This window comes from Hyperolius riggenbachi, chromosome 7 (assembly GCF_040937935.1).
Source record: "Hyperolius riggenbachi isolate aHypRig1 chromosome 7, aHypRig1.pri, whole genome shotgun sequence".
In the NCBI taxonomy this organism is placed as follows: Eukaryota; Metazoa; Chordata; class Amphibia; order Anura; family Hyperoliidae; genus Hyperolius; species Hyperolius riggenbachi.
Window position 1 is genome coordinate 68,849,083 of NC_090652.1, and position 144,179 is coordinate 68,993,261.

At 45.2% G+C, this 144,179-nt stretch overlaps 1 protein-coding gene across 1 annotated transcript; it reads right to left on the bottom strand.

Moving 5' to 3' along the window:
- Nucleotides 1-11,811: 11,811 nt before the first annotated feature.
- LOC137526048 (uncharacterized) lies at nucleotides 11,812-87,772 on the bottom strand. The gene is made up of 10 exons (XM_068247260.1): nucleotides 87,692-87,772; nucleotides 65,321-65,619; nucleotides 61,790-62,059; nucleotides 50,816-50,833; nucleotides 42,616-42,653; nucleotides 42,446-42,493; nucleotides 25,927-25,965; nucleotides 21,747-21,779; nucleotides 19,156-19,219; nucleotides 11,812-12,221 (listed from the first exon to the last, which is right to left on the bottom strand). The coding sequence occupies exons 2-10, from the start codon at nucleotides 65,598-65,600 to the stop codon at nucleotides 11,812-11,814; spliced, it is 1,200 nt and encodes a 399-aa protein (XP_068103361.1). The 5' UTR covers nucleotides 65,601-65,619; nucleotides 87,692-87,772.
- Nucleotides 87,773-144,179: the final 56,407 nt, after the last annotated feature.

A 144,179-nucleotide genomic window follows, 5' to 3' on the forward strand; every position in this document is an offset into this window, starting at 1 on the left:
AAGTGCTGGATATGCCAGACACTGTCCCAAAAGTTAATACACAGTTAAAAGTAATTGTCGCAGCATCCATGGCCAGGTTTTTGGAGTATGTCAATAAATCCACGTCTGTTTTGAAATCTGACAATTCTTGTGTCTGCTTCAGGGAGGTAAGTCCACCAATTTTAAGAATTCAATATTTATTTTTATCCTTTTGCATCTCTGTTTGCTGTATACTACATGGCCAGCTGACGGCTTTTCTATACTGAGCCCACAAATGTAGAGCAAATGTTCTTGTGCTGTCCTGATCAGTGTTTGCCCAGCAGACTGTGTTCAGTGATATCACTCTGTACTCTTCATTGCTAGATATAAAATACACTTTAACAATGAGAGATCTTGTTTCTTTTTCAGTTTTCATATATTCAAAGTACAGAGATTGGCTTGTTTCATAATACACGGCAGGAAATGTACAACACATTACTCTGTTTCCAGGGAACATTTAAAGTGGACCTGAACTCTTGCACAGACAGGACAGAATGAAAACACAGAGAAATGCATCTTGTATGTATTTAGAGATTTTATCCTGCCGAATTCCCCTTCATTTGTGACCAATCACAAGTGTGATTTGATCTCTCCCCTGTGTCACATGAATGACATGGCAGAAATGGCATATAAGCTCATTTGAAAGTACAGGATGTTAACAATGTGTCTGCTATGAATCAGGAAGTAGAAACAGTGCAGATTTATTTTAGGGGAGCAGGAAAAAAGGGCGCCGGCTGAGGGTGGACAAAAAGGATGCCGCCATAGACTTTACTGCAATTATCGTTAATACGGCGAAAAAAGCATGAAAAAAAGGGCACCGCAAAATTTTTTGTTAATAACATTATAACGTTATAGTTTTTGAGGTAGTTATTGTTTTAGAAGTTTATAACGGTATATTTTTTGTCATATTATTTTGATAATAAGTACAGATTTTCCATTTTCAAAGTTATTATCGTTAATATATCTAAAAGGGTGTTTCTGCAGAGGGAGTGGTTAGTGTTAGGCAACACCAAGGGGAGTTGTTTGGGTTAGGCACCACCTAGGTGGTGGTTAGTTTTAGGCAACGCCAGGGGGGTGGTTAGGGTTAGGCACCACCGGGGGGGTGGTTAGGGTTAGGCATCACCAAGGGGGTGGTTAGGGTTAGGCGCCACTAGGGGAGTGGTTAGTTTTAGGCACCACCAGGGGAGGGTTCTGTGTGAGGGTAGGTTTGGGTTAAGCAATATTGACGAAAAACGTTACCATATTTAACGTTAATATTCATCATTATTATTTCTCGTTTGTTTTTTGGAACAGTAGTTATCGTTAATAAAGCTTGACATTGGTGATTCTTGTTAGCAAATTTTGTTAATACCTGGCACCAAATTCGTTAATAACCCGGGCCCTTTTTTGACGGCGCCCTTTTTTCATGCATGCTATTTTAGGATTTGTATCAGCTGTAGCAAAGAAATGTTTTTTTTTTTTGTTTAACCTCCCTGGCGGTAAGCCCGAATTGAGTTCGGGCTATGCCGCCGGGAGGCACCGCTCAGGCCCCGCTGGGCCGATTTGCATAATTTTTTTTTATACCCGCTACCCGCCGATCCGCTGCTATACGCGTCGCCGCAGCCGCCCCCCCACCCAGACCCCGTGCGCTGCCTGGCCAATCAGTGCCAGGCAGCGCCGTGGGGTGGATCGGATTCCCCTTTGACGTCACGACGTCGATGACGTCGGTGACGTCATCCCACCCCGTCGCCATGGCGACGGGGGAAGCCCTCCAAGAGATCCCGTTCTTTGAACGGGATCTCTTGATCTCCGATCGCCGAAGGCGATCGGAGGGTCTGGGGGGATGCCGCTCAGCAGCGGCTATCATGTAGCGAGACATTGTCTCGCTACATGAAAAAGAAAAAAAAAAAAGAAAAAAAAAACGTATTTGCTGCCCCCTGGCGGATTTTAATAAACCGCCAGGGAGGTTAAAGGTTATTATGCTGTTTTGTATCTTTTAGAGCAGAGAGGAAGTTATGAGTTCAGCTCAGCTTTAAAGGCAACCCGAGGTGAGAGGGGTATGGAGGCTGTCATATTTATTTCCTTGTAAACAATGCCCATTGCCTGGCAGCCCTATTGATGTTCTGGCATAAGTAGTGTCTGAGTCAAAAGCATATCCAGTAAAACGTGAGTCATCTGAGTCAGAGTACCTGATCTGCTGCATGCTTGTTAAGGGTCTATGCCAAAAAGTATTAGAGACACAGGATCAGGAGGATTTCCAGGCAACTGGTATTGCTGCAAAGGAAATAAATATGTCAACATCTAAATTCCTCTTACCCAGGGGTCTAGTCCTGGAAAAAGAAGTGAGTGGACTCAACCTAAAAACCTTTGCGCCACGCGTAGCGCGGCGCACCCAAAAGTGGGCGTGGTCAAGTATAGTGTGGGCGTGGTCATGGGTGGGGCCAAATATACATGGCCTTAGCAGTGGTATAAAAGGTCTGCCAGGGGAAGTTTGAGCTCTGTCGTAGTGTATCCCCAAAAAGTAGATGTAATCTGACAGCATTTCACCAAAAATACACATAATCTGGCAGAGGTTCCTCCAAAATACAGATAATATGGCAGTGGTTCCCCCAAAATAGACAATCTGGCAGCAGCAGTTCCCCCAACATACACATAATCTGGAAGCAGTTCCCCAAAATACGCGAAACCTGGCAGTGGATCATCCAAAATACATGTAACACCCAAAATACATGTAATCTGGCAGTAGTGGTCCCCCAACATACACAATCTGGCAGCGGTTCCCCAAAATACACGTAATCTGGCATCAGCGGTTCCCCAAAAATACAGATCTGACAGCAGTTCTCCCAAAATAGGTATCCCCAGTATAGCTAGCCAGGTCTATAGGTGTCACCAGTATAAGTAGCCATGTGTATAGCTGTCCCCAGAATAGGTGGCCAGATGTAGAGATGTCACCAGAATAGGTAGCCAGGTGTATAGATGTCCTTAGAATAGGTGGTCAGGTGTATAGATATTCCCAGAATAGGTGGCCAAGTGTATAGATGTCCCCAGAATAGGTAGCCAGGTCTATAGGTGTCCCCAGTATACCCAGGTGTCCCCAGTATATGTAACCAGGTGTTCAGGTGTCCCCAGTATAGCCAGGTGAATAGGTGCCCCCAGTATAGCCGTCCCCAGTATAGCCAGGTGTATAGGTGTCCCCAGTATATGTAGCCAGGTGTATATGTGCCCAGTATATGTAGCCAGGTGTATAGTGGCCCCAGTATATGTAGCCAGGTGTATATGTGCCCAGTATATGTAGCCAGGTGTATAGTGGTCCCAGTATATGTAGCCAGGTGTATAGTGGCCCCAGTATATGTAGCCAGGTGTATAGTGGCCCCAGTATATGTAGCCAGGTGTATAGTAGCCCCAGTATATGTATCCAGGTGTATATGTGCCTAGTATATGTAGCCAGGTGTATATGTGCCCAGTACATGTAGGCAGGGGTATAGTGGCCCCAGTATATGTAGCCAGGTGTATAGTGGCCCCAGTATATGTAGCCAGGTGTATAGTGGCCCCAGTATATGTAGCCAGGTGTATATGTGCCCAGTATATGTAGCCAGGTGTATATGTGCCTAGCATATGTAGCCAGGTGTATATGTGCCCAGTATATGTAGCCAGGTGTATAGTGGCCCCAGTATATGTAGCCAGGTGTAAAGTGGCCCCAGTATATGTAGCCAGGTGTATAGTGGCCCCAGTATATGTAGCCAGGTGTATAGTGGCCCCAGTATATGTAGCCAGGTGTATAGTGGCCCCAGTATATGTAGCCAGGTGTATAGTGGCCCGAGTATATGTAGCCAGGTGTATAGTGGCCCCAGTATATGTAGCCAGGTGTATAGTGGCCCCAGTATATGTAGCCAGGTGTATAGTGGCCCCAGTATATGTAGCCAGGTGTATGTGTGCCCAGTATATGTAGCCAGGTGTATATGTGCCCAGTATATGTAGCCAGGTGTATAGTGGCCCCAGTATATGTAGCCAGGTGTATAGTGGCCCCAGTATATGTAGCCAGGTGTATATGTGCCCAGTATATGTAGCCAGGTCTATAGGTGCCCCCCCAGCTGGAGGGGAGCAGCACAGCAGAGAGGAGCATTGTGCGCAGCGTGGGGAAGGGCGGACGTTTCCCCCCCCCCTCCCTCACCTTGGGGCTCCTCTCCATGGCTCTCCCCTCCATAAAGAATGCGGCGGCGGTGGCTGGCGGCGGTGACTGGCAGTGGCATCAGTGGGCGGGACTTACCTCCTCCAGCGTTTCGGCAAGTGGACGCTGTTCGTGCAGCTACTCTGGTCTAGTGAAGACTACAGTAGCTGCACGAACAGCGTCAACCCGGAACACTGGAGAAGGTAAGTCCTGCCCACTGATGCCACTGCCAGTCACTGCCGCCAGCCACCGCCGCCGCATTCTTTATAGGATGGGAGAGCCACGGAGAGGAGCCGCAAGGTGAGGGGGGGGGAACGTCCGCCCTTCCCCACGCTGCGCACAATGCTCCTCTCTGCTGCGCTGCTCCCCTCCAGGGTGCTAGGGGGGACGGCATCCACTGTCCAAAAAAAGTGAGTGGACGCCGCCCCCCCCCCCCGCGTTCACACAGGACTCAACCCCTGCTCTTACCTCTCTTTCCCTTTGAAGGATACCTGAAGTCAGAAGGTTTCGCTGGTCTTCTTGCACCCCTCTGTTCCTGTGCTGGAACTCCAATTTTTGGCATTAATGTTGAATATTGCTCATGGGCGTTCTTTCCTCCATGTACGAGTTTGGCCACACTGCACAGGCGCTAAATACGGCTCATATCCACACAGTGGCATAAAGCTGCTCATACATGTGTTTTTTTTCCATGCACGAGCAGCTTTACGCAGTAGAACAGAGCTGCTCATGCATGGAGAAAAAAATACAACCCTACTGCAAACCCTACTGGCGCTTTTGATGTCGCGAACTTGAAATATTCGGTGGGCGAACACAAATTTGCTGCAAGCATTTGCGAACCGGCAAACCACTATAGACTACAATAGGCAGGCAAATTCTAAAACCTAGAGGGACTGTTTCTGGCCACAAAAGTGATGGAAAAGTTGTATCAAGGGGCCTAACACCTGAACTGTGGCATGCCGGAGAGGGATAAATGGAAAAAGTCCAACCGAAAATTGCAGGTGCGCTTGCATACAATTTCAAGTTATGCAAGTGTGCCTGCCACAACGCATTCCGGTATATGTAGTCCATGGAGAAAATCACTGTACTCACATGCATCTCCTGGTGGGCATTGCGACAGGCGCACATGCATGAATATACCAGGAAAGTTAATATACAGCACAGTGAGGGAGCTCTGTGGAGAAAATGGCAGATTCCATACAGGCAATGGGCCAAGGTAAAAGCACCTCATATATAAATAATGATGCTTACCCCAACTCCTCCCCCCCAATGGCACACTATTAAGAACCAGGGCCGGATTTGTACTTTTTACCGCCCAAGGCCCACTATCAGGAGCTGCCCCAGGACCGATGACAGCATCCTATACTCCCCCCCCCCCCCCCCCCAACATGGCAGGGATTAGATTGTAGGCCCGTCTGAGGACAGTTATTGATTAGAATGGCAGGGATTGGATTGTAAGATCCTTGGTGAGCAGCACATTTGGTGAGTGACAGGCAGCTCAGAGATCACTGTAAGAGCCCATTCGCTGCCCCTTCATCCACCAAGTGCTAGATCCGGCTGTTTGTAGGTGCACAATGCTATGTGAAACTTTGTGTACCAAGATGAATGTTTGGCAAGCTAAATGCCACTGTCTTCCTGCTGCCCACAGCCCGCCCCTTGTTTTCCTGGTGCCCTAGGCCATGGCCTATGTCGCCTTGCCTGAAATCCGGCCATGTTAATAACCCCCATTATGGGGAGGTCCATTTAAAAAAAATTCAGGTGCTCAATTTACTTCCTAATGACCGCGCCACACCGATGGGAGGCAGTCCAAGTGCCGCCCAACGCCAATTGGCATCAACTCCTGGGGCGGAGTTTTGCAGGAGATCTCCGCTTGAACTACGAAGCTCCACTTCGTCATCAGTCTCCTAGCGGCGATTGTAGCTAGGAGACTGTTAGATGGCAAAACCGCTGTCTATTTACAGTGTACAGCGCTGCAATCTACGGCACGGCTGTCCCCCTGGGAGGCAGGAGAGCAATCGGCTGTCATAGGCTAATGTCTATGAGAGCCGGTCGCTAGGATTGGCTGGCGGGGGAAAGGGTGAGGTTAAAAAAATAGTAACTTTTTTTTTACTTTTTCCGGACCGCCTGCATTAGATCCTATGCCGCACTTGTGGCTGTTCTAGCCTGATGCAGCGTAGGATCTATGCCACCTGCCGTTACCGCTCCCCAACACAATCGTGCGCACCTGAGAGGGGAGATTAAGCTGTCATCTCTGACAGCTGGCATCTACCCTCAGTGATCAGCATCCATCGCGTATGGCTGCTGATCACGTGATCACTATGATCGCCGGCGGATCATAGTCATCACCATGGGGACACACAGTCCAGCACGCAAAACTGGGGATCCGGCTGCCTGACCTCCCTGACCTCCCAAACTCGGAAACACCCCTCCCCCATGCAAAAACACCTGGTCCTTAAGAGAAGTTAGGCAGCCGGTCCCCAAATGGTTAAAAAAAGGAAATACACATTTATAAAAAAAAACATACAAACAATGGGGGAGCCAACAGAGCCCACCAACAGAAAGCTCTGTTGGTGTGCAGAAAAGGGGGGGGGGGATCACTTGAGTGCCGAGTTGGACGGCTCTGCAGCGAGGCCTTAAAGCTGCAGTGGCCTAAATAGCAAAAAATAGCTGGATCACTAGGGGGGTGTGAGCCTACGGTCCTCAAGTGGTTAAATTAGGTCACATAAAATAATAATAATAATATACGCAGTGGTTGTAAGGCCTGGTGCACACCAGATGAGTTTTTCTGAGCGTTTTGAGTTTTTAAATCTGCTGCTAATGTTATCCTATGTGTCTGTGCACACTGGAGCAATGAGGTTTTGTAAAAAAAACCCATAGCATTACATTGGGAAGAGCTTTTGAAACCTCTAGGCGCCCAAACGCTAGAGGTTTCAAAAGCTCTTCTCAATGTAATGCTATGGGTTTTTTTACAAAACCTCATTGCTCCAGTGTGCACAGACACATAGGATAACATTAGCAGCAAATTTAAAAACTCAAAACCCTCAGAAAAATTCCTCTGGTGTGCACCAGGCCTAAGACCCAGTGCACACCAAAACCGCTAGCAGATCCGCAATATGCTAGCGGTTTTGGGAGCTGATTTCAGAGCGATTCTAGGTATGTTTAGAGAGGTTTTCTAAACATACCTAGCGGTTTTGGGTGCGTTTTTGTGTAGCAGATTACACATATTGTTACAGTAAAAAAGCTGTTACTGAACAGCTTCTGTAATAAAACCGCCTGGCAAACCGCTCTGAAGTAGCGTTTTTCAAAGCGGTTTGCGTTTTTCCTATACTTTACATTGAGGACGAATCGCTTCCGAAAACCACAAACGTGCAGCAGGAGGCACGTTTGCGGCTGGGCAAAAACCTCAAACTGCCGGTGTGCACCATCCTATTGCAATACATTAGCGAAGCATTTTTACAGGCGGATGCGGCCTGCGGATCGCTCCAAAAACCGCTCGGTGTGCACTGGGCCTTAGAGAGGAGGTGAGATTGTAGTTTTTGTTGCCTTTTTTTTACCTTTTAAACGGCTGATACTTTGTTTTGTAATGATTTCTTTAATCATGATTTAATTCTGAGAAGTAAAAATTGTATCATTCCTCAAAAAACAAAGCTCTTTGAACTTTACATGGGAAAAAAATATGCTTTAGTGTAGACTGGATTTAGTATAAAGATGAAAAAAACAACACACTTGTTGAATAAAAAAAAATATGTCTTAGAATAGGCCGAATGTCCATATGATACAAGGCTGGGGACATACATAGTGGTACATGCAAAAATCCTCAGAAACAAAAACAAAACAAAAAAATGGCCCTGCTATAAACTTATAAACGTTTCAAAAGGCTCCTTCATTGTGCAAATACCATGTGGATATAAACATAATGTTTCATGCAGTATAATTCTTCTTTCAATTATTAGCATCTCCAAGTTCACAGTCATAAAGGGCTACTCAACTTTAAATATACTGTGTATGTCCACTGATAAATTCCCCCCACAAAAACAAGAGCCCCTTCCCCCCAACGTTTGACCTAAAAAGTAGGCCAAAAGCTATGACCCACCAAATAGTCGACCAATTTGTCGTCACTGTCCCCCATGCAGATAATGCATTTTAGCATGCTGCTGCAGAACATGCTTCACTATGTACAGTACAGACCAAAAGTTTGGACACACCTTCTCATTCAAAGAGTTTTCTTTATTTTCATGACTATGAACATTGTAGATACACACTGAAGGCATCCAAACTATGAATTAGCACATGTGGAAGTATAGTACATCACCAAAAAGTGTGAAACAACTAAAAAAATATGTCATATTCTAGGTTCTTCAAAGTAGCCACCTTTTGCATTGATTACTGCTTTACACACTCTTGGCATTCTCTTGATGAGCTTCAAGAGGTAGTCACCTGAAATGGTTTTCACTTCACAGGTGTGCCCTCTCAGGTGCTGGCAGGTGCACCCCTCTGACAGTCTGTGGCCTCATGCACTTCCCTACTTTATCCTCATAATATCATGCCTTGGGTCTCAGAGAAGAGCCATCCAGCGGATGAAGGAGCAACGGTTAAGTTGCGGGGAGACACATTGGGTGCACCTAAAGGCTCTGGGTCAATTGCCCCCTTTGCCTCATTGGTATAGCCGCCCTGGGACTAACACTCGGCCATCACATGGGTGAAGTGAGTAATTGGATTTGCCTGTAATCCTCATGCAATGGCCAGGTGAAGTAGCTCGTAGGATATGGACCTGTAGGTTTTACATGTCCTCCATTATAATGTGATTTCTGCATCTGTTCTCAACAATCCTTTGCAACAAGCATGGGCGTAGCAATCACCGGGGGGGGGGGGCAAAGAGGCTTTGGGGGCCCCTCCTCCTCCCTCTCCCCAACTGCAAGAGCAGCTAATTAGCAAAGAAACTGCCCCGTTTTCTTACAAAATCAATCCCTGCCACCTCCTCCCACCATTCAGAGTAGCAAGTAACGGAAGCATTTGCAATTCTGTTCTGCTTCCAGATGCTGCTTCACAGCAGAACACCCTCTACTGCCATTTGCTGGCTCTCAATCACCTGACCCTCATGGGATCCGGGACCAAGGGGGCCCCATCCTATCATTTTTGCAGGGGGCCCTATTACGTCTACTTACACCACTGGCAACAAGTGACTAAAAAAAAAATATATATTTACAGCATGTCTGTGTCTGACCTCACTTTCCACACACCCTGCAGCACAAACACAACATGGGATTATACCTTTCCTTATATCTGCGGTTATCAAGAATAAGAAGAATGGACTGAGCAGGGCTTAAAGTGAACCTCCGGACTAAAAATCTACTCAGCAGAACTGAAAAGGCTTGGTGTTTCTTTAAAAGTTTCACAGCATCAGAACTTTGTTTTTCTTACCAAAGCATCATTTTTAGCTGCATTTTTAGCTAAGCTCCACCCATCAAAGAGACTTGCCCGGGTGTTTTTTCCCTGATGCTGTGAAAAGCATGATGGCCTTTCCTATGTTGTTATTCATGTTGCCTAGCAACTGGGAGGGCTGATCAGCACACAGGACAGTTGGAACTGTGTCTCACACTCCCTGTCACCTCCTTTCAACCAAAAAGATGGCTGCCCTCATGAAATCAAACATTTGCCTGTTCTTTTAAAACAGGGTGGGTAAGAGATTATATTACCTATCTATTTTAATTAACATAACTAATGTAATTTAATAACAGTATGTTTGTTTAGGCTGGAGTTACTCTTTAAGGACAATGATAGGATGTGGCACAAGAAATTACATAGATTATATGACAGAATTTCAGGAAAATACTGAATACTGAAAATACTAATCCCCACACCAGACTCACCAAACAACATGTAAGCACCTTTTCAGACTGTTCAATAGCACTATATGCACTTTATGTCTTTGTGTGGCAGCTGCGCAGCGGAGTGAGCTGTATCACTATTTGTTTATGCACTTTATATATGGTTTGTATTGTAGATAGATTGTGGACTGTGACACATTTCCCGGTTTTCCTGGGGGTGGGCTACAGTCCAATCCAAGTAGGGCGATTTTGCACATTAATGTTTTTTGCACTATTGTGGAGTTAGGTAATAATGTTGAATTTGCATCATGTTTAACCCATTCGCGTTCCGTTGTTTTCACGTGAGAAATGTTCACCTCCCATTCATTAGCCTATAACTTTATCACTACTTATCACAATGAACTGATCTATATCTTGTTTTTTCCGCCACCAATTAGGCTTTCTTTGGGGGGTACATTTTGCTAAGAGCCACTTTACTGTAAATGCATTTTAACAGGAAGAATAAGAAAAAAAATGGAAAAATTCATTATTTCTCAGTTTTCAGCCATTATAGTTTTAAAATAATACATGCTTCCATAATTAAAACTCACGTATTGTATTTGCCCATATGTCCCGGTTATTACACCGTTAAAATTATGTCCCTATCACAATGTTTGGCGACAATATTTTATTTGGAAATAAAGGTGCATTTTTTCCATTTTGCATCTATCACTATTTACAAGTTTAAAATAAAAAAAATATAGAAATATTTCATCTTTACATTGATATTTAAAAAGTTTAGACCCTTAGGTAAATATTTACATGTTTTTTTTATTGTAATGCTTTTTTTTTATAGTAGACATTTTATTTGGGTAGTTTTGGGAGAGTGGGAGGTAAACAATAGATTTATAACGTAAATGTGTGTTCATTTTTATTTTTTTTACTTTCAGTTGTAGTATTACTTTTTGGCCACAAGATGGCGCCCATGAGTTTGTTTACATGACGTCACTCTAAGCGTAACACACGCTTAGAGTGACGCATCGGGGAGGGAACAGCCAGAAAAAGCACAGCTTCCGAGAGAAGCTGTCGTTTTTCAGCGGGGGAGAGTAATCAGTGATTGGGCACCATAGCCCGATACATTGATTCCGTGGCTACCGAATCCATGGCTGGGAGCGCGCGTGCACATGCGCAATCGGCCGCAGGAGCGCGCGGTAGTGTGCATGGTTCCTGGACGTAGTTTCTACGTCCAGGAACCAAAATAGGTTAATAAGTTTATGTACTGCACAAGATGTGTGATGGCTAATTGGCTATAATGAGGCACTGAACACTTGTTAGGCACCTTGTGTGCCCAATTATAAACTACAACACGAGGTGTTTATGGTCTGATTAGGAGCTGAGCTTTATACACTCTTATACTATAACAGTTTTTTTCTATTGGTAAACTTTGACTGGCGTACACATATTGTAGGATATATGGGGATTTTTTATGGATTTAATGTATGTGATCTTTGTAGTAAAATAAAGTTGTTACTTTTGGATATACGCATTTGGATCATTATTTTGGATACAATATCAGGTTCAGATCTCTAGAGGGCAATCTTTTCTTGGTTAATATATACTTCTTGCGTGAGCCCTGTAGTTTAGAAGCCTTGAATAATTACACTGTAGTGCTCGTTTTCTTTGTGTAAAATACCGAATCATTGACTGCAAATCATACAGAATATAGTAGACCTGGAAACATAACATAGCCCACTCAACTTTTTTAGCCCTAGCATTAGCACTGCTGGAGGAGCCGATGGTTCTTTCCATCCTACAAATATTCAGGGTGAGGCATCCCGAGGTTCAGGCAGTGATGAGGATCACCAGACCAAGGGACACATGTTTTCTGAAGAAAATAGCATCATCCAGTGCACTGAGCTGAAACTCTGGTAGGGAGTCATTTTCAGTTTCATTTGATGAAGACAAACTGATGATGATGATGACAGAGTGCAGACTCCATACTATTTCAACTAGGAAACTAAAACCAAGAGTCATCAACTCCACCACCATTATCAGCCATGGGACCAGGGCATCAATCTTCATCTTCAGCCAGGAAAGGAACCTGGAGCTGAACTGTACAATCTTAATGAAGTGGAAGACACAAAGAATGCAAGTCAGCCATACAGTGGCGTTTATTCCATATGGTTCTAAGGCTTGTATGATGATGTACAGTGCTGCATCTGAGCTTCCTTTATAAGGAAGGAGTGTGTGAGCTAAAAGCAAAAACACTAAAACACAGTTTGGAGAAACTCATGGAAAACATAATTTTATCTGCAGAGCTCATGTTCTGTTTTTTAAGACTTTCTATAGAAATTGTGATCATAATGAATAAAGAGCAGAATGTGCCAAAAATTGTCTCAGAATCAGAATCAGAATCAGAATCAGACTTTATTTGCCAGGTGCGACAGAAGTCGTGCTCAGAATTATTTGTGGTCAACATGGCATGGCAAGTACAAAGACAGGCAACAGATACACTGGCAGACAAGACAGACATTAACAGTTGTGCAAAAGTACATAGACATTTTCCAGCACCCAACAATACGAGCAAGCCTGAGAGGCCCGCGTAGTGTCAAATTATTTCAAAAAGTATCAAAACATAAAAAGTTTCAAAAGCTGGCTGTGTGGCCATATTGACCCGTGTGGTGTGAGCTTCGGTGAGTGACTGACCGGTTCCGTGCCCTCAGCTGGGTACTACCCTAGTTTAGCACCCGGACTGCTTGGGCGAAGAAGGAGTTCCTGCGCCTGGTAGCTTTGTATCAGATAGTTCTATACTGGCGACCCGACGGGAGGAGATCAAAGTAGCGGCTGCCAGGGTGGGAGGGGTCGAGAGCGATCCTGGTGGCCCTCGTCTTCATTCTAGTAGCGTGGAGGAGATCGAGAGATGGCAGAGGAGATCCGATTATCCACTCTGCATCATTAATGACTCTCTGCAGCTTGTACCTGTCACTGGCTGTCGCGCTGGCATACCAGACAATGACTGAAGAGCAGAGGATGGACTCAATGGTTGCAGTGTAGAAGCTGGTCAGCAGCTCCCACGGCATGCCAAATTTTTTCAGTTGGCGCAGGAAGAACAACCTCTGTTGTGATTTCTTTTGAATTTTGGTAGTGTTCTGCTCCCATTTCAGGTCATGTGACCAAGGCAGCCCCATGGGCGCCTCACAAGTCAGTATACCATCAGTAAGCATTTTAAAAACCCCCATGGCTGACTGAAGCCTTTTCTCTCATTTCCACAGAGGTGCAGATCAGATTTTCCGACAGGGAGTTGACCTGATCAGCGTATCCCTAGCAGACTGTGTGCAGTGATGTCACATATGTCACATGTCACATCAGATACAGAGATTTGCTTGTTTCATAATATGGCAAGTAATCTACAACAGAAAAAGCAATCCCTTCAGCTCAGCTCTCTACATTGCCTAGGCTTATGGGATATATTATTGCAGGCATTGGCTAGTGCAGAAGTTTCTCAGAGTGCTTGGACCTAGGGCTGTTTATGCAGGTTGAGGTGCTGGGCCCTGCTGCTATTGGCCAAAATAGAATGTAGAGCATTAAGGTCCTGGCCAGGCTACCCCCCCCCCCTGTTCTGTATAGGTAGCCAGGTGCTCCTCAATATAGCCAGCTGAGTAATCAGATGCATATGTGCCCCCCCCCCCCCCAACCAAACACATATACACACACACACACACTGCAGCAGTGACTCACGTCTCCAAAATCTGCTCCAGCTTCAGATCACTGCATCTTCATCTTACCCTCCGTCAGCTGCTGTCCGTCTCTCACTCTTCAGCCGGTGACTCTCATCTTGTCTCTCATCGGCACACTACTGGTGGACAATGTGATAAAAAACACCAGCTTTTATGATAAAAAACACCAGAGAGTGAGAGATGCAAAGTGGCTGACTGAAGGGTAAAATGAAGGTTCAGCTCTGGAGTGAAGCCAGGGTTGTTGAGTTTCTGCTGCTCTGCTTACATTTCTGCTATTAGGAGGCCCGGCAAGTCCATAGGCGCCCACCATGGTCTGTATGCAAATTGTGTTGTTAACTGCCTTTGTGCCAGTCTGCCCCTTCTCTTCTGCCCAACTAGGCTTGGGCCTCCCACTGCCTGCACCTGCACCTACATGACCCATCTGCAGCCTGTCCTTTGCCTGACCCATGTACAGCACACAACACACTTTAGCCGGTGTTCACCCAGAGACCACCACACAGCCTATGCTTTGGAGTTATGCACAGGGGCTGCATAATTCCGATTTACAGCATCAGGCAGTATAGAACCTAATAAGAGAGGTGCAAGTGGGTCTTCTCCAAAATCACAAAACCCATTATTCCGTCAATGCAGCTCCTAAAACAGTGGTGTGATCTAAAAGCAACTGGAGGTGAATCTCAGGTAAAAAAAAATGGAGCCATTCATGTACGAGCGGCTCCAACTTATTTGGGCAGGTGCAGGGGCTGCACTCATGCCTGTAAAGGAGCACGGCCCCGATCTTCTTACCGACAATCCTGCAATTTTACCACAATTTCAGGCCCAGCGCACACCAACAACCACTAGCAGATCTGCAAACGATACCTGTTTTTGAAAAGGGTTTTTAAGAGCGATTCTAGGCATGTTTGGAGATTTTTTTTAGCATGCTTAGCATTTATTGGAGCGTTTTTGTGTAGCAGATTATATATTTTGTTACAGTACAGCTGTAACTGAACAGCTTCTGTAACAAAAACGCCTGGAAGACCGCTCTGATCTACCATTTTTCAGAGCGGTTTTCCACTTTCCTGTACTTCACATTAAAGCGGAATATAACCCTGCATTTCAACTTTGCTCTAAAACATTATTTACAGTATATTATATGCAACCAGCATTTTTTTTTTACTAGACCAGCATTGGAAGGGTTACACAGGGCTTTAAAGTCCCTGGAGATTTTTGCAGACGCATCCGAACTTGAGTTAGATACTTTTTGTTTACATAAATGTATCTAAGTGTTTATTGTGACTCATCTCTCTCACTGAGAAGGAGTTGGAGGACAGCCAAAGAGTGTGTAACATTTCTAAATATATACATATAACTAAATAGAATGTAACTATCTGAACATCTGCACGGAACTTAAAACCTCTGTGTTTAACCCTTCCAATGCTGGTCTAGTAAAAAAAAATGCTTTTTGCATATAATATGCTGTAAATAATGTTTTAGAGCAAAGTTGAAATGCAGGGTTATATTCTGCTTTAAGGCAGAAACGCCTCATAAAACTTTTCCTAGCAGAAAGGAGCTCCTGACTGCAGGGGATTGATGCAAAAGATCAATAGTTCATGTATTTTAGCTCTGGGTCACTTCATAGACTGTCATTGACTGCCATTGAACAGAGATAAACAAGATTAAATTTACCTTGTAAATGTTTACACATAAAATAAAACCATGTGGTATGATAGGAGGATAGATACATTTGTTCATCCTATCAATTTACTTTCAACTCACATTCACAATATTTTTCATTTTTGATGACACGGTTACTATTGCTACAGCTCGCGGATTATTCATACCATCCCCTGTATGTGTGAGTGTGTGATTTACAGACTGAGCCAATCCATTTACCAATATTCAGAACAGGCCAGCAGCAGTGTAGGCACCAAAAGCAAATAAAAAAAATTACTTTATTTAAAACCAAAGCAAGTTCCCAGCTTATTTTCCATAATAAGTACATAAAATTTAAGTCCGTTTAGATTGCAATCTCCTTCACCTTCAAGATCCAAGTGAAAGGGCGATAAATGAGATCCGACTGTTATTTATGAAATGAAAGATGCAAGCTATGGTTCTGATCCTGCCATCACATAAAAACACATCACTGTCTTGTAAGCCACACACTGCAGGATTTGTATTCCATTAACCTAAACTATATGCAAGGGCATCTACAAAAATAGGAAATGCAAAATGTTATAGTGAGCATCACTAGTAAGGAACATTGATAAAAAACAAATCTACTTTTGGTTTGTCTTCACGTTGGCTTTAGAAAAATGTTTGGCTTCAGATGTTTAGATAAGGAATAATTCAAGGATTTTACATTTCTACCGGCTATGGCACTAGGTTGTAGACTTTCTGGGGGAGGAGCACCCACATTGTCCCACCCCGTCCTGCAGACCCACTCAGCATCATGTTTGTAGGAGGACAATGACACTAGATGGTGATGGGTCTGCCTCCACCAGTTCGGTTTAAAGAAAACCGGAGTTGGCAGAAAACAAAAAAGGTTACATATCTTACCTATAAACAGGAAGCCTCTGGAACCTCCCCCTGCTCACGTGCTCTACATGGGCTTGATTCACAAAGCCGTGCTAACTGTTTTGCATGGGCGTGCTAAACAGTTAGCATGTGAAATGCCGTTCGCGGACTTTTGCACACTCAAAGTCCGCGAACGGCACTTCACGTGCTAACTGTTTAGCACGTCCGTGCTAATCAGTTAGCACGGCTTTGTGAATCAAGCCCCATGAGTGTTCTACCTGAGTATACAGCCATATCAATCCGTGCCATGTACTGATGAGGGCCAAAAGCCTGTCTACATGTGGGGGTTGGTGTGGCTGTGTAATATTTAAAGCTATAGGCTTGCTATACACCAGCGGTTCTGGTTTATTGCCTTGCACACAAGGTCGAAAAGGGATAATTTGCATATTCAGTAGTGGAGCATTGTGGGTAACCACTAGTGTTGGGCGAACAGTGTTCGCCACTGTTCGGGTTCTGCAGAACATCACCCTGTTCGGGTGATGTTCGCGTTCGGCCGAACACCTGATGGTGTTCGGCCTTTTAAGTTCGGGTTCGCCCCGAACTACTAAATGGCCGCCGAACAGGGCCGAACAGGGCCCCTGTTTGGCCAAACAGGGCCCTGTTCGGCCGAATACTGTCCCCCTATGGGGTCGCAGGCATAAGGGGGGAGCATGCCCCGATCGCGGGGGGGGGGTTGGAAATTCCCCCCACCCCCTCCGCTAGCGCTCCCCCCTCTGCCCGCTTCCCCATACAAAAGTTTAAGGAAGTAAAACAGTACCGGTGGTAGTGGGTGGCTGGCAGTGGGCGGCACTATGAAGTGAGTGACTGAGGAGGAGGAGTCCGGAGAGTGACGCGTTGAGGGAGGCCGGGCAGCGGGCGGTTCAGCAGTAGTACCGTACTACTGCTGAACCGCCCGCTGCCCGGCCTCCCTTAACGCATCACTCTCTGGACTCCTCCTCCTCAGTCACTCACTTCATAGTGCCGCCCACTGCCAGCCACCCACTACCACCAGTACTGTTTTACTTCCTTAAACTTTTGTATGGGGAAGCGGGCAGAGGGGGGAGCGCTAGCGAAGGGGGTGGGGGGAATTTCCGACCCCCCCCCCCCCATGATCGGGGCATGCTCCCCCCTTATGCCTGCGACCCCATAGGGCCCCCAAAAGCGGGATGTTCGGGGAGTTCGGGGTACGGCCCGAACATGCCGAACATCGCGGCCATGTTCGGCGAACTTTCCCGAACCCGAACATCCAGGTGTTCGCCCAACACTAGTAACCACAAACGTTAACTTATAGCTGAATTATTGCAAATTTCACCGAGCTTTGCTTATTAGTAGGAGGGCTTTTCGTCTCTTTTATCCCCTATACACTCCGTGTGGTTTGGGTCACCCTGAGCTGCTTGGTTACTCTGTAATCTGAGTATGTATCTAACTTTTTCCTGCTGCTTCAGGTTCAGTTTAAGGACTGGTTCACACAGGTGGCAATTGTGCTGTGCTTGACAATCACCAGCAAATTGCTAATGCAGTGCTACCCTATGAGGGTGTTCTCACAACAGCATTTTGATTTTTGCAAAAAAAAATCTTACTGCATGGACCATTTTTCACAGCAATTCTGCTTAAAAAATTGGGCAAACGTGCATATTACTTTAAAAATTGCTTTAAAATAACAATGCAAAACCGCCATTGCATTGCTAATTACTTAGTGCTTGCAATTTCAATTTGCAGTGTGAACTAAGGACTCAAGTCGGGAAAGAGAGTGCCTTCACTGGTTATATTGCAGTCTAAAGACTAAAAATGGACAGACACCATAACAATCTAGAAAGGAGTTCTAGGTGATTCCCTTCAGTCTTCATACCAGGGCCAGGACGAGGCAGAGGCAAGAGAGGCTCCAGCCTCAGGGCGCAGTGTAGGAGGGGGCCCACAACTCACTCCGCTATCATTCCCCTATTGTGTTTGAAGCAGAGAGAAATAGGAAAAGGGGATACATGGCAGTGACTGCAAGTCATATTTGGGGGCCCTGGGGCACCTCTTAGTCTGATAGCAATCAGTGTGTGACGGCTGGGGTGGGAGGGATGGAGGGGCGCACTTTGGTGTCTCAGCCTTGGGTGCTGGAGGACCTGGTCCCGGCTCTGCTTCATACTCATAGTGAATTCATACATTTAGTGATGGCAAACATGTAACAGGATACCCATTGTTATTTAGAAATGAATGACGGAGTTAATCACAAATCACAGCAAGTGGTGCAGAGCTCATTAGAAATGGTCAACAACATGTTACTAATTTGCATTCTTAATCCAGATTGTACGCAGGTTATGTTAGGATTGGGTCAATCAATGGAATCAAGAAGTGCATTTTATTGCCCCTCCCCCATTTTAGACAGAGTAGAAGGGAGTTGAAACCAGAGAGATGGTTAATGACATGCTGCTACATGGAAGTGGGATGCAAACTGTACCAATGGGCCGTGCAGAGGTACTTACTGCCAATTTTTGATTGGTCTACTTAAAAAAAAAATGCAATACAATTGCATGCGAGCTGAAAATACTAACATTTCATTGTCCACCTCTAATTGCAACTCTCCCCACCTCCAGCAGTGGGCCAGGCAACAGGCAACTAAGTTAAAAACATTTCCATCGATAAAGGGAGAAATGTCGCTGATGAAGAGACTCGCTCACTTCCTGTTATGTCACTCACAACAGAAAGTGAGGGGACTTTTCTGTGATGTGATTAACAATAACTCATCAGGGTTTCTCTGCTTTGACTGTAAAAGTAACTAACATGGAAAAATCTTTAGCCCCACCCCAAAACCACTCAAAATCTATTGAAATAGAAAAAAAAAATCTTTGTTTCCACTTTTCGGCCTTCACAACCTTTCAACATGCTTGTGTAGCAGATGTTTATAATGTATCATCTTATAAAGTGACACACAAGACAATGATTAATATAATCACAAACAATACGATGAGTCCTCCGACAATGAAAAACACCATCTGTAAAATAAAAAAAAAAAAATATATATATATATACACATCATATTTACTTATAATATACACACAGTTTATATGGTCAATTGGTCATAGAAAAGAAATGGGAAATTGTACCATGTAAGTGACAAACATGAAACACAAAGGCTATCATTCATAAAGCATTCCCGCATTCGGTAATGCTGAAAACAGCTGACTTTACCGACCACTTAGCAAAATGTAAATTCATAAAAGCTGTTACTGCATGAAAAGCTGTCATCCCCGAGCAGTGAGGTAAATTACCGCCTTGTGCGGTGATTATCTCAACACATGTCACCAAATGTCAATTCATAAAGATTAGAGCAGGCGGTATTGGGATGGACCTCTTGAGTAAGGCACATCTAGTTTCTAGATTTGTAACTCTTTGTACGCAAACCTCAGTGGGTACTTATGTTGGGACCAGGGACTACTTAATGGGACCCCCAACAGACCATTAAAATGAAAATCTGCACTTACCTGGTGCTTCCTCCAGCCCCTCGTAGCCCTCGAGGTCCCTCAAGGTTCTCTGGGTTCCACCGTGGTCCTGCTGGTGGCCCCGTTTTCCCAGCAGCTTTAGCAAAGTAATGCATAATTTAGTCTTTTGAGAATCACGCATGCGCAGGACACTTATGGCAACGGGCGTGTGATCGAGCTGGGTGCGTGGACGGGCCGCACAATCACAGTTGTACATGCAGGGGCGTCTCACCCACCAGGCAAGTATAGGCGGTTGCCTGGGGCGCCATGAGGTGGTGAGGCGCCATGAGGTGGTGAGGCGCATTCCCCCGCTGCTGCTACCATAACCATGTTTTTTTTTTATATATATATATTATATTACCTCCCGGCTCAGTCCCCGGTGCTCGGCACGCTACCATGTGCTCAGCAGTGCCTCCACCTCCACTTCTCCCCAGCCAATAGAGCAATCAATACTGCTCTTCTCTGCCAGGCTCCTTCTTTAAAGCCGTGCCCCTTCTTCTCAGTAGCCACACAGGTAAAGTGTTTACCTCGTGTGGCCCAGCCTTTAACGCCGCCCCACGCCAGTCAAACCAGGAGCCAGCGGCCAGCCAGCTTATGCCCCCGACAGTATGACCCCCCACCTGTGTCACTGGCTGCACACAGACACTGGAGCGAGACAGCCAGGGGACAGATGCAGTCACAGAGAGAAGAATGTGATGTGTCCATGTTGGAGCCCCGCCCCCGCACAAGACAGCAACACAGCCCGGGAGAAGGGACGTTTCTGCTCCAGACTCGAGATGATAAGCTGCATGCACAGGCAGAAGAGAAGGTATGCAGGCAGGCTGCTAAGAACACTTCCTGTCCTGTGTGCAGACTCCCAGTACTGTTATAACTGCTAGAATGTGCCCTGCTCTTTTGATACTAGCGTTTTCTTTGGAAGCTGGTTAGGCTGTAGGCTGGTAAAACTGTAAACCTGTGCTTTAGTGCTGTGCTGTCTCTCCCTCTCCCCTCTCTGTTCCTCTGCCCCTCCTCCATCTTATGCTGTCTCTACCCCTCTCTGTTCCTCTGCACTCTCTTCCATCTTATGCTGTCTCTCCCTCTCCCCTCTGTTTCTCTGCACCCTCTTCCATCTTATGCTGTCTATCCCTCCGCCTCTCTGTTCCTCTACCCCCCTCTTACATCTTATGCTGCCTCTCCCTCTCTACTCTTTCCCTCTGCTCGGATTACGTGTATTTTCTGGTGAAACGCTTCCACATTACGATTATTTTCTGACAACGCTGCCCCGTTATGATTATTTTCTGGTGAAACACTGCTGCCCTATGATTAATTTCTGGTGAAATGCTGCTGCAATAAGTGTATTTTCTGGTGAAACGCTGCCACCTTACGAATATTTTACGGTGAACTGCTGCTGCAATAAGTGTATTTTCTGGTGAAACACTGCCACATTCCGATTATTTTCTGGTGAATTACGATTCTGAATTACGATAATTACTATTATTTTCTGATGAAACACTGCCGCATTATGATTATTTTCTGGTGAAACGATGCTGCATTATGATTATTTTCCTGGGGGGGGGGGGAGGGGGCGCCACAGGTTTTCTCGCCTGGAGTGACAAAATGACTAGAGGCACCCCTGTGTACATGAATTTGTCGAAAGTTGCTGGGCTAATGGGGGCTCCAGCGGGACCATGGAGGGGACTCAGAGGACCCCCGAGGAACCTTGCAGGCTGCGGGGGGCTGGAAAAAGCCCTAAATAAGTGCAGATTTTCATTTCATTGGTATGCTCAGGGTCCATTTAAGCTTGTAAATGCAAAACGATCATTGTAAGTTTTTAAGACCATGAATGGATACTTTAAAGTGCAATGAATTACTTGCAAAGAATTTGTACACAACTCTGGGAGAGTGTTTCATACTACTGATATATCCAGTGGTACTTGGGGGGAGATGTTACCAACAACAGGGGGTACAAACATCTTTCGTAAAGGGTTACCTGATATAATAATGTTAAGAAACCCTGATCTATATGTTATTAAGTGCAACACGTATTAATATCAGTCTTTACCTTGTCACGTTGTGTAAGTCTGGTAAATGGTGCCTAACATTTAAAGAGAAAAAAAAACACAAGATATTAAAAGAGGCATGGCAGGAATATTAATGTAATTTAAGTTATGTGTCCAATACAAGCACTATCCATTATATTAAATATTTTCCTGAAGTAGTTGGCTTTCTGTGTTATATAGTAATGAAGGCTATTAGTTTTGCAGAATCCCAGACAGCAGTAACATTAGCACTGGCTGATATTTTGGCTGGGAATTGGTCTTTCACATGCACCCTGCATACTCTAGTAAAAGTGAAGGTCGGTACTGTACAGGCAAAATTTAAAAAAATTGAATATTGTGCAAAAGTTCATTTATATCAGTAATTCAACTTACATTGTAAAACTAATATATAAAATAGGAGCCCTTTGTAGGTGTTTTGGTGTAATTAGCTGAGTAAAGTCTGACACTTTGAATATGGAAGCTTTTTAAAATATTCTAATGGTCTGAGATTTTGATTTTGTGGTTTTCATACGCTGTAAGCCATAATCATCAAAATTATAACAAAGGCTTGAAATATCTTGTGTTGCATATAATGAGTCTATGTCCTTTGCGGGGAACGACTATGGCAGAGCTCAAACTTCCCCAGCAGACCTTTTACAGCACTGCTAAGGTCATGTATATTTGGCCCCACCCATTACCATGCCCAAATTTTGTGGTGTGACCATGGGTAACAGTAAATTCGGGCGCCTGATGCAAGTGGACAAATCGGGCGCCGCCATTCACTCCCATAATAAATATCGTTTAATGGGCGCCCGACAGGAAAAAAGGGCGCCGGAGAAAAATAACGTTTTATAAGCGGCGCCCGGAGACTTTTACTGTTTTATAACTGCTTCTCATGATTACACATTATTTTATGATTTATAATTTTTTAAACATTATTTTTAAACGAAAAACAGTACAATCTTTTTTAAAACATTATTTTTAAACGAAAAACAGCACAATATTTTTTTTAACGTTATTAATGCTTATCACAGGGGGGTCTTAGGTTTAGGCACCACCAGGGGGGTCTTAGGTTTAGGCACCAACAGGGGGGTCTTAGGTTTAGGCACCAACAGGGGGGTCTTAGGTTTAGGCACCAACAGGGGGGTCTTAGGTTTAGGCACCAACAGGGGGGTCTTAGGTTTAGGCACCAACAGGGGGGTCTTAGGTTTAGGCACCAACAGGGGAGTCTTCGGGTTAGGCACCATCAGGGGAGTATTAGGTTTAGGCACCAACAGGGGGGTCTTAGGTTTAGGCACCAACAGGGGGGTCTTAGGTTTAGGCACCACCATGGGAGTCTTAGGGTTAGGCACCATCAGGGGAGTCTTAGGTTTAGGCACCACCAGGGGGGTCTTAGGTTTAGGCACCACCAGGGGGGTCTTAGGTTTAGGCACCATCAGGGGAGTCTTAGGTTTAGGCACCACCAGGGGGGTCTTAGGTTTAGGGACCAACACGGGGGTCTAGGGGTTAGGGGTAGGTACAGGGAGGGTTACTTACTATTTTTTTAAACGTTATTATACGTTTCACTTTTTAAACGGAAGATTAACGTTTTCACAATTGCCAATTTCATGCACATTATTTAATGATTTATAACTTTATAAAACATTATTTTTAAACGAAATATAGTACATTATATTTTTAAACGTTATCCATGTTTATCGTTTAAAACCCCGCGCCCTTTTTTCCCAGCGCCCCTTTTTAACGTACGCGTGACCATGCCCCTTTTTTTGCACACCGCGTGCGGGGGGTGTCGGATTTAGGGTGAGTGCACTCACTTCTTTTTCCAGGACTAGACCCCTGGGCGGAATACTCCAGGGAAGGGAGCGCCCTGCAAAAGGCTTACAGCATGAGGCTGTAAGTCACCACCAAAAAGCCAATGGCCTTTTCTCGCTGTGGCAAACCCTACAAAAAGCAGCAAGAGCGAGTTGCTCAGGTCATGGTATTGCAGGCCCATCCTCGACACAACTTTTAAGAGGGGAGGAGTGACAGTTTCCCCATTCACATGAACGTTGGTGCTCAAATAGTTCCCCTTAAATGTGAGTACTGCTCAGAAAGAAAGTGTTTCTGTCAGAACTGACAGAGCTTTCCACAGGAAGTGTCTTGTTTACCAGAAAGGAGACAATCAAGCCATAAAAAACCCTCTCCACTAGAGCAAGTAAATTCCAAGATCCATTCTTCAGAGAGCAGAGATAACAAAGCCAGAAACATAAACAATTAATTGCAAAAAAACAGCATACCCCATGTCCTGTAATCAGCCTGAAGGTCCAAGGAGATTAAAAAACAAAAATGTACTTACCTACGGTTTCCGCCAGCTACTTGCAGCTGTCCTGTCACTGTGCCCTCACCACAGCTCCACTCCCTGCCAGTGGCTCAGGGTCCTATCCAGTGCAAGATGCCTATTGTGCTCCAGCGTGCGGCTCTCGGAGTCGCACTGACGTCTTTCGGACTGTACTGCGCAGGCGCAGTAGTTCTGTGCCTGCGCAGTACAGTCCAGATGACGTCAGTGTGACTCCAAGAGTCACACACTGAAGTCACACACCAGCGGAGGGGACCGGGAGACCAGGAGCTGCAGTTAGGGCACAGGACCGCTGCAAGGGGCTGGAGGAAGCCCAAGGTAAGTAGATTTTTGTCTTTTAATCACCTCGGACTTTCCCTATAATTAACCTAGAAGTGTCTATCACACATATTTTCATAATTTGATTAACCACTTCAGCCTTCAGTCTTTTTCACTTTATGCATCCGAGCAATGTTCACCTCCCATTCATTAGCCTATAACTTTATCACTACTTATCACAATGAACTGATCTATATCTTGTTTTTTCTGTCACCAATTAGGCTTTCTTTGGGTGGTACATTTTGCTAAGAGCCACTTTACTGTAAATGCATTTTAACAGGAAGAATAAGAAAAAAACTTAAAAAAATCATTATTTCTCAGTTTTCAGCCATTATAGTTTTAAAATAATACATGCCTCCATAATTAAAACTCACGTATTGTATTTGCCCATATGTCCCGATTATTACACCGTTAAAATTATGTCCCTATAACAATGTATGGCGACAATATTTTATTTGGAAATAAAGGTGCATTTTTTCCGTTTTGCATCTATCACAATTTACAAGTTTAAAATAAAAAAAAACATAGAAATATTTCATCTTTACATTGATATTTAAAAAGTTTAGACCCTTAGGTAAATATTTACATTTTTTTTTATTATTGTAATGGTTTTTTTTTTATATTAAACATTTTATTTAGGTATTTTTTGGGAGGGTGGGATGTAAACAGTACTTTTATAATGTAAATGTGTGTTGTTTTTTATTTTTTTTACTTTTAGTTGTAGTTTTACTTTTTGGCCACAAGATGGTGGCCATGAGTTTGTTTACATGACGTCACTCTAAGCGTAACATACGTTTAGAGGGACGCATTGAGGATGCAACAGCCAGAAAAAGCGGAGCTTCTGAGAGAAGCTGTCACTTTTTCTGCGGGGCAGAGGAATCTGTGATCGGGCACCATAGCCCGATTCACTGATTCGTGGGCTAACGATCTGCGGCTGGGAGCGCGCGTACACGCGCACATGGCCTCCTGGGCGTAGCTAGTACGTCCAGGAGGCCAAAGTAGTTAATGCCCGTTATATGAAACTGGGTGGCAATTGTCTCTGCCTATATGGATTTGGATATATGGATTTGTATCCTTGTTTGCTATCAGGGGTGTAACTAGAAATCACTGGGCCCCCCTGCAAAACTTTGGATGGGGCCCCCTCCCCCTGCACACTAAATAGGGACTGTCTGCAAATCTTTGTCTACAAAACTTTGTATGATTCGTTATTAGTGGCTGAGCAGATGATGTCATTAGAACACATGTATAGAGAGCAGAAAGTTTTTTTTCTCCTTGCCCTTAGTTGTCAGTCTCTCAGGACAGGGCCCCCTGTGGCTTCTTGGCCCCCCTGTGGCTGCATTCCTTGCAGGGTCTATTGTTACGCCCCTGTTTGCTATGACTATTTGAATCTTTTAAAGAATATGGAATAAAGTTTTGAATAGTTAATGTTGCTGAACATCACTGTGAATTCCACCATAATTTGACATTTGTGGCTCGTGGATTCGTTATCACAATATAGTTTTCATGTTGGGGAAAGATAGCTGCTTTTTTTCTAATTCATTTCTACTTACCAGCATGCGGCTTGAAAGTTTCTGTCTTTCTCGGGGTGGCTGGAACAAAAAAATGATTTAACATAAAAAACACAGAAATAAAATTGAAAAAAAAAAATCTCAGGCATAATGCCAGAAGGAAAGTGTATAAGGGCCCATTCACTCTAGCATGGTAAAATCACTATAAACTCTCCCGACTCCTGAGAGATCAGCGCTTTTTTAAGCACTGTATCGCAATCTCTCCAGAATCAAGGCAAAATGCTACATGGAACAGTGGTGCTAAAAATACCCCTTTTCAAAATTCGAGTTTGGTCGAATTCGAATAGTAAATTATTCGAGGTCAGTCGAATATTCGAGTCGAATAAATTTTACTATTCGATTCGACCTCGGACTTCAAGCTCACTATTCGAGTCGGTATTCGAGCTCATTATTCGAGCTGACTATTCGAATTGGCCTCAAATAGCTTCCTACACTTGTTTTGAGGGTGAATGATGCAAGAAACATCTTTTTTTCCAAGTAACAACAGCAAGTGATTATGTGGGGATGTTCCTTTAAAAAAAAAAAGGTGAAAAGAGAAGTTGTGTCCAGAATTTTGTTCAGTACTGTATATACTTCTTCTTCTTCTTCTTTATCTTCTATATCTTCTTCTTCTTCTTCTATATCTTCTTCTTCTATATCTTCTTCTTCTATATCTTCTTCTATATCTTCTTCTTCTTCTTTTATATTGTCTTCTTCTTCTTCTTCATCTTCTTCATCATCATCTTCTTCATCTTCTTCATCTTCTTCTTCATCTTCTTCATCTTCTTCTTCTTCTTCTTCATCTTCTTCTTCTTCTCCTTCTTCATCTTCTTCTTCTTCATCTTCTTCTTCTTCATCTTCTTCATCTTCTTCTTCATCTTCTTCATCTTCTTCTTCATCTTCTTCATCTTCTTCATCTTCTTCATCTTCTTCATCTTCATCATCTTCTTCATCTTCTTCATCTTCTTCATCTTCTTCATCTTCTTCATCTTCTTCATCTTCATCTTCTTCTTCATCTTCTTCATCTTCATCTTCTTCTTCTTCTCCTTCTTCTTCTTCTTCTTCTTCATCTTCATCTTCTTCTATATCGTCTTCTTCTTCACTTATTTCTCTTTTCAATTTTTTTTTAAAGAAATGCAGCTATTTTTGAGCGTAACAAATAGCTGGTGGCGCACGCATGTTGGAAGCGCCATTGTATGTGCTCCCTGGCAGTGGAAACACACAGACAGCAGGAGGTAAATTCAGCAGCAGGAGGAGGAGGATGAGTGTGTGGCAGCAGGCAGTCAATGAGGCAGGCAGCGTGACATAATAGCCCTGGTACCTAGCGGTGATACCAGGGCTGTAAATAAACACAGCAGGCAGGAGGTCCCAGACAGCGGTCGTGCAGCCCACATCGTGTCCAATACACAACTGGGACAACACAGTTTTCAACCCGGGCACCTCAGAAAAATTAAACCTTTTTTTTAATGGTTTTTTGGTTTTGTTTGTAAAACAAATTACACAGATATATAGCTATTGTTTGACGTAATAGCTGGTGGCAGAGTGGCAGCAGAAGGTAATTCTGTGTACCCTGGCAGTGGGAAACACAGACAGACAGCAGCATCAGCAGGAGGAATGGAGGAGTAGTGTGAGTGTGGCAGCAGGTAGGCAGCGTGACATAATAGCCCTGGTACCTAGCGGTGATACCAGGCCGTAAATAAACACAACAGGAGGTCCCAGACAGCGGTCGTGCAGCCCACATTGTGTCCAATACACAACTGGGACAACACAGTTTTCAACCCGGGCACCTCAGAAAAATTAAACCTTTTTTTTTGTAATGGTTTTGTAGTTTTGGTTTTACAACCAATTACACAGATATAGCTATTTTTTGACGTAATAGCTGGTGGCAGAGTGGCAGCAGAAGGTAAATCTGTGTACCCTGGCGTTGGGAAACACAGACAGACAGCAGCAGCAGGAGGAATGGAGGAGTAATTATGTGAGCAGCTATTGTTTGACGTAATAGCTGGTGGCAGAGTGGCAGCAGAAGCTAATTCTGTGTACCCTGGCAGTGGGAAACACAGACAGACAGCAGCATCAGCAGGAGGAATGGAGGAGTAGTGTGAGTGTGGCAGCAGGTAGGCAGCGTGACATAATAGCCCTGGTACCTAGCGGTGATACCAGGTCGTAAATAAACACAACAGGAGGTCCCAGACAGCGGTCGTGCAGCCCACATTGTGTCCAATACACAACTGGGACAACACAGTTTTCAACCCGGGCACCTCAGAAAAATTAAACCTTTTTTTTTGTAATGGTTTTGTAGTTTTGGTTTTACAACCAATTACACAGATATAGCTATTTTTTTACGTAATAGCTGGTGGCAGAGTGGCAGCAGAAGGTAAATCTGTGTACCCTGGCGTTGGGAAACACAGACAGACAGCAGCAGCAGCAGGAGGAATGGAGGAGTAATTATGTGTGCAGCTATTGTTTGACGTAATAGCTGGTGGCAGAGTGGCAGCAGAAGGTAATTCTGTGTACCCTGGCAGTGGGAAACACAGACAGACAGCAGCAGCAGGAGGAATGGAGGAGTAGTGTGAGTGTGGCAGCAGGCAGGCAGCGTGACATAATAGCCCTGGTACCTAGCGGTGATACCAGGCCGTAAATAAACACAACAGGAGGTCCCAGACAGCGGTCGTGCAGCCCACATTGTGTCCAATACACAACTGGGACAACACAGTTTTCAACCCGGGCACCTCAGAAAAATTAAACCTTTTTTTTTGTAATGGTTTTGTAGTTTTGGTTTTACAACCAATTACACAGATATAGCTATTTTTTGACGTAATAGGTGGTGGCAGAGTGGCAGCAGAAGGTAAATCTGTGTACCCTGGCATTGGGAAACACAGACAGACAGCAGCAGCAGCAGGAGGAATGGAGGAGTAATTATGTGTGCAGCTATTGTTTGACGTAATAGCTGGTGGCAGAGTGGCAGCAGAAGGTAATTCTGTGTACCCTGGCAGTGGGAAACACAGACAGACCGCAGCAGCAGGAGGAATGGAGGAGTAGTGTGAGTGTGGCAGCAGGCAGGCAGCGTGACATAATAGCCCTGGTACCTAGCGGTGATACCAGGCCGTAAATAAACACAACAGGAGGTCCCAGACAGCGGTCGTGCAGCCCACATCGTGTCCAATACACAACTGGGACAACACAGTTTTGAACCCGGGCACCTCAGAAAAATTAAACCTTTTTTTTTTAATGGCTTTTTGGTTTTGTTTGTAAAACAAATTACACAGATATATAGCTATTGTTTGACGTAATAGCTGGTGGCAGAGTGGCAGCAGAAGGTAAATCTGTGTACCCTGGCAGTGGGAAACACAGACAGACAGCAGAAGGGCAGTACACAGCAGCCCACTGTAGGTGTAAAATGTGTGGCTGCAGGCGACGTAATAGTCAAAGTGAACCAGGCTGGCTTAGTGAGCAGGAGCCAGGAGGTGGTAAAGGGTGGTAAGGCACATTAACGATGGTTCTTAGCCAGTTCATGTCCCCCTCTCGCCGACAACAGGGGCCAGGAACTCGCCTTCCACCCACGCCTGGTTCATCTTGAGAAACGTCAGTCTGTCCACAGACTTGTGAGACAGACGTGAGCGTTTCTCGGTGACCACACCACCAGCTGCACTGAAGCAGCGCTCGGACAGCACGCTGGAAGGGGGGCAGGACAGCACTTCCAGGGCGTACTGCGCCAGCTCGCTCCAGATCTCCAGGCGCTTGACCCAATACTCCATGGGATCAACAGGGGCATCGCTGTCAAGCCCGCTGTAGGACCCCATGTAGTCAGCCACCATGCGGGTCAGGCGCTGGCTGTGACCGGAGGAGGATGCTGCTGCATGCACCTCCTCTCTAGTCACTGCTGCCAGAGCCTCTACAGTCCTGTAGAGCTTGTGGCTGAGAGACAGCAGGTCTGTGGGGCGCTTGCTGCTGGATGCAGGCACCTGCTGCTGCCTCTGTGCTGGCTGCTGGACAGTGGGGGTGGAAGGCTGGGGGAAGGCTTCCTCCAAGCGCTCAACAAGGGCCTGCTGCAAGCTCCTTATTTGTTGCGCTGGGTCTCCTCCTGCAGGCGGCAGGAACTGGCTCAACTTCCCCTTGAGGCGTGGGTCCAACATCATGCTGATCCAGATGTCCTCCCTCTGCTTCATCTGGATCACCCTGGAGTCCCTGCGCAGGCACGTCAGCATGTGCGCTGCCATTGGGAAGAGGCGGGCCACGTCTGCTGGCACATCGACGGCAGTGCTGCTGTCCTCATCCTCCTCCTCTGCCTCGTCAGCCTCATCCTCTCTCCACCCCGCACCAACTCAGCTGCACTGTGCTGCTCCCCCTCATCAGCAGCAAGGTCAGGGACCTCCACCAAGTCCTCCTCCTCCTCCCCCTCAGAGGTGGACTGTGCAGCTGCTTGCCGCTCCTGCTGGTCCAAGGCTGCCGCTCCCTGTTCCAGCAAAGCATCGAGGGCCCTGTTCAGCAGACAAACCAGGGGCACCCACTCGCAGACCATAGCATGGTCCCTGCTCACCATGTTAGTGGCCTGCAGAAAGGGAGCCAGCACTAAGCACACCTGCTGCATGTGCCTCCAGTCATCATCGGGGACGATGGACGGGATGTTGCTGGTCTTGTCCCTTCTCTGAGCGGCGGAAACAGTGGCCAGGGCAAGGTACTGGTTGACAGCGTGCTTCTGTTCAACCAGACGCTCCAACATCGCCAGGGTGGAGTTCCAGCGAGTCGGAACGTCAAGGATCAGCCGATGGCGTGGCAGATCCAGCTCCTTTTGCACGTCTTCCAGGCTCGCACAGGCTGCAGCCGAGCGCCGGAAGTGACGCACAACGTTCCTTGCCGTTTCCAGCAGTTCGCCCATCCCCTGGTAGGTGCGCAAGAACTTCTGGACCACCAGGTTCAGCACGTGGGCAAGACAGAGGATGTGGGTCAGGTTTCCCCTGTCTATTGCGGCAACCAGATTGGCCCCATTGTCGGCCACCACCTCTCCGACTCTGAGGCCTCTGGGGGTCAGCCAAATCCTCTCCTGCTCCTGGAGTTTGGCCAACACATGGGTTGCCGTCAGCTTGGTCTTCCCAAGGCTGACCAAGTGCAGCAGCGCTTGGCAGTGGCGGGCCTTAACGCTGCTGTTGAGGCGGGGGGTTTGGCCAGGTGTGCCGGAGGATGGCAGAGGATCGGAGGAACCTGCTGCAGTTCCCCTGACCCTGCGGGGTGGCACCACCCACTGTGTTGCTGCTGCTGCTGTGCCCGCTGCTGCTCTCCCATCCTCACCCCCTTCCACCAAGCTGACCCAGTGGACAGTGAAGGACAGGTAGCGGCCTGTCCCGAAGCGGCTGCTCCAGGAGTCCATGGTGACGTGGACCCTTTCACCAACCGCGTGCTCCAGCCCTCGCTCCACATTGGCCATCACAAAGCGGTGCAGTGCAGGAATGGCCTTGCGGGCAAAGAAGTGTCTGCTGGGGAGCTGCCAGTCTGGGGCTGCGCAAGCAAGCAGCGCACGAATGTCACTCCCCTCCTGCATGAGCATGTACGGCAGGAGTTGGGAGCACATGGCCCGTGCCAGCAAGCCGTTCAGCTGCCGCACGCGACGGCTGCTGGGAGGCAGAGCCCTAACCACCCCCTGGAAGGACTCGCTCAAAAGGCTCTGGCGTGGCCTTTTGCTGGCACGGGAATCAGCAGACACAGCGGAGGAGGCCACTGAGGACTGGCTGCCAGAACAGGCCTCAGTGTCGGCGGCAGGAGTTGCAGAGGGGGGAGGAGCAGTGCGTTTCCGCACTCCTGCTGGTGCTGCTGGAGGAGCAGGAGGGCGGGTGCCTGCTGTTGCTGCTGCTGCTGCAGCTGAAGGCTGTGCAGTGATGGGTGTGGTGCCACTGCCAGCACCAGATGCCTTCAGCCTCTGGAACTCCTCATGCTGGTGGAAATGTTTCGCAGCAAGGTGGTTGATGAGCGAGCTGGTGCTGAACTTGAAGGGGTCTGCACCTCTGCTCAACTTCCGCTGGCAGTGGTTGCAAGTGGCGTACTTGCTGTACACAGTGGGCATGGTGAAAAATCGCCAGATTGGTGACAGAAACATCCCCCTACGGCATGGAAGCGCTGCTGCCGCCTGTCTCCCTGTGGTGGTTGGGGGGGGGGCTTGGGTGCGGCTGGTGGTGGTACTGGCAGATGCTGCTGCTGCTGCTGCTGCTGAGCCTGAGACACCAGCAGGCTGTGGGACCTGCCTACTGCTGCCAATGCTTGCAATGATGCACCTCCTTGCAAGGCCCACAAGCGCATCCTCCTCCTCCTCCTCAGAGCTGCTGAGGACGACATCCCCTGGAGGTGGTGGCACCCAGTCTCTGTCTGTCATCGGGTCATCATCATCCTCCCCCTCCTGAAACATGTCCTGCTGGGATGATGACCCCCCAAACTCCTCTCCTGATGCATGGATGGGCTGCTTGACTGTCGCCACAGTCTTGCTGTCCAATCCCTCATCCCCCAAAGTGCCCATCAGCATCTCCTCCTCCAAATCGCCGACAACAGCAGACAATACCCTGATGGTGCCTGGGGTAAAAATACTGCTGAGTGACAGGTCGCCAACTTGTGACGGTGAACTGGCCTCCTCCCCAGACCCTGCTGGGCGGCTGCTGCGAACAGGGGTGGTGGTGGTGGTGGTGAGGGTGGAGGCCTCGGATGCAGAGCTGATGGCGGGCTGCTCATCCTCCGTCATGAGTTGCACCACAGTGTCTGCATGCTTTTCCTCAATGGGACGTTTCCTACCCGGCTGGAGGAAAATCGGAGCAGGTGCTACACGCTGCTGCTGCTGTGTCTCTGCAGCGTGAGTTGCAGATGCTCCTGCTGGGCGGCGCCCAAGGCGTCCACGGCCAGTGGCTATGGGAGGAATGTTAGCCACTGACGCTGCTGCTGCTGCTGCTGCTGCTGCTGCGGAACTGTGCATGGTGGCGCGGCCGCGGCCTGCCACAATGCTGCTCCCTCTCCTCCTGATTCCCTTGCTGCCCTTCCCCTTGCCCAAACCGCGCTGGCTGCCACTTCCAGACATCTTCGATGTTTTGGGCGTAAAGACAAAAGTTTTTTAAAAGGGCGGGTTAAAAGTGGGGTACTTTAATGGAGTGGGTTGGTGGGTGAGGTGACTGAGTGAGTGTCCCTAGTACAGTAAGTAAGTAGTAACAGTCAGGAAGTACAACTAGAAGTTACAATAATCAGTAGTAATCACAAGGAAATTTAGTGTGTGTACACTACAGACAGTGAGTGCACGCACGCGCAAACACGCGCAGGAGCTAGCCTATGAACAGTGACTGAGTGAGTGTCCCTAGTACAGTAAGTAAGTAGTAACAGTCAGGAAGTACAACTAGAAGTTACAATAATCAGTAGTAATCACAAGTAAATTTAGTGTGTGTACACTACAGACAGTGAGTGCACGCACGCGCAAACACGCGCAGGAGCTAGCCTATGAACAGTGACTGAGTGTCCTAGTACAGTAAGAGTAAGTAGTAACAGTAAGTACAACTAATTACAATAATCAATCAGTAATCAGAACTTCAGAAGGAAATAGAGTGTGTTGTACACAGACAGTGAGTGCACACACGCAGGAGCTAGTAGCCTATGAACAGTGACTGAGTGTCCTAGCCTCCTATAGTACAGTAAGAGTAAGTAGTAACAGTAAGTACAACTAATTACAATAATCAATCAGTAATCAGAAGGAAATAGAGTGTGTGTGTACAGTACACAGACAGTGAGTGCACACACGCAGGAGCTAGTAGCCTATGAACAGTGACTGAGTGTCCTAGACTCCTATAGTACAGTAAGAGTAAGTAGTAACAGTAAGTACAACTAATTACAATAATCAATCAGTAATCAGAAGGAAATAGAGTGTGTGTGTACACTACAGTACACAGACAGTGAGTGAGTGCACACACGCAGGAGCTAGTAGCCTATGAACAGTGACTGAGTGTCCTAGACTCCTAGTACAGTAAGAGTAAGTAGTAACAGTAAGTACAACTAATTACAATAATCAATCAGTAATCAGAAGGAAATAGAGTGTGTGTGTACACTACAGTACACAGACAGTGAGTGAGTGCACACACGCAGGAGCTGGTAGCCTATGAACAGTGACTGAGTGTCCTAGACTCCTAGTACAGTAAGAGTAAGTACGTAGTAACAGTAAGTACAACTAATTACAATAATCAATCAGTAATCAGAAGGAAATAGAGTGTGTGTGTACAAGACAGTGAGTGCACACACGCAGAAGCTAGTAGCCTTAGCCTTAGCCTATGAACAGTGACAGTGAGTGTCCTAGTACAGTATAACTACAATACTAAATACAGAATCAATCAGTAGTAAAGGACAGCAGAAATACTGGTATAGATGAGAGAAATATACTAACAGAGGACAGGAGAGAACAGCTGCCCACACAGGCAGGCCCTGAGGCCTAAAGCTGTAAGCTTGCCTGCAGCAGCTGTCTCTGTCTATGTAACACAAAAGCTACTAACTAAAATACAATGTCTATCTAACTAACAACAATATAGGTGTGTATAGGAGGTGTATGTGAGCAAAAACGCTAGGTAAATGACCACAATAGAGCTCTTGCTAAGCCAAAGCACAAAGGAGCAACTCTCTCTCTATGCAGGTCTCAGGCAAGGACGGAGAAACCTAACATGGCGGCCGCTATTTATAGGGTAGGGGCTGGCCAGGGTCCCCCTCTGTGATTGGCTGCCGTCAGAGGGCCTGGGATCCCTCTGATTGGCTCTAAGGACATCAATCTGGGCTATGGCGCTATTCGAGCTCGGTACCCGAGCTCGAATAGCGCCGTTTGCTCGAATAGCTCGAATAGTGAATGGGCTATTCGCGTTTACTCGAATAGCCCATTCGAATAGCTGCAGCTATTCGGAGCTCGAATACCGAGCTCGAATAGCTGAAAAAGAGCTCGAATATTCGAGCTACTCGAATATTCGAGCTCTGCTGAGCACCACTAACATGGAACACGTTTTGTGATTCCCGCTACTCGCAAATCGCCCATCTGAGGCAATCACGACAGTAAGATCACTGCCATTAATTTGGTATTGCGCTGGGGCATTAAAAAGCGCTAGCACTCTGGCGATTAGTGGGAATCACCCGCTAATCGGTCCCTTAGAACCTGATAATTTCCTCTGAACTCTGGGAGCACACATGAGCAGAGTGAAAACACGAAATGTTTTGCCACAATTTTAAGCCAACATCCTCCATTTTGTTGCATCTGTTTTGAATGCAAGTTGTGCAACCTGCCTATATTTAGGCTCTGCTCATCCATGCAGTTGGTCAAGCAGATGCAGCCACCTTCTCCTACTGTATAGAAATGTAAGTTTGCTTATAGCTAGCTGCATCTATGTGCTATTTCAGTTTGCATTCCATTTTAATCTGAGTTTAGTGTATAGTTTGCATCTGTTTTGAATACAAGGTGTGTATTTAGCCTCTAGGGGTCTCTGCACACCTCTGTTGGTAGTCATTTCAGTTGCAGCCTAATTAGGAGCAAAGCCAATTTTCCCCTGCATTCCATTGTGTTTTCATTTTCTTCTGCACTTCTTGGGCTCGATTCACTAAAGCGGGATAACTCAGTTATCACGTGTAAAGGCTTTGCATGTGCTAACTCGAGTATAAAGGCTTTGCATGTGCTAACTCAAGTGTAAAGGCATTGCATGTGCTAACTTGAGTGTTTAGGCTTTGCACATGCAAACTTGGGTGCTAAGTAGTTTGCACGTGCTTTTCACTGCCATGCTAACATTTAGCACCCTTTAGTGTACTGAGCCTATTATTGTATCATTAAAATACACTGAATTCAAATTACTTGTCGCTTTAAAAAAAAAAAAAACTGAATGGGGACAGTATTTTTACCCTGCAATACAAATGCAATAAAAAAAGGAAACAAAAGCAAAAAAACAATTCTGGAGAATTTTGATTTTGAGTGGTCCATAGCATCTATTGCATGTGTGGCTATAAGGTAAAAAAAAACAGCTGATAATTGCTTACTGGCTGATGGACTGGCTGAGACAGGTAGCTTTGTTTAGATGTTGACGTAACACTTGTCACTACTGTAAGGTTCATGCATCCACAAGAAATGTGTGATCCTATTCAAATACTCAAACACACCAGATCAAACAGTACATAAACTGTTATTCTAAGATGATCATTTATGTCATCAGCTGGCAGGGCCGGATTTACAATAAGGCACTGTAGACATGTGCCTACCATCGGGCGCATGATGTTGGAAAGGCGGCTCATTCCCCTCTCCAAGTGCCCCTCTAATTACCTAATACTTGGGTGGGGTCACCTCTAGCTATTTAATAGAGAGCTTAGCTCTGGCCACCTCTTGCTACCTAATACTAAAGCGCACCTATAACAACCTATGACCGGCAAGAGAACTAAGGGAGAAGTGACAGCTAGGTCAGCCCGACAGCCAGCACACTTAGGCCTCTTTCACAGTGCAATGTTAAAGTCGTAAGTTAGAAAATGACTAATTCACAGCAATACTAAGTCTGTGCGACATTCACAGTGCACATGTAGCATTAGTGTGTTATTAGAAAGTGCTGCATGCTGTGCGTTTAATAGCAGTATCTCAGCAACACTATCAGATGTGTGTGCTAGGACCAAAATTGAACCAATTGTAGAGAAAAAGAGTACTAGGCCCTTTGAGAAACAGCACCACACATATATAGTATTCGCATTATATGCAAAATGTATTTAACAATGATATGACATCACTATAGAACCATTAAAAACAATTAAAACAATCATACCGCCTGTAGCATCAAAAAATAGTATAGAAATATTACATAAGTATTGAGCACCCAATAATGAGCAATAGTAAATAGTGAAAATCACCCCGAGGTGCTCAGGAAAGAGCTACCTACAGGGTTTGAACCCAAGTTCTGTATATGGCTACAAAAAGTGCATATAGTGGTAAATGTATCTAGTGACAGGTGTTATAATAACCAAAGTGAATACAAACAATTAATACCATCAATATGATGCAATAAAGATAATATGATGCAATACGATCAACCAAAATGTGCAAAGCAAGAACCTGTGAAGTTGAAACATTCAAAGGTAAGACCGTGACTATGATACCGCATACTACACTGGTGAAAAAATAGTGAAGAGGCAATATACTTATCTGGATCAGGGCACATGCGCAGTCATTTTTTTTTTTTATTTGACGCATGCGCCGTTTTCGTTCTAGCTCAAACGAAAACGGCGCACCAAGAGCCGCATAACGCGGCTCTATTTAGCATCCAACTTTTACCACCACCATGTGTTGTGTTAGGGGCACGCTTTGCCATCTAACGTCCCCTCCAACGTCCAACTGTGAAAGAGCCCTTACGGTGCTGTTCGGTGGTGGATTGAAGGTTCATGGAGGGTTCATTTATTTTTGCAATTTTTCACAGTAAAAAAATATCTTTTTGTGTTGTCGTGCTTTTCACAATTTTTTGCAGTGAAATATCATTGTTTGCGTTTTTGCAGTAAAAATACAGTTTTTTTTTAAAAGCATGAAAACATGAAAACATAAGCCTATATTCGATGCAAAAAATGACTTTTCCAAAAATTTGCAAGCAACTCTGCTTGCAAGCAAGTCATGCAAATTTTTTTTGCAGTACTGCAGAAAAGTTTTTAGCAACTCTGAAGTTGCTCAGTGAATTATTTTGCTTGCAAACGATTTTGCAAGCAGTTCACTTTTGAGGTCATTCAGCGAGCAATTTTGCATGCAATATGGTTTGTGTAACTCCTTTAGTGGCAACTTTGGGGCTCAGGCAATTTCACATCAGTAATTGATTTTGGGTAGGGGCGTAATGCTCCGCCTCTTTCTGTCTGCTAATTAATATGCAAATATAAAAATGTATGAGCTGTTACTCTCCAGCCATGATTAAGGACTCCATAGTGTGAAACGGGTAAGATCTCAAGCCATTTTGTCATGCCTGTATGTTGGAGCTGTTCTAATAAAGTATTTGCAGTTTACACAGTGAGTGCGGATCCAATATTTTCCAGTCACTGTGAATGTAGCCTGAGGCCTGATATCTGCTAGCAGTGCTTTTCTAAGCCATAAGGTGGGTACACACATCAGAGAAAAGTCTTTGGAAAATGAAAGATCACAGACCAATTTTACCCCCTTCCATGTAGTATGAGAGCCATACTCTACACAGTCTTTTCTATGGAGCTGAACTCCCTATCAGATAAAAATATTTGCAAGATGCTGCACACACAGATGCTGTACACATGCAACAGATCAGTATCTGCAAAAGATCTGTTCCTGCAAAAGATCCGTTCCTGCAAAATGCATTCATGTGCTACGTACACACATGCGACAACGATCGTTCGTTAAGAACGACGAACGAACTTTTAATTGATGAAAGAACGACTTAAGTAAAGGTAGTTTTAAAATGTGTGTAACGATCTGATCGTTAGAACGAACGTTACATCACAGAAAGCAACTATTGCGCCTGCGCATAAAAATGAGAAGTTCCATGGAGAAATAGTGAAATGCGCATGTCAAGCCTAGTACGAACGATCGTTTCCAACGATGTACTACTTTTGCAAACGATCGTCGTTGGTTGAAATCCGCCGAGACAGAACCTTCTTTTGTAGCGATTTGGCTCGTTCGTCGTTTGCCTTAATAGTCGGTGGTTCGTTTTTTGTAACGATCGTCGTTGGTAAAGATCGGGGAACGATCGTTACAAACGACTATAGTCGCATGTGTGTACGCACCTATAGTCTATGATATCTGCAGATCTCATACACACCTTGTTTAACAAACATTCATCTGCAGATCAGACAATTATCTGCAGATCCAAAAGATCCACCCTGGTGGGTCTGATCGGCAGATGATTGTCCGTTAAACAATGTGTGTATGAGGATCTGCAGATCTCATAGACTATGAATGCATTTTGCAGAAATGGATCTTTTGCAGATACTGATCTGTTGCAGGTGTACAGCATCTTTGTGTGCAGCATCTTGCAAAGTTTTTTTATCTGATGGGGAGTTCAGCTCCATAGAATAGACTGTCTAGGTATGGCTCTCATACTACATGGAAGGGGGTAAAATTGGTCTGTGATCTTTCATTTTCCAAAGACTTTTATCTGATGTGTGTACCCACCTTTAGTGATTTGAAAAGCTAAGGCTAATGTAATGCTATAGGTGTGATTATCCCATTTTCGGGCAGAGCTGGTTAGAATGATAATTAGGCCCTGGGGCAAAAGTAATTTGGGGACAGCCCCGGCTGCCCACTTCCAACCAAATCACTCCTGGGGGCCTTGAGCTGGCTGCCAGGCCCTATCCAATCCCTCCCCCCTCCAATCACACAACACCATTAGGTGTCCATCATACAGATCGTATGTTCCCTAAAAAGAATTTTTGGGGTTCCCGTTATGCACCTCCTCCTTTCCTAAACAGAGTAAACACACAGCATCCCCACTGTCATGGGTCACCATAGCTGGAGGGGAGGAAGGGTATTTTGAGAGCCCCCCACAGGCTGTGGCAATTGCCCTCTTTGGCTCTATGGAACAGCTGGTCCTGTTTGAGGGATGTCATTTTCTTAAAATCTCCCATAGCGTTACATTAGCAAGAGCTCTAAAAATCGCAAGCACTTAGAGAAGCACTGCCAGTGGGTCTATTTTAATCTCACTCACTGTAATCTATCCTACAACCTCTGCAAATGCCCAATGGGCATACATATGCTAGTCTACTATAAAAGGTGGTGGAGTCCTGATTAGGCTACTTTGCTGTACCGGGTACAGGATCCAATGAGTCTTTGCAAGGGTAAATGAAATCTCACGACACGCAGGAGTTTTGAGTACAAAAAAAACACTGGCCAGTATCAGAAAGCTCCGTCTCAGGGAAACAGGCAATCTGGAGAAGCGCTATCCAAACCTTACACAATCAGGAACAGTGGGCCAAACTGCCTGATGACAAGTGCAAACATCTCACCACAGAGCAACAGGTATTGCTTATTTGCAGTGATGATTGCCTCTAAATATTGGACAACAGAATATTGGGTTGAGACCCATAATTTTCACCCATGTAATTTCCCAAGTAGCACAAGTCAGAGGGAGACCCGAGGGGGTTGGGGGTCCAGCAACAGGGGGGGGGGGATGTCGGGGCACCCCAAGCTACTATTGCCCTTGGGCCCCATTGGAGCTTCAACTGGCCCTGTGTTTCATCTGTGGGATTTAGACACTACCGAAGCCAGAAAGATCCACAGGACAGCCAGTCAACTGGTATTGTTTAATCCCTCTCACTTCAGGTTCCCCTTGAGGGATACCCGAGGTGACATGTGACATGATGAGATAGACATGTGTATGTACAGTGCCTAGCACACAAATAACTAAGCTGTGTTCCTTTTTTTCGTTCTCTGCCTGAAAGAGTTAAATATCAGGTATGTAAGTGGCAGTTTCTGTCTGAGTCAGGACTGGGCCAGACAACTGTGCGATTCTCACTGATAAGAAATTGCAACTATAAAACACTTTGCAAGCAAAAAATGGCTTCTGAGATCTGGAAAGAGATAAAAAGGGTCAATAGTTTATATTTTAGCCCTGGCATACTTCAATGAATGTGCAATTGAGCAAAAACAATAAAACAGTAAAAACTTAAAAGACTAAAATAAAACTGTGGAACATCTTAAAAAGACATTTTTAGGAGACAGAAGATAGATACAATTGTTAATCTCATTAGTTTATTTTCACCCGGGTGTCCTTTAAGCATGAGATAGTAAATAGTGTTGCTCCGATACCCCTTTTTATTATCCGGGTTGATTCGGATTCGGATAGTAAACTATCTGGATAAATTTGGATATCTGAATTTGAACCGTTCCGCAATCCGCATAGATTTGGATATCCAAACCCATTATCAGGGTAAATCTGGATATCCAGATTGAAAATCGGAAGTGGCCTTTAAATTGCCTCCAAAACGTCTTTAAGCATCATGTTTTTTTTTTTTTTTAAGAAAAACAGTAATTGTTTATGTAAGAAGTTATAATACAAAAAAACAAAAAAAAAGACTGTAAATTAACATCAGGGGGTTAGAGACAGCGGTTGTGTCCACATTGTGTCCAAAGTCCAACGCACAAATGGGACATCACAGTTTTTAGCCCAGACACCTCAAAATAATTAATTACACAGCAATTGTGTTTTAGGTTAAATCTAGGTGGTAGCAGCAGCAGTGGCCTGTGGCTCGCTGCTGTTAACAGCCCTGCTTATTGTGATCGTGGTGCCTGGATTGAAAAGCACGCTCACTGAGGGTAGGCTGCCCGCTGGGGTCGACGTGATAACCGAGTCCCCAGGAACAGCTGGGCGGCTGCTGCTGCTCCTGCGAACAGGCATGCTGTGGGGGTGGAGGCCTCTGTTGTAGAGCTGGGGGTGGCTTGCTCAGCCACCATCAGCTGGAAAATGGCCGCTACACGCTGCTGCGCCTCTGCAGCATGACTACCCCTAACAGCTGGATGGCCAGTGGCTTGCGGCGGAATGGACACTGACGCGGCAGAACTGCTGACGGTGGCAGCAATGTTGCTGTCTCTACCCTTGTCCTTGCTGCCCCTCCCCCGGCTGCCAGTGCCAGCAGACATAGTACAACTTATATGTGATGATGATGTCATCAGATGATGTAGGGTACTTGTACTTTGTTAAAATCGGGGTTGAACTTTCAAGAAAATCAGCATGGAGTGACAGACAGCAGAGTAGAAGACAGTGCACACTAACTGTCTATCTGTCACACTGACACTGCTGCTCAGCACAGCAGCACTGCAGTAATCTGATTCTGTAGTAAGCTAACACAGTACTACTCTAACAACTAACTAGCACTGCAGTACTAACTACACAATAACACAGTAATCCTATTCCCTGACCTATACTGTAGCTAAGGCTAATAGCAGGCCTGGCCTGCACACACACAGGACCTAACTAGCAGCTGCTGCAGCACAGAGGGACTGTCACTGCCTGAAATCCCAAAATTACACAAGCTAGCTAACTAAAAAAACAATAAAATAGTGGTATAGTACAGGTGTTTATGTGCAAAAACACTAGGTTTTATCACAGTATACCGCACTTGCTTAGCTAACACCACTAGAGATGTCTCTCAGTGAGCAATCACAGCAAGGATGATTTTCTCATCATGGCTCCTACAGGAGGGGCTGACCAGGGTTCCCCTCTGTGATTGGTTGCTAGGGCTTCGGCTGGGAGCCCTCTGATTGGCTCAATGACGTCATAGAGCCCTCTGATTGGCTCAGTGTGTTATGCTACCCAGGTTCGTATACCCAAACTAGGTATCCGGATTGCTATTCGAATATTGCATGTGAATCCGGATTCACCCGGATCCAGATTTTGGATTTAGCCAGCTATCCGGAATCCAAATCCGAAGTCTGATAGCTGAAAAAGTTCGGGTAATCTGGGTAGTTCGGGTACCCGGAATCCGGATGAGCATCACTGAAAGTAAATATTCATTATTGTTATTTTATCATTGTAGGAGAGTTACTGTATCTAAATCATCCACTCACCTGTATGCCTTCTTCTAAATCAGTGTTATTTCTTAGCGGATCGTCCTCCTTTAAAAATTAAAATAAATCAATTAATCAACCAACCAATGTGCATCTGCACTTGCATATGCTACTCAATCATTTGCATACATGAACATCGCTGAAAAAAAAAACACTCACAAAATTCTTACCTTAGCTTCTATGTCTTTTATGTCCACAAGGTCTATTACTGAAAACAATAGCAGTGTTAAGTCATTATTATTACTGATTTATAAAGTGCCAGCATGTGGCGATGTACAGAGTAAGTGCAAATATGGGGTACATAAAAATACAGACGTGATAACAGTACACAAAGTGCAGAGATTGGTGCATAGTACAAAATTGTTAGACATTATAGTCAGGGCCATAGAGGCAAAGGGGGGCAATTGCTCCGGGGCCCCGACCTCTGCTGGGGCCCCCGGCACTGCCAACCCTGCTACATGCTGATTGCTCCCCGGGTCCCTGCAAGTATAATAGCACCAATAATTACCTATCAGTCTCAGGGGGTAAGCTGGCAGTGGCCGCATTTTGAGACACAATGTCTCCCTCCTTCTCTATGACCCGGCGCGTCATGTGTAAATATGCACCGGGTCATAGAGTGGAAGGGAGACAGCATGCCTATGAGTGTCCATTCGCCGAGACTGATAGGTAATTATTGCTGCAATTTCACTTGCTGGGCTCCTGGGAGCAGAGGGGTAATGGCCGGGGGGACTTTGCACAGGGGGGTCCCAATGCTAGTTTGTCACAGGGCCCCTTAAACCGGCCCTGATTATAGTAATTACAGTGAAAAATGTTGCATGATAGATACAATGTATAGCAACTTTTCAAGAAACAAATGGAAGTGAACCCTACTCTTGTCAGCTTACAATCTAAAGGAATAAACAAGAGGTGGGGTTATATATTACGCGTTTATTTAGAGGCAGTGTATTTTTAGGTTATATTTTGTTTGGAGCTCAACTAGGCAGGGGCGTAGCAATAGCCATAGCAGTCTTAGCAGCTGCTATGGGGCCCTGGAGGAGAGGGAGCCAAATAGTAATTGATGAATTCACTTATAACTTTCTTGTGATCATTTACCGTCTGACTTTGTCTTAGTGCCCATGGACTATATGCAGTGTAGGTTGTATTAGGACGTAGATTGCCCAAATAACTCATATCCCTAGGGTGGGGGCAGGTGGCATGTCTTTGAGTGTGCCTCCATCTGAGGGCCCCATGAAAGTTTTCTTATGGGGCCCCATGATCTCTAGCTATGCCACTGCAACTAGGCTAGAGGTTGAAGGAGGACCTAAGTTAGAATTTATGTTTGTCTGAAAAAGTGAATTTTAAGAGAGCGCTCAAACGTTGGAGAGTGATGTATGTGTTTTGGAAGAGAATTTCAGAGGAGGAGCAAGACATTTTGTATACGTGAATTTGAGGAGGTGATTCTAGAAGTGGGCAGAAGGAGGTTGTGCGCAAAGTGAAGATTGTGGTTGGGTTTCTCTCTGGAGACTAGAGAGGAGATGTACGGGACAGAGATATTTTGGAGAGCTTTGTAGGGTTGAGTTAAGAGTTTGAAATGGATCATCCAGGTAATTGGCAGCAAATAAAGAGCCTGACATAGAGGAGCACCAGAAGAGGAGCAAAGAGAGAGATGAAGCAACACAAAGTTTTAGGGCCCGTTCAGATCACAAATGCGGATGGCCAGGCGTGCGGAAACGTGTGCGGACCGCAACGCGTACGAACGCACGCCGTCCGCGTTTGTGTGCGTTGCGTGGTTGATCCCATCACTGAAAAGTGAATGGGACAGCCGCGCGTTTTTACAAAATCTGCGTGCAGCATGCGTTCCCGGACCGCACAGGTCCGGAACGCATGCAGTGTGAACATCAGACAGTGCACTCTATGCACTGTCTGATGTCATGCGTGTCGGCCTCCTGCACGCGTTTCCAAATCGCGGCTGGAAATGCGTGCAGTGTGAACGGGCCCTAAGGGCTGGAACCCACAGGAGCGCTTTTGGCAGCGTTTTGGCAGCGCTGCGATACGCTAGCAGTTTGCCAAAACGCTGGGCTAATGTTAATGAATGGGGCAACTTCCACAGGAGCGTTTGAGTTTCTCAGAAACGCAAACGCAGGACGTGCAGCATTTTGGGAGCGTTAGCGCTTCAATGTAAAGTATTGAACCGCTAGCGGAAATGCTCAGCAAAACCTAAACTGAGCGGTTTTGCTAGCGTTTTGCGGTTCAGCACACTGTAACAAAATGAAAAATAATTCACAGTACCAATCAGGATAAAAACGCAAAACGCTAGGCACCCGCTGGGGAAAAAAATACAATGTTGCAAAACACGACCAAAAACGCGCATGAATCCGCTTGCAAACCGCTCAGACAAAACGCTAGCGGTTGCGTTTTGCGTTTGCGGTTTTCAGTGGGTTCCAGGCCTTAGTCAGTAAAAATGATGGTTGTGATTGTGAAATTAAAATTATCTGCGGGGAGCAAACACAAAGCAGACTGAACAATGGGGGGTAAATAAATGAGGCAACCTAAAACCTGACATAAGAAGGTGCTGATGAAGCCCAGTATACTAAGTATACATCTATTAGGTGCTGAGTTGGTGAAAAAATTACGCAAGTCGAGTTGTACCCAGGAGAATGGATATAAGGTCCCTTCTTTTTGACATAACTTCCCATTATCAGGATAATAGTTCCTAATTGGAAGGACAAGGTCAGATGGGGATGTGTTTTACTGGTAACAAAACAGGCTAGAGAGAGTGGAGGGGAATGGCCATTTTGACATTGGATAGAGTGAATAACTGGTAACAGTGGACATGAGAAAATAGAGATGATTGGCATTTTGTCTGGTGGTAGAAGTGGATTACCAGATGTTTCTGTAATGCATTCATATCAAGTGATGTAACTAGATCTTAATTAAAGGCCAGGAATCCCTAGGGGTCACTACACAACCATAAATAGTGGCACTAATTAGAGGATGCTTAGTTGGTGAGACGTACTCAGCAGCATAACGAGAAATGACTATATGGCCCATATGCAATTCACTTTTTCTCCATAGTTTCTCCTAGGCAAGATTTTTTAAACTTGTCAATAAAATGCCTTTTAAGCCACCAGAAAGCAAGAAAATACTCAAAATAATTTTGATAGTACTTACTCACCTACTTTATGGTACTTTTTTAGATGAAAAGTGCTGGAAAGTTATTTAAAATTGAAGATGAAAAATTATCTCCTAGGAGAAAACTCAGGTGAAAAAGTGAATTACATATGGGCCTATGTGTTATAATAAAATTATGGAGTGTGTAGCTAAGTGCTAGCCAGGTTCTTTCTTTCTTTCAATCATACAGGAGTTCCTATTAAAGTGAGCTGTGAGAACAGTGAGAACATGGATGCTATAAATCCATGCAAGGTCACCTTATCAACAGACTGCAGACTCAAACTCTTCAAAGAGGTTACAATTCACACAGAGAAACAAACAGACCAGCAGTTCACAACATGTGTTTTAATCCAGGTATCAAAGCTTATACATCATTTGCACATACTATGACAATTTGCAAGTCTGGAGCTGCAGCACACACATAGAGAGAGGGAAGTCCGACAATTGTTTTGTGCTTAAAGGGGAACTGAAGTAAGAGGTATACGGAGGCTGCCATATTAATTTCCTTTTAATCAATACCAGTTGCCTGGCAGCCCTGCTGATCCTCTGTCTCTAATACTATTAGCCCCTGAACAAGCATGCAGCAGATCAGGTGTTTCAGACTTTAACACTAGAATTACCGAGTTTTCTACTTTCTGTTGCAAGGGTAGAGGTGTTATTCACTCCTGCTGAGATGTTCACAGGTCTTCAGGGTTGATTATCTTCAATCTATTGTTGTGCAAACCACCCATTACCTAAGGCCTTGCACATTTGTTTACACAAAGTAGCTGTGTGAGACTTGGATGGAAACCTTCAGACATGCCTGCCGTATCATATTACGCAGCACTGTACAGAGTATATTGTCTCGTCACTAACTGTCCCTCAGAGGGGCTCAAAATCTAGTCCCTGTCATAATCATACAGTATGTCTATGTATGTATCATGTAGTGTATGTATCGTCATCTAGGGCCAATTTTATGGGGAAGCCAATTAACTTATCTGTATGTTTTTGGGATGTGGGAGGAAACCGGAGTGCCCGGAGGAAACCCACACAGACACAGAACTCTGTTGCCGATTCATGCAGCAAAATGCAATCAGAGGGCAATTGGCACTTTTGGCAGTGTTCCATTGACATGACAAATGATGACAGACTGAGGCATTCCATTGCCATGGCATTGATGGCAGTATGGCAGATACTGTAATGCAATTAGGCTGGCTTTTCACAACATATGAATGCTGTAGAGGTGGCCAAAAGGTGTGATGCTGTCCTGTCGGAGGGAGAGAGGCTGGCAGAGAACGTGGTCATGAATCTGATGGAGCCATTTTTGGATGATGGGAGAAATGTCACGACGGACAATTTCTTTACTTCACTGTCACTGTCGCACAGACTGCTGCGGCGCAAAACAATGCTATTGGGCACGGTGAATAAAGTCCGGCGTGAACTTCCTCAGCTTGCAAACGACACTGCACAGCGAGAGGTATTCTCCACTTCAGTGCTTAGAAGTGGCAGTGTCTCCTTGACAATTTATGCACCTAAAAAAACAAGACTGTGTGTGTTCTAAGTTCCATGCACCAAGACGTGACGATCAGTGACGGCATAAAGAGGAAACCCAACACGATAACAGACTATAACCACATGAAGGTATGTGAATGTGTGTATAATTTTACCATGGCCGTTTCTAGGGCCGTGCAGGCGCCCTGAGCGCTGTTGGGAGGGGGGGCGCTGTGAAGAAGGGGGGAGCTGCAGCCGCGGGGAGGGCAGCCCGACCTCTCCCTCCCTTCCTCTCCCAGGCCGCCCTCCGTGCTCCCCCCTCGGACTGCAAAGCAATGGGCAGGGAAGCGCTATACAAAACGACTCACCTCCCTGGTTCCAATCGCTGCTCTCTCGCCGCCAGTCTCCTCTCTGCACAGAGTAGACGCTGATACACACACAGGAAGCAGCGTGTATATCAGCGTCTATGCAGAGAGGAGACTGTCGGCGAGTGAGTAGCGATTGGGGTACCTATTCTGGGCTACCTATACTGGGGGAATCTATACTGAGTGCAACTAGACCTGGCTAACCTATACTGCGGGCACCCATACCTTGCTTTGGGGGGGCGCAATTTTTACACCCTCGCCCTGGGTGCATTTTAGCCTAGAAACTGCACAGAATTTTAATAGAATTTTACACCAGTGCTCAGTGGCATCGCTAGCGCTATTTTGGGGGGCCCTAGCGGACACCGCTGATATGCGGAAGTGACATCACTTCTGCATATTTGCGCCCGGCGCCCACTCTAACTGGTCAGGTCGCTGCTGGCTGCGAGGTGAGGGGCGCCTGTCACTCACTACCTAACGGGGGTCCCTGTCACTCACTATCTAACCTGGGGTCCCTGTCACTCACTATCAAATGGGGGTCCCTGCTGTCACTCACTACCTAACAGGGGTCCCTGCTGTTACTCACTACCTAACTGGGGTGCCAGTAATCAAAGAGACAATGCCCCGAAATAGATTAATTTCAATTATGCAACACCTTCGATTTGATGACAAGTCAACTCATACTGTGCTGAGTGATCTGGTTTGCATGTATTCCTGTATTGTCTTATTGCTGTATGTCACCCCTAAATATTGTCTGTAACCTAAATTAGTGTCCAGCGCTGCGTAATATGTTGGCGCTTTATAAATACAATAAATAATAATAATACCTCTTGCTGTGCAGTGTCTTTTGCAAGCGGAGGAAGTTCACACCGGACTTTATTCACCGTGCCCAACAGCATTGTTTTGCGCTGCATCAGTCTGTGCGACAGTGACAGTGAAGTAAAGAAATTGTCCGTCGTGGGTTTATATAAATATCATATGTATTATGGCAATGAGAAACCTTAGCAGACTCTCATCCAGTGACTGACTATGCATTACCTTGTACTCATAGGCCTGGTGCACACCAGAGGAGTTTTTCTGAGCGTTTTGAGTTTTTAAATCTGCTGCTAATGTTATCCTATGTGTCTGTGCACTGTGTCTGAGCTGTTACCAGGCAGCAGCGAGCAGTTACCAGGCAGCAGCGAGCAGTTACCAGGCAGCAGCGAGCAGTTACCAGGCAGCAGCGAGCAGTTACCAGGCAGCAGCGAGCAGTTACCAGGCAGCAGCGATCAGTTATTAGGCAGCAGCGATCAGTTATTAGGCAGCAGCGAGCAGTTACCAGGCAGCAGCGAGCAGTTACCAGGCAGCAGCGAGCAGTTACCAGGCAGCAGCGAGCATTTACCAGGCAGCAGCGAGCATTTACCAGGCAGCAGTGAGCATTTACCAGGCAGCAGTGAGCAGTTACCAGGCAGCAGTGAGCAGTTACCAGGCAGCAGTGAGCAGTTATTAGGCAGCAGCGAGCAGTTACCAGGGGCAGCAGTGAGCATTTACCAGGCAGCAGTGAGCAGTTACCAGGCAGCAGTGAGCAGTTACCAGGCAGCAGTGAGCAGTTACCAGGCAGCAGCGAGCAGTTACCAGGCAGCAGCGAGCAGTTACCAGGCAGCAGCGAGCAGTTACCAGGCAGCAGCGAGCAGTTACCAGGCAGCAGCGATCAGTTATTAGGCAGCAGCGATCAGTTATTAGGCAGCAGCGAGCAGTTACCAGGCAGCAGCGAGCAGTTACCAGGCAGCAGCGAGCAGTTACCAGGCAGCAGCGAGCATTTACCAGGCAGCAGCGAGCAGTTACCAGGCAGCAGTGAGCAGTTACCAGGCAGCAGTGAGCAGTTACCAGGCAGCAGTGAGCAGTTACCAGGCAGCAGTGAGCAGTTACCAGGCAGCAGCGAGCAGTTACCAGGCAGCAGCGAGCAGTTACCAGGCAGCAGCGAGCATTTACCAGGCAGCAGCGAGCATTTACCAGGCAGCAGCGAGCATTTACCAGGCAGCAGCGAGCAGTTACCAGGCAGCAGCGAGCAGTTACCAGGCAGCAGCGAGCAGTTACCAGGCAGCAGCGAGCAGTTACCAGGCAGCAGCGAGCAGTTACCAGGCAGCAGCGAGCAGTTACCAGGCAGCAGCGAGCAGTTACCAGGCAGCAGCGAGCAGTTACCAGGCAGCAGCGAGCAGTTACCAGGCAGCAGTGAGCAGTTACCAGGCAGCAGTGAGCAGTTACCAGGCAGCAGTGAGCAGTTACCAGGCAGCAGTGAGCAGTTACCAGGCAGCAGTGAGCAGTTACCAGGCAGCAGTGATCAGTTATTAGGCAGCAACGAGCATTTACCAGGCAGCAGTGAGCAGTTACCAGGCAGCAGGGAGCAGTTACCAGGCAGCAGTGAGCAGTTACCAGGCAGCAGTGAGCAGTTACCAGGCAGCAGTGATCAGTTACCAGGCAGCAGCGAGCAGTTACCAGGCAGCAGCGAGCAGTTACCAGGCAGCAGCGAGCAGTTACCAGGCAGCAGCGAGCAGTTACCAGGCAGCAGCGAGCAGTTACCAGGCAGCAGCGAGCAGTTACCAGGCAGCAGCGAGCAGTTACCAGGCAGCAACAAGCAATTACCAGGCAGCAGTGAGCAGTTACCAGGCAGCAGTGAGCAGTTACCAGGCAGGAATAAGCATTTACCAGGCTGCAGTGCTCAGTTACCAGGCAGCAGCGAGCAGTTGCCAGGCATCAGCAAGCAGATACCAGGCAGCAGTGATCAGTTATTAGGCAGCAACAAGCATTTACCAGGCAGCAGTGAGTGTCTGTGCACACTGGGGCAATGAGGTTTTGTAAAAAAAAACTATAGCATTACATTGGGAAGAGCTTTTAGAGGTTTCAAAGGACAGAATTCTCTGGTTGTGGGGGATGGGAGGTGGGCAAATAGTAACTTAGACCCAAGGTGATTTAGTTCAAGTAAACAAATGGAAATGTGCTTGTTTTCAGAACAAAAGAAAGAGAACAATGGAGTTGATAGCATGTTAAAAAACTCAGCAGGGGTGATACTAGGTGTGAGCTCCAGTGAATTAACGCAAATTTGCGCAGCCCTGGTAAATCTAGTGTTAAAGTCAGATCTGACAAGATTAGCTGCATGCTTGTTTCTGGTGTTATTCAGATACTACTGCAGATAAATAGACCAGCAAGGCTGCAACTGGTATTGATTAAAAGGAAATAAATATGGCAGCCTCCGTATACCTCTTACTTCAGTTCCCCTTTAATTTAATCCTCATGGACTTGACTCCATGGCGGGGAGAAAGCTCTTAAAAGAGCTTACCAGCTAAGCTGCTAGCACACTGCATTATATCACAAGTAAGATCCTAGCTAATACACAAAGAGGAAATCTTACCTTTAGGAGGAGGACAAACTGAAATAAAATGAGAAATAAAAAAACTTTAAAACTTAAAAAAAACATTGCCTATTTAAATACATAAATTATACTTATTGTGTAACCTCAGCTTGTAAGTAATAAGAGTCACCCCATGCAGGGGCATAACTAAACATCATGTGGCCCCTGCAAACCTTTGCTTGGGCCTCCAGCGTTCACACTCTTTCTCTTGCCTCTCCTTGGTGACCAGTGGTGAGCCGAAATTTTGCATGTGCAAAATTTTGCATCAAAATTCGTAATTGTAAATGTAATGCATTAAAACTGTAATTAATGTTGTATGTAATAGTAATATTTTTCTAATTTCACGTAATTTTTCACATAATGTTTGCTTTATTTCGCATATGTTTGTGCCAACTTTTGCGGTTAATAGCAAAGCGCCCATACATTCTATTGCTACCAACCTATGTATGTTTAGGAGAATAGTGGTTACTAGTCAAAACAATTATTTTTCAAAAAGACCTTGTAGTTTTTGAGGAAATCGATTTGAAAAATGCAAAGAAAGATAGTTTTTTAAACCGTAATTGTTTAAAAACCATTTTTTCTCTGCATTTTAAAAAAAAATACAAAAGGCCTTTTTGGAAAATTCATTTTTGACTTGTACCCACTATTCTCCTTAACATATGTAGCAATTTTGGTGTCAATAGCATGTATGGGGTCTTTGCTATTCACTGCTAAAGTCGGCATGACATTACACGGAAATTACGCCAAATTTTATGCGAAATTACAAAAGACTATACGACATCAATTGAATTTACAAATCGTAATTATGTATTGGCATAATTGCGAAAATGTACACAACATTTGCATAATTAGCTGATTATGATCATCACTATTGGTGACCCTGGGGGCCCATCATGAGGTGTGGACATCATGACCTTCACACCCACAAGTTTAGCTACAAAAACACCTGATCTGAAGGATGGACACCTGTATAGCAGGGAGTGAACTAGTAGTTGGGGCCCCCTTACAGCTCTGGGGCCCCATGTGGTCGCAGGGCTGCTCCCCTGTAGTTACCCTGCTAAGCACAGGTTTCCAGGGCTGTACACAGGAAAACCAAGATCTGCTGATCATTGTGTGGCTATGGGGCGTATTCACGAAACTTAACTCATGAGTAAACTCACCTTACTTTTTATCATCTCAACTATAAGGAAAGATAACTGAAGAGAGTAACAAATAAGGGGCCATATGTAGTCCTAGAAGATAAAAAGTTCACTGCGTAAAAGTTTCTTATGACATGATATTCAGAGGCGTATCTAGAGGGGTGCTCCTGCGCTGCGCCCCATGCCTGCCCCCGTGCTGCACCCCCATGCCTGCTCCCATGGCCGGCCTTTGACCTGAGCGACTGGAGCGGCTTCCAGGGGGGCGCACGTGCATTCAACTGGCTCTGGCCGCATTTCTACCTGGCTGCGGTGCTCCGGGTCCATCTGTGGCTGCTGCGAGTGGTAGTTCTTCCCCCTGGTGCCGCTGGGTGTGATGGGGGCAAAGATTCCAGGAACCTGCTGCTGCCTCTTGCGGAGTGTGTGTGAGCCAGTAGCGCCGCCCCTTGCTCACATGCGATGTCTGATTGGATGGCACAGCCTGCTTCAGTGGGGGATGCAGGCTGCTACGGAGCTGCATACTTCTAATCGGAGAGGGACTTGTCACTCCTGACTCCTGGCCATCTTCTGCCCCCAGCTACACTGCACAGCACTATAAGAAGACAAGCAGAAAAGTAAGGTTTCCCAACTGCATCCCGGATGGGGAAGTGGGGTTGGTTGGGGGGGGGGGGGGTCAGGGTGCCCATATACACTAAAAGGGGTTCTGCTTGTCGTCACTATTTATCTGCCTATATACACTACAAAGGGGATCATCTGCCTATATATACTAAAGGAGGGATCTGCCTATATACACTAAGGGGGGGGGGGGTCTGTCTATATACACTACAAAGGGGATTCTCTGCCTATATACACTAAAGGGGGATCTGCCTAGATACACTAAAGGAGGGATATGCCTAGATACACTAAAGGTGGGGGGATCTGTCTATATACACTAAAAGAGGGGGGGGGGGAATCTGCCTATATACACTAAAGTGGGTATTTGCCTATATGCACTATAGGGGAGGGGCCTATATACAGTCAAGGGGGGTATCGGAAAGAGGATGAATGGGGGGGCACCAAAATCTGATTATGCTCAGGGCACTGTGAAACCTAAGGCCGGCCGTGCCTGCTCCTGTGCTGCACCCCATGCCTGCTCCTGTGCTGCACCGCCATGCCTGCCCTTGTGCTGTGCCACCACGCCTACCCCTGTGCTGCACCCCATGCCTGCTCCTGTGCTGCACCCCATGCCTGCTCCTGTGCTGCACCGCCATGCCTGCCCTTGTGCTGTGCCACCACGCCTACCCCTGTGCTGCACCCCATGCCTGCTCCTGTGCTGCACCCCATGCCTGCTCCTGTGCTGCACCGCCATGCCTGCCCTTGTGCTGTGCCACCACGCCTACCCCTATGCTGCACCCCATGCCTGCTCCTGTGCTGCACCGCCATGCCTGCCCTTGTGCTGTGCCACTACGCCTGCTCCTGTGCTGCACCCCATGCCCGCCCCTGTGCTGCACCCCATGCCTACCCCTGTGCTGCACCCCATGCCTGCTCCTGTGCTGCACCCCATGCCTGCTCCTGTGCTGCACCGCCATGCCTGCCCTTGTGCTGTGCCACCACGCCTACCCCTGTGCTGCACCCCATGCCTGCTCCTGTGCTGCACCCCATGCCTGCCCTTGTGCTGCACCCCATGCCTGCTCCTATGCTGCACCCCATGCCTGCTCCTGTGCTGCTCCGCCATGCCTGCCCTTGTGCTGTGCCACCACGCCTACCCCTATGCTGCACCCCATGCCTGCTCCTGTGCTGCACCCCATGCCTGCCCTTGTGCTGCACCCCATGCCTGCTCCTATGCTGCACCCCATGCCTGCTCCTGTGCTGCACCGCCATGTCTGCCCTTGTGCTGTGCCACCACGCCTACCCCTATGCTGCGCCCCCATGCATACTCATGTGCTATGCCACCATGCCTGCCCATGTACCTCCCTGTCACTCAGTCAGACCTCAGATCAGATTCATTCTGTTGTATGGGGAACATGGCTACTTAATTTATGTATGTCGGGCGCATTTGGCTTAGTGTTAGAAAAGAGGACAGAAAGGGAATAAGAAGAGATATTGCCATAAAAGTAACTTCAGCAATATCCCCAGCCCAAAACACAGGCAACCATAACACATGTATGCAAGGGGAAGGGGGCTCTGACTGGGGGAGGGGTGCAATATCAGTGTTTGCCATAGGCTTTATATTACCCTGATGACATTTCTTGGGAGTTACCAGCAAAATAACACTCCAACTAGTGTTGGGCGAACAGTGTTCGCCACTGTTCGGGTTCTGCAGAACATCACCCTGTTCGGGTGATGTTCGAGTTCGGCCGAACACCTGACGGTGCTCGGCCAAACCGTTCGGCCACATGGCCGAACTAAGAGCGCATGGCCGAACGTTCCCCGAACGTTCGGCTAGCGCTGTGATTGGCCGAACGGGTCACGTGGTTCGGGCCCGAAAGCGCTCTGATTGGCCGAACGGTCACGTGGTTCGGGTAAATAAATACCCGAACCACGTCATATCTCCGCCATTTGTCTGTGGGTTTAGCTTTGGGTAGGCAGGCAGGGTAGTTCGCTCTCCAGCCACGCTAGCCAGGGTCCCCCCCAGTCATTGTGTGTCGCTGCTGGGAACAGTAGTACACCGCTCGCTCAGCCACACTATATATAGCATTGTTTACTGCCACTGTGTACCTCGCTCAGCCACGCTATATATATAGCATTGTGTTTTCTGACACTCTGTGTACACGGCTTAGCCTGACTAATATAGCATTGTGTGTACTGCCACTGTGCACCTCGCTCAGCCACGCTATATATAGCATTGTGTGTACTGCCACTGTGCACCTCGCTCAGCCACGCTATATATAGCATTGTGTGTACTGCCACTGTGCACCTCGCTTAGCCACGCTATATATATAGCATTGTGTTTTCTGACACTCTGTGTACACGGCTTAGCCTGACTAATATAGCATTGTGTGTACTGCCACTGTGCACCTCGCTCAGCCACGCTATATATAGCATTGTGTGTACTGCCACTGTGCACCTCGCTCAGCCACGCTATATATAGCATTGTGTGTACTGCCACTGTAAACCTCGCTCAGCCACGCTATATATAGCATTGTGTGTACTGCCACTGTGCACCTCGCTCAGCCACGCTATATATATAGCATTGTGTTTTCTGACACTCTGTGTACACGGCTTAGCCTGACTAATATAGCATTGTGTGTACTGCCACTGTGCACCTCGCTCAGCCACGCTATATATAGCATTGTGTGTACTGCCACTGTGCACCTCGCTCAGCCACGCTATATATAGCATTGTGTTTTCTGACACTCTGTGTACACGGCTTAGCCTGACTAATATAGCATTGTGTGTACTGCCACTGTGCACCTCGCTCAGCCACGCTATATATAGCATTGTGTTTACTGCCACTCTGTGTACACCGCTCAGCCAGACTATATACCATTGTTTACTGACACTCTGTGTACACCGCTCAGCCAGACTATATACCATTGTTTACTGACACTCTGTGTACACCGCTCAGCCAGACTATATACCATTGTTTACTGACACTCTGTGTACACCGCTCAGCCAGACTATATACCATTGTTTACTGACACTCTGTGCACACCGCTCAGCCAGACTATATACCATTGTTTACTGACACTCTGTGTACACCGCTCAGCCAGACTATATACCATTGTTTACTGACACTCTGTGTACACCGCTCAGCCAGACTATATACCATTGTTTACTGACACTCTGTGTACACCTCTCAGCCAGACTATATTGCATTGTTTACTGACACTCTGTGTACACCGCTCAGCCAGACTATATACACCATTGTTTACTGACACTCTGTGTACACCGCTCAGCCAGACTATATACCATTGTTTACTGACGCTCTGTGTACACCGCTCAGCCAGACTATATACCATTGTTTACTGACACTCTGTGTACACCGCTCAGCCAGACTATATACCATTGTTTACTGACACTCTGTGTACACCGCTCAGCCAGACTATATACCATTGTTTACTGACACTCTGTGTACACCGCTCAGCCAGACTATATACCATTGTTTACTGACACTCTGTGTACACTGCTCAGCCAGACTATATACCATTGTTTACTGCCACTCTGATTCTGCTGGGAACAGTAGTACACCGCTCGCTCAGCCAGACTATATGGCATTGTGTTTACTGCCACTCTGTGTACACCGCTCAGCCACACTATATAGCATTGCGTACTCTGCCAGTCAGTGTGTATATTGCTGGGATCAGTAATACTCCACTCACCGTCAACCACTATATGAGCTCAACATGAGTTCCCCAGAGACCTCCGCTGTGAGCAGCACTCCCAACAACAGCAACAGCCAACGCCCCACGCAAGCTATAACATCCACCCCAGCAGCCAGTGGTCAGCAGCAGCCCTCCCCGGAGGAGAACGTTGTGTCCATCGGTCCGGCGCCAGAGCGATTAATGAGGGCTGCCATTGAGGAGATGATGGGGCCTGATGTGGAGGAGGAGGTCTGGCTCAGGCCAGCATCCCAAGTTAATGTTGAGGACGATGAGGGGTCTGTGTCTGGGGATGTTGGGGTGGCAGAGGTGGTGGGTGGGTCAGACTCAGGAGAAGAGTTGTATGATGAGGATGATGATCGGGACCATCTGTATGTGCCTCAGAGTCTGACCCCGGAAAACATGTTGTATCGTGTGTTTAGGTACTAAAATCTGCGTTCCCTCCCAGTAGTGTTGGGCGAACAGTGTTTGCCACTGTTCGGGTTCTGCAGAACATCACCCTGTTCAGGGTGACTATATAGCAGACTATATAGCATTGTGTTTAATGCCACTCTGTGTACACGGCTCAGCCACACTATATAGCATTGTGTTTACTTCCACTCTGTGTCTGCTGGGAACAGTAGTACACCGCTCACCCGCCACTGTATAGCATTGTGCTCTGTGTCGCTGCTGACAAAAGTGGTACACCGCTCACCCACCACTGTATAGCATTTCTGTACTGCCACTGTACTGCTGCCAGTCAGCGTGTACTTTAAGGATAAGTGAAATGAGGAAGAAATCCGGTGAAAGAGGGAGGGGCAAGGGAAGAGGTGTTTCCCCTGACGGTTCACGTACAGGCCACAGGGGAGCACCCAAGAGAACCCACTCAATACCGCCCATGTTGTCCAGGACAACAACCCTCACAGATCCAAAAGAACAGGACCAGATAATTACTTGGATGACCTCTCAAGCGTCCAGCAGTGGGTTAGGTAGGCGGCGCGCAATTTCAGGCACCGCAAGCATGGTTCAAGTGAGAGGCAAAAGAGGCGCAAACAGAAATCGCCAGCAAGGCAGGTGCTTCAAAGTCTGGGCTTTCTTTGAAGACTGCACTGAGGATGTTACCATGGCGATTTGCAAGGTGTGCAAGACCCGCCTGAGCAGGGGGAAAAGTATTAACAACCTCTCCACCACCAGCATGAGCCGCCACATTCTATCCACATTCTATCCAAACATCCCACACTGTGGGCAAACGCGGCAGGACAGGGTACCACCAGCAACACTGCCTCCCTTGGGTTCACCAGACTCACCACCAGACCCGCCTCAGCAGCAGCAGTAGTCCAGCCATTGCGTGGTTCACAACATTCACAAACATCAGACGATGCTGACACTGTCACTTTCCGGACTAGTGCTCTTGAGGTCTCCCAGTGTTCATCAAACACAACAACCAACAGCCCTTCGGTGTGCAGCCCTACGGTTGAGTTGTCTGTCTCTGAGATGTTTGAGCGCAAGAGGAAATTGCCAGCAAATGACCCCCGGGCCGTGGCAGTAACAGCCAGTCAGCATAGCCAAGGTTCTGGCCTGCGAAATGCTGCCATATCGAGTGGTGGAGACAAACAGCTTCAAGGGCATGATGTCAGTGGCCATCCCACGTTACGTGGTTCCCAGCCGCTACCACTTTGCGCGCTCTGCAGTGCCTGAGTTGCATGAGCACGTGGTCAGCTAAATAACCCGAAGCTTGAAGAATGCCGTTGCCTGCAAGGTTCACCTCACCACTGACACCTGGACGAGTGCGTTCGGCCAGGGTCGATACATCTCCCTTACCGCGCACTGGGTGAACCTTGTGGAGCCTGGCAGCGATTCCTCACCTGCTACGGCGCGGGTGTTGCCCACGCCGCAAACAGCTGCACCGCCGTCCCTCCCACTGGATAACAACAGCAGCACCTACCTCTCTGACTCCTTCTCCTCCAACGCATCTCAAAGCTGTACCTCATCCGGAAACGCTAACCCAGCACCAGCAGCAGTAGGATCGTGGAAGCAGTGCAGCACAGCTGTTGGCATGCGTCAGCAAGCGTTGCTGAAGCTGATCTGCCTTGGGGATAAGCAGAACACAGGGGAGGAAATTTGGAGGGGAATAAAGGAACAGACAGATTTGTGGCTGGCACCGCTGGACCTGAAACCGGGCATGAAGCTAGACACCTGGCACGAACTGGCAATGTACGCAATAGAGGTGCTGGCTTGCCCGGCAGCCAGCGTTATGTCAGAACGCTGTTTCAGTGCTGCCGGAGGCATCGTCACAGATCGGCGTATCCGCCTCTCCACAGAAAATGCAGACCGTCTGACTCAAATTAAAATGAATCAATCCTGGATTGGAAACGACTACGCAACACTCCAGGACCCCAACCAAGTAACATGACCAATGAACATCTGGGATGGTTTAGCGTTTCCGGTCCCTGTTTATTGAACCTCTCATCTGTATTACATTTATGACTGCATGGCGGTACAAAGCATGCTATCCGCACGCTTCTTGTCCTCATGCAAGGCCTGGGTTGTTGTGTCTCACAAAGCGTGGCCTTCTCCTCCTGCGCCTCCTCCTGTTCCATCACGTGTGCTGCTGCTGCTGGGTTAGCGTTGCCGGTCCCTGTTTATAGAACCTCTTATCTTTATTACATTTATGACTGCATGCATGGCGGTAAAAAGCATGCTATCCGCACGCTTTTTGTCCTCATGCAAGGCCTGGGTTGTTGTGTCTCACAAAGCGTGGCCTTCTCCTCCTGCGCCTCCTCCTGTTCCATCACGTGTGCTGCTGCTGCTGCTGCTGGGTTAGCGTTGCCGGTCCCTGTTTATGGAACCTCTTATCTTTATTACATTTATGACTGCATGGCGGTACAAAGCATGCTATCCGCACGCTTCTTGTCCTCATGCAAGGCCTGGGTTGTTGTGTCTCACAAAGCGTGGCCTTCTCCTCCTGCGCCTCCTCCTGTTCCATCACGTGTGCTGCTGCTGCTGCTGCTGGGTTAGCGTTGCCGGTCCTTGTTTATGGAACCTCTTATCTTTATTACATTTATGACTGCATGGCGGTACAAAGCATGCTATCCGCACGCTTCTTGCCCTCATGCAAGGCCGGGGTTGTTGTGTCTCACAAAGCGTGGCCTTCTCCTCCTGCGCCTCCTCCTGTTCCATCACGTGTGCTGCTGCTGGGTTAGCGTTACCGGTCCCTTTTCCTGGAACCTCTTATATGTATTACATTTATGACTGCATGCCGACAAAAAACATGTTACCTGTGCAAAGAAAACAGACATTTCCCGCATTTAAAAGACAGTTTTCCCTTTGAAACTTTAAAATCGATTTTCTCAAAAACTATAAGCTCTTTTTGCTAATTTTTTTTTTCCTCTTGTACCCACTCCCAAGGTGCACATACCCTGTAAATTTGGGGTATGTAGCATGTAAGGAGGCTTTACAAACCACAAAAGTTCGGGTCCCCATTGACTTCCATTATGTTCGGAGTTCGGGTCGAACACCCGAACATCGCGGCCATGTTCGGCCTGTTCGGCCCGAACCCGAACATCTAGATGTTCGCCCAACACTAACTCCAACCAGGACCAGGACAACGGGAAGCATAGCGGGTGAGCCGAGGCAGATGCTGGGCCACGGGAGGTGGGGTAAGCCTATGCGCACCTCCGCACACATACACACAGGGCATTGATAAATGCTAAAAATAGACAGATGTCGGGCCTCATTCACACCTAAAAACGAAAACGCGTTTTTGTGCGCTGTTCTTTTCCCCTCCTGGCACTCCACTGCGCGCCGTGTTTTTGGAAAAAGCTCTTTTCTAAGCACTTTGCCAGAGCGGATTTGAGATTCACTCCCTGGAGTCAGGAAGTGAACTCTTTGACCTGGAAAAGAATAAATACAATAGACTAGATTCAATAAAGAGTGCTAACTTAGTAAGCACGACTGAAAGCTTTGCACATGCAAACATGAGTGCAACCACTTTGCACCCGTTTCGTGCATGCAAGTTTCGCATTCGCATGTTAACTATTTATCGCACGCACGGTGTTAAGCATCGCGGGCAACAAGTGGACTTTGCACGCAAAAACTACAGCACTTTGCGTACTAACCTATTAGAGTGTATGTTTAGTACGCCCGTGCTGAACTGGTTTGCACGCAATGTAATGCGCGTGCAAGGTAATGACTTCGCGTGAAAAGTCACGTTTGCACACAAAGTCATTACTTTGCGCACGCAAACCTTTGCACGCATGATACCATGTGCAAACCAGCTTAGCTCGGGCATGCTAAGCGTTTGCACTCTTTAGTGAATCAAGCCCAATGTATTTATCCTAAAAAAAGGGAGCGCAATCTCCGCATAAAGAAGTTTTGTGAGCGTTTAGTGCTCTTCCTATACCTTCCATTGTAGCAAAAACGCTCCCAAAATGGTACAGGCACCACTTTGCGGATGCAACATGCTGATATGAACCTTCTCATAGAGATTCATTGCACAAGCGTTATTGTGGGCGATTTTGCCTGCGCTGGAAAAAAGGGCAAAAACGCCCTTAGTGTGAAGGAGCCCTGAATGTACTTTAAATGGATACTTTGGGCACTTCGCCAGTTCCTCCTATAACATAGAAGTGGTCAAATTGTACAATCAAGTTTGATGAAACAATAGTAATCAGACAAGGCTTTGAGGATTCCTCACTTGTTCGAAAGAGAACAGTGGCAGCATTTGCGGCAAGGGGCAGCCTGGATCATTTCAAATCCTAGTGAGGGTGTGTGAATAATTGGCTGTGAATTACTGGCTGAGAGGTGTGTCAATTATTGGCCATGTGTCTGTAACTGCAGCTAGAGGGCCTCCTGTGTCACATCATATCACAGTGTGGGATGCACAGAGATGGATAAATTAGTGTGTGTGGGACTGTTGATGCCTCTGCAAAGTATAGACAGTCTGTGTCATATTAAATTGTAAGGTGTGTGTGGGAAATTCTGGCTGTGTGATTGCCATTGGAGCATCTGTATTCTAAAGACAGCCTAGGTCAGTGATGGCTAACCTTGGCACTCCAGCTGTGACAAAACTACAAATACCACCATGCCTCTGCCTGCACGAGTTATGCTTAGAGCTGTCAGAATATTGCAATGCCTCATGGGACTTGTAGTTCCACCACAGCTAGTATGCCAAGGTTAGCCATCACTGGCCCAGATAATCTCAGATCATAGTGGAGGTAAGTGAGGGATGTTTGAATAAGTGGCTGTATGCCTGCATTTGAAACATCTACATGTACAGGGCAGTCTGGGTCAAAACATATCAGAATGAGGGGTCCTTAGGTATGTGCTAATTAGTGTTTATGTGACCGAACAAAAAAAAGCGTGTGTCAACCAAAAAGTTAATTTTTCTCTACTCTATGTGAGTCTCTACTGCAATTTACTAACCTTTCAGCAACTTCCAAAGTGTTCCAATATGACTCAAGTGAGGGAGGAAGCATTTAACTGAGACATTGTTCCTCAACTTCCCCTTCCTGTATACAGTATGCCTAGGCACAGGGGTATCCCTGCTTTACATAGAGTACCTTTGTTGGTTGCCTTTTCCATGTAGTCCCTTAGCTGGTTCAATTTGTTGAGTAGAGAGATGTAGTCAGCTTGCAGTGAAGGTGATGTGGGAGTTGGACTCAGTTTCGGATTGTCACCATCCAGATTTGCAGCTTTCTTCTCAGTAACACTAATGAGAATCAGGTCACTGGCACACTCTTCAATGAGGAATTGTTGTTCCAATATTCTATTTCTAACGGTTCCATCACTGTCCTCTAAATCATCCACCATCACAATAACGCATGGTATTCCTGAATATGGGGACAGAACCACAAGTTTAAACCAGGGTATACACATTCACAGACAGCCAAAAACAAATGAATAAAGATATTTAAATCAATAAAACACACATTGGCACACACACGTGTGCACAGACGTACGTGCGTGTTGCGGTGGCCAGGTTTCGCTGTAGGTCATTGCTATGCTAATGGAAATATATGGGCCCTTTCATACTGATGCGGTGCGACGCAATGCAACGGAAGTGATGTTTTTGCCGCATCCCAGATGCATGCCCATACAGTTGATTTGCGCGGTGACGTGAGGTAGACCAGAAGTTGTGTAAGTCCATGGCCACTTGTAAATTAAAAAAAATAACCTCGCATTCGTGTTGCGTGCAGCAATACACTTCCGTGCAGTTCCTTTCTTCAGCCACAGGAAGTGAGCACTAGAGACCATCACTTCCTGCTGCCCGATGGGAATTACCGCGTATTTAACGCAGTAATCCCCGAAAGCATGTTTTTTCCGGTACGATGCCTGTTAGCAGTGTGAAACAGGCATTAATATTTACACAATTTAACACTTTTTGGCAGTATTGCGTATCACCGTGTTTGCCTTTTCGTGTGTTTTTTTTTTTTTTAGTGTACAGTTTTCAAATTTGGAAGTGTGTTTGTGTGCAGTTTAATAAATGCTGTTGAAATACATTGAATTTTTAAACTATAGACTTTCCCCAGTGGCACACATGCAAACACAAAGCAGCAAAAAGTCAAGCGCAGGCTATAAATTAAATGCAATAAAAACTGTGCTCCAATGGAAAATGAAAACATCTACTTCAGGTGATCGCCAGCTGAAAAAAAGTCACTCCACTTTTAGATAAACCGATTCCTGAAAAAAAGCTCTGATTCCACATCCAATCCTTGTAACACAAGTAGGATCTTTAAAATTCTGTAGAAAGAATGCACATAGTGCCCAGTCCTGCTAAAAACCTAAAATAATGACACCCAGTGCTTGCACTTCAGTGGGACATGCTTTTAAGATATCGGGAAAAACTCAGTAATGAAACCCCCCCCCCCCCCTTTGTGATTGCACTCACCAGCCGGCTTCTTGAAGTTTAGCATGTAGCGAGTTTCTTAGTAGATAACACTCTGTCCACTGATTCCTTCAATAAAAAGTTTTATTTGGACAAACAATGACCTTCAGACTGGCGGTCCTGGCCGTGGTAAACAGGACAGCGCATCTCGGCCGGTCATCCAGCTTGCGTGGACGATGTCAGTGTACCTCCAGGGTTCACCCTACGTGTTTCGTCAGTTTGCGACTCATTCATTGGCTGGGAGCCCCAGTGTAGGGAGGAGCCTGGAGGTACGCTGATGTTGTGCACCCAAGTTGGATGACCAGCCGAGTCAGGCTGTCCTGTTTACCGCGTTAATAAAGATAAATCTTGGGGTACAATCCTTTATATCGTGAAGGATCAAAACACAGTCCTCTTTCAGGGCAATCCACCTTGCCCCTCAACACATTTGTAGCTTTAGAAAAGGACTATATTGGTTAATGCAATCTCAAAAAGGCAAAAAAAGTCTCTGAAAAAACTTTATTGACACATGTAGAAAAAGATCAAAATATACGGCTCTTCAATATCACAGTGGTAGATCAATAAAAACACATTAGATTGACTTATGCCGACAATTGGTTGTAGCTTAGCGGGTATGAAACTTCAAGGCAACGACACATGTTCGTTTCGGGCTTTTATATAAGATATGTGCCCTTCATCAGGCCGTGATACCCAATTCTGTGTAGCTTAACCAGAAAAAGGAAGACCAATCAGGCAAAATGAGCCATATCCTGGGGAGGGGGGGGGGGGGGGCGTCTGAACTCACCAGACGCACACTACCTTCCCAACGGCTATAATCAAATGCTGCAAGGTGGGAACAGACAGTCCGGTGTGTGTACAGTCTGTCTGCAGACTGATACGGCTGTTTATGAGCGATACCCCCGGCGGATCGCTCAGAAACAGCCGTATCAGTATGCCGACAGACTGTACACACGCCGGACTGTCTGCTGAAAACACGCCCAGCATGAGGTGACGACGGACCCGTCGTTTCCTGCAGTCCGGCGTGTGTACGGACCTTTACACATTGAAGCACTCCGGGCTCTTCCTGCTCCACGTTGTCTATTGATCAGCCCTCTACAAGGGGTCCCCACTGTGATGACTACTAAAATGGTTTTATTTCTGTCTTGTAATTTTGCTGTTTGCTGTATTGAATAGTGTGTGTGTGTGCCATAGAATAATTAGTGCTGACCAGGACTGGTGGAGACTGGTCATTATCTCTGGGGCATTAGGCCTGATTCACTAAGCGGTGCTAAACACTTAGCACGTGAAGTGCATTTCGCGGAGTTTTGCGCGCGCAAAGTGGCGCGATTCGCGCGTTCACAGACTTTTGCGTGCGCAATTTGCCGTGAATCGCGGCACTTTGCGTGCGCAAAAGTCCACGAAATGCACCTTACGTGCTAACTGTTTAGCACACCCGTGCTAAACAGTTTGCACCGCTTTGTGAATCAGGCCCATTGTCTTCTAATTATCTCCTGCTGTGTAGTACAACACCTGAGAGACAGCTAGTCTGCAGAGGTTCATCTATCAGGCTAGATTCATAAGGTGCGTACATACGCACCACAGAAGCCAACGACGGGTCCGTCGGACACTCCCACTGGGCGGACTTTCAGCAGACAGTAGTGCGTGTGAGCGCACTGTCGGCAGACTGATAAGGCTGTTCCTGAACGATCCGCTAAAGGGAAAAATGCAGTGCTGAAGCCAAGGAGGTGAGTGATTGCTGGAACTGCTGCAGATCTTCCTACTACACAGAGAATTGAATGTTATGAATTAAACACCAAGTGAACACCTGACATAACTGGCTAAGCAAAATGGGGCTAATTGGCTATTTATGAGGCAATGCTCATGCATTCGCTTTCGCATGCCAAATTATGCAGGGTCAAAAACCAATGCCGCAAAGCGGTCGCCCTGCGGGAATTAGTTCATGCTGCAATAGCACTATCCAGGAGCGCCACGGGGAGGCTTCCCAATGCAGATCTTCCTGGCAGCATTTTTTTTCCAGGTTTTAGGGTCTGAAAGGGTGCTATAAAATTGCACCACTTTTAGACCCTAAAATCCGGAAAGAATCATAATGGAAAGGGGGTTAAAAGTAATCTACATTTAAAATTTTTCTTAGATTTGGGCTTTCAGCTGATTCTTCAACAGGTTGAACACTTTAAAGAACGTTCTCAGTATTAATTCTTATACTCACCCAGTTCCGCGCACATTGCCCTCAGCTCCTCATCATAGAGAGAGTCTGTAACATTCGCAATGTTCAGCCGGCCTCGATTCTTGGTATGGTATAAGATGGCGAAGGAGCATTCTTTCAGAGATTCAATGAATGAGCGGAAATCTCTGGATATATATATGCCTTGGACATTTTCATCCACTAAATTCTTGAACATGTCTCCCTTGAGCACAGCAATCAGCCATGTATAATTATCTTTTCCATCTCTGGAGAAGATCTTGACCAACAGCCTTTCTTCAGGCATCTTCTGTGTTGTGGCCTGCCTACACAAAATGAATAAAAGAAAGACAGAGATCAAAAGAACGACAATTCACTTAATGTGACTTTAAGGGGGGGGGGGGGGGGGGGGGAAGGTTCTTCATAGAACAAATTATAATACATAAAAAGACACTGAAGCAAAAAAATAAATTAAAAAAATGAAATAATGATTTGTATGTGTAGTACAGCAATGAAATAAAACATTAAGAGCAGAGACATAAGTCTAATATTGTTTCCAGTACAGGAAGAGTTAAGAAACTCCAGTTCTTATCTATGCAAAAGAGCCATTAAGCTTCATGACTTTCAAAGTATCAAAGAGCTCTGTCTTCTGAAGCTTGTTATCTCAAGTGTCAGTCTGTCAATGTATTTTCTTTGTCTCTGCAGAGAAGGGTTCAAAAGTTAATTAGCCTGCTCTGTAAAATCCTTTTGAATGCTGAGTAGTATGTAAACTGCAAATATTAGAGAATGATGCAATGTTATAAAAAAAAAACTATATAACTGAAAATAAAAATATGAGAATATTTTCTTTGCTACCAATGTTCTAGTAATTATCCGTACTACAAAACCAATTCATTATATCATTTTTTTTCCTTCAGTGTCTCTTTAAGCCTCGCATACACTGGCAGACATTCTCCCAACATACTCAAAAGATAGACCCCTCTCTGATTGACGTTTTATCAGAATGAGATCTACCATTGCCCCACACTGCACATTATTTTTTTTTCTAATAGATTTTAACATGTAATCTACTACAACTAAATTGCTGCTGCACTCCCCGGCAACCTCCTCCAGCTAATGCTTCTCTCTCCAGGGCCCCACCTAGAATATTAGTGCAGCGAAGCTCTGACACTAACCTCTCCAGCTGTCGCACTACAGCCTCTGCTGCCGTCATCTCTCTGTGCCCATAGTGACCCAGCAGCATGCGCACACTTACATTCTCCGCTGGTTCACGGGGTCACTACAGGCACTAGGAGATGATGGCAGCACAGAGGAAGCAGTGCAATGCTGAAAAGGTGAGAATCAAAGTGCTTTGCTGTGCTAGTACTCTGCATAGAGCCCTGGAGAAAGAAGAGAGAAGCTGTACACGCAGATCAGATTACACTGAAATGCCGTACATGCAAAAAGGGTGTCCGGGAAAAAAGGGCGCAGGATATAGAAGAAATTATATGTTTTTTATCTAAAACAATATTTTTCATTTCTATATTAAACAAAAATCAAGTGCTACATATGTTTAATTAACCACTTAGGGCCCATTCACACTAAGCGCTTTTCTGAGCATTTTGTGATGGATTCGCGTTTTTTAAAAAACGCTCCCATTCACTTTCATTAAAATCACAGACATTTTTTTCCACGATTTTAATGAAAGTAAATGGGAGCAGTTTTTAAAAAATGCTAAGCAATCTAAGCAATCACAAAATGCTCAGAAAAGCGCTTATAGGGCTTAATTCACTAAACCGTGATAACTCACGTGAAATATCACACCTTATCAACGATATCACAACTTATCAAAGATATCACATCTTATCAAAGATATCACACCTTATCAAAGTTAACACGCCTTATCAGAGTAGCATAGCGAGCGCTACGAACGTATGCCTGCTAATTGGCAATGACACTCGTCCTGCCCTGAGCCCCTGCGTTTTCATAGCGTTCGCTATGCTACTGTGTAATAAGGTGTATTATTATTATTATTATTATTATTATTATTATTATTATTATTATTATTATTGATTTATATAGCGCCAGCTCCAGCACCAGTATTAACTTTGATAAGGTGTGATATCGTTGATAAGGTGTGATATTTGAGTTATCACGGTTTAGTCACTAAACTTTTGTGTCAATCCCATAGTGTGAATAGGGCCTTAAGGACCACGGTGTTAAACCCTCCCTAGTGACCAGGCCTTTTCTTTTACAAATTGGGCCACTATAGCGTTAAGGCCTCGCTGCAGAGCCATACAACTCAGCACACAAGTGACCCCCTCCCCCCTTTTCTCCCCACCAACAGAGCTTTCTGTTGGTGGGGTCAGGTTGCCGCCAGGAATATGTTTATTTATTTTTAATAAATATTTATTTTATTATTTTTTATTAAATTTCCTTTTTTATTTCAACATCCCTCCCTCTCCCCCCATTGGCCTATCACAGCGGATCGCTCCTGTGTCCCCCAGGGGGACAGCAGTGTCACACGGCTGTCCCCAGTAGAGCGCTGCCTTAGGTCGCAGTGCTGTACATAATTATTAGATGGCAGTTTTGCCGTCTAACAGTCTCTGAGTGGCGATCGCCGCTGGGAGCCTGAAGGTGGAGCGGAGCTCCATCATCAGGGCAGAGATGCGCGCACATCGGCGCACGCGATTTCCTGCAAACCCCATAGGAAGCCATTCACGCCAATTGGCGTGGAGTGGTCCTGGGTCTGCTGCACTGCTCACGCCAATCGGCGTGGAGCAGTCGGCAAGTGGCTAATGTTAATGAAATGGCAAAATACCGTCTATAACGAAAAACTATATTTAGGCTCGTATTAAGCATAGTAAAACAACTGTAGATATTACAGGTATTTTACTGCAATTATACCTAACAGTACTCTCACACAGAATTCTCCCCATACCTATCCCTAATCCCTAGACCGCACCTTGGTGGTAATAAGAATAGTTTAAATTGTATATATTACAAATATTGTACTGGAACTATACCTAACCCTACTCTAACACAGAACCCTCCGTGTACCTTTCCCTAACCCCTAGACCCACCTGGTGGTGCCTAAACCTAAAACACCCCATGGTAGTGCCTAACCCTTACCACCCACCAGGTGGTGCCTAACCCTAACCACCCACCTGGTGGTGTCTAACCCTAACCCCCCCCCCCCCCCCCCCCCCCCCCGTGGTGCCCAACCCTAACCATACCAACTGCTAGAGATGGCCCAAACGATTCGAATGCGAACTTTATGCGAGGTCGACCTGCCCCCTATACTACATCATTGGGCTAAACTTTGACCCTCTACAACACAGTCAGAAGACACATGGCAGCCAATCAGGCTCCACTCCATCCTGGAGCCCCCTGCCCCACCCCCCTTATGAAAGGCAACAGTGTCTGCCATTTTCTCACTCTGTCTGCTGTGATATTAGTGAGAGAAGGTAGAGACATTGGAGAGATGGGGAAAGTGATAGTTAGAAGGTCTGTTAGCTTGCTCCTTGCTGATATTTGTTGATGAAAAGCACCCCAAAACAGCTCTTTTGAGAGCTAATGTTCTTGTGATTTTTTTTTGTGGCCCACTGACACTGCATATACAGCCCTGTCTGTCTCAGCTGGCCCTTTCTAATTGCTATACTGTGCCAGGCCCAGCACATTCAGTGCCTAGTGTGACTGCTGCACATTGTATTATAATACCAGTCACTGCATACCTTTCACTGCATCTGTGTGACCACACCCTGTTTTATATACCAGTCACTGCATACCTTTCACTGCATCTGTGTGACCGCACGCTGTTTTATATACCAGTCATTGCATACCTTTTACTGCATCTGTGTGACCGCACGCTGTTTTATATATCAGCAGTCAGTGCATCCATTTATACTGCACCTGTGTGACTGCACATTGTTCTACCAGCAGTCAATGCATACCTTTTCACTGCACCTGTGTGACTGCACATTGCATTATACCAGCAGTCAGTGTATACCTTTCACTGTACCTGTGTGACTTCACATTCTATTAGTCAAGTCAGTGCATACCTTTCACTTCATCCCCCCCCCCCCCCATATGGACAAAACTACAGGCAGAGGCAGAGCCAGAGGCAGGCCACCCAGCAGGTCTGTTTGAGGTTGTACTGTCCTGATTTCATGTGGCCCTGGACCAAAGTACAGTGTTCAGAAGGCACGTGCCATCAACTCCCAAGATTGTCAGGACGTAGTTTACTATTTAACACAGAACACCTCATCACCCTCAGCTTCCACATGGAACTGTGACATATCTTCCACCGAAAATTGAGCCGTTGAAAGACCAAGACCCGCGTGGGGACAACTGCCTTACGAAGGTACATGATAAAAAAGCACAAACTGCAATGGGATGACCACCTGAGGAAAAGCAGCACACACAAGCAGTGGAAGATATCAGGCCACAATTATTTCTCAAAAAAAGGCGATACCCAAACTGCACCATGATGTTGAAAGAAGATAAGAAAAAGACACCGAGAGCCCAGTATGGTGTAGTATGCTCAGGACAATAGTGGATAATGTAATGTGAGAAGGTTATACTCACAAACAAGGGTTACCGCTGAGGCAACCACTGTGAATGCAGGTGAGGAGATTAGACCTGTCCTCACTCAGGGTTAAGAAGTCGCTCTCCGTAGATAGAAGAAAGGTAGGGGTGGGTCCCCCTTCCACCAAGGGTGGACACTATAATGACTTTGATGAACAGAGGCGCCAGCAGAATAAAAACAACAATTAAAAGTTTTAACCACTTTACCCCCGGCGGTACGAATTTCTCCGCCCCTTTTTTCCCTCCTAAAAAACCAGGGACGGAGAAATCCGTACCTTCCGCGCTCCCGCCGTTGTCCGTGCTACCGCCGCTCGTGCGCGCGCACCCGCCGCTCGTGCACGCCGCCGCCCGCTTGCCCGGAGATCAATGAACGGGAAAATCCATTCCCGTTCGTTGATCTAAGCCCCCGCAATGATCTGCTGCTTCTTTCAGAAACAGCGCGATCATTGTGAGTCTCCCAGCCTCCTACTGCTTCCTGTAAGCGTCCTTCCGGTCGCTTACAGGTCGCATGTAAACATACTCACTGTGGCCATCTTGTGTCCAAATAGTAAACTACACCCTAATGCATTTTACACATACAAATAAATTGTTTTACATAATAAATTAACTCATTACCTCCCACACTCCCCAATTTTATTTTTTTGTAATTTAAAAAAAAAAATATATATACAATAAAAAAAAAACATAAATAGTTACCTTAGGGACTGAACTTTTTAAATATTTATGTCAAGAGGGTATAACACTGTTACTTTATAAACTACGGGCTTGTAATTAGGGATGGACGCAAAACTGAAAAAAATGCACCTTTATTTCCAAATAAAATATTGGGGCCAAACATTGTGATAGGGACATAATTTAAACGGTTTTATAATCAGGAATAATGGGCAAATACATTTCATGGGTTTTAATTACAGTAGCATGCATTATTTAAAAACTATAATGGCCAAAAACTGAAAATAATAATTTGTTCCCACATTTTTTTCTATTTTCCCCATTAAAACACATTTAGAATAAAATAATTCTTGGCATAATGTCCCACCTAAAGAAAGCCTAATTGGTGGCGGAAAAAACAAGATATAGTTAATTTCATTGCGATAAGTAATAATAAAGTTATAGACGAATGAATGGACGGAGCGCTGAAAGGTGAAAATTGCTCTGGTGGTCAGGGGGTAAAACCCCTCAGTGGTGAAGTGGTTAAAATATGCTGGGGAGGCAGTGGTGGACTTACCTCCGAAAGCAGACTAGACTACTTGTCTGACATAAATAAACACTTTATTAGTACCCCAATAGATGCAACGCGTTTCGCAGGACCAAGCCCGCTTCATCAGGCAATAAAACAGGGGACAAAACAGTAGCTCTCAGGTAGCACATATAGCGCCTTTGGGACAAAAAGCATTGCATCTATTGGGGTACTAATAAAGTGTTTATTTATGTCAGACAAGTAGTCTAGTCTGCTTTCGGAGGTAAGTCCACCACTGCCTCCCCAGCATATTTTAAAACTTTTAATTGTTGTTTTTATTCTGCTGGCGCCTCTGTTCATCAAAGTCATGATGTTGAAAGGCAAGTGGTGTCATCTCTGGCACAGTGTTGGGTCAAGGGTCCATCTGACCACGGATGCCTGGTCTGCAATGCACAGTCAGGCCTGCCTGAAGACTTAGTCAGTCTCCACACACAGCATCTCTGCCTGCACGCCATGTGACTGCCTGCCCCAAGACTAAGTTGGTCCCCACAAAGTATCTATGCCTTCAGGCCGCTTGACTGCCTTCTCCGCCACCACCAACAGGGTCCAGGACTCCAGGTGGATTCCTGCTAGCAGCGGGCGCTAACAAAAACAATAATAATTTTTTTTAGTGCGTGTACATGCCTGCCTAATTTTTCTGGCTGCACTGCGGCTGCAGCAACAAAACAAAAGGCATGTACAGTACATGTCAATTCCCTTCGTGATCATTACCTTGCCACGGTGAAGGGGCTTGCATATCACAATGAAGAATGCCTGGCTATATGAGTGTGTTCGGGGGCACACCTGACCCAAGATAATAAGGTTGTTGCTTCATTATGGACAGACCAAATTCGATCAGCTGGACAGTCACTGTTCTGTTATTGAGCTACCTCAGCCCGACCATATGGGCTTGAAAACCGCCATCGCCTGCACTCTCGCCATGTTGCGCACCAGTCCAGCACGGCCATCACTACACAAACAGCTGTTTGCGGTGCGTTACACAATGAGTTTGGTTTGTCAGTGTGAAGCAGTACTCTAATTACACTACCTGATTGATGTATACACATGCAAGATGTTTTAAAGCACTTTTTGCCTCCAATTTAGAAATGCAATGTGATTTCTTCCCTTAAAACCCTGCTGTTCGTCAAATCCGTAATTTTCCCCGGGACTTTTGGCGCTTTTCCCACTCCGCCATGCCCCCCTCCAGGTGTTAGACCCCTTGAAACATCTTTTCCATCACTTTTGTGGCCAGAATTAGTGTTTGAAATTTTGAAAGTTCATCTGCCGATTGAAGTCTATTGCGGTTCGCATGGTTCGCGCGAACGCAAACTTTTGCGAAAGTTCGTGTTCGAGGTTTGCGAACCTAAGATTGAAGGTTTGAGCCATCTCTACCAACTGCACAAACACCCTTACACACATAGAAACAGTAATATATTTGATACCGTAAAATACTTCACTACAAATAACATGAATAATTTATAATTTTTTAATAGCATAAAAGCCTTACAATCATGTATGAATTAAAAATATCATTAATAGAAAAAAGTTATATATTTATAATAGAACAAATAGTTTTATAATTAGATACACATTAAAGATATTGAAATAACGGTAATATTAAAAGCATTATATTAGTAAGATAATAAATCTGAAGGGTCCATCTGAAAATGGCGCCTGCGAATAATGGCGCACGGTGTTGCCGCTAAACCGTTTGACGCTTATCGCTATTTAACATTAAAGCCTTATTGTTATTTACCATTCACACAGAGCCCTCTCTGTACCTATCCCTAACCCCTAAACCCCCCTGGTGGTGCCTAACCCTAACAACCCCCCTGGTGGTGCCTAACCCTAAATATCCCCTGGTGGTGCCTAACCCTAACCTTGACAGTGTTACATTAAATCCATTCACTGTTTTACAGTTAAATAACATCTGCAGTTTGGCTTATGTAGGGCGCTATTGATAAATAACGTTAGTGTGTTCCATTTTTCTTCTTTTTTTCCTGTGCGCCATCATTATGCAGTACTAACGATAAATAGTGATAAGCGTATCTTTTTAATGCGGCGCCATTTTTATGCATAGGCGCTGTGCGCAATTATTCACTGCTCCGAATCTGAAAACTATAATTTACGCATTATAATACTGAAAACAAGGTTAATATCAAAAAATGATATTTAAGCATTATACTTACTTTAAAAGGATAAAATAAGTGAAAACAAAAATGTACTTATTACACTCCTGAAAGCAAAATTTAAAAAAAATGATAAAATAAGTTACACTGAAAGTCAAAATGAATTTGTAAACAATATTTGTCATTAGTGTTATTCTGTAAATGAAAAGTTTTGCTATCATGATCCCTGCAACCGCTATTTGTCGGGCGCCCTAATAGCCCATATTTTGCATTGCAAAACTGCCCGTTGCCTATGGTGCGCCCTTTTTGTCCATTAGCCATATGAGCCCTTTTTTCCTGCTTTCCTGAAATGTACTCCTTGATACAGATTACAGTCCTGTCACTGACTGACTGTCCTCAGTAGAGTTGGGCCGAACCTCCGATTTTAGGTTCGCGAACCGGGTTCGCGAACTTCCGCGGAAGGTTCGGTTCGCGTTAAAGTTCGCGAACCGCAATAGACTTCAATGGGGATGCGAACTTTGAAAAAAATAATAATTATGCTGGCCACAAAAGTGATGGAAAAGATGTTTCAAGGGGTCTAACACCTGGAGGGGGGCATGGCGGAGTGGGATATACGCCAAAAGTCCCCAGGAAAAATCTGGATTTGACGCAAAGCAGCGTTTTAAGGACAGAAATCATATTGAATGCTAAATGACAGGCCTAAAGTGCTTTAAAACATCTTGCATGTGTATACATCAATCAGGTAGTGTAATTAAGGTACTGCTTCACACTGACACACCAAACTGTTCACTGAACAGAACAGGTATGCAGTGGCGGGTTCACTAAACAGGTATACAGTGGCGGGTCCACTGAACAGAACAGGTATGCAGTGGCGGGTCCACTGAACAGAACAGGTATGAAGTGGTGGGTTCACAGAACAGGTATGCAGTGGTGGGTTCACAGAACAGGTATGCAGTGGCAGGATCACTGAACAGGTATGCAGTGGTGGGTGGGTTCACAGAACAGGTATGCAGTGGCAGGATCACTGAACAGGTATGCAGTGGTGGGTGGGTTCACAGAACAGGTATGCAGTGGTGGGTTCACAGAACAGGTATGCAGTGGCAGGATCACTGAACAGGTATGCAGTGGTGGGTGGGTTCACAGAACAGGTATGCAGTGGCAGGATCACAGAACAGGTATGCAGTGGTGGGTGGGTTCACAGAACAGGTATGCAGTGGCAGGATCACTGAACAGGTATGCAGTGGTGGGTGGGTTCACAGAACAGGTATGCAGTGGCAGGATCACTGAACAGGTATGCAGCCAGGAAAAGCTAAGCCTAACTAATCTTTCCCTATGAGAGACAGACAGCAGCTCGCCCTACTCTCTCTAATGCAGGCACACGAGTGGCCGTAATGGCCGCCGCTGCCTGCCTTATATAAGGGGGGTGGGGCTCCATGGGCTAGTGTAGCCTAATTGGCTACACTGGGCCTGCTGACTGTGATGTAGAGGGTCAAAGTTGAGTCTCATAGTGCATTGTGGGGCGAACCGAACTTCCGGAAACGTTCGCCTGCGGGAGGCGAACGCGAACCACCGAAGTTCGCCGGGAACCGTTTGCCGGCGAACCGTTCGGCCCATCTCTAGTCCTCAGATGACCTTACAATCTAATCCTACTATAGTCATAGTATAATGTCTTACCATATTATTAGTATGTATTTTTGTAGCACTGAAATCTTCTGCAGCACTTTACAGAGTACATAGTCATGACACTGACTGTCCTCAGAGGAGCTCAAAATATAATTGTACCATAGTCATAGTGTAATGCCCTACCATATTATTATAATGTATTTACATGCACTTGCATCTTCTGCAGCACAGAGTATAATAATTATGTCACCAACTGTTCTCTGAGATGTTCACAATCTAATCCCTACCATAGTCTAAAGTCCCTGTCATAGACTAAAGCCAATTTTAGGGGGACAAACACAGCCAACAAATGCAAAACAGCTGCAATAATGTGTTTAGGACTGGTGCACACTACAAGAGCTTTTCTAAGCGCTTTGTGATATGTGTGTTCACACTGGAGCGATGTGATTTTGTAAAAAATCACCCATAGCATTGCATTTGTAAGAGCTTTTAAGGGGACCCTGAGCAGTAGATAAAAATGAAATTGGTACTTACCTCCTCCAGCCCACCATAGGCCAAGAGGTCCCTCAGCGTCCTCCCGACTCCTCTCCCGGTCCAGATGGCAACTTCATTACCGGCGACACTCGGGCCGAGTGTCGGCCCAACACTTCCTGAACGGTGACGCTCTGCGTCATCACACCGGCTGCTACGCCTCATCGGTCATGAAGTGTTGGGCCGGCACTTGGCCCGGGTGTCGCTGGTAATGAAGTCAACAGCATGACCAGGAGAGGAGCCAGGAGGACCCCGGGGGACCACACAGCCTGCGGTGGAGGAAGCCCCAGGTAAGTACTGATTTCATTTTTATCTGTTTGGGGTCCTTTTAAAATCTCTAGTATTTAAAAAGCTCTTGTAGTGTGCACCAGCCCTTAAACACGTATCACAGTAAAAAAACAGAAGAAAAAACTGCCATGATGAAAATGCACAATTTTTCTATGATACAGAAGATTTTTCTAGTCAGTTATTAACAGAAAGAGTGTTTTATCTCCGTTAAAGACACAATGTGCACATTCCTCTATTCTTGTCACTGATCCTCGTCTTCCTTATTGCATTCATTCTGCTAAGTTCCTACCGAAAGTAAAAGAGACCTTTGGTCTTTGCAATAAAACTTTAAAATAAACATGTTTCCTTTCATCCAGACAAGGTGCAAAAGCACAAAATCCTAATTCCTATCTCCACTACCTTGAGAGCATACGTTTTAATGGACAACTGTAGTAAGAAGTATATTGAGGCTGCCATATTGACTTCCTTTCAAGCAATACCAGTTGCCTGACTATCGTGCTGATCCTCTGCCTCTAATATTTTTAGCCATAGCCCCTAAACAAGCATGCAGCAGATCAGGTGCTTCTGACATTATTGTCAGATCTGACAAGGTAAGCTGCATGCTTGTTTTTGGTTTGATTCAGACACAACTACAGCCAAATAGATCAGCATGGCTGCAAGGCAACTGGTATTTTTTAACAGGAAATAAATATGGCAACCTCCATATACCTCTCACTTCAGTTGTTCATTAAATGACAACTATAGCAAGAGGTATGTGGAGGCTGCCATATTTATTTCCTTTTAAGCAATACAAGTTGCCTAGCTGTCCTACTGATCCTCTGCCTCTAATGTTTTTCGCCATAACCATAGCCCCTGAACAAACCTGCAGCTAACAAGATTAGCTGCATGCTTGTTACTGTTGTGATTCAGACACTACTGCAGCCAAATAGACCATCAGGGCTGCCAGGCAACTGATATTGTTTAAGGCCTCTTTCCTACAGACTGTTGATAGGCAGTGAAATGCCTCTCAAACTCTCACAACTGCTCACTGCTTCCTGGTAACTGCTAGTTGCTCCCTGGTAACTGCTCACTGCTGCCTTAAAAGAAATAAATATGGCAGCCTCCATATCCCTCTTACTACAGTTGTCCTTTAAAAAGGTGCCTGTTAAAAAGGGGACAGAGATTGAGTAGAAGACTATTAGGGCCCTTTTCCACTTACACCAATTGCGATGCTGAATCGCAAAATGGTAAATCGCTAGCGAATTTTGAATTGCTAGGGTTGCGATCACGATTTTGCATATGCAATACACTTGCATTGCAAAATCGCTATAAAAATCGCTCCAAGACGCGATTGCGGTTTTGTAAAAATCAAATTGTGGTAGTGGAAAATACCTTCCTTGATTCCTAAGTGAATTAGAAGAAAAAAAGGAAGACCAGCTTCCAATCGTGTAAAACCTGGTGGTACGCAGTTTCTGAGGCTGTGTCTGCGGGAGGGATTTTTTAAATTAAAGTTGTTTTAGCCTTGTAGCTAGCACTAGGCTAGCTACCATTGTCCCCCAAGTCCCCCGCACCCTTCTGATCCCCCCATCACCGCCGCTATACGTTACCTAGCCGTGATCCCACGAGAGCCGCAGCCTCCCCATGGAGCTTCAGTCATCGCTATGGCGACGATCGAACATGACATCACGCGCAATCCCGATCCTCCCCATAGCGAAGCCTGGAGCAGATTGGCGAGGCTGCTCCATCGCAAGATCCGGGGGGGAGAGGGCGGGGGTACGTATGACGGCAGCGATCGGGGGCGATCGAAAAAGAGTGGAGGGACTTGGGGGACAATGGTAGCTAGCGAAGTGCTAGCTAAAAAGGGTACAACATATTTCATTCAAAAAATCCCTCCCGGGGCAGAGAAATCATCTGTGGCGACTACCCCGAGTGTAGGTGCAAAAGCAAAAATGGGGGTAACAGGCTTTTCCAGGCTGGCTTCGCTCCCGGGTGACTGCCCGCACATGCAAAGTCCCACTCCTGTCCACGTGCACTACCGCTAAAAATCCGTGTGGCACCTGACAGCATCCGCATTGAATGCTTAAAAAGTTCAGCGTGATGCCAGACCGCCTTGCTGCAAAAGTACTCTGTGCGGAATAGCCATTGCACAATGCATAAGAGGCATGCGTAAAACATACTATGTCACTTTGTAGCTCCGCCCAACATGTTTTGTTGCGTAGCAACTCATCAGGGGCATTCCTACGCAACAAAAAGCGTTGGGTGGAGTTACAGAGTGACATAGTATGTTTTATGCATGTGTCTGGAAAAGCATGTTACCCCCGTTTTTACTTTTGCACCACAAAACTTTTAAATAAAAGTGGTTTCAGGCCCATATACTATTTTCCTTTGAAACTTTAAAATCTATTTTCTCAAAAACTATAAGGTCTTTTTGAAAAAAAAAAAAAAATCCCCTTTGTTCCTACTGTTCTACTTAAAGGAATTCTATGAAAGTTGTACTATTTTCTGGCACCAGCATGAATCAATATGGGAAAAACAGTATGAATGGTTGCAGCATATGTTTTTACTGTGCAGTGCTTTTTTTATCTACCTTCCTGACGCCGTCCCGTTAAAGGAAACCTAAAGTGAGAAGGCTATGGATATTTCCTATTAAAATAATACCAGTTGCCTGACTCTCCTGCTGATCCTGTGTATCTAATACTTTCAGCCACAGCCCCTCAACAAGCATGCAGGTCAGGTGCTCTGACTGAAGACAGATTGGATTAGCTGCATGCTTGTTTCAGGTGTGAGATCCAGATACTACTGCAGCAAATTGGTCAGCAGGAGAGTCAGGCAGCTGGTATTGTTTAAGGCTGCTTACACACTAAGACGTTACAGGCGCACGTTAGTGCGCCTGTAACGCTCCCCCAACATACAGCAATGTAACACAAGTGGGCTGTTCACACAGCCCACGTTGCGTTACATGTTATGCTGCACGTTCTCCGGAAAGTGCAGCATGCTACGGCGTTACAGCGGCTATAGCCGCGTTAGACTGTTTGCACATGCGCAGTGGGGGGCGGAGAGGAGGCGGGGAGAGCCAGCTACAGTAGCTGCGCACATGGCTACTTAATATTCACTGCACTGGCGGCCGCTGATTGGCCGGCGGGACCACGTGATGCGGAGTGTCTCGCTCCGCATCACGCGGTCCCGCTGGCCAATCAGCGCCACTCTGGGAGACATTATAGGACTCGAGCCGCCTAACGCGGCTCACTCTACCGTCCTCACTTGCAGCACCATACGTTGTGTTAGGTGCACGTTATGCGGGTAACAGTAAATTCGGGCGCCTGAGGCAAGTGGACAAATCGGGCGCCGCCATTCACTCCCATAATAAATATCGTTTAATGGGCGCCCGACAGGAAAAAAGGGCGCCGGAGAAAAATAACGTTTTATAAGCGGCGCCCGGAGACTTTTACTGTTTTATAACTGCTTCTCATGATTACACATTATTTTATGATTTATAATTGGTACTTATCCGTTAGCCGGGAGCATCCGGCAGGTGGCGCTGTTGTAGCGAATTTCATTCATGCTTAGTTAACGTAGTGCTGTGTGAATGGAAGCGCCGCAGGTGGCGCTAATTACATTGATATGGCACATAACAATAACAGTGTTAATGGGAACTAATATGTATTTCAAGTGGCCGGAACTGTTACTTAATGCAATTAAAATGAAGGCGGCGGCAATTTAACAGATGAAGCCGCCGCCTTCGTCTGTTCTTCGTCTTCTTCTCCCACTTTGCCCTCCTCTGGCTTCTATACAATGCTGGCAGCCTGCGGGGACATGCGTCTCCCCCCAGAGTCGTTCGTCGCGGAAGGGAATCCTGTTTGTTTTCTTGCGACGAACGACTCTGGGGGGAGACGCATGTCCCCCCCAGCTGCCAGCATTGTATAAAAGCCAGAGGAGGGCAAAGGGGGAGAAGAAGACGAAGAACAGACGAAGGCGGCGGCTTCATCTGTTACATTGCCGCCGCCTTCATTTTAATTGCATTAAGTAACAGTTCCGGCCACTTGAAATACATATTAGCTCCCATTAACACTGTTATTGTTATGTGCCGTATCAATGTAATTAGCGCCACCTGCGGCGCTTCCATTCACACAGCACTAACGTTAACTAAGCATGAATGAAATTCGCTACAACAGCGCCACCTGCCGGATGCGCCCGGCTAACGGATAAGTACCTTATAATTTTTTAAACATTATTTTTAAACGAAAAACAGTACAATCTTTTTTAAAACATTATTTTTAAACGAAAAACAGCACAATATTTTTTTCACACGTTATTAATGCTTATCACAGGGGGGTCTTAGGTTTAGGCACCACCAGGGGGGTCTTATGTTTAGGCATCAACAGGGGGGTCTTAGGTTTAGGCACCACCAGGGGAGTCTTAGGTTTAGGCACCACCAGGGGAGTCTTAGGTTTAGGCACCATCAGGGGAGTCTTAGGTTTAGGCACCACCAGGGGGGTCTTAGGTTTAGGCACCAACACGGGGGTCTAGGGGTTAGGGGTAGGTACAGGGAGGGTTACTTACTATTTTTTTTTAAACGTTATTATACGTTTCACTTTTTAAACGGAAGATTAACGTTTTCACATTTGCCAATTTCATGCACATTATTTAATGATTTATAACTTTATAAAACATTATTTTTAAACGAAATATAGTACATTATATTTTTAAACGTTATCCATGTTTATCGTTTAAAACCCGGTGCCCTTTTTTCCCAGCGCCCCTTTTTAACGTACGCCGTTATGCGACCTTAACGTAGCACCTAACGCAACTTCTTGGTGTGCAAGTAGCCTAAAAGGAAATCTCCACATCCCTCTCAGTTTAGGTTCCCTTTAAGAAACTGACGGCGACGGATCACGGGCGAGTTCATTATTTGAGGTGATTTCTCTTTTTTACTGAGGCAGTGGAATCACCAGAGCGCGTTATACAGCGCGTGCCCCTCCGAGCTAAGTTGCTCTCGCTCCTAACCCTTGTTGTGAAAGGAACTTCTGTGTGCTGCTGCTTCATTGGTTGTTTGGCAAACGAATGAGCTGGAGGAGGGCGCGTTATTGCTCCGAATGGAGCCGAATGAAGCAGCGGCACACAGAAGTTCCTTTCACAACAAGGATTCGGAGCGAAAGCAACTTAGCTCGGAGGGGCACGCGCTGTATAACGCGCTCTGGTGATTCCACTGCCTCAGTAAAAAAGAGAAATCACCTCAAATAATGAACTCGCCCGTGATCCATCGCCGTCAGTTTCTTAAGGGGACGGCGTCAGGAAGGTAGATAAAAAAAGCACTGCACAGTAAAAACATATGCTGCAACCATTCATACTGTTTTTGCCATATTGATTCATGCTGGTGCCAGAAAATAGTACAACTTTCATAGAATTCCTTTAACCAGTTGCCGACCGCCTTAAGCCGATGGGCAGCGGCAAGGGCTGGGCCCAAACGACCGCAATAAGCCCATCGGCAGCGGCGGCAGCAGGCGTGGCTGTTCGGCAATCGCGTCATTCGTGACGCGATCAACCGCCGGCGACAGGCTACGCCCCCTCGCGCTGTAACCCGCCGGCCGGTCGGAAGCGGCGGTGGGTTACTAGCTCCCAGATTGCCGCATACAAAGGTATAATAAGTTTGTAATGTATACAAAGCGTATTATATAGGCTGCCTCCTGCCCTGGTGGTCCCAGTGATCGAGGGACCACCAGGGCAGGTTGCAGCCACGCAGGTAAGCACCCAAGCACACTGATCTCCCCCACCTTCCCTCTGATCGCCCACAGCACCCCTCAGACCCCCCCCCCCCCGCCCACCCCTCAGACCCCTGTTTGCACCCAATCACCCCCCTAACCACCCACTCCCTGTCACTATCTGTCAGCGTTATTTTTTTTGCTAGTCCCTAAACTGCACCCTGGGGGCTCCTGATCACCCCCCACACTCTTAGATTCTCCCCAGCCCCCCCCCCCAGCCCCCCCCCCCCCCGTGTACTGTATACATCTATCCTCCCCTGTAATCACCTGTCAATCACCTGTCAATCACCCGTCAATTACCCATCAATCACCCGTCAATTACCACCTGTCACTGCCACTTATCAGATCAGACCCTAACCTGCCTCTTACGGCCATCTGATCGCCCACCCACACCATCAGATCGCCCGCAGACCTACCCTCAGATCACCTCCAAAGTGCATTGTTTACATCTGTTCTGCCATCTCATCACACACTGATCACCCATCAATCACCCATCAATCACCCCCTGTCACCACCTGTCACTGCTACCCATCAGATCAGACCCCTATCTGCCCCTAGGGCACCAAATTACCCGCCCACACCCTCAGAACGACCTCAGACCCCCCCAGACCTCCCCCCCCCTGTGTACTGTATACATCTATTTTCCCCTGTAATTACCTGTCAATCACCCGTCAATCACCCGTCAATCACCCCATCACCACCTGTCACTGCCTCCCATCAGATCAGAACCTAATCTGCCTCTTACGGCCATCTGATCACCCTCCCACACCATCAGATTGCCCGCAGACCTACCCTCAGATCACCTACAAAGTGCATTGTTTACATCTGTTCTGCCATCTAATCACCCACTGATCACCCATCAATCACCCACTGTCACCACCTGTCACTGCTACCAATCAGACCAGACCCCTATCTGCCCCTAGGGCACCCAATCACCCGCCCACAGACCCCCCTGTATACTGTATACATCTATTCTCCCCTGTAATCACTTATCAATCACCTGTCAATCACCCGGCAATCACCCCATCACCACCTGCCACTGCCTCCCATCAGATCAGACCCTAAGCTGCCTCTTATGGGTATCTGATCACCCTCCCACACCATCAGATCGCCCGCCAACCTACCCTCAGATCACCTCCAAAGTGCATTGTTTACATCTCTACTGCCATCTAATCACCCACTGATCACCCATCAATCACCCCCTGTCACCACCTGTCACTGCTACCCATCAGGTTAGACCCTTATCTGCCACTAGGGCACTCAATTACCCGCCCACACCCTCAGAACGCCCTCAGACCCCAGCCCTGATCACCTCGCCAGTGCATTGCTTGCATCTATTCCCCCCTCTAATCACACCTTGAGACACCCATCAATCACCTCCTGTCACCACCTGTCACCCCCTAGCACACCTACCCATCAGATCAGGCCCTAATTTGCCCCGTGTGGGCTCCTGATCACTTGGCCAAACCCTCAGATCCCCTTCAGACCCCCTTCCGTTCACCTCCCCAGTGCATTGATTGCATCTATTTTTCCCTCTAACCACCCCCTGAGACACCCATCAATAACCTCCTGTCACCCCCCCCCCCCCAGCACTCCTATCCATCAGATCAGGCCCAATACAACCTGTCATCTAAGAGGCCACCCTGATTATGACCAGTTCCACAAAATTCGCCCCCTAATAGACCACCTGTCATCAATATTTGCAGATGCTTATACCCCTGAACAGTCATTTTGAGACATTTGGTTTCCAGACTACTCACGGTTTTGGGCCCCTAAAATGCCAGGGCAGTATAGGAACCCCACAAGTGACCCCATTTTAGAAAAAAAGACACTCCAAGGTATTCTGTTAGGTGTATGACGAGTTCATAGAAGATTTTATTTTTTGTCAAAAGTTAGCGGAAATTGATTTTTATTGTTTTTTTTACAAAGTTTCATTTTCCACTAACTTGTGACAAAAAATAAAATCTTCTATGAACTCACCATACACCTAACGGAATACCTTGGGGTGTCTTCTTTCTAAAATGGGGTCACTTGTGGGGTTCCTATACTGCCCTGGTATTTTAGGGGCCCTAAACCGTGAGGAGTAGTCTAGAAACCAAATGCCTCAAAATGACCTGTGAATAGGACGTTAGGCCCCTTAGCGCACCTAGGCTGCAAAAAAGTCTCACACATGTGGTATCACCGTACTCAGAAGAAGTAGTATAATGTGTTTTGGGGTGTATTTTTACACATACCCATGCTGGGTGGGAGAAATCTCTCTGTAAATGGACAATTGTGTGTAAAAAAAAATCAAAAAATTGTCATTTACAGAGATATTTCTCCCACCCAGCATGGGTATGTGTAAAAATACACCCCAAAACACATTATACTACTTCTCCTGAGTACGGCAATACCACATGTGTGGCACTTTTTTGCACCCTAAGTGCGCTAAGGGGCCCAAAGTCCAATGAGTACCTTTAGGATTTCACAGGTCATTTTGCGACATTTGGTTTCAAGACTACGCCTCACGGTTTAGGGTCGCTTAAATGCCAGAGCAGTATAGGAACTAGGGATGGTCGGAAATGCCAATTTCTGATTCCCCGGTAAATCCGCATACCGCCAATGCAAATTACCGATTCCGCTTTCCGCTACCAATTTCCGCTTTCCAATGCGGAATTTCCGCCGGAAATCGCGGAAATTCCACCCAACTTTAACATCGATTTTCTCAAACACTATAAGGTCTTTCTAAAAACGTTTTTTGCATCTTGTTCAGAAGATTCTGTTTAATAAACCCTGAAAATTTGGTTTTTCTAGGACTTACGGGGGCTTTGCTATTAACCACTAAAATCAGCAGATTTTTACCATAATGTAAAATGCAGAAAATAGGCAGATGCACAGATTTCTGCATTTTACATTACAGTAAAAATCCGCCGAGTTTAGTGGTTAATAGCAAAGCCCCCTTAGGTCCGAGAAACACCAAATTTTCAGGGTTTATTAAATTGAATCTTGTGAACAAGATGCAAAAAAAGTTTTCAAAAAGACCTTATAGTTTTTGAGAAAATCGATGTTAAAGTTGGGTGAAATTTCTGCGATTTCCGGCGGAAATTTCTGCGATTTCCGGCGGAAATCCTCCTACCGCACTTGCATTACCGATTTCCGCATTCCGATGCGGAAATGCAATTTCCGATCGGAATTTCGAAAATTGCATTTCCGCGGAATCCGAATGAGCATCCCTAATAGGAACCCCACAAATGACCACATTTTAGAAAGAAGACATCCCAAGGTATTCCGTTAGGTGTATGGCGAGTTCATAGAAGATTGTATTTTTTGTCACAAGTTAGCGGAAAATGACACTTTGTGAAAAAAAACAATAAAAATCAATTTCCGCTAACTTGTGACAAAAAAATAAAATCTTCTATGAACTCGCTTTTCAGATCGCCAGCGCTTTGAAAAGCACTTGGCTACTGAAACCCTATGAGGGAGTTCCCACAGCAGCGTTGTGATTTTTCTAAAACCGCAAACCTGCTGCATGTAGCATTTTTTTTGAGCGATTCACCTTGAATGAATGAGCAAATATGCTCATTCGTTCAAAAATCGCTTTGAAAATCTCTTCACAAAGTCACTGTCGCAAATCCCTAAGCGCTAGCAATTGCAATACCGATTTTGGTGTGCACTAGCCCTGGATCACACACCTGAAACAAGCATGCAGCTAATTGAGTCAGATTTTTGTCAGAAGTATCTGATCTGCTTGCTTGTTCTGTTTGGCTGCAGTATTGTCTGAATCACACCAGAAACTAGAAGCATGCGGCTAATCTGTCAGATCTGACAATAATGTCAGAAACAGCTAATCTTCTGCATGCTTGTTCAGAGTCTATGTCTAAAAATATTAGAGGCAGAGGATCAGCAGGACGGCCAGACAACTGTTTTTGTTTTAAAAAGCAAAGTGTGCGTGCGTGTGTGTGTGTGCGTGTGTGTGTGTGTGTGCGTGCGTGCGTGCGTGCGTGCATGCGTGCGTGTGTGTTTTTATACTTTTTATTTTCTTATTCTTGTCTATGTCTCAACTGAGGAGATTTGCCTTCACTTTCTGTTCTAGGTGATAATTTCACTGGGTCAGGATGTGAGCAGAGTTTTCTTATTACATCAGGGATGTAGACACGGGGGGCACAAATACTGGGAGCCCAGACCCAGGGCCACAGACATGAGGTGCACAGACACCAGCGCCACTGACATGAGGTGCACAGACACCAGGGCCACAGACATGAGGTGCACAGACACCAGCGCCACAGACATGAGGTGCACAGACACCCAGGGCCACAGACATGAGGCGCACAGACACCAGGGCCACAGACATGAGGTGCACAGACACCCAGGGCCACAGACATGAGGCGCACAGACACCAGGGCCACAGACATGAGGTGCACAGACATCAGGGCCACAGACATGAGGTGCACAGACACCAGGGCCACAGACATGAGGTGCACAGACACCAGGGCCACAGGCACAGACATGAGGTGCACAGACACCAGTGCCACAGACATGAGGTGCACAGACACCAGCGCCACAGACATGAGGTGCACAGACACCCAGGGCCACAGACATGAGGCGCACAGACACCAGGGCCACAGACATGAGGTGCACAGACACCCAGGGCCACAGACATGAGGCGCACAGACACCAGGGCCACAGACATGAGGTGCACAGACATCAGGGCCACAGACATGAGGTGCACAGACACCAGGGCCACAGACATGAGATGCACAGACACCAGGGCCACAGGCACAGACATGAGGTGCACAGACAACGGGGGCACAGACATGAGATGCACAGACACCAGGGCCACAGGCACAGACATGAGGTGCACAGACAACGGGGGCACAGACATGAGGTGCACAGGCAACGGGGCCACAGACATGAGGTGCACAGGCAACGGGGCCACAGACATGAGGTGCACAGACACAAGGGCCACAGACATGAGGCGCACAGACACCAGGGCCACAGACATGAGGTGCACAGACACCAGGGCCACAGGCACAGACATGAGGTGCACAGACAACGGGGGCATAGACATGAGGTGCACAGACAACGGGGGCACAGACATGAGGTGCACAGACAATGGGGGCACAGACATGGGGTGGCACAAACATGGAGGGAAAGAGACACTGAAGGCACAAACAACAGGGGCAAAGACACAAGGAGCACACACACACCGGTGGCACAGACAGACATGGGGTCTCAGACACCGGGGGCACAGGCACTGGAGGACTGGGGAAAGAGGCACTGGGGGCACAGACATGAGGGACACAGACACCAGGCACATACAGTACATGAGGGGCACTGACACGAGGGGCACAGACACCGGGGCACATACCTGAGGGGCACAGACCCTGGGCACACACATGAGGGGCACAGATACCAGGGGCACAGACCCTGGGCACACACATGAGGGGCACAGATACCAGGGGCACAGACACCGGGGCACATACATGAGGGGCACAGACACTGGGGCACATACATGAGGGGCACAGATACCAGGGCACAAACAGGCGTTTCAGCCTCACAAATGTTAAAATGGTCTCCTAAACTACCAGCAAAAAGTATTGCCTGCATCTTTATTGCACAGCTGCAATGAAATATGAATAATTTCTTATTATGTTTTATTTATAAAGCATTGACATATTTTTCAGGGCAGGTCTTTGAGTCAAGAAATGGTGAATAAGATGCCAATCAGGTCCCGTTCACACTCTGGAACACAAAATCGGCCAGTGTTTGCAACCTTCGATTTTGCATTGTGCTATTCTGCGATGTTTCGGCGTTTGTGATGCTCATTTTGAGTGAATGAGAGTCGCATCTCAATCGCCGGGAAAATGCTGCATGCTGCACAGTGATCAGCGATGATCCCAAAAACGTGCAATCCCTGCAGTGAGACTAGTAATCGCATAGTATTACTTGTGCAGTGCTTGTGCAGCAGCGACGGCGATCAGCAAAGCGTGAATCATGGGGGCAAAGTGCCTGAGTATGAATGGGCACTCACATGCACCTTGGTGTGAATGGGTCCTTGCATGCAATGTTCATGCACATTGTATGCTTCTTGGAACTGGCCAGTCAAATGCATGCATCCTGACTTTTCTGATTGACAGGCTCTAAGATGCACATCATTTGTATTTAGTTTGCACACAAGCATTTACCAGTTCATGCTTCTAATTAAGGAGTAAGTTGGCCACCACCAGATCAAACTGCTAAGATGGGCAAATCTGTGTCTAAACTCTTAAGTACCCTCCCCCCATCAATCCATGCATGGATCCAGTATCTCCCATTCAGACGTTACCTTGTCCTCCTGTCCTCTCCTGTCTGCTGTGTGTCGGCGTGCAGAGAATGGAGATGTGATCTTTGCTCTCTCCTCTAACACACCCGGCCTGAGCAGGAAGAGAAGAGGAATATTCCTCCTGTGTGGGGTGGTGACAGTCCAGTTATTGCACCTTATATTCTTTATGATGCCAATTTACATAGCCTGCCACACTCCATAAACTGAACTGGTGGCCAATTACTCGAAATGTGTCCCCTTGCCGTCATTTTGTGACATGCTAGACCTGTATTACTAGCAGTGCTGCTTAAATCCGACCCGGGAGACATCCGGATAGTTGCTATCCGGATATCTCCCGGGAAAGCTGTGCGGAGGGGGGGGGGGTGTAGTTGGGGGGGGTCAATCTTACCAGAATGACGTCTTCTTCGGGTCCGTACACGTCGCCTCCCACGATGCGTTTCCAAGCGCCGCATGCGCCGGTCATGTGTCACAAACACTTCCTCCTTCAACCCGGAAGGATGAAGTGTTTGTAGTTACGTGACCGGCACATGTGGGAGGCGACGCGTACGGACCCGAAGAAGACGTCATTCTGGTAAGATTGCCCCCCCCCCCCCCGCACCGCTTTCCTGGGAGATATCCGGATAGCAACTATCCAGATGTCTCCTGGGTCGGATTTGAGCAGCACTGATTACTAAGGCTCCCTGGAGCTGTAGATTATATACTGATATATAGATTATATGTAGATTATATAGATTATATACTTATGTACTGATTGTACAGAATGGCCTAGGTCCAGAAAAGCTCAATTAGACCCGTTCTTCCCAACTTACTAAGATAAGAAAGAAGGACACCTCCAGACATGCCCCGCCACACCCTTGTCACGCATTCCACGTTAATGATAGTTAAATTCTCTAGTGGCCATCATGTATTGACAATCAGGAACTTGTGGTGGGTAACGCCGCATATACAGTATACAGGAAGTAAGTACTTGCTGTACACACGCTGCTAAGGGAACCACTCTCGTGTCTCTTCACTGTCCGCGGCCAGTCGTTTCCGGATCAATTTCAGCATGAATTTGATTGGGAATCGGCCTGCGGTGTATGGGCAGCTGACAGATCTCTCTTTTATCAAATTCGATGAGAGAGAGATTTGTCTCTTGGTCGGATCTGCCCATCATCGCTAGATGTATGGCAACTTTAGCCCATTGGACTGATCGGATTGGCCAAACTGAATTGCATGATTGTACCAATCAGATTGGGCCAATAAGACTAAGCAAATTAAATTGCACAATTGGTCAAATTGATTTGCCTGATGGGACCAAACACTTTGCATGCTTGGTTGAATCACATTGCATGATTACTAGATGTGGTATTCAGACTTGTCATAGTCTGACTACTACAGTAATTGAATAAGCCCATGTATGTACTTTCATTAATTAAAATGAATAAACCTATGTACAAATGGTAAGACTTTCTTCTTTCTTGTGTGTATATATACATATGAACCATGTGTCGCATGTGCCTATCCTATGTCACCTGTGTGAGTCTGTGTGTGTGTGTAGTGTGCCCAATATGAGGCCTGTACTTGATGTACCTGTCACGCTGGAGTCAGGGCCTGTCTCCCAATATTTATCACCCAGGACTTATCAACAAGGCAGTTTCTAGGCTAAATTGCACCCAGGGCGAGGGCGTAAAAATTGTGCCTCCTTCCAACCCACCCCTGTGGACTAGCAAACTCTTACTCTTTATGGAGAGTCACACAGCCACAGGTCACAGGTAGAGCTGCCTACTTACTAGTGACCAGATGCTCATCCAGGAGGAAGCAGGGACCAGGAAAACACAGAGGTGAAGAGAGTCCGGAAAGCCGACTCCTCCATGATGGGCACCATGCACTTAGAGCCTGCAGTATTGCTACAGGACATTTGGTGTCATTACGCAGTGGTGACTTGATGTGTGACACAGGCAGCCCAGGAGGAGTCAACGTAGGTAATAACGCTGGTAATCTTCTTTCTTCTTCCTTTTGGCTGCACTGCGCATCACCAGCTCCCTAGCGGTTATGTCCTTCTGCCTGCGCCCCCCTTCTTCTACTTGCCAGTCTGCACCCAGGGCTGTCTCCCTGCTCGCATTGCCCAGGAAACAGCTCTGCTTATCAATCAGCACTTAATACCCAAGACTGTTACTCAGCACTTGCTACCCAATAACTACCAATCAGTACTCATCGCTGGACACCTCTTAACCACTCCTCATCGTTCAATACCTGTCACCTACCACTTAGTGTGTGTGTGTGGGGGGGGGGGGGGGGGTTCCTTGCCCTACTTCTTTTTTTTTGTATTTTTTAAACAAGATTTTTATTGTGTTTCCCAACAGGCAGGAGGTACTATAAACAACACATTAACAAACAGTATCATTACAATGGCATGCGTGGCATTACGCCTCATTCATGATAACCAGATGTTTGTTTCAGATTAAGCGAATTACTAATATCAGTATCTCCTACCTCCCCAATATCCCACCCTCCCTTCTGTCATCTCTGAGAGTAATTCAACCATCTAGACTGCTTATGTGATATCAAGTCGTCCCAAGGATCCCTGCAGATGTTCCGTCAAGTACCATTTGGTGTGTTTAAAATGTTCCATAAGTGCTCTTATTTCATTATTTGTAAGAGTTGCAAGAATAAAGCCTTTCCACTTTTTGAAAAAAGTTGCTGTCTTCTTATCTTTGTGGATGATTGCTTCCAGTCTATCCTGGTTATACAAATGAAACAGTTCTTCCTTTACATCCCACACAGTGGGAGAGCTTGGATAGATCCATTTATTGAAGATGACCTTGCGTGAGGCTATAATAATCAAATGCGATAACTTACTTGGTAAAGGAGTTTTAGTTGTAGTGGAAACGGCATTTTTAGAATCGTCATAGTTGAACAAAAGCATCACCGGACATAAATCTAATTGTAATTTACACACCTGTTTTATATATTCTAAGACATTGCACCAGAATTTTACTATTAAAGGGCAGGTCCATACACAATGGGTATCATTCATAAAGCATTTCCGCATGCGGAAATGCTGAAAACAGCTGACTTTACCGACCACTCGGCAAAGTCAGCATTCATAAAGGCTCTTTCCGCATGAAAAAAAGACATACCGAGCAGAGTGATAAATCACCGCCTTGTTAACGGAACAACAGAATACCGCCAGCGGTGTCAGGTCGGAAAGTCCCGCTCCCTCTGATGTGGCGATACCAATGCAAGTGAATGGAGACACACAGACCTCCCAGGCAGCTGCAGCAGAGCGGAACACGGAGAAATGTATCAACTCGGCAGCTTCCATGTCTCCGCCTGCCTACCGCCTGCCTACCGCCAGCCTAGTTCGGGGAATCTCCGCACTGCCACCGCACCTACACACTTCTTTATGAATGCCCACCCAGAAGTCTTAATTACCGGTTGCGGAGAAGAACGGTGTTTTCCCGCACTACCGACTGCCTCTTTATGAATGATACCCAATGAAATAAGTCTGCGTCCTGCAATGAGCATTTGGGGCACCTCGGCGTGCCCTACTTCTTAATACTTAACCATAACCTCTCTTGCAAAAGTTAAGTTCTTCCTTATGCCTTACTCTAGCCTTGTTACCCTAGGGACTATTGCTAACCTCCTGTCACTCTATAATTAAACAGTAACCCTCATCATATCCATACCTACCTTTAACCCTTCACCCCAACCAATACTCTCCATTCACTTAGGCCTCAATTCACTAAGCTTTATCAAACACTTTATCAAACGTTTGATAATTTACCTCATGGGTAAGATCTAATTTTGAATTCACTAAGGTGTTATATATTTATCGAATGTTTTATTGATAAAACATTCAATAAATCTATAACACCTTAGTGAATTCAAAATTATATTTTAACCATGAGGTAAATTATCAAACGTTTTAAAGTGTTTGTTAAAGCTTAGTGAATTGAGGCCTTAGGCTTCAAGTTTCAGGAAGTGCATTTGACAGCCCCATTTAAAAGGGACATACAATTTGCATTGAGTTTGCACGTAAGTAAGAGTTTTTTGAGACACAGGAGACCGGTTAGTACCCATATGTGTATATGATAGAATCCAGTATGAAGAATAATTACACGCTATAAAGATGAGTTGGGTAGAGATGTGAAGGGAATGCTGGAGGTGTGAGTGAAAACAGGACAAGTACAGAAGGATGAAATTTAAACCATATTCATTTAATAGGTCTCTGTAACTTAAACTCCATAGATGAATGAGACAGTGTAAAATGGCACCGAGAAATTTGGGTGCACCATGTGCCACCATAGCACATAATGTGAATTACGGCTATAGCGACTCTCAGACAGTAATTTGGTCATGGTCAAATTAATTTAAAAATGGCATATTTTGGCCACCAGCAATAGCTGGCAGCCAAAATTATGTCTTTTACCCTCGAGTCCATGGTGGCATGGAGGGAGAATCTACATATATAATAGACTAAGTGCCTCAACCTTCAAGCAAGAAGAAGAAGTAGCGCCCTGCCCCCAGGGCCGGTCCAAGCAAGAAGAAGGGGCTGGTCCAAGCAAGAAGAAGAAGTAGTGCCATATCAAACCAAGGGTGAAGAGGGATGATTTGCATATTCAGTAGCAGTGCATTGTGGGTAACCACAAATGTTCACTTATAGCTGCATTATTGCAGATGTGCTTCTGTTTTAAGAAGGCAAATTACACCGTTTTTAGTAGGAGGTCTTTTTGGTCCCTTTTATCCCCCTATACAGTCTTAGTAGTTTGGGTCACCCTGAGCTGCTTGGTTACTCTGTAGTACTGGTCCAAGCCCTATCTCATACAGCAATATCAATTCCTGGTATGTACTGATGAGGACTAAAAGTCTGAAATAGGCTGCCACAAACATGTGGGTTTGATATGACTTTGTAAAATGTATTGCTATAGGCTTGCTATACACCAGTGATTCTGGATGCTTGCTTAACTTACCAAGGGTGAAAATTTGATTTTTTTTTAGTAGAAGGTCTTTTGGTCCTTTTTATCCCCCAATACATTCTGAGTGTTTGGGTCACCCTGAGCTGCTTGGTTACTCTGTTGTACTGGTCCAAGCCCTATCTCATACAGCCATATCAATCTCTGCCATGTACTGATCAGGACCAAAAGTCTGAAACAGGCTGTCACATGTGGGTTTGATATGGCTGTGTAAAATTTAAAGCTATCGGCTTGCTATACATCAGTGGTTCTGGATGCTTGCTTGGCTTGCTAAGGGTGAAAAAGGTTAATTTGCATATTTAGTAGCAGTGCATTGTGAGTAACCACAAATGTTCATTTATAGCTGAATTATTGCAGATTTCCTTCTGTTTTAAGAAGGCAAATTACACTAAGCTTTGCTTTTTTAGTAGGAGGTCTTTTTGGTCCCTTTTATCCCAATATACATTCCGAGTGGTTTGGGTCACCCTGAGCTGCTTGGTTACTCTGTTGTATTTGTCCAAGCCCTATCTCATACAGCCGTATCAATTTCTGCCATGTACTGATGAGGACCAAAAGTCTGAAACAGACTGTTCACATGTGGGTTTGATATGATTGTGTAAAATTTAAAGCTATATGCTTACTATACACCAGCGGTTCTAGATGCTTGCTTGACTTCCCAAGGGTGAAAAGGGATAATTTGCATATTTAGTAGCAGTGTGCTGTGGGTAACCACAAATGTTCACCTATAGCTGAATTATTGCAGATTTCCTTCTGTTTTAAGAAGGTAAATTCTACCAATACAGTGGGTGACATTGCAGGAAGTGGCGACAGTCAAACGCACACTAGAACGCGGAAGAGGTGAGTCATCCCCACTCGATGCCTCTTACTAATAGTGGCGGCTGTTGCTGAGCTTAAAGGGACTCCGAGCAGTGCAGAAACTATGGAAAGATGCATATCATTTTAAAGCGCTCTTTCTCCTCTTTCCAATGATATATAAACCGCCACCCTACGCCTTTTAGTTTTCACTATTTTTGCGATTGAAATTGCCGCGACCGCGATTTCAATCGCGAAAGTAGAGAAAACTAAAAGGCGTAGGGCGACGATTTAGGTGTCGCCAGAAAGAGGAGAAAGAGAGCTTTAAAATGATATCCATCTTTCCATAGTTACTTGTATTACACAGGACGACACTTTCCCAAGTGTCAGCAGCTCCATTCAGCAGAATGGAGCTGCTGACTTTAGGAAAAAGTCGCCCTGTATAATACAATGTAACTATGGAAAGATGGATATCATTTTAAAGCTCTCTTTCTCCTCTTTCTGGCGACACCTAAATCGTCGCCCTACGCCTTTTAGTTTTCTCTATTTTCGCGATTGAAATCACGGCCACTGCAATTTCAATTGCGAAAATAGCGAAAACTAAAAGGTGTAGGGCGGCGGTTTATATATCATTGGAAAGAGGAGAAAGAGAGCTTTAAAATGATATGCATCTTTCCATAGTTTCTGCACTGCTCTGAGTCCCTTTAAGCATGACAGGGAGCGCACATGGGGGACCCAGGTGAGGGAGGGGGTTCCTGTTGAGCTTAAGCTGCAGGGGGAGCGCACATGGGGGACCCAGGTGAGGGGGGGGGGTTCTGCTGAGCTTAAGCTGCAGGGGGAGTGCACATGGGGGACCCAGGTGAGGGAAGGGGGTCCTGCTGAGCTTAAGCTGGAGGGGGAGCGCACATGGGGGACCCAGGTGAGGGGGGTCCAACCCCCCTCCCTGCCACTGTGCCCAGTACCCCCTTCCTGCCATCTACCCCGTTATGCGGCGTATGCTACGCCGCGGGTTGGCTAGTAGTAATTAACACCGCCAGGATTTCTGCAGGACCAGGGTGAGCCATTTTTGGATTTTCCTTGCACCCAAATTTCCTGTTGTCATTTTTTAATGTATGCGTCTATGAACCAGGCAAACAATTGGCTATTGTCTCCGCAGTTCTCATCTGGTGGCATCTCACAGCCTGAAGCCCACTCTGACCAGAGTTCTGCGTAGAGCACCTTTCAGCTCACTGTTCCTCAGACTGTATAAGAGAGGATTCAGGAAAGGGATGAATAGTGTATAAATTACAGAAATCAGCCTGTCTGCTGGGAACTCCTTAGTATTGGGGTGAATGTAGATGAAAGCACCAGTTTCATAAAAGAAGAAGACCACTGTGAGGTGGGAACTGCAGGTTTAGTAAGCCTTCATTTACTGTCTTCTGTTTTAATTCCCAGTATAGATTTGAAAATGTAGACATGTAAAGTAATGAAGACAACAACTCCATAAATCTCAGAGAGATACAGTGGGATGCGAAAGTTTGGGGAACCATGTTAATTGTGATGCTTTTCTTGTATAAATTGTTGATTGTTATGATAAAAAATGTCAGTTAAATATATCATTAAATCTATATATATATAAAATCGGATGTATGTATGTATGAGTGTGTGTATGTGTGTGTGTGTATGTGTGTATGTGCCGCGATCACTTGAAAACGCCTTGACTGATTTGAACAAAACTTGGTATACAGATCCCTTACTACCTGGGATGATATGTTCTGGGGGTCTCGCTTTCCTCCTGCACACCTGGGCAGAGCTACAAACAGCTAATTCGATTTCACCCATGCATCTCAATTGAAAAAATTGAGATGCATGGGTGAAACATGAAAAAAAGTCCCCACACTTGGCACAGTTGGTCACTTGGGGACAGAGGTTACAAATCCAGGAAAAGTGGGTGGAGCATTAAACAACCAATCAAATTTCAGCCATTCATTTTCAATGGGAAAATGTAAACTGCAGCTAATCTTACACTGTTAATTGCAGGGTTTTCAAACTTGCCACACCTGCTTACTGGGTGACTGAGATTAATATTCAGGGAACTGGGTGGAGCCTATAACAGCCAATCAAAATGCACCATTTTCAAGGGTAATATTTAAACTGCTGCTATTTCTTACACTGTTTATGGCAGAGGCTTCAAACTTTCTACAGATGGTCATTGGGTGACTAGGGTTTAAAATCACTAAAGGGGCAGAGCTGAAAACAGCCAATCAGATTTCCTTGGTGGATAAACTGCTTCTATTCACACATTTTTGATGTCAGGAACCTGAAAGCTCACAAACGTGGTCATTAAGTGACTGCGTGTCAAGGTTACAAAAAGTGGGTGGAGCTAAAAACAAATTTTACTGGGAAAATATAAACTGCAGCCATTCTTACACTGTTATTGGCAGGGTTCTCAAACGTTGCTAAGTTGGTCACTGGGTGATTGAGGTTAATATTCAGGAAAATGGGTGGAGCCTTCAACAGCCAATCAAAAATCACCTTTTGATTTTCAAGGGGAATATGCAAATGTCTGCAATTTTTACACTGTTAATAACAGAGGCCTCAAACCTGGTACAGTCAGTCACTGGGTGACTGGGGTTCAAATTCTGGAAAGGGGTCAGAGCCACAAACAGCCAATCAGATTTGTTTAATTATTGATACCAAGACTTGGTCATTGTGTGACTATATGTCAAGGTTAGAAAAAATGGGCAGAGCCAACAACTATTTTTTTTACATGAAAAAATATCAACTACAGCCATTCTTAAACTGTTAATGGCAAGGTTCACAAACTTGACAGTTGGTCACTGGGTGAATGGGATTAATATTTAGGAAAGTGGGTGGAGCCTACAACAGCCAATCAAGATTCACCTACTGATTTTCAAGGAGAATATTTACATTGCTGCCAATCTTACACTGTTAATGGCAGAGGTCACAAACCTGGTACTGTTTGTCATTGGGTGACTGGGGTTTAAATTCTGGACAGGGATGGAGCTACAAACATCCAGATTTGTTTAATTTCAGTGGAAAATGCAATTTATTGATGCCAAGAACCCCAAAACTCAATGACTTGGTCATTGAGTGACTGTATGTCAAGGTTAGAAACAGTGGGCAGAGCCAAAAACTACTAAATTTTTACATAGGAAAATATAAACTGCAGCCATTCTTACACTGTTAATAGCAGGATTTACAAACTTGACACAGTTGGCCACTGGATGACAGGGATTAATATTCAGAAAAGTGGGTGGAGCCTACAACAGCCAATCAAAATCCACCTATTAATTTTCATGGGGAATATTTAAACTGCTGCTATACTTACACTGTTAATGGCAGAGGCCTCAAACCTGCTACAGTAGGCCATTAATTGACTGGGGTTCAAATTCACTAAAGGGGTGGAGCCCCAAACAGCCAATCAGATTTCTTTGCTGGATACATTGCTTCCATTGAGAGAATTTTGATGCCAGGAACCCAAAAACTCACAAACTTGGTCATTGAGTGACTGCATGTCAAGGTTAGAAACAGTGGGTGGAGCCAAATACAAATTCCAGTGGGAAAATGTAAACTGCAGCCTTACCCTGTTAATGGCAGGGTTCTCAAAGTTTGCACAGTTGGTCACTGGGTGACTGTGATAAATATTCAGAAAAGGGGTGGAGCCTAAAAACACCAATCAAAATTCACCTATTGATTTTCAAGGAGAATATTTAAATTGCTGCCATTATTGCACTGTTAATGGCATAAGTCTCAAACCTGGTACAGTTGGTCACCGGGTGACTGGGGTTCCAATTCAGAAAGGGGGTGGAGCCAAAAACAGTCAATAAGATAATGTCAATGGAAATATACAAATGATTGATACCAAGGGCCCCAAAGCTCATTAGCCTATAACTCTATCACTACTTATCACAATGAACTGATCTATATCTTGTTTTTTCCGCCACCAATCAGGCTTTCTTTGGGTGGTACATTTTGCTAAGAGCCACTTTACTGTAAATGATTTTAACAGGAAGAATAAGAAAAAAACTGAAAAAATGCATTATTTCTCAGTTTTCAGCCATTGTAGTTTTAAAATAATACATGCCTCCATAATTAAAACTCAGGTATTGTATTTGCCCATATGTCCCGGTTATTACACCGTTAAAATTATGTCCCTATAACAATGTATGGCGACAATATTTTATTTGGAAATAAAGGTGCTTTTTTCCGTTTTGCATCTATCACTATTTACAAGTTTAAAATAAAAAAAATATAGAAATATTTCATCTTTACATTGATATTTAAAAAGTTTAGACCCTTAGGTAAATATTTACATGTTTTTTTATTATTGTAATGTTTTTTTTTTTTATATTAAACATTTTATTTGGGTATTTTTTGGGAGGGTGGGATGTAAACAGTACTTTTATAATGTAAATGTGTGTTGAGTTTTATTTCTTTTACTTTTAGTTGTAGTTTTACTTTTTGGCCACAAGATGGCGGCCATGAGTTTGTTTACATGACGTCACTCTAAGCGTAACATACGCTTAGGGGGACGCATGGGGGATGCAACAGCCAGAAAAAGTGGAGCTTCTGAGAGAAGCTGTCGCATTTTCTGCGGGGGAGAGGAATCAGTGATCGGGCACTATAGCCCGATTCACTGATTTGTGGGCTAACTATCAGTGGTCGGTCGCGCGCGTGCACGCGCACGATTGGCCGCGGGAGCGCGCGGACGCGCACATGGCCTCCTGGGCGTAGCTAGTACGTCCAGGAGGCCAAAGTAGTTAAACAAAATTAGGCAGGTGCATACATTTGGGCACCACAAAAAAGAAATTAAATCAATATTTAGTAGATCGTTCTTTTGCAGAAATTACAGCCTCTAAATGCTTCCTGTAGGTTCCAATGAGAGTCTGGATTCTGGTTGAAGGCATTTTGGACCATTCCTCTTTACAAAACATCTTTAGTTCATTCAGTTTTGATGGCTTCCGAACATGGACAGCTCTCTTTAACTCATACCACAGATTTTCAATTATATTCAGGGCTGGGGACTGAGATGGCCATTCCAGAAAATTGTACTTGTACCTCTGCATCACTCTCGCATACAGCATCTCCTTATGTAAAGTGTGCCTAATGGTTGAACAATGCACAGTGATTCCATCTGCAACAAGATGATGTTGTAGGTCTTTGGTGCTGGTCTGTGGATTGACTCTGACTGTTCTCATCATTCGTCGCTTCTGTTTCTCCGAGATTTTTCTTGGTCTGCCACTTTGAGCCTCAACTTGAACTGAGCCTGTGGTCTTCCATTTCCTCAATATGTTTCTAACTGTGGAAACAGACATCTGACATCTCTGAGACAGCTTTCTGTATCCTTCCCCTAAATCATGATGGTGAACAATCTTTGTCTTCAGGTCATTTGAGAGTTGTTTTGACACCCCCATGTTGCTACTCTTCAGAGAAAATTAAAAGAGGAGGGAAACTTACAATTGACCCCCTTAAATACTCCTTCTCATAATTAAGTTCACCTGTGTATGTGGGTTAGGGGTCACTGAGCTTACCAAGCCAATTTGAGTTCCAATAATTCATTTTAAAAAAAGGTTTTGGAATCAATAAAATGAGAACAGTGCCCACATTTACGCACCTGCCTAATTTTATTTAAAAGAAAAAACCTTTTGAGATAAGCTTTGGAAGGGGTATGGCCTGATTGAATACAAATATACATTTCTTATAAAAATACAAAACTTTATTAAACACTTGCATGAAAATATTCATAGAAACATATATGACAACAGATGTCCCCCAAATCCCCCACCGCCCCCCAAACCCACCAACCCCGAATCCCTCTATCCACTAAGCCTAAATATATAATCCACAGACCATGTGCACATGGACCAATCACATTAGGGCTGCGCAGCCAAAAAACAAAAACAAAACTCCAGCCTGACACAAGTAACGCTAAAGGAAGATCCAGCAATTGCACGATATGGATGTTAAAAAGGAATTGATGTGGAGAGATAGGAAATTGGGTATCCTCAACTCTCAGCCGAATTGCACAACCAAATTGCATGTGTGTCCTGTAGGCGGTGGCCACAATGGAGTTAAACTGGTAGTCCATCAGCTGTCACTTATCAAGCTTACTCAACACCTCCTGGTATAAAGTCCAAGCATATAACAAAACTGCCTATGTGCCTAGAGATTCAGCCATAAAGCAAACACTGATCCAGACTGAGCAGTATAGATATGGAAGCAAAAGTCCATGTAACTGCAGCTCAGATGTAGTGAGGCAGGAGCATAGGCATCAGTGAAACAATTCATAGCAGTTTAGCAGTCCATTGCAGTAGCGAAGTCAAGCTTAAAGGGACACTTAAGTCAAACAAAAAAAATGAGTTTTACTCACCTAGGGCTTCCAATAGCCCCCTGCAGCTGTCCGGTACCCTCGCCGTCTCCCTCCGATCCTCCTGGCCCCGCCGGCAGCTACTTCCTGTTTCGGTGACAGGAGCTGACAGGCTGGGGACGCGAGGGATTCTTCGCGTTCCCAGACACATTAGCACCCTCTATGCTGCTATATGGTATATGATATATGCTATAGCAGCATAGATGGCGCTATTGTGGCAAGGAACGCGAAGAATCACTCGCGTCCCCAGCCTGTCAGCTCCTGTCACCGAAACAGGAAGTGCCTGCTGGCGGGGCCAGGAGGATCGGAGGGAGACGGCGGGGGCACCGGACAGCTGCAGGGGGCTATTGGAAGCCCCAGGTGAGTAAAACTCATTTTTTTTGTCTGACTTAAGTGTCCCTTTAAAGCAATTCATGCAGCTGAAGCACAGTAGCAGAGAGTCATGATGGTGGCATGTGCCTGGTGTAAAGGCATGTAGTGTGCCCACTGGGCTCTTACTGGTCTCCAACGGGTTCCAGGTGGTGACAGCAAGCGGTGGCTGGGAGGAGGAGGTGTGCCTGGGCATCAGAGGAGGTCAGGCGCCGGAGCGGCTGTTGCCATAAGAGAGAAAATTTTATTTAAACAATTATTTTGCACTTTCTGTAAATCCAATAAACTTAATTTCACTTCTCAAATATCACTGTGTGTGTCTCCCATATGATATATTTAACTGACATTTTTTTTTCATAACAACCAATGATTTATACAGGAAAATCATGACGATTAACAAGGTTGCCTAAACTTTTGCATCCCACTGTAGATACAAGTAAGCTATTGAGATATGTGTCAGAACAGGAGAGCTGAATTAGTTGATATAATTCACAGAATAAACAGTGGATGGTGATGGCCTCACATAAGGCCAGTCTTATCGTACAGAGATATAAAAATACCAATTTCCAATTCTGATAAAATTTCCTGTATGCTTTCTGAAAGTGTCTTTCCAATTCCCTGGATTTCTGCAGAAATCCAATTATTTTATTTTTTTTATTTCTGATGTCCGCAAATTTCTCAAGATTGTTATTTTATTGGTCAATACAGTTAGTTAATTGTAAAAATACCAAATAAAAAAAATTGCGGGATTTGCAATTTTCCCGGAATTACACTATTATGCGGAAATCACATTTCCGATTAGCAACCACAGTAAACTTCTGCATTCTCTGTTTGGCCTAGTACTTTTGAAATCTTCTGATTGACCCGAAATAATTGTTGAAAGATTCTCTGATTGTCTTAAAATTACCGTGGCAATTTGATATCCACTGAAAAAAAAACCTGTATTCTTTGATTGGTCCACTGCTTCCAAATTCTGTGATTGGGCTAAAATTTCCGAGTAGCTATAATGTGGCATTTTCGCAGAATTCCAATTTTCACATGAGGATTTCCACATACCGATTTCCACCGCGGTTATCCCATTTCTGATTGGAAACTCAGAAATCGGAATAAAGGGGGAATTTTCTGACCATCGTAAGGACCCAGATATTTAGTTGAGTGAGAACCATCATGACATATTAATTATATGATGAAATGAAAGGCTATTAGATCATTTAGGGGTAAAGTGTGAAAGAGAAACTGGAGGTGTGGGAGAAAAGATTATAGGTCAGATGGAGAAGGATGTCATTGAAACATATATTGGCTTATGCGGGCTGGGTAGCTTAAACTCCAGAACATGTCTATCTATAGAACAAGTTCACCAACTTCTCAGATTAAAAAATTGGGAATCTTTGAAGATGGCAATTTGAAAATTGCAAATATCTCTCTGCAGGTCTTATCTGGTGGCAGCTCTCAACTTGATTCCCACTCTGACTAGACTCCTGCTTAGAGCACTTTTCAGCTCATTATTCCTCAGACTGTATACAAGAGGATTCAGGAAAGGAATAAAAAGTGTATAAATTACAGATATCAGTCTGCCTACAAGATTCTGCTTAGTATTGGGCAGATAGTAGTTTAATGAACCAGTCCCATAAAAGAAGAATACCACTGTGAGGTGGGAACTACAGGTTGAGTAAGCCTTCAATTTACTGTCTTCCGTTTTAATTCTTAGTATGGCTTTGAAAATATAGACATATGAAAGTAAAGTAATGAAGATGACAATTATTCCATACATCGCACAGATATTTAAGATTAGGTTATTGAGAAATGTGTCAGAACATGAGAGCTGAATTAGCTGATATAATTCACAAAATAAACCTTGGATGGTGATGGCATCACAGAAGGACAGTCGTAGTGCGCAGAGTGTGTGCATCAAGGAGTAGAGAAAGCCAAATATCCATGCACTGGCTGCCAGCTTAATGCACAAGGAGATGCTTATCATGGTTGTATAATGCAGGGGATGACAGATAGCAGCATAGCGATCATAGGACATAACCGCCAGCAGAAGAATCTCTGTGCAGGTAAACCAGAGTCCAAAGAAGAAGACCTGGACTACACAAGTGGAGTATACAATCGTTTTCTTTCCAGGGAAGATGTCAAGAGGCAAGTGAGAAGCAGGAATTGATGGAGTAAAGATATCTAAAACTGAGAGATTCCCAAGAAAAACATACATGGGAGTCTTTAGGTGGGAGTCTGTGGAAACAAGGTAAATGATAAGAAGATTTCCAGCCAAGGTGGACAAATAAGTGAGGAAGAAGGCTGAAACGAGAGGGATTCGAGAATATGTGAAGTCTGAAAGGCCAAGCAATGCAAATTCAAGCAGAAAAGTTTGATTCTCCATAAGCAATATTTTCTTAAATTTAACTCAGAATCAGAATCAGAATCATTTATTTCGCCAAGTGCGACCGAGGTCGAACCCGGAATTGGTTGTGGTACACATGGCAATGGCAACAGACAATTGACAGTAACATAAGCATAACAAACATAACAAGCGAGACAGTCATAGAGAATAGCAATAATACAAGCAAGACAGGCAATAGTACAATGAGACAGGCAGTGCCTACACATTTTTAACGGTCTATGGATAAGTAACTTAGATTAAAGAGTCCAAGAAGAGCACCAGGGTAATAGCTGGTTCTTTACAGGCCCTAGCTCCAGTGTGCCTTGACCAGGCTGATTGGCTAAGTTGGCCTGAGCGACTGGCTTGCCGACGAGAGGCAGGAGTTCAGCAGGAGGGCTGCTTGGGGAAAAAAGGTGTCCCTACGCCTGTTAGTCTTAGGGCGGGTGGTCCTGTAGCGTCGACCCGATGGGAGGAGCTTAAAGAAGCAGCAGCCTGGGTGGAATGGGTCCTGGGAGATCCTGCTAGCCCTTGTTTTCATTCTGGTGGTGTAAAGGAGGTCTAGCGGCGGCAGAGGGGAGCCGATGATCCTTTCCGCTGAGCTGATAACTCTTTGAAGCTTGTACTTGTTGCTAGCGGTTGCTCTTGCGTACCACACGATAATGGCGGAACAAAGAGTAGCTTCAATAGTGGCAGTGTAGAAGCTGGACAGCAGTTTCTGAGGCATACCAAATTTGTTCAATTGGCGCAAGAAGAATAGTCTCTGTTGAGCCTTCTTCTGGATTTTGGTGCTGTTCTGCGCCCACCTTAGGTCGCTCGTTAGGGTTGTGCCCAGGAACCTAACGCTGGGGACTCTGGACACTTCAATCTCATTGATGAAGATTGGTTGTTGTGTGGTGGGGTGTCTCCTGAAGTCCAAGATCAATTCCACTGTTTTGGCTGCATTTAGGACGAGCTTGTTGTCCTCGCACCATCCGCAGATTCTCTCGGTCTCGCTGCGATAATCGTGTTCCCCCGCCTCCCCTATGAGCCCAATGATAGTGGTATCGTCCGCAAATTTGATGACCTTTACGGAGTCTGCGGAGGAGGTACAGTTGTTGGTGTACAATGAGAACAGGAGAGGTGACAGAACACACCCCTGCGGAGCACCTGTGTTGGTCGTACTCACACTGGAGAAGCAGTTGCCAAGCTTCACCAGTTGTGTCCTGTTTGAGAGGAAGTCCTTTACCCACGCACAGAGTGTGGTGCCGGCTCCGAGATGTGCCAGGTTGTCTATCAATATATTTGGGCAGATTGTATTGAATGCCGAGCTGAAGTCCAAGAACAGGATCCTAACGTAGGAGTTTGGTCTTTCCAGGTTTTCCGTGATGTACGCCAGACTGATGTTGATGGCATCATCCACGGATCTGTTGGCCCTGTATGCAAACTGATGTGGATCGAGGAGGGGGCTGGCGAGGCGCTTCAGGTGGGCAAGGACCAGACGTTCGAGGACCTTCATGACTATGGGAGTGAGGGCCACAGGTCTGAAGTTGTTGAGCTCTGTGTTGCCTGGCTTTTTTGGGACCGGTATAATTGTGGCCCTTTTGAGACAGGAGGGGACACTGCCTTCTGCCAGGGACCTATTAAAAAGGAAGGTGAGCGTGGGGGCCAGCTGGTCCGCGCAGGTTCTCAGGCAAGTTGGTGACACGCCGTCTGGGCCGGCTGCTTTCCTGGCATTGAGTCTGTGGAGAAGGCGAAGTACATCTGCTACCTGGACCTCTATTTGCACTAGGTCAACCTTGCCCTGCGGGGAGGGCTTTGCCAAGGGTGCCGGGTTAGCCAGTTGCTCGGGATGGTGCTCAAATCGACAGTAAAACTTGTTTAGTTCCTCGGCCAGTGAGGTGCTGGGGGTCGCATGCTGGGGGGGGTGGTTTGAAGTTCGTAGCTGCTCTGAGGCCTTTCCACACCTCGCGTGGGTTGTTTGACTGGAGGGAGTGGCCCAGCTTGTCAGAGTAGGCCCTCTTCGCGACCCGCAATTCACGATTCAGAGCATTCCTTGCCTCCCTGAACTCGTCTGGGGATCCGTGCTTGTGCGCCTCCTCCTTGACTTTCCGGAGGTGGCGCAGCTTGCTGTTGAACCACGGCTTGCTATTTGGGAAGATCCTCAAGGTCTTTGAAGGAACGCACATCTCCTCGCAAAAACTGATGTAGGAGGTGAAGTTCTCTGCCCATTCCTCCAGGGAGGGTGCCTCTAGGGCCGCCCAGTCAGTGCAATCGAAACAGGCCTGTAGCTCCGTCTTAGCCTCGGCTGTCCACCTTTTTACGATCTTTACGGCGGGCTTTGTGGTTTCCAGGTGCCTTCTGTAGGTGGGGATCAGGTGGATTAGGTTGTGGTCTGAGTTCCCCAGTGCAGCACCTTGGGTGGCCTTGTACGCATTCTTAATGGTCATGTAACAATGATCCAGGGTGTTGCTGTTCCTGGTGGGGCAGGATATGTGTTGCTTGAAGCGGGGCATCTCCTGACGCAGGTTTGCGCTATTAAAGTCTCCCAGGATGATGAAAAGGGCCTCTGGGAAGACAGTTTCCCACTTGAGGATGCTGTCGCTGAGTGCACTCAGGTAGTTTCTTCAGATTCGCACCATCTAAAATTCTTTATTAAGTAATGCTCATTAAAAAGTTACATGATAAAACATGTGGGTATCTGTAAGGATGACGATTGTGGATTTGCTGAGTGCACTCAGGGCATTCTTTGTATTTGCGTCCGGAGGGATATAGACTCCAAAGAGTACGATTGAGGTGAACTCCCTGGGGGAATACTGAGGCCTGCAGTTTATGGCTATAAACTCCACATCAGGGGAGCATAATATACTGAGAGTGGTGGTATTGGAGCACCAGGTGGAGTTAACGTAGAAGCATATGCCTCCACCTTTTCTCTTCCCAGACAGTGCTTGGTCGCGGTCTGCACGGAGGAGGTCATAGCCTGGCACCCCAATGGAGTTGTCAGGAATACCGTCATTCAGCCAGGTCTCGGTGAAGCAGAGAACCGGGGTGCAGCTGCCTAACGAGGGCTTACTGCCAAGTAATAGGAGCAGTTCGTCGACCTTGTTGGGGAGTGAGCAGACGTTCCCTAGCAGGATGGCAGGGATGGGAGAGCGTAGGCCCTTCCTCTTGAGTCTCACCTGGGCTCCCGCCCTTCTCCCTCTATGGCGGCGTCTACTTTGGGAGTATTTGGTCTCCCTGACCAGATGGGTGATGTGGGCGCTGACTGCCTTCCACAGGGGGGAGTCTGTGGGGGGGTCCCTGTCGAGGGAGGGATCCTTGGCGAGGGGGTCCCATCTTAGGAGCACCTCTCTGGACAGGGTGGTTCTGTGTGGCATGTCTCTGGGAGGTGGGCTATGTGATATGGCATGGAGAGCATGCCCTCGCAAGCAGTGGTACAGCCCGATACAGCAATATATAGCACATATAGCTCAGAGATGCACAGTTCAATCCACACAGCACAGGGATGCACCCCAGAACCCAGCAAAATATGAAAGCACATGTAGCACAGTTCAACGTCAACACAGCACATGGATGACACAGCACAGCACAGGGATGCACCCCAGAACCCAGTTCCGCCCCAGTAGGACAGTTCAATCCCAGTCAACACAATTCAACCCCAGTCGACACAGTTCAACCCCAGTATCAGCAACAGATCACCCCTACGGCCCCTTACCCCAGATCAGCAGGGAGATATACAAGGCAGTAGTGTATTCTCACCCTGTGGTCGCAGCGTCCTTCTTTCATGGGCCAGCGGCAATGGTGGGGACTGGGTCCTCGATGCTGTGGTGTGGCTTGCGGTGTGAAGGCCTGGAATCGTGCGGCCGTGCCAGCGGGGCTATGGGCCCTGCGGTGAGGAGCAAGGAGCAGTGGTGGGAAGGCCCCGTCCGAGGAGCAGAAGGACCGAGAGGAGAGAGTGGTGGAGGCCAGGAGGATCCAGTAGACACGTGCAGCATTGGGGGCCTGTGGCCTAGGCCCTAAAGGAACCACGTGACGTTCGCCCAGCCGCGGAGTGGTGAAGAGCCCCGGCAGAGTTGTTGAATTGTCCAGCGGCAGAGAGGAGAGGGACCATCCGGTGGCAGGGAGATGTAGGGCTGTGCTGCGCTAGTGTGGAGGCAGCCGGCCCCACGTGCCGGTGGAGTAGGAATACAAGTCCGCGATGCCCGGAGACCCTGGGGTGTTGGGTCCGATTTGCCGAACAGTCCTTGATGGCTAGGCCATGGGGGGCTGGATCATAGCCCGGAGCAGGAAAGAAGACCGGTGGACACTGATGGGCTGCTGGAGGGACCTGGAGCGGGAGCCGGTGGAGGCGCCGTAGCTGATGGAGGAGCCGGAGCGGACACTGGGAGGCTGAATCCTCGCCCGGAGCAGGGGAGAAGCCGGTGGAGGCTCCGACGCTGATGGGCTGCTGGAGGGGCCTGGAGCAGGAGCCGGTGGAGGCGCCGTAGCTGATGGAGGAGACGGAGCAGACACTGGGAGGCTGAATCCTCGCCTCGGAGCAGGAGAGAAGCCAGTGGAGGCTCCGATGCTGATGGCTGCTGGGGGAACCGGAGCGGAAGCCGAAGGAGGTGCAGAAGCTGGAGGGTTGCTGCCGAAGTGGATCAGTGTCTGCCAGGATCCTGTGAGTCCTCGTCGGCGGATCCTATGAGCGGAGACAAGCAGCGGCGGTCGGGACAGAGGCAGAGGGCCGGTGCGGGTGGCGATGCGGGTCCGCGCTGGATCGGGTTGCACCAGGTGAGTGGCTTGGCTGGTGTGAGAGCCCTCTGGTATGGCACATGCAGCCACCAACTAGTACGCCAATTAATACTAAACTAAACTAAAGACTAAACTACTACTGGAATACATGAAACTACATAAAAACTACAAAAAACTACAAAAAGCCAGGAGCCATGTGACCGAGGCGACCCGCACAGGCGCCATCTTGGTCTGATGGAGGTACTGTGAGCAAACATGAAGATAATGTAAGGAATTAAAAAAAATGTATCCATAAAAAACTGTAACATCTCATGCACATCAATATGAATAAATATATTGATTTTACTATTTCTAGATACATCGTGGGACAGAGGTTAAGAGCCAAAAGCCTATGAAAATGAGTACATGTACATTTTTGTTGTTCTTTTTTTGGTTGGAAAGAACAAACCGCACACTTGATTCACAACTTTTGAGGACTTTCTAAAACCATTCCACGGATCATCAACAATTTCTATACCTCCACTCTGAGAACCTCTTATATAGAGCAATGCAGCATACATAATGTATAAATGTAAAAATAACTACTTTACAGTATACAAAGATGACAGCTAGACATTAGCTCTACCCTCTGCACCACCCTGCATATAGATGTCTGTTTTTCATTACAGCAGATTAAAAATATGTGTTTTATGAGCACAGTTCTTGAGGACTTGAAGGATATTGTTGTCAGAATAAAAGTACATTGGTGCCAGAGAAAGTTGATTTCTAGATTTGGGTAGTGATTCCGTGAGATTAGATGAGAGGATTAAGCGTTTAAGCCTTTTGGACGTAGCTGCTATGTTCAAAAGGCTGCCCCTGCTGCCGCTCATTGCCACGGCTGATCACGTGCGCTCCCGTGCATGTTCTTGCCACCACCTGTTAGCCCGGAGATCAATGAATATAAATGCAGTTCCCATTCATTGGTCTAAGTCCCTGTTAGAAAGATCGCTGGCTTCTATGAGAAGTCATGATGTTTCTAAGTTATACATACATGCTTCACTTCCTCTAAGCGTAAATAGTATGTGGCCAAATAGTAAAATTACACCACATACATTTTTTTAATAAGCCTACCCCCATCACATTTTCACATAATTAAAAAAAAATTACAATAAAAACTTAAAAAGTTACCTTAGGGTCTGAATTTTTTTAATATGCATGTTAAGAGGGTATATTACTATTATTTTTTAAATAGTGATGGACATAAAAACTGAAAAAATGCACCTTTATTTCCAAATAAAATGTTGGCACCATACATTTTGATAGAGACATAATTTTAATGATGTAATAACCAGGACAAATGGGCAAATAAGATATGTGTGTTTTAATGATGGTAGGATGTATTAATTCAAAACTATAATGGCCGAAAACGAAGAAATAATGCATTTTTTTCATTTTTTTTTATTAGTATTCCAGTTAAAATGCATTTAGAATAAAATAAATCTTAGCAATATGTGCCACCCAAAGAAAGCCTAAATGGTGGCAGAAAAAAACAAGATATAGATCATTTCATTGTGATAAGTAGTGATAAAGTTATTGGAGAATGAATGGGAGGTGAATGTTCCTCGGATGCATAAGGTGAAAAAACATGGAAAGCTGAAGTTTAAGCAGGGATTCATTACTTGAGCAAGGAAAATATTGTATAGCAAAATAAATTGAGGTTGGGTTCTATTGATTTTACCGTATGGCTGGCTTTCAAACAAGATCAAGAGAGCAGTGAGAACATTTTAGTTGCTTTTACACAAAGTACCAGGAAAATGAGCATTTGTTTAGGAGGTTATGTTAGATTTTCTTATAAGTTTGGTAGTAGATGGGAGAGCCGATATTGGGGTTATCATTATCCTATTTATGGTCGTTGATGTTCTGGATAGAGAATTGGTAGTGTATTGGGGAACAAGAGATCAGGACAGAGTATTGGGAGTGTATTGTGGAACACAAAATCAGGAGCAACTCAACACGTTTTGTTAACAACCTTATAATGTGGGTTGTTAACAACTGGTAAGCCTCTCTGTTTTACCTTATCACCTGCAGTAACAAATTGTCATGGGAATGTGGGAGAGAAGACAACGCTGAAATCTTAAACCACCTTGGCGGTAATGACGAGCTCAGCTCGTCCATTACCGCCGTGGTGGATTTCTCGGCCCTTGGAGGGTCTTTTTTTACCAAATTTTTGGAGGGGGTGTAGCTAGCACTTGGCTTGCTTGGCGGGGGACTTGGGGGGAAAGTGTAGTTAGCCTAGTGCTAGCTACACTAAGTTAAACAAATAATTTAAAAAAAGCCACCCGCTGCCGCATGGCCGCAATAAATAGAACGCCAGGGTGGTTAATATATGTTTATTTGGATATTTGGACTTGCTTTACTTCTGGCTGTGGCTTATTAGTACTGTTTGTATTGGCTCTGATTCATTGTTCACAAGAGATAATTATTGCCATTATTGGGTGGGTCATTGGAGGGAACATTTTGCAATGGCTGGCTCTTTTTGTCTTAAACTTTGAGTGATTATGAAGACCAGGGGGACAAGAAGAGGAACACTGGTATGTGGAATCAGCATGGACATACCTCTGTGCTCATCTTAGGTTGTTTTGCATTGGGTCAGGCGTATTTGTTGTCTGGTGAACTGTTTTCGTACGGTATTATGGTCAAAAGGAATCCTAGTGCATAACACTCAAACAAGCAATATTCTATACCAATTTAAGCTGCTCAAGTACTGACCATAAAATCACATACACTTTGTAAGGGTTTGTTTGCTTTTTTTGGATCAATTGAGATATACAGAAGTACAAACAATGGTCTGCATATGAGATGCTCATATTTATCTATAAAACAGTTATTGCAGAAGAAAAATAGAAGGTAAACATTTCCCCGGTAAGATTTTAAAATAGAGACTGTGAAATGTTTCGCAGCATATTCTATACAGAAGGTTGGCACATCAGGATCAGGTTATACGACACATGGAGATATCACAAGCAGCACCTAACCTTGTATAAAAGTGCTGATGTTTTACATAGAGACCTCTCCTCTCAGGACTGCTGTGCCTTATTACAGGGTGAAGATACCACTGCAGTCCCAAGACTTTTCACATTTCCCTAGCTAATAAATGTAGCAAAGCAAAACAATACAAAACAGAAAAACCAAAAACAAAACAATATGCACGTTTTCCTTGATAAGCAATATACAATGCTGCCCATAAATATTCATACCCCTGGCAAATTTTGACTTAAAGTTGCTTTTATTCAACCAGCAAGTAATTTTTTGACAGGAAATGACATAGGTGTCTTCCAAAAGATAATACGACGATGTACAAGAGGCATAATTGTGCAAAAAAAAACCAAACAAACAAAAAAAAACATGTCTCAGATGTTATTTACATTTGAGCAAAAAGTTTCCAGTCCAAATTTATGCATACCCTTCACTGTCTGTGGGAAAATCCAAAGTTCTATACCATTCAAAATAGTCCAAGCTGTTCTAAAGCATCCTAATTACTCTGATCAATTGGGAAAAGCTGTTTAATTAACTCAACAGGCATTGTGGTTGCTCACAAGTCAGGAAAGGGCTACAAGGCCATTTCTAAATGTTTTCAAGTTCCAGTGGCTACAGTGCAAAATATTATTAAAAAAATACAACATTTTCCGCATTGTGGAAAATCTCAGAGGACGTGGTCAGAAGCCAAAAGTGACATCTGTGCTGGCCAGGAGAATAGTGAAAGAAGTGAAAAAGAATCCAAGGACATCATCAAGGCCATTCTAGTGAATCTGGGCTCTGCTGGTGGCAATGTCTCAAGGCAGACAATCCAACGGACACTGCACATTGTTGGGTTCCACAGATGCAGAACAAGTAGGCCACTGCTTCTCCAGAAAAGGCACATAAAAGCTTGCTTGGCCTTTGCAAATGCTCATCTGGACAAAGAAGAAGACTTCTGGTGTTTTGTTTTATGGTCAGATGAAACAAAAATGTATTTGTTTGGCCACAATGATGTTTCCTTCATTTGGCGTAAAAAAAGGAGAAGCCTTCAACCCAAAGAACATCATCCCCACTGTCAAACATGGTGGGGGTGGGAACCTTATCACAGTAAATGGCACCATTAAAAAAGCAATACATGAGGATTCTCAACAACAACATTAGGCAGTCTGCAGAGAAACTTGGTCTTGGGCACCAGTGGACATTTTAGCATGACCCAAAACACACAACAAAAGTGGTGAATAAATTGTTAGCAGACAACAACATTATGTTTTGGAGTAGCTCAGCCAGAGTCCTGACTTCAATCCAATTGAAAATCTGTGGAGGGAGCTAAAGATCAGGGTGGTGGCAAGAAGACCCTCCAGACTGAAAGGTTTGGAGCTCATTGCTAAAGATGAATGAGCAAAAATACCTGTGGAGACATGGAACAAACTGGTTTGCAATTATAGGATGTGTTTGATTGCTGTAATAGCCAATAAAGGCTTTTCTGTTGATTCAATAATCAAGGGTATAAATAATTTTGGACTAGACACTTTTTTCTCAAATGTAAATAAAAGCTGAGCATTTTTTCCCCCACAATAGTGCCTCTTGTACATCGTCTTATTATCTTTTGGGAGACACCTATGTCATTTCCAGTCAAAAAATGAATTACTGATTGAATAAAAGTAACTTTAAGTCAAAATTTACCAGGGGTATAAATAATTATAGGCAGAACTGTATATACAGTATACCCAAATAAGAACAGCAAGGTGGTCTGCCCTAGACACTCGATTGGTCAGTAACTGGGTGTGGTGGGTGAGGAAGAGGATGTGCCTCTGGAAGTTCAAAGATTCAATATGATAGAACAAGGTAAAGGTAGGATCTGGACACCGGTACTGCTTCAAAATTAAAACGCCTCTTTATTTCTTCCCCAGTACCAAGAGAGACAGCATAGTGTTAACGGCCATTGCACAGGTGTCAACCTCTTTGTCAGAAGCCACAATTTTGCGCAAATTGCGTTTCACGTGATCGCTAATTTTCGCGAGAAAAAATAAAGTTTTTGCACACAAGCGCAAATGATATCGGTTTTGCACAAAAAAATCGTGTTTTTCGAGCAAAAACTTTATTGTTTTGTGTGAAAATTCGCAATCATGCAAAAGTTTGCACGAAAACGGCCGTGCTATCAGTTAGCACTCTTTTGTGAATCAATGACTATGGTAGTGGGGATGAAAAAAAATGTTTTTTTGTTTTTGAAGGTGTTCTAGTGTCCAACGCCCAGATCCTCCTTTCACCTTGTTCTAATCTATATATACATCATTTTTTAAAAACTTTTTTTTTTTTTAACAGCAGGGCTTCCTCCAGTCTCCGAACAAGGGCCTCCTGCTACTCCCTTGTTTGACACTCTGGCTCATATGCAATTCTCTTTTTCACCTGAGTTTTCTCCTAGGTGATAATTTTAAACTTGTCAATAAAATGCATTTTAAGCCACCAGCAAGCAAGAAAATACTCAAAATAATTTTAATAGTACTTTCTCGCCTACTTTTTGGTACTTTTTTAGTTGAAAAGTGCTGGGAAATTATTTTAAATTGAAGATGAAAAATTATCTCCTAGGAGAAAACTCAGGTGAAAAAGTGAATTGCATATGGCCCTCTGTGTCTCTGCCCTGCAAGAACTGCCCCAGCTTCACCTTCAGCCATGGGTCGAGGCAGGGCCGGGCTGAGGCAGAGGCGAGAGAGGCTCCTGCCTCAGGGCGCAGTGTAGGCGGTAGCACACAACTCACTCAGCTATCATTCCTCTATTATGTTTGAAGCAGAGAGAAATAAGAAAAGGGGATACATGGCAGTGACTGCAAGCCAGATAACTAGAGATGAATTATTATTATTATTATTATTATTATTATGAAGGTGTTGGGGGCCCTGGGTGCCTCTTAGTCTAATAGCAATCAGTGTGTGATGGCTGGGGTGGGAGGGATGGAGCGGTGCAATTTGGTGTCTCAGCCTTGGGTGCTGCAGGGCCTTGTCCCAGCTCTGGGTCGAGGATCATGGTGATCCATATGTCCTCCCTCACACGCATTTGGATCACTCAAAGAATGCGCAGACATTGCAGCATGTGCACTGCCATCTTTTCCATCACTTTTCTGGCCAGCATAAATGTTTCTAGTTTTCAAAGTTCGCCTCCCCATTGAAGTCTATTGCGGTTCTCAAAATTTCCTGCAAACCAAACTTTTTGCGGAAGTTCGCGAACCCGGTTCGCGAACCGAAAATCGGAGGTTTGGGCCATCTCTACCTGTAGCTACCTATGATGGGTAAGGGAAGTAAGGACGAAATTACAGCTGGGCCAGCCAGCACACTTGTGGTGCGCTTCAGCAGAGATTTGTAGGTTTATGGAGAATGGAGTCTAGGGTGCCAGGACATCTGTGCCTATAGGCTCCTATGATGTAAATCTGGGCCTGTTAATAGCAAAGCCCTCCTATATGATAAAACCACAAAACTTGCAAGGTATGTTTAGAAGGACAGTGGGAACAAGAGGATGATTAAAAAAAAAAAAAACTTGTAGGTTTGGAAAAAATCACTTTTAAAGTTTGAGACAAAAAGGCTATATTTAACCCCCTCCCAACTGCCAATCGGCGTCGGAAGGATGGCAGCCCCAGGACCGCCTAACACCAATTGCCATCGAGTCCCAGGGCGTGGTTTTGTAGGGGATCATGTGCGCTGATGCGTGCACATCCCTGCTCCGCTCTGTCATCAGTCTACCAGCGGTGATCGCCACTATTAGACTGTTAGACAGCAAAACCACTGTCTATTTACATTGTACAGCGCTGTGATCTACAGCAGCACTGTACTGGGGCAAGCCGTGCCACTCAGCTGTCCCCTGGGAAGGCTCACAGAGCAATTGGCTCTCATAGGCTGATGTCTATGAGAGCTGATCCCTGGGATTGGCTGTCGGGGGAGGGATGTTAGAATAATAAATAAATAAAACAGTACATTTTATTTAAAAAAAACAACAACAAATTATTAAAAATGAACAGTGCTGCTCATCCAGATTCCGGATATCCGGGTAACCCGGATATCCGACCTTTTTTCAGCTATCTGACCGGATTCGGATTCCAGATACCTGGGCCCAAATCTGGATAGCTATCTGCAGATAGTTGGCTGGCAATCTGGATATCCAAGGATATCCGGCGGATACCCAAATCTTGAGATACTGTAACTAAGTAGATGACGTCCAGGATGACATTGAGCCAATCAGAGGGCTCCCAGCAAAAGCCCTAGCAACCAATAACAGAGGGGAACCCTGGTCATACCCTCTTGACCTCATTGAGCCAATCAGAGGGCTCCCAGCCTAAGCCCTAGCACCCAATCACAGAAAGGAACCCTGGCCAGCCCCCCCCCCTCCCCCCCCCCCCCTGTGGGTGCCATGATGAGAAATCGTGTCCTGTGTGACTGCAGTGCTCCCTGAGAGAGACATGCTCCAGTGCTGCTGCCTGGCCTAGCAAGTGCTGTATACAGTGATAAACCTAAAACTATTCAGTGATGAGCCCCTTCACTATCACTACACTATTGGTGTATTGTTAATTAGCTTGATTTCATTGTGTGACAGTCAGAGTGTGCTCTGCAGGGCTGCTGCAGGCAGCTGCTATGTGTCTGTGTGTGTGCTGAGCCTGCGCACAGATCACCAGCTGCTGGCCTGCTATTAGCCTTAGCTAGCTACAGTATAGGTTAGGTTAGGGATTAGGGAATATGATTACTGTGTTATTGTGTAGTTAGCACTGTAGTACTGCAGTCAGTGCAAGTTAGTTGTTAGAGTAGTAGTACTACTGTGTTAGCTAAGCTTACTACAGAACTGCTGTGCTGCTGCTGAGAAGTGCCAGTGTGACAGTTAGTGTCTTCTCCTCTGCTGTCTGACTGTCACTCGGCACGTGGCACTCGGCACGTGGCACTTGGCACGTGGCACTTGGCACATGGCCTTTGGCACTTTGCACTTGGCATTTGGCACTTGGCATTTGGCACTTGGCATGTGGCACTTGGCACTTTGCATTTGGCACTTTGCACTTGGCACTTTGCACTTGGCACTTTGCATTTGGCACTTTGCACTTGGCATGTGTCACGTGTCACGTGTCAAGTGCAAAGTGCCAAGTGCAAAGTGCCAAATGCAAAGTGCAAAGTGCCAAGTGCCACGTGACAACCAAGTGCCAAGTGCTAAGTGCCACGTGCTACTGCCAAATGCAACCTCCGGCATGCTCCTGGCAGACGTTACACCTGCTGCTGCTGCATTGCCCTGCTCCTGCTGTCTTTGCTGCTCCCACCGCCAGGCTGCCACAGGCCGCTGCTGCTGTGCTGATACCACCTATATTTGACCCAAAACACAATTGCTGCGTAACTTTTTTGGAGGTGTCTGGGCTGAAAACTGTCATGTCCCAGATGTGTGGTTGGACTTTGGACACAATGTAAGCTGCACAACCGCTGTCTGGAACAAAGTCCTGATGTTAATTGCCAGCCATTTTTTTTGGGGGGGGGGGGGGGATTTTAAGTCATCATCAATTATTGTTTCCCTTTAAAAAAAACATGATGCTACATGCCTTATTTACCCTAAAAAAAAAGTTTTAGAAGCAATTTAAAGGCCACTTTCAGTTTTGCTATCCGGATAGCAGAATCCGCCCAGATACCCCGGATGCGATTTGGATTCAGTTCAGATAAGTTTGAACTCAGATATCCGATCCGGATCCGGGTATCTGGTATCTGGATCCGAATTAAATCCTGATTTTGATAAGGGGTATCCGAGCAGCACTGAAAAAGAACACTGCCCGCAGCAACAATCAGAACCCTACAACAGAAAGCTCTGTTGGTGGGCAGAAAATGGGGGGGGGGGGGTATTTCTGTGCTAATTTGCATAGCTCTGCAGCGACCTATTAAAGCTGCAGAGCCCTGTATTGCAAAAAATAGCCTGGTCACTATAGGGATGTAAGCTTGTAGTCCTGAACTGGTTACAATGTGGTAAATTCACAGCTCCCTGCCTAGATGAAATGAGTATAGGGGTACAAAGTACCCCTCACCCATTTCTACAAATAATTAAATTGAAATAAAAATGCAGCCACCTACAAAAAAGTTCCCGCATCAATATCCTCAGAAAAGGATCTCCACTGGATGTCACCACACACGTCACTCCCCCATGCAGCTTTCAGCTATACTAAGTATAGCCGAGAGCCCCATCCCTCCCAACCGTGTACTGTTTGTATTTTTTTTGTAATACTGTATTTACTTGCTAACTCTTTAGAACCTCACCATCATAGTTATATGGTTTGGAATTAGCATCTGCCTTTTCAAATTGCCCTGTTCAAATTGTGTGTGTGTTGTGTGTGTGTTTGTGTTTATATCCTATGTGCAAGAAAGTGACAGAAGTAAAAGGAACAAAAAGACACATTGCTTTTTGTGATGTTTGTGGGGGTGGTTAAGAATATTTTTTTTTAGTGGATCCTTCGCAAAAAAAAAGAAAAAAAGTCTGCTATCCATCATACAAGTTTGTAAAGCATACAGGACAAAAAAAAGTAACACATAATTTTAATTCATTTATAACACATCCTATTTCTAGATTTTTTTGTAAATATTTTATTATATACTTCCATAGGATAAGATGACACTTTGATACAATATAAAGCAGACAGTATACATTTGATGCCCCATCAAAATAACTCAACACACAGCCATTAGTGTCTAAACCGCTGGCAACAAAGTGTTTAGTGTACACCCCTATGTGAAGAATGTCATCATTCTGCCCTTTTTCTCTCCCTAGGGTAATATTGCAAGGTCTCAAGTGTGAAGGGGAGAAGGTGTGTTGTAGTTGGTATTCTTGCTCCCCTACTATCTCATATTGGTCACAGAAAGTTCTACCTGGCACCTCATGGCAGTCAACTTAGCACCCACATGAATTTCTCACAAATAGAGCTTTTAATTGGAGCTATTTGGTTGCTGCTGCTTTTTTTAGTTATTTTTTAATTAATAAAAAAAAGACCTAGATTTTATAAAAAAAACAAAAACATAGAGATAAATTAATTAGCTTACCCCTAAATTGGCTCTAGAATGAAGGTAAGTACACACATCAGATCATTTTTAAACAAACGATTGTTCTAAACGAGCAATCAAAGATAGACAACAATAAAGTAACGACCGTTCAACGACCAAGCAGAATACACACATAAACTATGTAAAGAACGATATTTTAAGGGAAGTGAGGTAATGTACATCGGAAATGACGTATGTATAACGACATAGACCGACCAATTAATGTACTGATATGAACGATCGTCGGTTAAGTGTTTGTGTGAACAGTGTAATGCATGAGAGCGTGTAGCTATGTGAGTGTGGGTAGTAATGACTGTGTCTTTACTTTAAAATAATAATCAAAATTTTTTTTATAAAAAAACGAACGTTCGTTCATTCAACGCACACGTACGGATGAGAAGTCTGCGGCTGTATACACGGCGCATGCGTTCTGTGTCGAATGATCGTTCTATATTGGTAAACTAGCTGTACAAACTTTGGTCGTTCATCATTTGTCGTTACAAAAAATCCAACAGGACGGATCAAAAATGACTAACGATATTGGTCGAGTACACGCGACGTTGGAAATCGTTCATTATGTTTGTATGAACGATCGTCGGTTGTGCATGCAAAAATCGATCGTTCTCGTTCATGTACAAATGATTCTTATTTGACGTGTGTACGAACCCTAAGATGCATACGTTTCACTTTACATACATAGGCTTATGCCTATGTTAGGGATTAGATTTTGAGCCCCTCTGAGCGACAGTTAAGTGACAAGCCAATACTCTGTGCAGTGCTGTGTAGGATGGCAACATTTCAATTCAATTTCCTGAAAAAAAAAATGTCCTAAAATTTCCAGAAGATGGTGCTAGGGACCACAAAGATAATGAATATTTATGAGAACTGTGATATAAAAAGTCCACAAAAGAGCACTCTTGTCATAAAAGCCTTTGTCTTGAAAAAACTTGCATTCAGCGAGTGAAATGTGTCGACTAGTTTAGCACTGTCAGGCAGTGACTGGGAAAAGCCTGTGAAAGCCGCTTCAGCGTTTACAGGAAGGAGATGCTGGATTGATCTCGGAGGAGCTAGAGAGGGGGCTACGGAGTGATGGTTGAGTACCCAAAGAGTAAGTACACCCACATGCTCATACCTTGCTCCAGTCACAGTTAAGTCAGTAATGCATGTTATACGGTGCATGGAGTGGTAAGAGTGGACTCTCTATACTGTCTATGTGTGACATCATGCACAGAGGCCTGAGTTTATGGACGCTATCAGTCAATCCCAATGACTGCATTCCTACCTCTCAACTTTTTGAGATGAGAAAGAGGGACACTTAAGCCACGCCCCTGCCACACCCTTGATCACACTCCTCACCACACCCTTGTCACACATACAATAAAGATTTCATAAGAAAAATATGTTGTTTTATAATTCAAACCACACTAGTCCTTTCTATCCTGGTTCATTTTCCTTCATATTAACTTTTTGAAATTAGTAATACATCAATTTAAATGACGGAATAAAGTTTAGAGTCAATCAAACACATTTTTAGTAGAGAAATACATATATTTACATAGAAAGAGGGACAAAGTCCTAAAAGAGGGACAAATGAGGAGAAAAGAGGGACAGGGCTCCCGAGTCCCAAAGAGGGACTGTACCACCAAAAGAGGGACAGTTGGCATATATGTGCATTTGGGTCTGGCCAGTGAAGAGCTTTGATGGTTGGATTGTGTGGAGTATTAGTGGAATTCTCAAAACTCACATGAAGGTTCAATAACATCTTGGTTACTATTCGAGTAGCTAAAGCTTTTAACAGAACTCTGCATTTAGTTGGCCTGCAGACAGTGGGGATTGGTGGGTTTTGGGATTAGTGCAATAGCTATGGGAAGGGGACGTATTTGTCATATGTGTGTTATGATGCAATCTGCAATACACTATAGATTATTTGTATCCTGTCTCATGGTGGTTTGTTTTATTCATGTGTAATACTGTGCTAGGCACAGACTGAGCTGCTATTTATTAACATTTATCAACTTCTCAGATTAAAAATTTGGGAAGTTTCAAAGCTGGCAATTTTACAATTGCAAATATCTTCCAGCAACTCTTATCTGGTGGCAGTTCGCAACTTGAAACCCACTCTGACTAGACTCCTGCGTAGAGCACCTTTCAGCTCATTATTCCTCAAACTGTATATGAGAGGATTCAGGAAAGGAGTAAAAAGTGTATAAATTACAGATATCAGTCTGCCTACAAGATTCTCCTTAGTATTGGGCAGATAGTAGTTTAATGAACCAGTCCCATAAAAGAAGAATACCACTGTGAGGTGGGAACTGCAGGTTGAGTAAGCCTTCAATTTACTGTCTTCCGTTTTAATTCTTAGTATGGCTTTGAAAATGTAGACATATGAAAGAAAAGTAATAAAGATGACAATTATTCCATACATCGCACAGATATTTAAGATTAAGTTATTGAGAAATGTGTCAGAACATGAGAGCTGAATTAGCTGATATAATTCACAAAATAAACCTTGGATGGTGATGGCATCACAGAAGGACAGTCGTAGTGCGCAGAGTGTGTGCATCAAGGAGTAGAGAAAGCCAAACATCCATGCACTGGCCGCCAACTTAATGCACAAGTAGATGCTTATCATGGTTGTATAATGCAGGGGATGACAGATAGCAGCATAGCGATCATAGGACATAACCGCCAGCAGAAGGATCTCTGTGCCGGTAAACCAGATGAAGCAGAAGACTTGGACTACACAAGTGGAGTATATAATCTTCTTCTTCCCAGGGAAAATGTCAAGAGGCAAGTGCAAAGCAGGAAGTGATGGAGTAAAAATGTCTAAAACCGAGAGATTCCCAAGAAAAAAGTACATGGGAGTCTTTAGGTGGGAGTCTGTGGAAACAAGGTAAATGATAAGAAGATTTCCACCCAAGGTGGACAAATAAATGAGGAAGAAGGATAGAACAAGAGGGATTCGATAATATGTGAGGTCTGACAGGCCGAGCAAAGCAAATTCAGGCTGAAAAGTTTGATTCCCCATAAGCAATCTTTTCTCAAATATAACTGTGGCGGTACAGTGAGCAAACATGAAGATAATGTTAGGCATTTTTTTAAAAATTGTATTCCTTAAAATAACTGCTAATATCTTATTTACATCAATATGACTTCAAGTATTGATTCAACTATTCTAGATACATTTCAGGGCAGTGGGTCAAGAGCCAAAAGCCTATGAAAATGTGTCCATGTATATCTTTGCTGTTCTATTTGTAAGTTGGAAATAATGAAAAACTTACTAGATTCACAACTTATGCTTTTGGGGACTTTTTAGAACCATTCCATGGATCATCAACAATCCCTATACCTCTAATGTAAAGCAATGCTGTACCACCCTGCATATAGATGTCTGGTTTTCATTACAAAAAAATGTTAATTTCACATTGTGCGGCAACTCCCTGTTCAAGAGTTCCTTTAAATAGTCAACAGATGTGGATTGTGGTACATCTAGGGAAGAGTTAAGCTGGCCATACACTAGGCCGATTCCCCGCCGATCGACAGCAGATTCGATCACTGGGATCGAATCTGCTGTCAAATCATTAACATTAACGCTAAATTTGAATCTATTTCGCCCCGAAACGGTCCCGTCGATTACTCCGTGTGGGAAATTACCGTCAATCGCCCGCGGGTAGGTAGCATGTCGCTAGCGGCGTTCGAGTGCCCGACGACCGACGCAATACAGCTGCATTACATTACCTGCTCCGCCGGCGCGACTCCCCAGGTCTCCGCTGTCTTCTTCTCCGCGCTCGTCTCCGGGCCTGGCAGGCTTCACTTCTTCCTGTCCCGGTAGGAAGTTTAAACAGTAGAGGGCGCTCTACTGTTTAAACTTCCCCCAGACAGGAAGAAGTGAAGCCTGCCGGGCCCGGAGACCAGACCAGAGTGGAGAAGAAGACAGCGGAGACCGGGGGGGAGTCACGCCGGCGAAGCAGGTAATGTATGCGGCCGGGGCGAGCGGCGGCAGCACCACCACCACAGATTGTGAACGGTTTCAGGCTGAAATCGATTCACAATCTGTTTGCAGTAAAGGCAGCCATACGATCCCTCTCTGGTCAGATTCGATCAGAGAGGGATCTATCTGTTGGTCGAATCTGATGGCAAATCGATTAGTGTATGGCTACCTTTAGAGTACCTGTGACATTTGGTACATTGCATATTAATAAATCAAATATAGGTTTTGAGCTTGTGGTGTGCCTTCTTTTATCATTATCCGAGGCTGGCAGTTAGTGGTGTACCTGCTGAAGAAAGTAGTACTGGCTTCCTCTCCCTATCATTGGATTAGAGGTCTATGGTGGAAAGAGGTAATAATTGCCACTGTAAATAGAGATGGAGACAACAAAAATGAAACCTGTTCTGAGGCAAAGGTACTTAAGGTAAGCAGAGAGGTGTTCATACTGGATACACATACATATGTGTGTTGTCTGTTTCTCTCCTGGCTACTCCAGTCTTCATAATCATTCTTTGAAATATTTGACTTATGGCTAAAGGCAATTTTTTCAGACAGGCTTGCCATGATGTTCTCTATTAACCTCCCTTAGGAAATTAATAGGGTGGGAAGAGGAGGGAATGGGAGGGAACATTGTGCAAAGCCTGCCTCTTCTTGCCTTCAACTTTGAGTGATTATGAAGCCTGGGGGGAACAAGGAGAGGAACAGAGGTAAGTGGAATCAGCATGGACATACCTCTGTGCTCATCTTAGATAGTTTTGCCTTTGGTCAGGCATACTTTAAATACTTTACAGTTCTTTTCTTGACATGTTATGCCTATCCTCTCAATATAGCTCAGCGTTTGTTGTCTGGTGAACTGTTTTCGTACGTTATTTTAGTCATAAGGAATCATAGTGCATAACACCCAAACTAGCAATATTCTACCAATTTCAGCCCCTAGGTATTTTTCACCTTATGCATCAGAGCAATTATCACCTCCCATTCATTCACCAATAACTTTATCACAAATTATCACAAAGAATTGATCTATATCTTGTTGTTTTTTTCCACCAATTAGGCTTTCTTTGGGTGGTACATTTTGCTAAAAATATTTTTTTCTGAATGCATTTTACCAGGAATATTAAGAAAAAATTGAAAAAAAAATCATTATTTTTCAGTTTTCGTCCATTATAGCTTTAAAATAATACATGCTACTATAATTAAAACCTACTGTATGTATTTTATTTGCCCATTTGTCCCGGTTATTACACCATTTCAATTATGTCCCTATCGCAATGTATGGCGCCAATATTTTATTTGGAAATAAAGGTGCATGTTTTCAGTTTTGCGTCCATCACTATTTACAAGCTTATAATTAAAAAAAAAATGCTCATATTATACCCTTTTCACATGCATAATAAAAAATGCAGACCCTTAGGTAACTAGTTATGTTTTTGTTTTGTTTTTTTATTGTAATTTTTTTTATTAAAAATTTTATTTGGGTAATTTTTGGTGTAGGAGGTAAGCAGTTAATTTTAAATGTAATAATGTGTGTTTATTTTATTAAAAAAATGTGTGTAGATGTAGTTTTACTATTTGGCCACAAGATAACAACAGTGCTTTTTTTTTTTTAGTCCTAGAAGCTTCCAGGAAGTATAAGGAGAGCAGGAAACTTTTATGTTTTTTTCAGAAAGACGTCAGCTTCTGAAAAGAAGCCGTTGATCTTTCTACTGGGGACTTAGATCAATGAATGTTAACTATGTTCCCATTCATTGATCTCTGGGCTAATGGGGGGTGACACAGGAGCACATGGGCACACAGCCTATTGAGCACGGGGGAGCGCCCCAGCACAGCAGCAGCCACCTGGACGGGACAATCGTGTCCAGGCGGCATACATGGTTAAGCTGTTCAAGTACCGACCATAAAATCACATAAGCCTTGTAAGGGTTTTGTTTGCCTTCTTTTGGAGCAACTGAGATAAGTAGGGATGCTCATTCGGATTTTGTGGAATTGAAATCTCTGCATTTCTGATTGGATATTGGATTTTTTGCAGAAATACCGCATTACCGTAACTTGGTCATTTTAGCCCGATCACAGAACTTAGAAGCACTGGGCAAATCAGAGGATGCAGAGTCAACTCAGAAGTATTTGGCCAATGAGAGAAAGCAAGACATGACCAAAATAAGGTTCTTCGAAAATCATCTCACAAGTCATAATGACTAAAAAAGACTCCCCGGAAATCGGAAAATCGTAATTGGAAAGCAGAAAACAGAAGTCGGAAATCGGCAGAATCAGAAATCAGCATTTTTGAGCATCCCTAGAGATAAGTGAGGGTGAATGTTCGTTTTATACCATATTTTCTGGTTGAACCCGTACATATGTATTTTTTTCAACCTAACTCTTTATGTAACTAGGTATCATAATGTATTCATCAAGTTCATCACAGTACCTTACATAGCATAATTTCCCTGTCTCCTCAGATACCCCAAAAACTATCCCCTCAATTAACTGCTGAGCACTCCTCTTATTCAGCATCCTCCATACATACCCACCACATCCACATAATTCAACATAGTAATGCTTACAATTTCTATAGTCATCTGCCAGTATAACACACTGAGAATAGTAGAATGCTTTACAGTTAGCTGAAGGGAATTATTGTAGAATATCTTGGGAGGTATAAAAGGTATATTATGATTATGTGTTGTCTTGAATAGTATTGCTCACAAATTTTGGTCAAAGTAATTTGCACATCGAATTTTCACCAACTGTTTTTTTTGTTTTTTAAAAATAGTTTTCCAACAGTGAATTAGACTTTTTAAATAAAAAATGGCAAAAACAGACAAAAAAATTGTGAAAAACAGCTAAAAAAAAAAACTACAGAAAAGCACAAAAGACAGTGGAAAACCACAAAAATATTTTTAAATGATTCTCAGTGGCATTTTTTCTTGAAAGTCAAATACTTCATTATTTTCATGAAAATTTACGTGAAAAGAATATCAGCATTTTTGCTCATCACTGGTCATGAAGTTGATAAATAAAGTAAGTAATTTTATGGTTGGTATAGCAACTTAAATTTTTGAAATATTGCTTTAATTGCTCATTCTAACCTTTGTGAAAGTTTCACCTTTTTGCAGAACAGAAATATTAGAAAAAATGTAAGACACCAATAAACACATTTTATGCAGGTTTTCATTTCCACAAACAAGTGTATCTTGAAAAAATGCAGAATATTTTAAAGAAAATTTGGAATCATGTTAAAATGTAATTTCTGATCCTAGATCATTTTCTTACTCATTATATTTGCTCTGAAACATTAATAATCTGTCGTATTATTATTATTGTTATTAACCATTTCAGCCGCCCAGACGTGAAGCTCACGTCCGGGCGGCTGCTCAGCTGCGCTCTCCCGCTCCTGCGCACAATCGCGGGTGTGCCCCCGTGTCCCTGCGGTGTCCCCCAGTAGCCCTGGGATCAGTGAAAGGGAACATGGTTCCCGATCACCAATCCCTGTCCCCCGCAGAAAAACCGAAGCGCTCACCCGTGAGGCTTCGGCTCTTCTGCCCGGACAAATTTCTGCATCCCCCTTGTACTTCCGCTTAGCGAGAAGTACAAGGAGGGAAAACAAAAATGAAGGTGGCCATCTTGTGGCCAAATAGTAAAACTACATCTACACATTTTTCACATTACAGTTTACACATATAGCAACATTAAAAAATAACTGTTTATGTCCCACACCAAAATATTCCCCAAATAAACATTAATAGAAAAAAAAAATTACAATTAAAAAAAAAAGACATAAATAGTTACCTAAGGGTCTGAACTTTTTAAATATGCATGTTAAGGGGGTATACTACAAACATTTTTTAAATTATAAGCTTGTAAATAGTGATGGGCGCAAAACGGAAACAATGCACCTTTATTTCCAAATAAAATATTGGCGCCATACATTGTGATAGGGACAAAATTTAAATGGTATAATAACCGAGACATACGGGCAAATAAAATACATAGGTTTTAATTATGGTAGCATGGATTATTTTAAAGCTATGATGGCCGAAAACTGAGAAATAATGAATTTTTTCCATTTTTTCCTTATTAATCCTGTTAAAATGCATTTACAGTAAAGTGGCTCTTAGCAAAATGTACCACCCACAGAAAGCCCAATTAATGGTGGAAAAAACAAGATATAGATCAATACATTGTGATAAGTAGTGATAAAGCTATCAGCGAATGAAAGGGGGGTGAAAATTGCTCCGATGCATAAGGTGAAAAATCCCTGCGGGCTGAAATGGTTGATATTATTATTATTATTATTATTACTACTATCATTAATGCAGTGCTGTGCAAAGTATATTGTCTTGTCACTTAACTGTCCTTCAAAGGGGCTCACAATCTAATCCCTACCATAGTCATATGTCTATGTATGTATTGAGTAGTGTATGTATCGTAGTCTAGGGCCAATTTCAGGTGGGAAGCCAATTATCTTATCTACAAGTTTTTTGGATTTGGGATGAAACCGGAGTGCCTGGAGGAAACCCACATAGACATGGGAAGAACATACAAACTCCTTGCAGATAGGATTGCAGCCGGGGACCCAGAGCTGCAAGGCGAGAGTGCTAACCCTTATGCCACTATGTTTTTTATTGATAAAACACTTTAGGGAAAACATAGCAGCATATAGAAAGCAAGACAATTTTATAGGACAGCTGAAGCAAGAGGGATATGGAGGTTGCCATATCTATTTTTACTTTTAAGCAATAACAGTTGCCTGGCTGTCCTGCTGAACCTCTGCCTCTAATGCTTTTAGCCATAATAAGCATGTAGCAGATCAGGTGCTTCTGACATTATTATCAGATCTGACAAGATTAGCTGAATGCTTTTTTTCTGGTGTTATTCAGAAACTACTGCAGCCAAATAGATGAGCTGGGCTGCCAGGCAACATGTTTTGTTTAAAAAGAAATAAATATAGCAGGGTCCATATTCTTCTCACTGCTGTTGTCCTTTAAACAGTTCTGGACAAGCTGCTACATTAAAACATCCCATTGGAGCCTGTTAACGGCAATCCACAATTGGGGAAGGAGAACGACCATTCCCTTACCAAATCACAATGTCTGGACTGAATGGACATGAAAGAAATTTATACCCTGCACTACTGAAGGACAGCAGATTTTAATATATGTGAGGGGTATTCCTCTTGTCTAGGTGCTGCTCTTCAACTGGGTGGTACCAGGCACTGAGAAAAAAAAGTGCTCCTATGGTGCATTAACCTTATTTACTTATATTTGCAAACACAATATATTGCACTTACATTTAAAAAGTAGTTACAGTGCATGTTAGAGGCCATCCACGATCTTTTCTCCTTCCCTCGGTCTGGCCAGGACCTGGGGTCGCTGCAGCTGATTCCGCATTGTTGTGTGGTGGAGTGGAAGATGAGGGGGATGTCAACTCGTCACGCTGGTTGCCTCTCTGTACGTCACAACCAGTTTCAGTGTGTACCACGTCTTCATCAGGATCATGTACCACGCCTTCATCAGGATCGTGGGTGGCCTCTAACACACTCTGTAACTACTTTTTAAATGTAAGTGCAATATATTTTGTTTGCAAAGATAAGTAAATAAGGTTAATACACCATAGGAGTACTTTTTGTTTTTTCTTGTTTTAGTGAATGGACATGACCCCGATCAGTGGCCATGTCCATTCATAAAACAGGAAGCAGTAAAAAGCTTGCAAAATGTAAAAAAAAAGAAGAAGAACAGGAGGGTGTTTGCAGTGCCATCTAGTGATCAAAAAGTAAAATAGCACACACACACATACACTCATGTACATTTATTATTAATAAGTAATACAAATAATCACTTCCACTTCCAAAACCAACCCCCCCACCCACCCACCCACCCACAACACAAAAAAATAAAGCTTTTTTAAAAAAAATACATAAATAGTTGCCTTAGGGATACAGCTTTTTGTAATGTGTATTTTATGAGGGTATATTACTATTGTTTTACTACATAGGGACTTGTAATTATGGACCACACTGGACAAAGAATATTTTATCTTAAAACTATAATGACCAAAAACTGAGATATAATGATTTTTTTTCAATTTTTTTCCTTATTTTTTTCTGTTAAAATGCTTTTAAAATAAAATATTTTTTTTCCGCAAAATGTACTACCTACAAAAAGCCTAATTGGTGGTGAAAAAAAAACAAGGTGTACATCATTTTGTTGTGATTATAGCAGTGATAAAGTTATTTGCGAATAAAAAGGAGAAACACTGACAGGTGAAAACCCCCTTGGGGATGAAGTGGTTAAACATGTGCTTTAGAAGTCAAGAGTCAAACAGTGCCTACATGCCACAAATTAATTTAACATTTCAACTTTTTTTTACAAACATTGTAAGACAACAGAGAAACTCAAGAAGAAAAAAAAATAACAATGCTGACATATATATTTATGTTATGATCTCTAAAATTTCTGTAAGGATTAAAAAAAACAAAAAACCTGAAACAACACAAAAAGTGTACATGCAACACTTCTAATACACTCACCTTATGTACAGCAGCTTATCCCTTGTGTATGATATTTGTAGTGAATATAACTTAAAAAGGAAGAATATGTGAAGTAATACGAAATACAATACTGAGGAAAAGAAGGAGAGATGGAATTATAACTATACAGATGTATAATGATCTGCATATGAGATGGTCATATGTATCTATAAAACATTGTTATTACAGAAGAAAAATAGCAGTTATACATTTCCACAGTACAATTTTAAAATAGAGATTGTGAAATGTTTTGCAGCATATTCCGTAGAGAAGGTTGGCACATCAGGATCAGGCAATAAGATGCATGGAGATGTCACAGGCAGCTCCTAACCCTGTATATAAGTGTTTATGGATGCCTTGGAGACCTCTCCTCCCAGGACTTCTGTGCCTCATTACAGGGTGAAGGTACCACTGCAGTCCCAAGACTAATTACATTCCCCTGGCTAATAAATGTAGCAAATGTAGCAAAACAACACAAAACAGACAAACCAAAAACAAAACAGTATGCATGTTTTTCTTTATAAACAAAATATACTGTAAATACTTAAAGGAAATTTTAAAATCAGAATCATTTTATTTATCGCCCGGTCGTGCCGATTTGAAGGAACCCCATTGGTCTGCTAAGGACCAATGGGGCTCCTTGGAGCCAAAATACAAAGATGCTTTAGAGAGCTCTGAGCTATATAGCTCAGAGCTCTGTCGGGTCCGTGCAGCGCAGACGCGTATGCGGCGGCGGCGAGTGACGTCGGGTGCGGCGTAGTTACAATGTAACAAAGTTGTTACATTGTAATAACTTTGTTACATTGTAACTGATAGAACATTTCCGAGGCTATTGCATGGGATTATTTATTTAAAGGGACAGGTAAGTATTATTGGTTAATTAAGAATATTAAAGGACTTTTTTCGTGGTTATGTTTTTTGTTCAATTAAAATACTTTTTCTAAGTGTTTGTGTGTTTATTTACTTTTAACTCTTAAAGGAAATGGGTAAGGGGTACAAGTACCTCTATACTCATTTCTCCTGGGAGGGGGGGTGGGCATCTGGGGGACCCCTTTTTAAAGGGGACTCCCAGATTCCACCATGAACCCCCCCCAGGAAATCGTGGCCTCCACCTCCACCGCCCATCGGAGGTGGAGAAGAGCCCCTTGTCCTTGGATTGGACAAGGGCTCGGAGGGGGAGGGGTAAGCTTGGCTGCCCCTCCCCTTCCGAGACCCCCCAATCCATGGACCATGCGGGCTGGTATAGTCAGGGTGCGGAGCCCCACGCGGCCGGTGCTCCACATTCTGGCTATCCCGGCCTGCATGGGGGACAAGGGGTTAAAGAGGTCTGGGAGGGGGGACCCCACGTCGTTTTTTTTTATATTTCCCACACTCAGAACGAAGTAAGTAAAACTCTTCCCACTTGGGGGAATCTATGAAAATAATACACTATTGTTACCTGTGCAAAAAAAACTGACATTTTCTGCATTTAAAAGACATTTTCGCCCTTGAAACTTAAAAATCGATTTTCTCAAAAACTATAAGGTCTTTTTGAAAAAAATGTTTTTCCTCTTATTCCCACTGATCCCCTTAATATACCCTGGGAATTTGGTGTTCCTAAACTTTAAGCAGGCTTTGCCATTAACCGTTAAAGTCGGCAGGTTTTTAAATGTTTACATTTTTCCTTTGAAACTTTAACATCGATTTTCTCAAAATCTATAAGGTCTTTTTGAAAAAAAAAATGTCCCTCTTATTCCTTCTGATCTTCTTAATATATTCTCCAAATTTGAGGCTCTTAGCATTTAAGGGGGATTTGCTATTAACCCTTAAAGTCGGCGGCTACCTAACATTGATCCATGCGTCAACTTTTCCGCTTCGGGAGCATGGCCATACGCATTAATTTCGTAATACCCGTTGCAATGCGAAAATTACGCAAAAATTACGCTTACGCGAAATTTCACGAAATCCTTCTTAATTACGATTATGTACTTACGGCCATAAACGTAATTACACTAATTACGCGAAATTTCGCGAAATCGTAATTACGCCATTACGCTCATCTCTAGGTGCGATGGTGGAGGGGGGTGGGAGTGAGTCTAGAGAGTTCAGTGATTTGACCGCTGAGGAGAAGAAGCTGTTCCTGTGCCTTGAGGTCCTAGTGTAGATGGACCGATACCTCTGGCCCGAACGGAGCCTACTGAAAAAGCGAGAGCCTGGGTGTTGTTATAATTTAAGTAGGCCTCAGTTACTTGGCCTGAGTTTTATGTAAAAGGCTTGTCCGCAGTGTATGCCTTTAAAATAAATAGAGGTTTTGTGATGCAGGCAGAGGCATCTCAGGGTCTGCGTGTAGCAGAGGATACACGAAGATACTGAGAACATGTTCCCAAAAGAAGGCCATCAGCCTATTCTGACCTCCACACGTACAACACAGGAACAGTAAACATCAGCCATATTTACTAAACATCCACAGTTCTGCATATAGGTCAAATGCCTCATTGATTATTAATCAAGTAGGTGTGTATGATGACACCACGAGTGGGTCCACCAATAATCTGATCTAGGGGGTGGCGAAGATGATGTCATATTTAACTCTTTCCTAGTCGGTATTAAATCCGGAGTGAGCGATGGAGAGAGCATTCTGCTTCTTCCTTCCGCACTAGCTCGCAAGGCCGACTGGGACCTCTAAGCATGTTCTTCCTTTCTGTAATCTGATATAATGTATGCTGTACATAGGTAGTTTAGTGTAACGTAGTTAGGAAGAAGGTACCTGATTGACTTCAGCAGGGAGTCTAATCACGAGCTTGTAATGCAACATGAAGATTGGCATGGCTAGGATATGATGAATGTATCTATCTGTATTCCTGTTTCCTGAAAAAATAACGTAAACATTGAAGAAGCCTGAGAAAGTCTATCTCCTGTTTGCTGTGTGGAGAGTCAAGTGATCTCACAGTCTGTGAGACGGTGGTGTCGAAGCAAGGTGATATAAGAACAGTTTATAACAGTGGCGCTGAAACCCTTCCCTGCCTAGCAAAACAGGCAGACGGGCCGGGGCCGAAGAAGTTTTCAAGATATTCCACAGCAAAACAAGCGGAATAGACGCGGACTGTTAAGCTTATCAAGCTGAGACTGATAAGCTGGTGTGAGTGTGTGGGAGCCGAGCACACGGGCTGTAATTCAAGGAAACCAGCGGCGAAACTCGTGGATGTTAAACTTTGACTGTAAGTGCACGCAGTCATAGCCTAAACCGGATCGCAGGTGACTGGAAGGCTCCGAGGCCGGCTGGCAGCTGCCGCTGGAGATCGATCCGCTGAGCCAGTGTGGGTACACAGAGATGACGCTCAGTAGTTCCAGGGATCCACTCAGTTTCGTGGAGTTGTCAAAAGCTGGTCGAATTGGCAGGCGTACGAAGTCCTCTCAGGCAAGTATGATTCACGTTGTTAGATGGCGTTATCTGTGTTGTATTTGGTGTTATAACAAGGAGAGGATAATGTGTTAATGTGTACATTCTGTGTTAATTGCAGTGTGGAGGCTGCGGGCTTCTCATCTCTCCCGTGCATTTTTTTTCTTTGGATTCAAGCTTCCTGTGTTGTATATTTACGTAGTGGTTATCTCTGCATTTGTCTCAGGCATGTTTTTGCTGGAAAGAAGTCGATTGGTTTTTTTTTTTCTCTTCTCTTCTCTCCCCATCTCTACAGAGGCTGGGAAAAATGTCCAGATAGAGCGGGGGGGGGGGGGGGGGTCCCCCGCGGCAGAGAGAGGACAGCAGTGTTCCAGTCTGTTAGTCATGGAAGACGGGAGAGGAGAGGGGAGAGAAGAAAGAGAGAGATAGCTGAGTAGACAGGAGAGGGGAGTTGAGACAGTTGTAAAACTTAGAAGTAAGTTTTTCTTCAGTGAGCTGGCATTTTTCCAGAGCCGATCAGCGTGTTTTTTTTCCTCTCTGTCCGTAGTGGATAGCGTAGTGAGAGGTGCCAGCTTATCTAGTTCCAGTCAGTGCCGCTAAAAGTTCTAAATGTATATATAGGTTTAATGTTGTAGTCATGTCAGACTGATAAATGTGCGTCTCAGAAGTATTAGCTGTTAATATGGTTTAGAGTTACGCTGTGTGCTTGAGTAGTTCTGGGTTATGGCGGAGATATGCTGCAGATGATTTGTGAGGAGAGAGAGGTTTCTACGTTCCTGGGTGATGCTAAGATGTAAAATATTTAGCATTGCAGCTGGGATGCCCTTTGTCTCAAGTTTGGCAAGCATCCCAGAGAGTATAGGTAGCGGAAGGCTGACTCTCGGTAAAATGTATCGATGCTGTGTGTAACTATGCATAAAAATGTATGTTCTGTGTGAGTTTGTTTTCTTTCCTAAAGTTATAGGAACGAGAGGCTGCTATGGGAACAGCCATCTTAGCTGGCAGTCCAGGACTCAAAATGGCGGCAGTGGAGAGAGCCCGCCCCCAAGAGTCATGGCCCCCACACGTCATGGCAGGGGGGAGGAGGGGCTGGGGGATCCACGTCACGACAGGCTGTGCTCGCGGCTCCGGGCAGAACAGCTGAAAGGGAGGGGGGTAGAAATACAGAGACATGCTACTGTGTGTCTCGGTTCTCGAAGTATTTCCCCAGAAGCTTTTCCCTGGGTCCATGGAAAAGAATGCCAGAATACGTGCACCAAGCTATTACTGTAAGATTAGCAGGAGCATGGATAGGAAGAGTGTCCCAGCTAGGTGCAGGGACACACGTAGCAGTGCAGGTCAGGAAAGTGTCTGTACTGAGTTGCTTACGGGATTATTCCTGTAAGTGGGGCACCTTAATGGGTGGTGCAGCATGAGTTCCCAATAGAAGGAAAGGGGGACAGTGCATCAGGGGGGTGCCCGGAGGTGGAAAAAAGGGAGTTGACCAATCCGGGTTTCCGTCGCCGCTGCTGCAGAGCGGTAACGTTTTTTTCCGGTTTTTGTCGTGGACAGGGCCAGAGCTTGACTGAGAGGTCTATGCTGGGCTGGGGCTGTTTTTTTTCTGCGTTTTTTTTCATCCACTGATTCGTCAAATATGTTTTTTCCAGCTCCTATCAATTGTAGCACAAAGAACAAAAACTGACCGCAGTTCCTGGGGCAATTATACAGATGATAGAATTGCCATGTACAGAGTGACAGTGTATCAGTACGCTGTTTGCCATGTGACTACCTACCATGTGGGCATTCAGGGATCTGCATACAGGCATGTGACACTGGTATGCTTAGCCCTGCACCCTGTGTAGTTTAAGTGCAAAGTGCTCCTTCCTACAGGGAGGCAGACGTTTTTTTGGTAGTCTAGGTAGTGGCACGGCAAACATTGATCAGAGGGTACAACACACAGAACTTCTAGCAGAGCTGGTATCGCGATGAAGTTCTAGATAAGTAAATGCGATAATGAGTAAGAGCATTGCAGGCTCACCTGCAAAGCAGCATCAGGTGTGGCATCCGTAATCTGTGCATGCGACGGCCGCGCATGGACAGATAAGGGGGGATGTGGAGTGAGCTGCAATGAGGTGAGAGCTTCCAAAGGTGAAGTCCGCGGGAGCATATTTTAAACAGGTAAGTACTGAGGATAGTACTGAGGTAGGGGGGTGAAGTTTAACTCCAATCTACCAATAAGAGTAAACAGAGTTCATGAGAACCATAGAGCAACGAGATCAATTACGATATATATAGATCAATTTCAAGTGTACAGAGTACAAGCCGCAGGGCGAATCCCAAATCATTAATAAGAATTGATTTGTTTGTATTTCGATTTCAGGAGTTGGGCAATATGGAATCGAGACAGCTGCAGTGCTGGCAGCAAAGCTGGAGATGTCTGTCGAATAAGCGAAAGGTTCCAGATGCCAATCTAAGTTTGGAGAAACACGAGATTCCTGAAATTGGAAAGAGACTAAAACACGAGATTCCTGAAATTGGAAAGAGACTAAAAACCGAGGTTCCTGAGATCGGAAAACGTCTCAAAAAACTGACTGAGCAAAGCATAGTGCAAATTGCCAATGATTTTCTTTCCCAAGGTGGTGCTTTTATAATGAAGAGTACCGTGCTGATGGTGATCCTAGGTTGCCATTCTGTCCTAGGAGAATGAAGAGAGGACATTCTCATGTATAATAAGGGGTTAATGAGAATGCAAGGCCCAAGCATGTTAATGTTGGGTGACAAAGGTACTAATCCTTTCACACCTCCCTCCGCTTGGCACAGATGGACCATGCAGGGACGGAGGAAAAGAGCACTTGTGCCAGGAGAAAACAAATTTCAGGGCACAAGGGGGGTGAAAGGTCTGAAGGGTCAGGTGTGCGGGCAGTGGGAATTGAATGGCAGTGTAAATCTGCTATTGAATGCCACACTCCCAGAATCGAGGCACCGATCCAAAGTTTTGTTAAAAGGTACATTGCAGTACAATGGGTACATGCAAAAGGTGGAGTGTGTGATTCAGGGGTACCTTGTCTTGGTTATGCAGAGTGAGATGGTTCCAGATTGGAGAGGAACGAGCAGGAGGCGTCAATTCTCTTACCAGAGAGACGCAGGGGACAACATCACACTCTGGAGCTACCAACAGAGAGTGCCTCTGAAACAACTATACACACGTAAAGGCTGGAAAGCCGAGGGTGGGTGGTTCTCGAAACAAGAAGTAAAAATCGAGATCAAGCCACATTTCGAGGTGACAAAGAGGGTGGGGAGAGCGGTCCCTGGGGAGGGAAAGCCCACACAGGGAACCTCATTCACACCACACGGGTCACAACAGGGGACGATATTACACAGTCCATATGCAGCAGCTTATCCTCATGATAGTTGGGTAAGTGAAGAGGTACTCTTAATCGAACGATTGCAGAGAGTACAGTCTTCCCGACCTCAGGTACATAGTGTGCCTCAGGACATAAGGGGGGAAGAGGTCCAATCAGGACAGCTGGGGACATATTTTGTCAGCGAGAGATTGGACAAGGGGAGGTATATTAATTTTTCTGGAGAAGGATCTTTTGCATGGCAGCTTCGAGATGTTTGGGTGAACAAATGGAAATGGTGCAACATTCCTTTAGGCACCGCTACTTCCTTAGTTCCCACCTCAACCCGTGTCTTACACCAGGACCTGAGAGGTCAACCTTTTTTGGTGCTAGACGGGGAGGTGAAGCAAGTAGAGTTGTCCTCATGCGGGCAATTCTTGCAGAAGTACCTGCGTTTGCCGGGGCAAGTCAAATTTAGTGAAGAAGCCTGCAGGCTCAATAACGCAGAATGCGAGGCTACCATTCAAAAGATCCACCCTGAAGCCCAACCGATAGTTCCGGTGGCTGAAGGAAAGGTTTGGTTTTTTAACATAAGTTCTAATGATACATTCAAGGTATATTCTCATAATTGTTCCGATAAGGGGAAATTTCCAAGGGGAACATATTGGGTGAGTGGAGATCCCATATGGATCCTGTCATCCAGGTTGGATGACGTTGTTTCTCAAATTGTTAAGAAAAATCTAAAGTTCAAAGTTTCACGGGTAGTTCCCGTCCTGAAAGAGAACACGACATGGGACAAAGGGGAACGGGGTTTGATCCAAGACGACCACATTTTGTTACAAAGGTTAAACAAACAGTACACTAAGTTAGAGGTAAGATTTCACCATGATACAGGTGATCTTAACGAGGTAGAACACAAAAATGAGCAGGTGAGTGCCAGTCTGACCTGGTGGACAAAGGTTCCGGTGATGTTCCAGGGACATTCGGACTGGGCCTCTGCAGTTCCAAAGTTCTTCCGACACCCACTGGTCGTCTGGATGAGGATGACAACTTTAGGCATCATTATCCAGGTGAGGTTGCGTGTTGAAATTACGTAAAACAAATTAACCTGGTCCAGAGATTGGTGCCTCATAAACAATCTCATGAACCGATATTTTCAGATTAAGGGATATACAGGGTTACGGGTATAGGTTTAGTAGTACCTGTGATGGAGCTGATTGTATAAAGGCGTTCTTTTAGAAGGCACCTGGCACTGCTCCCTTGAGTAACAACCAAACTAGTTTCACTTTTCTGTGGTCATGCAAGTTTGTGAGTGATACGCAAGTGACGCAAATGCTGAGCATGTGGTATAGAGGGATTTAGAAGTAGGGCCTCCCCAGAGAGCCTGGTTACAGGAAGACCAAGAGGTCATGCTCTCTCTCTTCGAGGGGTAACCACCAAGAGCAGAGAAGTTGTGTGAGCACGAACATCGAAAAGTGAAACATAAAAGAAAGAAACCAGGTACTGGGAGGTTCAGACGCTGGGATCTGCGGGTCAAGCCGTTTTAGGGGGGATTGTTATAATTTAAGTAGGCCTCAGTTACTTGGCCTGAGTTTTATGTAAAAGGCTTGTCCGCAGTGTATGCCTTTAAAATAAATAGAGGTTTTGTGATGCAGGCAGAGGCATCTCAGGGTCTGCCTGTAGCAGAGGATACATGCAGATACTGAGAACATGTTCCCAAAAGAAGGCCATCGGCCTATTCTGACCTCCACACGTACACCACAGGAACAGTAAACATCAGCCATATTTACTAAACATCCACAGTTCTGCATATAGGTCAAATGCCTCATTGATTATTAATCAAGTAGGTGTGTATGATGACACCACGAGTGGGTCCACCAATAATCTGATCTAGGGGGTGGCGAAGATGATGTCATATTTAACTCTTTCCTAGTCGGTATTAAATCCGGAGTGAACGATGGAGAGAGCATTCTGCTTCTTCCTTCCGCACTAGCTCGCAAGGCCGACTGGGACCTCTAAGCATGTTCTTCCTTTCTGTAATCTGATATAATGTATGCTGTACATAGGTAGTTTAATGTAACGTAGTTAGGAAGAAGGTACCTGATTGACTTCAGCAGGGAGTCTAATCACGAGCTTGTAACGCAACATGAAGATTGGCATGGCTAGGATATGATGAATGTATCTATCTGTATTCCTGTTTCCTGAATAAATAACGTAAACATTGAAGAAGCCTGAGAAAGTCTATCTCCTGTTTGCTGTGTGGAGAGTCAAGTGATCTCACAGTCTGTGAGACGGTGGTGTCGAAGCAAGGTGATATAAGAACAGTTTATAACAGGGATCGTTAGCGATCCGCAAAACTCTGGAGCACAGTCTGGTGTTGTAGAGGAGGTCCACCAGGGGGAGAGGTTTTCCAATGATTCTTTCCGCCGATTTGATGACCCTCTGTAGCTTGTGTCTATCACTAGCAGAGGAGCCAGCGTACCAGACCAATATAGAAGAGCACAGGACAGATTCAATTGTGGCTGAGTAGTAGCTTGTCAGAAGTTTCTGGTCCATACCGAACTTCCTCAGTTGGCGGAGTATAAATAGTCTCTGCTGGGCTTTCCTCTGGATGGAGGTGGTGTTGGCCTTCCACCTCAGGTCATTGGAGATGGTTGTGCCCAGGAGACGAGTGCAGGGGACTTGTGCGACTTCCGTGCCTTCAATATGGATTGGGGGTGGGATGGGGGCGCGCTTCCTAAAGTCTATGATCAGCTCAACAGTTTTTGCGGTGTTGAGCACCAACCCATTCACCCTACACCAGTTGCAGATACTTTTGACCTGGTGACGGTAAGCCTCCTCATCGTTGTTGGAGATGAGTCCAACAATGGTGGTGTCATCCGCAAATTTGATAACTTTGACGGAGCTTTCAGTGGATTCGCAGTTGTTTGTATACAGAGAGAACAGGATCAGTGACAGGACGCAGCCTTGTGGGGCCCCTGTGTTGGTGGTCCTTGGTTGAGAGAGAATGGCACCCAGCTTGACGACCTGGGATCTGTTTGTGAGGAAGACAGTGATCCACAGGCGCAGGGAGGGGTGGACATTGAGCGCAGCAAGGTTCTCCTGAAGTATTTTAGGGCTGATGGTGTTAAACGCCGAGCTAAAGTCAAGGAGGAGGATCCTAGCGTATGAGTTCGCTCTGTCCAGGTGCTCGTAGACTGACTCCAGGCAGATGTTGATGGCATCGTCGGTGGACCTGTTCGCTCTGTATGAAAACTGGTGTGGGTCTAGCAGGGGCTACATGTAAACATATACAAACAATAAGTATTTTTCTTCCAGAGTAAAATGAGCCATAAATTACTTTTCTACTTTGTTGCTGTCTCTTACAGTAAGTAGTATAAATCTGAGATTACCGACAGATTTTGGACTAGCCCATCTTCTCATAGCGGGTTTTCAGGGTTTTCTTTATTTTTAAAAGCACTTAGTGAATGGCAGTTGCTCTGTCCAACTGCTAAAAAAGTGTGCAGTGAGCAGGGAGGCTGGCCAGCATCTTTGTATACTTTTTTTTCAGGGAATGTCTTTATAAAGAATAAAGGCCATGCTGAGAATCGCCTATGGAGAGATGGACTAACCCAAAACCTGTCGGTAATGTCATATTTCTACTTCCTACTGTAAGTGACACCAACATAGGAAAAAAGTAATTTATGGCTCATTTTACTCTGGAAGGAATGTACTTCTTATTTGTATGTGTTTTAAATTTTAAGATTTTCAAGACAGTTCCTCTTTAAATAAGAACATCAAGGTGGTCGGCACTAGACAGTTGATTGGTCAGTAAACTGGGTGTGCTGGGTGAGGCTGTGTCTCTGGAAGTTCAAAGACTCAATGTGATAGAACAAAGTAAAGGAAGGATTCGGGCCTACATGTTATAACACCGCTGATTAGCATATCTAACTGTTGCCTCGGGACTGTTTCACGTGTAGGCCATATCCATATCTAACTGTTGCCTCGGGACTGCTTCACGTGAAGGCCATATCCATATCTAACTGTTGCCTCGGGACTGCTTCACGTGAAGGCCATATCCATATCTAACTGTTGCCTCGGGACTGTTTCACGTGTAGGCCATATCCATATCTCTACTGCATTTCTTTACTTGTACCATTGTTTGTTGTATGTGTTGCGCAACTGTCCTCTTATACCATGTTATACTATGTCTATGCCATGTGTACCACAATCAATCCCGAGTATAGCTCTGCTGTACTTGGCGAAATAAAGTGATTCTGATTCTGACAAGTTGAGCCACATGATGGCTAACCCTGCTGCCACCCAAATACCTGGTGGTGTTAAATACTGGGGAAAGAAATAAAGCCACGGGGCTTGCACTATAGCATTAGTGCCACAGTGGCACCCAGCTTCGGCACTCGGCACCAGGCCAGCTTCAAAAGCAAGACACCTCTTTATTCCCCCCCCCCCCCCCCCATACCAGAGACAGCACAGTGTGGATGGCCATTTCACAAGTGTATGCTGCTTTGTCAGAGTCCACAAGTGAAGTCCTAGACCTTATCAGTCTATGGTACTGGGGATGCAATAGGTAGGTGCTTTGCTTTTGATGCTGTCTGGTGCTCAGATCCTCTTTTTACCCTGTTCAAAAAATGTATACAGTATTTACTGTATATACCAGTGGCGTAGCATTGGGGATAGCAGCCATAGCATTGCTACGGGGCCCCGCGGCAGCGCTACGTCACGGGGGGCCCGCAGCTGCCTGAGAGGACTTTTTTTTTTGTTTTTGCTTTTTTTTTTCCGCCGGCTGTCCGGTCGGGCGGGGCCCCCCTCCCTCACCTTGGTGCCCCCCCTCCGCCCGCATGCCTCACCTGGGGTCCCCCCTCCTCACCTGGGGTCCCCCCTCCTTTAATCAGCGACAAGAGTGCGGCATATACAGAAAGCTCCAGCGGGGGTAATCAGCCGCTAGAGGTTCAGCTGCCACCGGGCTACGCTGTCTCCTCTGTATTGCTGCTCGCACCACTTCCTGGTTTATTGCGAGCAGCAATACAGAGAAGACACCATAGCCCGGGAAGCAGCTGAACCTCTAGCGGCTGATTACCCCCGCCAGCGCTGGAGCTTCCTGTATATGCCGCTCTCTCACCGCTAATGGAAGGAGGGGGGGCCCCAGGTGAGGCAGGGGGGATAGAAGTTGAGCTCCTACCCCACTTACTACATGGTTACCTCCCCTCCCACCCGGCTACCTAACTGCCCACCCTCCCACCCGGCTACCTAACTGGCCACCATCCCACCCGGCTACCTAACTGCCCACTAACTAACTGGCCACCCTCCCACCCGGCTACCTAACTGCCCACCCGGCTACCTAACCGCCCACTACCTAACTGGCCACCCTCCCACCCGGCTACCTAACTGGCCACCCTCCCACCCGGCTACCTAACTGCCCACTACCTAACTGGCCACCCTCCCACCAGGCTACCTAACTGCCCACTACCTAATTGCCCACCCTCCCACCCGGCTACCTAACTGCCCACTACCTAACTGCCCACCCTCTTACCCGGCTACCTAACTGCTCACCCTCCCACCCGGCTACCTAACTGCTCACTACCTAACTGGCCACCCTCCCACCCGGCTACCTAACTAGCCACCCTCCCACCCGGCTACCTAATTGCCCACTCTCCCACCCGGCTACCTAACTGCCCACTACCTAACTGGCCACCCTACCACCCGGCTACCTAATTGGCCACCCTCCCACCCGTTTACCTAATTGCCCACCCTTGCCCACCCTCCCACCCGGCTACCTAACTGCCCACTTTCCCACCCGACTACCTAGCTGCCCACTACCTAACTGCCCACCCTCCCACCTGGCTACCTAACTGCCCACCCAGCTACCTAACTGCCCACCCTGCCACCCAGCTACCTAACTGCCCACCCTGCCACCCGGCTACCTAACTCCCCACCCGGCTACCTAACTGCCCACCCTTCTACCTAACTGCCCACCCGTCTACCTATCTACCTACCCTGCCACCCAGCTACCTAACTGCCTACCCAGTGCAGTGCCGCCTGCACCGCAAATAGTGTACCAGCCTGCCCAACCACCCTTCCTCCAGGTAATTAATGTTAGCCCACTATAGACCTAACTACATATACTGTATTTTGTGGGGAAATTTGGCAACAATCTGATTGCATTTTGTGGGGAAATCTGCCATCAATCTGGTTGCATTTTGTGAAGAAATATGCCGCCAATCTGGTTGCATTTTGTTGGGAAATCTGCCGACAATCTGGTTGCATATTGTGTGGAAATCTGCCGACAATCTGGTTGCATTTTGTAGGGAAATCTGCCGACAATCTGGTTGCATTTTGTGGGGAAATCTGCCGACAATCTGGTTGCATATTGTGTGGAAATCTGCCGACATGAAAACAATTTACATCTTCGAAACTGTTAAAGATGTGTACTTATTTTGCAGGCATTTAATTTTAAAGAAGATGTTCCACAGAACAGATGTCATGGATGAACAAACCTGTTTGGCCATAGAATTCCCTGACAACATAGATCGACAAGTCTTCCAGGATCTTATGGACCTGGTAAGTGAGAGTGAGGGCCCACAAAGAGATAATGAGGATAGGAACAGCAGTACTAGGTTCAGGCCATGGTCCACCTTTTTGCCCTCTTTGTCGACTTGCCCACCGGTCAGGGTTTTCTTTGATCTGGTGGTCAGGGATATTGAGAAAATCAGGATCAACAATCGTATAGGATCCAACCTAACTCAGTTGGAAAGACAGGCCCTCCAGGATTTGATGAAAAGAGATGATATAGTCATCCGTGAAGCAGACAAGGGGGGTAATGTGGTGATTTGGGATGTTAATGACTATGTGGCTGAGGCTAACAGACAACTTAACAACAAAAAATATTACAGGAAACTAAGGACGAATCCAACTGACATCTTTAAAGGACAATTGGAACACATCCTGGATGGAGCAAAAGAAGATGGCCTAATTTCAAGAAAAGAAAGACAATACCTGATGGTGAGTAAACCAATAATTCCAACATTTTACTTATTACCTAAGGTTCATAAGAACAAGACCAAACTTCCTGGCAGACCTATTGTGTCGGGGATAGGCAGCCTGATAGAAAAGAGTTGTGCTTTCTTGGATTTTTTTCTGCAACCACATGTCATTACATTAGACTCCTACGTTCGAGATTCGTTGGATCTTATTACCAAACTCAACTGAATCTCTGTACCTCCAGGTGTGTTCTTCATTACATGTGATGTGGAGGCATTATATACTAATATCGATCATGAATATGCTAGGGAGGCCGTTAAATTCTTTCTTTCCACTACACCTGTCTCCAGACAAGACTTTAATGAATTCTTGATTGAACTCATGGGATTTATTCTCTCACGGAATTATTTTACCTTCAAAGGTGAATATTATTTACAGACACACAGTGTATCAATGGGCGCGAAATGCACTCCTTCCATCGCCAATCTATTCCTGGGTTGGTGGGAGAGGTGTGTGGTGTGGGGTGAGACGATGGAACGGTACCAGTCCCATATTTTGGGGTAGTACCGTTTCATAGACGATATCTTGATCCTGTGGGAGGGCCCAGAGGATTTGGGGCGTGAATTCCTACGGGACCTTGGAAAGAACACCCTGAATGTAGTGCTTACCTCATCAATGTCTAATTCCACGACCAACTTTTTGGATTTACAATTGTTTTTCACAGATGATGGCCACATTGGGAGTACTCTGTACAGAAAAGAAACTGCTGTGAATAGCTTACTTCATTATTCATCCTTTCATACTCAACAGCTACGGAACAACATACCTACAGGTCAGTTTTTACGTGTTAGGAGGAATTGTTCCAATGAAGGGGATTTTCAGAGGGAGGCCTCTGATTTGAGAGAGAGATTTTTGGATAGGGGATACCCACAAAAGGTGGTAGACTTGGCACACAGGAGAGCCAAGAGGTCTGAAAGGGAGACTTTACTATACCCCAAAAGGAAAAACCAAGAACAGTGTGTGCGACTTTGCACACCGTTTAATAGTAGTTGGAATCAGTTACAGGGGATCATTCGAAAACACTGGTCAGTGTTGACTACTGACGCAGTGATCACTAAATTTCTACCTGATAGACCTTCCATCACGGCTAAGAGAGCTCCCAACCTGAAGGATTTGCTCACAAGGAGTCATTTCCAAAAAAGAACTACCATTGGAAGACAATGAGGGGGTAGTTACCCCTGTGGCAGATGCAACATCTGCCCTTTTATGAATGTCACCAAAACAGTTCACAGTCCAAAGACAGGAAGGGAATTTCACCTGAGACAGCATGTCAATTGTCTCTCTTGTGGAGTTATATACATGCTACGGTGTCCTTGCGATAAAGTATATATTGGACAAACAAAGAATATGCTGAAAGTGCGGATTCAAAAGCACTGGTCAACAATCCGTCTGGCGGAGAGGGATTGGATTGAGGGGAAGAGTCTTACCCCTGTGGCCGAGCATGCTTTGAAAACACATGGAGGGAGTACCAAAGGCTGGACTGTGGTAGGCTTACAAAAAATCTGTTTATCTCCTAGGGGTGGTGGTATTATCCAAACTCTGTTGAGAAATGAGACAAGATGGATTTGTTGAGAAATGAGACAAGATGGAAATGAGACAAGATGGGATCCTTGCAACCAGCAGGTATGAATGAAGAATTTACTTTTGTGGGGTATCTGAAATAGTCATTGTTCCTCTTTGACCTCCTTCACTAATTCACCTTGGTGCCCACTGTGGATAGTGTCTCAGGGACCTCTTGCACAGCATGTGATGTTTGGTTATTTTTATAACTTTCCCCCTTTGGGTTACACCTTTTGGGGTCTGGATTCACTCAAATTCCTTTCATCATCATGTTAGTTTATGTGGTTGTGGTTTGCTTTGGTGAGTAGTAAGCCATGACTTACTGATAGTTGGTTTACACACGGCATAGCCTCCATTTCTCTAGGGACCTGGTGTCATGGTCGTCTCTCGATGTTGATTCATGGATCATGTCATCTTTCTTTTATCCGTGAATGGGCGATTGTGGATGTTTATTGCATTATATTTAATGTGTTATTTTTAGTTGCAGATTATACGTATGATTATCTTGGACAGCATGTATCCCTTTTCTCTGTCTGAAGTAAGAGAGAATCCCTGACAGGACTTTTCTACAGATTCTGGACCCCTGAAGAGGACTTTGGATTGTTGATGCAATGTTCTTTATATTTTCCTGTCCACTAGGACGTTCCTTAATTCAGGATTGCATGTATCTATTATATTTGTATATTATCTACACAATTTGTTATTGGTCAAACATGATAATGTGGTCCCGATGGCTTTTATTTCATCTCGGGAATAGCCCTGATGTATCTGATGTTATTTGTGATGTGCCCGTGTACCAATAGGTGTTGCGCCCTTTTTTAGTACTGTATTAATGTATAGAAAAAGGAAGTATATAAAAATAATTTTCCTTAAAATTTCCTCTTTATACTACAATTCTTATTATTTGTCTTTCCCTTTTATTCTCTATTACATAGATTACGTGTAGCTCCTTTCTGTAGCCAGTAGGTGGGGTGGGTGTTCATATGTTTGATATAGTCTTACAGGCTTGTATTATTTCATGCTTTATGCCTGCAGTATATTTTGAAACACTAGATGGCGCCCATGCGTACATT

What these genes read in the sequence shown, in the direction of transcription:
- LOC137526048 (XM_068247260.1), bottom strand. Translation starts at nt 65,600, where the DNA reads ATGCCTGAAGAAAGGCTGTTGGTCAAGATCTTCTCCAGAGATGGAAAA. An exon ending in AACTTTCAAGCCGCATGCTG is followed by an intron (nt 21,780 to 25,926) that starts GTAAGTAGAAAT and finishes TTTAAATGTTAG; the next exon opens with GCACCATTTACCAGACTTAC. An exon ending in GACTTACACAACGTGACAAG is followed by an intron (nt 19,220 to 21,746) that starts GTAAAGACTGAT and finishes TTTATTTTACAG; the next exon opens with ATGGTGTTTTTCATTGTCGG.